At 41.9% G+C, this 124,372-nt stretch overlaps 2 protein-coding genes across 3 annotated transcripts; one reads left to right on the top strand and one right to left on the bottom strand.

Moving 5' to 3' along the window:
- Positions 1-30,476: 30,476 nt before the first annotated feature.
- On the top strand, positions 30,477-43,210 carry cyb561 (cytochrome b561). The gene is made up of 6 exons (XM_030736807.1): positions 30,477-30,559; positions 32,695-32,902; positions 39,245-39,343; positions 39,452-39,555; positions 39,645-39,802; positions 40,692-43,210. Exons 2-6 carry the CDS (start codon positions 32,698-32,700, stop codon positions 40,882-40,884), a joined length of 759 nt encoding a protein of 252 aa, XP_030592667.1. The 5' UTR covers positions 30,477-30,559; positions 32,695-32,697; the 3' UTR covers positions 40,885-43,210.
- Positions 43,211-44,227: 1,017 nt separating this feature from the next.
- Positions 44,228-113,833, bottom strand: LOC115785256 (protein TANC2-like). Of its 2 annotated transcripts, XM_030736794.1 has the most exons (29): positions 113,569-113,833; positions 90,271-90,383; positions 89,902-90,003; positions 75,845-75,981; positions 75,407-75,566; positions 75,000-75,320; positions 71,617-71,742; positions 71,271-71,531; positions 69,576-69,718; positions 68,636-68,867; positions 68,365-68,537; positions 67,279-67,359; positions 66,998-67,198; positions 64,517-64,651; positions 63,735-63,931; positions 63,535-63,643; positions 63,236-63,358; positions 63,032-63,169; positions 62,827-62,925; positions 60,997-61,188; positions 60,787-60,880; positions 58,886-59,019; positions 58,670-58,793; positions 56,353-56,528; positions 55,971-56,103; positions 55,202-55,293; positions 54,960-55,094; positions 54,711-54,811; positions 44,228-49,517 (listed from the first exon to the last, which is right to left on the bottom strand). In XM_030736794.1, exons 2-29 carry the CDS (start codon positions 90,329-90,331, stop codon positions 47,672-47,674), a joined length of 5,826 nt encoding a protein of 1,941 aa, XP_030592654.1. In that variant the 5' UTR covers positions 90,332-90,383; positions 113,569-113,833; the 3' UTR covers positions 44,228-47,671. The 2 variants fall into 2 exon arrangements, with proteins under 2 accessions (XP_030592654.1, XP_030592653.1); XM_030736793.1 differs by lacking the exons at positions 89,902-90,003; positions 90,271-90,383; positions 113,569-113,833 and adding an exon at positions 81,721-82,299.
- Positions 113,834-124,372: the final 10,539 nt, after the last annotated feature.

Raw genomic sequence — 124,372 nt, 5'->3', positions numbered from 1 at the left:
ACTAGAAGTAACTGTTCAAGACTTATCAGCTCCAAGTCCAACATGACACGATGTAGTGTAAGTAATGCAGACACACCAACACACAAGTATAACAATGCTGCCAAGTATGGCGCAGGCTCTCAAAACTTCAACAGAGCACTATAAATTAGACTTCAGTCTTATGGGGCTGTCAGTGTTGCACTGGGTTTTAGGTCACAAGATATGTGCCAAATGTACATTTTGATTGGACTGGAGAAAACACTGCATACACAGCATAGAACGGGCTTCAGAGTTCGTTACATCAAACAGCTCGTCTGCCACAGGAGTAAATCACACATACTCAACACTGTCAGGCAGCTGGAGATACATACAGAACGATGACATGACTACTTTTGATACTGACAGATCAGGAGAGCCAAACATCTGCTGGAAAGTGCTGCTGGAAAGCATCAAGTATTTTAGCCCTACTAAGTGTTTACCCAGCATTCAGCACCTTATTGAGCCAGCACTCAGTATAATTGACCCAAGCTCAGAGTGCAACAACAAAACCACACAGCAGAGTAACCCAACCACAACGAAAAAGGTTAACGTTTGCATTGCTCATATGGATTCAGCTGAGAGGTCAGAAGTTTGACACATTAAATACAGACATTGTATAAAATAATTCAATCCAATATTGGGAATAATTACATTCACCGACCAAAACAGGGCAGTTTTATGCTTCTAGAAATGACAGTGTTGGACCAGTGATGTTAACTAATTACATATCATGCTGTTTGAGAAAGACTTACCTGAGGGGTGTGATGAATTCATGAAGGCTGAACCTGGACTTCTTTCCTCAGCCCTTCCACTGTGCATGTGTGTGTCTGTGTTAAAGCGGGTCCTCGGAGTCGGCCATGTGTAGAAGGACAGACTGCAGACAGGCAGACGGATGATTCAGACTTTCTTCTCAGTGTGGGCCTTTCTGCAAAAGACAAAATTACATTTTTCAGCATTCATACTCAAATCAACAAACATCTCAACCAAACAGCTATTTTCCAGCCCTGGTGTTGCAGTTGAACCTGAGCTACACTGGTTTGTGAAGCTTTAGATTCAAACTGGTTCAAAAGTAAACTGCAAAAAATTTGCATGTCTAATGTCTTCCTTAGCTTCTGTTCTACAAACCTCTGTATCCCAGAGGCTAAGATGAAGAGTTTTCATTCATCCAATTCAAAGATAATCTGTATAATGTCACAAAAGAATAGCAGAGGCTGTAAGTTTTATACTGGTGAAGCCAGAGCCACAATATGGTTGAAGTACTATTGCTATGATTTATAGTTTCCACCTTATTATATTGTTCACTATTAGACTGCATTTGCTTTTTCTATTCTTTTTACAGTCATGTCCAAAAACCTGAGAATGTTTGTGAAGAAGTTTCTATTAGGCACGTATAAAGAAATTTTAATATCTGGCAACCTTTTGCAGAGCTTGAGCTGCAAGGAGAATGTTTTCTCATATCCAGCAATCCATGATATCTCAGGTCCTGGTGATGTCTGGAAAGCTTGGCTCTCTCAAGATTCCAGAGGTCCCATAAATGTTCAGCAGGGTTAAGGCAGGGCTGAGCGATTAATCGGAAATAAATCAAAGCCAACAACAGAACCTCTAACTGATGTAATCTTGTCCAACTGGTAATTTTTTATATTTTATTTATATATATATATATATATATATATATATATATATATATATATTTGCGGACAGGAAGTAGGGGGTGGGGCCGGATGCAGCCCGTGGGCTGCGAGTTTGAGACCACTGTACTACAGAGTGTGTAGTCATGTGACTCTGCCCCGTCCAGTCTGTGACATAGAAGCATGATGGAGGAAACGTAAACACCGTGCCGACTGCATTTTTTAGTAAAGACAACACCAAACAAAGAGAAGAAAACAGAAAACTGTGCAAAAAGAAAAATAGCAACCCAAGGTAATACCATCAAACTGTTAAAACATTTGGACAATTATATTACAGAACAAAATATCCCAGCTTTAGTAGTTGAGCATATTTATAGTAAAAATCTTGTGAACTTTGAGGGCAAGAACAAATATATCTGTGTGTGTAATAATAATTGTTAACTGATTGTCACGGGGTTCTTTCCAGAAAAATAATAACGCTGTTTCCCACTGCCGATGTAAATAACCCCTGAAATGTGTGCATGCCGGTGGAGACGCTTTCATGTCCGCTGCCCTTAATCAGTGACCACGGTGGCGCTCCGTCACACTGATTTTGATTTGAGGTCATATCGCTCAGCCCTCCAAACATATTTGAATAACAGTAACAACTAGCAATAAATCAGGAAATATGAGACAATTAAATATTTTGCAAATTTACATTTTTCCCCCTCAAGTTACCTCAAAAACTCTGGCCAGCGTTCATCTGTAGTGAGTGTACTCAGATAGCAATATGACTCTGGATCAGATCTGTCCTGTAGTCTTTGCTATCTGGGTAGGCTGTCAGCCCACTCTTTACCTCATCTGTCAATGGCGGGTGAGAAGAATCCATCTTTACTTACTCTGGAGGAAACTATAAAACTTTGTGAAAAGAGTCCGATACCACTCGATGAGTCAGTGAAGCTCACTTCTGTTCGATGACAGAGATACTGAGCTGAGTTTTTGAGGATATCCTAAACTTTTCTGTCGGTAAGCCCTGCTGTTTTTGCTGCTATTAGTTTCACTAACAGAGGCTATCTTTGGAGGTCGATGTAACATTTCTGGACTCTGATGCTTAAACTCTCATACAATGTGAGAATGTAATCAAACTATTTATCAGAAGGAAAGTGTGATTTTTAGGACACTTAGGCCTAACATTAGCTGGCATAATGTTACATGGTTCTAGCCAGCGGTTGATCACCTGGCGCTGCAGCATGCTGAGGTCACCTTACACCAGGCTGAGAATTTCAACGGTTCGCTATCTATGGAACTGTTCCATCACTGCAATTAGCAAGCAGGCATGCACCCCGCGCACGCCACCCCATTGCCAATACCAGACTAATTTTTTTTTTCCCCTCTGGCTAGATTGCTGCACCATAGTATTATTTCACCGCAATTTGCAATCTACCATCGGGCACGGCCAGTTTCATTCACAGTGTGCACGCACGATATATCACGACAGTCCAGTTTACGTTTGATTTTGTGGAGCAAAATAACAACCAGCGTGAAACTGAGGGGGGGAGCAGAGGGAAAAGGAAGCTCAAAGGACAATTTTAGGCTTGCTATTAAACATAAAATCCCAGGAACTTGTCTTGTTTCTTGTCTTCGTAGACTCACAAAGATAACACACTGACGTGTTGCTTAAGGAATTTTTATTAACAAGAGCAACAGGTAAACATGCATCTTATTTATGTATTTACATAACACAGACTAGAGGATCCACACTCCCTATCATCATAAAGTCACATGGTCCAATCAGATTCATGTTCCTTTAATGACCCGTAAGACCAACCATTATGACAGAATATTACATACCTAATATTATCCAGCTGTTCACCATCACTGAATTAGCAACCTGGCATAGCATTTAGCAATTAGCATTAGCAAGCCAACCTAAAAAAAAAACAAAAAAAAAAAAAAAACACATGCGCACCAGGCTGAATTTTTTTCTGGCTAGAACCCTGTGTTAGCTTATAATCAGCTGTTGCTCCTCTTGTCAGCCGCCTGGAGGGTCACCCGTCTAATCTACTGACAATAGCTAACTGCTGCAATACAGAGAACAAATAAGCATGTTTATGCACATGGCAGTTTCCACAAAGCATTCAAAACTGAAACTTTATGACTGGATCCTCTCATGGTACCATGCTCAAATCTTAATATTGTGTCAATAATGCACATAAGTAAAATAACCAACATAACCAGTGGTCCAAGGGGGACCAACAAGAAAGCATGTTGGCCAAGCTGACGGGCCGGCTGCCAGTCATGTTTCCAACTGACTGACTCGTGCAAACTGGCTGAAATCAACATTTTTAGTGAGTATTTTTTCTCTTCTTACTGTCTTTTCATTTCAATAGAAGCCCTTTGTCAAACCATCTGTGTGGACAGTTTAAATCTGCAGCTAAATGCCTTTTCAGCTGCTCCCATTCATCACAGTTTTGTTTAACAAGCAACAGCACAACTTAGTTAAAGAAAAATAATATCTTCAGACTGTACAGACTAATATCAGACTGTTGGTTTACTTTCTTTTAAGCTTTGCTGAAAGCTAACAGCAGTTGTCCTCGCTCTCTGTCTTTCTAGCGGTAATACCTTCAGCATGGGGGTGGGGGGGTGGGGGGTCTAAAGCATTTAGACGCTTTAAATCTGAAGCATCTAAAGCTCAGCATTTACTCTACTACTGTTTTCAAGCTTTAGCTACTCTTTATTTTTTCTGACAGATTTATAAAATAAACTATGCCTTATAGATATTACACCACCAATACATTTAGTAACAAGAAGCACTCAGAGTGCAAACCTCCGCCAAGGCAGCTCACTCTCTGAGCAGTATTTCCTCTTAAGGGAATAGTATTGTATTTTATATATTCATTTAGTTTTCTTTGATTTTTTTTTTTAAACATACTTTGAGGAGTTTGTAGGAAGGGTAGCATGGCAGATGTTTATTTTGATTATGTAGCAGTAAGTAATGGATAATACATATTGATTAGTAAATAACTGGACATGAATAACTTGAGCTTGTATCATATTATACTGCAGTATATTTCTAACTGAGCAGCTCATGTAACACATTTAACACATTTTAGGGTCAACGTGAAAGAAAGGCAGATGTGAAATGCAAAAGTAAGATCAAAGGTCAAATGTGATATGAGATTTATGTGGTACTTTCTATATGTTCACAATACACACCACACTTTAAAAATCATAATTTGTTGAAGTACACAGTTGAGTACACTATTACAGATTAATTGTTTTTGAAAATGTCATCTAGATATAGTGACGATGTTGTCAGGAATTTTTGGGCCAAAAATAATCATGAAATAAAATCTGATATATTTTTAAACGGATATGAGCAGGCCCACTGAAACAGTCTATACTCTAATTTCTAATTTCTGCTTTTTTTTTTTTTTTTATATAAGAGTACACTCATGGTTGCTTTAGGTCTGCAATGCAGTCAGCTATAGAAATAATTCACTTCTGTCCTGGAAATATATCATATTAAGAACTGGTCCCTTAACTGGCCTGAGAAGAATGATTTTGCTTTGTTTAGTTTTTTGTTAAACGCTGAGAAACAGAGCTGCTCACCGCTGCTGCTCGATCCTCTGGCACCACCTACTGGTTTGGTATCAAAAAAGGAAATATGGAAAACATCTTGACAATTTTGAACAATTCTACATAAATTCTCTATAATGTGTTTAATAGCCTGCGCGTGTGCGTGTGTGTGTGTGTGTGTTGCAGGTAAGTCCCTGGCTACTTAGCTGTAATGTGATTTAAAGTAATGCATTTATCTCGCATTCCCCACACCTCCTCCTTTCTTTTCGTGTCACTCAAACCCCACACACACACACTCATTTGTTCTTGGGCACGTCACACACACCGACAGAGAGCAGCAGTGGCAGCAGGAGTGTCTGAGGACTGCTGGCTCTCAGCCCGAACACTGATAACAGTCGATTAATGCTTTTAACTGATGGAGGTGGATATCTCAGTGTGGGTGGATTCTTCATCGTTGTCATAATGTCATCGTGATCCACCATCTACTCGCCTGCAGCTCCAGCTGAGTTGTTCTCAGATGGCTAATAAAGCCTTTGCAGATTTGCATTCTATGCTGACCTTTTCTGTTGACATACACATAAACCTGTAATAATGTGGGTCAATATACTGATTGACTGCTTTGTGGCACGGCGGAGCAGTGGTTTGCACTGCCACCTCACAACAAGAAGGCGCTGAGTTTGAATCTGCCTGCCAGCACTTTGCATGTTCTCTCTCTAGGTTTCCTCCCATACCTCAAAAACATGCATGTTAGGTTAATGGATGATTTCAAATTGGCCCAAGGTCCATTACTTTGACTCATTAAACTGGACCTCTTTACTTTAGGTGTGCTGTTGTGGATTGGCTGACTCATGTACGGATTGCTGTGTGATATTGTCATAGGTTGAGAGCTGGGGTACACCATCAGTCTGACACAGAGAGGCAGAGCAGACACCACCTACAGCGGTCTGTGTTGGCACACCTGTTGATGAAAGCACCATGCCACTAACTCCAGTAAAAATTCACCCCACTCAGAGTTATGTGAATTGGGAAACTAACCACAGAGGCCAAAAATATATGCTTTTTAATACTGTAAATTTGGACATTTTAAGATGGGAGTCTATGGCGACTGACTCAAATTTGGAGCCAGCCTCAAGTGGCCATTTAAAGAGCTGCTCTTGGCACCTCAGTGCTGGCTTCACCTTTCAGCTCCAGAAGCTGACACAAAGAGCAGAGCTGAGCATGAAACTGAGTCAGTTGTGAAAACTGATTTAAAAAAATGTAACACCGTCAGGACATGTAAGAAATATAACTTTAATGTCTGTAGTTTCAATTTTAGCCTTTTTAAGATGTTTAGTGTTAAAAAGGGAACTCTCAGATCAATATATTGATCTAGCACTACAACACAGAGATGATCAGCTACACAAACAGATGTTTCCCAGAGAATAATTATGAGCTCAAAATAAAATCAATATTGCCCTGACAGTCAACAGCACGACACAAATGCAACCACCAACAAATTACTGTTTGCAAACTGGTTTTCCACATTAACTAAGAGGCCATGAAAACAAAATCAGTGCATTTAACTTGAGGCAGCTGGGGACAAACCATTTCACAGCAGCATGTTAAAAACAGGAAAAACACAGGTGCAATTAATACCATTAATGAGTCAGGTCCTGGGTTTGCTGCTGCACATGGGACCACGCTGGAGAGGCATAAATGAACAGAGCTGTTGTTGAAATTAGTAGTTCCAGCTGTGCTTTTTCCAGCTCTGAAATGTAGTCTAGAAACACATTGTCCTATTAGATGGCTTTAAAACACTAACAGCTTACAGCAGTGGCTACAGAGACACTATGTAACACCAAACTAATGCACTGCTGCAACACAGGTGCACTTCTTTAATCAACACAAATGATGATAACAAGCTGCCTATGGAAATGCAGGCAGGCTGGCTTTACTTGCTGACAAAGACTGTACACACTTCCAAAAAAAAAAAAGGTGGCCTATCACAGCCTGGTGGGGAATGAATTTAAATGGACTTTTAGAGAGGTGCAGAAGTAAAGGAAATGGACGTGCTTGTTTTAATAACTGCTGGAAGCCAAAATCACAGTCATAACTCAAGCTTTAGTTATGTTTGACAGCTCGACAATATCAGAAATGAATTACAACATTTCAGCCTATAATTAGCTTGTATCTGACTCTCCTACTGGCTGCAGTCCAACAGAAGGAAAGCTGCCTTCACAGCTCTGCTCCAACTTCACTAACTCTTGAAAGTCACAGGAAGTCAGTGTCAGGGCCTATATAATGGGATGAAACGCTGTGGGTGTGCACATGTTTGTGTGTGTCTCAGTGTGTGTGTGTCTGTACTTGGGCTAAAGAGCTAACTAGCGGTGACAGACTAACCTCCTGGCCAACTACTCCATTAGCCTAATAACATGCACACTCAAACACATGCAGAAGGAGGAAGGCAGAAAGAGAAAATACGTGAAAATAGAACAGCAGAAGCTCCACTCGAGCCATGTGTCTAAATGTTGCCCAAAAATCAAGAAATATAAATTCTGCTCTTTCTCACTCTGCCACCTCCTCCTCCTCTTCACACTACCATTTCCTAAAATACCTGGCCCCTCCCAACCTGGAAAGGAGCAGGAAGTGCTGCCTGGCAACCGGGGAGCTGGCTGCCGTGGTAACGGTTCACCTGAACGCCTCTTCCCTAAACAAACAGCGAGCAAGGGAGACCAAGGAGGCAGGATGTGGAGTTAATGTCGGGGGGTGATCTCTTGTAGGATTTCTTTGGAGTCTCTTTGTCCTGCGCGCTCCCACCTGCTCTCTGTCACACACACTAAACTGCTCGACCGTGACAACCTATAACACCGGCCTGCTGCACTTCTCCTGCTCTCCCGAAACTGGCACGTTCAAGGAGAAAGGAGACGGGCACTCCAACACACAAACACACATATGCTGTAGCTGTCCTTACCAAGGTGACCTTACTGAATCATGGCATGTTTAAAACTATACTGTTAAAGCTCCAGTGACTAGATTTTCATCCTCAGGGAGTTAAACAATAACGTGCAAACAACCTGATTAATAACATTGATAGTTTCTACTCCTTAACACAATCACTAGCCCTAACCTGAACATTTTTAGGGAATAACAGGGGCAGATAACATAATCTCACACTTATAAACACTGGTCAAAACTAAACAAAGCACTTAGAAGACTGCAATTTCCTTAGATACATTTCAACTGGCAAAATTCAGTGACATCGGAGGGCTTTCCGGCATGAACGACCTGTTTAATGCCATGCTAAAGCTCAATGAGATTAAAGTCCAGACTTTGACTAGGCTGCATCCATACTGCTGTGAGCTGCAGGGACTTGGCGACCAGAGACCAGGGAAAGTGCGCTTGATTTATATTTGGCAACTTGAATCCTTGTAATAATTTGAGGATTGTTGCAAACTCTTCATGAATATCTATAAATTAGACATAATGGGTAAATGTTACCTACAGCACCAGTACAAGTTTGGACACACCCTTAGAGCAGAGCAGTTAAGTACAGGTAGCAGGTATAATTACCTGTATGGCATCCATACAGGTAACAAGCTGAGCGCTTGTTGTCAAACTAATCATTGTCCTATAAGGAACTACTGGAAAGTTTGTGGTATGACAGCATGCAGGTGACAACAGCCAAACAACACTGGCAGAAGTTAAATGTACTCACAGTTACATACAGCTCTCCTTTAGTCTGAGACAAGGCTGGGTGATCAACATTTTTACCTGGATTTTGATTAATGAACAATTATCATCATCATCATCATCATCTTCATTATTATTACACACACAATAGACAGATAGATAGACAGATAGGTTTGTACTGTATATATGCACAACTACTAAAGCTGGGATATTTTTTACTGTAATATGATGTGCTTCACGTAGTTTTCTGGGACAGTACATAATGGAGGAAGTATTAACAGAATTTAAAAAAAAAAAATAATAATGAAGTAACTGACATGGGAAAGATGACATCGATTAGAGGTCCTGAACCTCAATTTTGATTTTTGATTAACTGCCCAGTCCTAGTCTTAGTGACCACTCAAAGCACATTCTATACACTTACAGCTCTTTATCTATCTCATAGCCGGAGTTGCATGTCTTTGTGAAGGGAAGCCGGAGCATTCAATTCACAGCAAAAACAAAAATCATCTAATCACTCACTGCATAGCAGCAATGATGGCTGGCTAACATTCGAAGCTCCACAGACAGCATATTGTTGTGCTTCCTCGTCAGTGCTCTCCTACTAAATTATTTGGTTTAAAAAAGAAACTAGTTTGAGTTAGCCTGTGATTGGCAGGCAGATTTATGTACTGTCCAAGGATCTCCTATCAGACATGTATGGACACAGAATGAATTGCTCTAATAGGATGACAGCCACCCTCCGATGCGGTCTACAGCGCCAACATGGTTGTTGGGATGTCTTTATTTTACTGTTGTAAAATACTAAACATCAGCAGTAGTAATTAATCCATCATTACTGCATTATTAATGCAACATTACTGTGTGCAGTTTACCAAAGGTATAAAGGACATGACCTTTCTAATCATTAGTAACTAACAAAATATGGCAACAATAAAAACACATTTTATGGATGCACAAGTGTGTGGATTGACAAATGACCGTTACACATGAACAGAACCAATAAAACTATTTTTCAGGACAGTGCTGTACTGTCTGAATACGCGGGCAAAAAGAAACTATTGTCCTGGAAGGCACATTAAATTATTAAAATAGATTATGTTCAAAGAAACCTCTGGAAGTAAATCAGATACAGCTGCAAACACGCATTTCAAAGCCTTTCATGCATGTGATATGTTACCTGTGTGACCAGAGCATATTTCTTGACTCACTGCTCTTAACACACCAGCCTCTGTGTGAAGGTTGTTTTTCCTGCACCAATGGCTTTTAAAATAGCCAGCCAGTCAATGCCACACACACACACACACACACACACACACACACGCGCACACACACACACACACACACACACACACACACTAAATACACCTAAAAACAGCCCAAAATCAATCTGTTATTTTCTTGCATTCCTTCCAGGAAACAGCAATTAATAGAAAGCCATGATCATACAGCAGTTTCTATGAAGTAAATGAATAAGGGGCACATTGTGGGGTTTGGTTATAAAAAGGGCAGTTATATGAATTTGAATCATTAAACTAAGGAAGAATAAGAGTACTGATAAGAATACAGATAAGCATTACCAGTATTGCTACTATTCAGTCCTTGTGATCATGCTTAGCCGTGAAATGTGTTCCACCTCAGCCTGTGCTTTGAGTTCCTGGATGATCTATGGTTAAACGATTCAGCCCCTAGGTGTTTTCACAACAGCTGATGCTGACGCACAAATGTGTGCTCCCACTTGGGAGTAGTACCACTCTGCTCACTCACCCAAGCGGGATCAATGCAATGAACTTTAATCCCTTTTTAAGTGGTTTTGGCATGCAAAGCTTTTGGGGGCTTTTCACCATAAAAGACCTGCGTGTTTTGGGGATAAGTCCCCGGCTATACTGGTCACAAACATTGGCGATGATTGCTACTGTCTAATACAACCTTTTTTTTTTTTTTTTTTAAACAGATGAGTTTTAAATATTGCCAGGAGGCATAATAAAAGTAGACAAAGACTCAACTAGCCAAGCTGCAAATCACTAACCTTCCAGCAGAGATGGAAGGAAGCAGGATTACAAATCTCATAAAAAGAGGCTTTGGTCGTCTTATTTGACAAAAAAAAAGAAAATAAAATCTTGATTTTCACATAATTATATTCTGGTTGCTTTGTTGTCATTTCTGCTTTCATGTGAATACACAGTTTAGCTCACTTTTATTTATATAGCGCCAGTTCACAATAGTAGTAGTCTCAAGCTGTTTTATGTATACAGTAAAGACCCTACAATATTAGAGAATATAATCTACAATAGTTCAATAGAGATGTCACGGGAACCAATACTTATGATACTTTTCAATACCAAAAGTCTGAATACGTGATGGTACAAGTTTTTTTGCTGTGTGTGTTTTTTTTCTTCTTCAGTATCGTAGGTTCCACAGGCAGCGTATGTACCAAGGCTGCAATTCCTGCAGAAGTGATGGGGGCAGCATACGCCTACAAGTGTTCTAGTCTACCCTTACCGTACATGCTAAAAACAAAGGACACCCACAAGCACAGCAAAAACTACATGTGGAAGATGGCGACCAGAGCAGCTGCCGCAAACTCTCTGCCCTGACTCGATAAGAAAGTTAGAGTCAGGTATGGAAGTGCTTTGTGTACGAAGTGGATGACCAAGGGATGATAACTAATTCGCGCAAGGTAACATGTAAACAATGCTACTGTGCTTTTCAGACCAAGGAATGAAATACTCCTAATTTAGCAAAGCTAATGGCCACGCCTGCTTGCAAACCGTGACTATCGGGTCATCAACCGCTAGCTAGAACCCTGACATGTTGCCACTTTGTTTGAGACAGCTAGCATTGCTTTTGTGAAATCATCTATGCACCGCAGGCTAAAATGTTTCAGTCTGCCTCCTATCAACAAAATGTCATGGTAACACTTTACATAAATGGTCTGCCGCCACCATGTCTGTGATTTAAAATAACTTTTTACTAAATAAGCTTGTGTTTAAGTCCATGGGATAATTAATAATTTTGTTTCTGTATCAAACTGGGTTTCAAGAATCGTGTAATTCTACTGGTTATTGGTAAAGGCTACTAAATTTCAGGTATCATGGCATTCCTACAATAGATGATCCTCTATGAGCAAGAACTTGACAACTGTGCAGAAGAAGAACTTGAACAGCAGGAGACCTCCAGCAGAACCTGCCTCAGGGAGGGGCAGCACATCTGCCACGGCAGGCTCGGGGGTGAGGGGAAAGTCTGGCTGCATGTCAGCTTGTTGGCTTCTATTTGGGGCTGTCTGTCTGGGACACATGACCTATGCTTTTTTTTTTAAACTGAGGATTAGCCTACAGCCTCCCCTATAAACACAAACAGACATAAATTAATAAGTTACAACATTACAACTGGTGACAATGTGACAAGATTTCTCTATGGTTGCAAAAACCAGCCCAACTTTGTTCCAACATTGCATTAACATTACAGAACAACATAAATATAATGTTTTTACTCACAGGACTATGACATCATGTAAGTGTTAGGGTAAGGTTATTATGTTACTTTATCAAATGTTACACTTTTTATAACATTTCATAGCGTTGCTGCAACAGGACCCTGGTCTTTGATTTTTACATTAGCGTTACATAGACTGAAACGTAAAGCACACAGTGACCAATGGAGGACATTAATTCGATGTTTCCCTCACCATATTTTGTTTGAAAGGATCCGGTGCACAATTATAAATTGGGTTTATGTACATTTCAGATGAAAATGAGATATTTCCAGAACATTAATGATTATTAGGCCTGCCAAACATCAGAAAGCTGCCTCTTGAGTTAAAAAAAAAAAAAGGAAGTAAGGAGCAGGGAAGACTACAGATTTGATTCATGAGACTCTTCATGTGCAACTTTTTTTTTTAAAAACTTGCCAAGTTATCAATTGTATTGAACCCTCCTGTAAAGTATGCCCAGAATCACAGAAGCGGTTAACATTGAGAAAACTTGCTTACCAGTAATAGTGCCATATGACAAACACCTTAGACAAATGTGAAATAAGAGTAAGGTTTAGCAGGCTGTGACGATAATAATAAAGCTAAACTGCTGTGTTAAGTGATTTAAATGTAAAATCCGGCAATTCTGACAACTTGCTTGATTTACAGCAGATTTGGCTTCCCATCCTGTGCTGCCACCACGGAAACTGGAGACTGTAGAGACTTGACTTGATTTTCTCGTGTGACTTTCACCAACTTTAGTTACTCCTTTCATTCTCAAACTGGACAGGATTATTTGTCCTACACTTGTTTGTTCTTATGTTCCTTACATCGCCTAAAGTGTAATTCAGTAAGCTCCAAAGGAAGGATTCCTTACTCATGAGATGACACAGCTCCTGAACTGCAGCAGGGTGGCAAAATGCACAAAACATGATGTACATTTTTAAGGAGGTATATGACACTGACAATGATGCTTTAATGGCTCTGCAGATGCAAGCAAATTCAGGGAAAAACTGAAGAGCCTGCAGATTAGTCAGTGTATAAATGCATATACACTTTGTTTACAGGGGACCAGCAGCAGTGGTATTGGTACCCATAACAACTACTAATACATTGGTAGCTACTGGCAAGGAAAACCACCACATTAATAGTTAACTGGTGCCCTCTGTTAGCTTCTAGCTGAGTAGCATGTAATTGTCAGCTGTTTGTTGTATACTCCTTAGCTGGAAGCTATCATTTCACTCCTGGCATGCAACTGGCTCCTGTTATAACTGTTACCTGTATGCTAGCTAGTTAGCGGCTGTATCTGTCAGGTGTGAGCTCTGTGTACTTTAGCTAGCCTTAGCATTGACTAACAGCTTCCAAGTTAGCTACTGCGTTAACTGTGCGGCAGAAGTGGGGACAGTGTTTTAGCAAGCGCGAAATGTCACGTCTCAGCTCTGCAGCAAAATAAAAGAAATGTCTACGCATAATGTTCTTGGACGGTCACGCTCACACACGCACGCACCTCTCTCTCCCTCTCCCTCTCTCTCTCTCATAAAGCTCACGGTACCGTGGATGTCGGCGGCTCCTCTTGGAATGCGTATTAGCGCAGAGGTCGCTTCCTCCCGGCTTTGGTTTCCGCCGCGGCGCCGTGTGTCCCTCCGTGGGGCTCCTGAGCGCTTCTAATTCACACGAAAACGTGTAGTTTTACAAGCGGGAAGCGTCTCACCTCCTACCGCTTCACCTCCTCCATATTTACAGTCTGCCTCTCTCTCTCTCTCTCTCTCTCTCTCTCTCTCTCTCTCTCTCTCTCTCTCTCTCTCTCTCTCTCTCTCTCTCTCTCTCTCCCACCACCAACAACAACATTATTGACGTCCTCCTCTTGCCACGTGACCAGTCTGCTGGGGCTAAAAATAGACTCAATAGAAACCAATAGAGGCATACAGACAGACATTAAGTTTGGCTTGTTTTGCCTGCTTCACCTTACTCTGTCCGATATTATTTGGTAGGACAGACAGGCAGCCGGACAGCTTCTTACAACACAGGAAATGCTTTCTAAGATTATTCCTATTTAGTTGCGCAATATATGCAATAAATGAGCTGGCTGCCAGGCTTTATCAACTTGTGAAAAGTGCTGAGGTTCTTATCCTCTATGAATATTTTTGCTTTCTTCATGAGTAAACCACTGTCAAACTGCGGGGCCTTTTTGTGTGTGTGTGATTTTTGTCAGCACTCCAGTAATTTCTATTAAACTAGGGTTGCAAAGGTACGCATTTGGTTTTGCTGAAAAATATTTTAAAAATCCAAACATATTTGAAGAAGTGCTATAAAAGGTTTAATAACAACTCTTGTCACCATGCCGAGATCATCAAGCTACAGGCCCTTCGGCACAAATGTTTGCAGGCCCTTGAACCGTAAGGAGGGGGTGGATGCCCAGTATGCCCATCGAATAATCCGGCTTTGCTTGTCGCTGATTTAATGCTATTTAGGAAATAAATATACTGAATGTAATATGTTTGCAATAGCTTATATAATTTACACCAACATGTAGAGTTTCACAGTTTACAGCTGTTATACACCGATTGCACACTTTGTTAGTTACACCATGCTAATACCAGGCTGAACCCCCTTTTTCCTTCAGAACTGCTTTAATTCTTCATGGCGTAGATTCAGCAAGGTGTTGGAAACATTCCTCAGAGATTTTGGTTCATATTGATAGGATAGCTTCACACAGCTGCTGCAGATTTGTCAGCTGCACATCCATGATATGAATCTGCCATTCCACCACATGCCAAAGGTGCTCTATTGAACTGGTGACTGTGGAGGGCATACAGTAAACTCATTGTCCTGTTCAAGAACCCAGTGTGAGGTGATCTGAGCTTTGTGATATGGTACGTTATCCTGCTGGAAGCAGCCATGAGAAGATGGGCACACTGTGGTCATAAAGGGGGCATGGTCAGCAATAATACTCAGGTAGGCTGTGGTATTTAAACAATGCTCAGCTGGTACTACGGGGCCCAAGGTGTGCCAAGAAAACATCTCCCACACCATTACATCACCAGCAGCAGCCTGGACCATTGATATCAGGCAGGATGGATTCATTCCTTCATATTGTTTATGCCAGATTTCATCCTGACATCCAAATGTTGCAGCTAAAATTGAGACACACAAGACCAGGCAATATTTCTCCAACATTTCTCCCACCTTTGGTCAGCCCCTGAATCGCAACGTCACTTTCCTGTTCTTGGCTGACTGGAATGGCACTTGGTGTGGTCATTTTTTATTTATTTATTTATCCTTTATTTAACCAGGTAAAAAGTCTCATTGAGATTAAAAATCTCTTTTCCAAGAGAGACCTGGCCAAGAGGGCAGCAAAAGTTAGAATAGATAAAACATATAACAATTTAACAAGACATTACCAATGTCATCCTTGACAGCACTTTATCTTTCCACTTCCATATCAATAATATTACCCAGTCTGCATATTTCCAGCTATGAAACATAAATTGCCCCCCTGCATACCACCTCCATCCTTGTTCATAGTCTTGTTACCTCCCGTATTGATTACTGTTTCTTTTATTTGGCCTCCCTCACAAATTCCTCCAGAAGCTTCAAATGGTTCAAAACTCAGCTGCTCACATTATCACCAAAACCCCCCTCATTTCACCACATCATCCCAATCCTAAAGCAGCTCCACTGGCTCCCAGTTAAATTCAGAATTAATTTCAAAACCCTCCTGTACGCATTCAAGGCCATCCACAACCTCGCTCCTTCTTATCTAGCCAAACTTCTTCACATCACCTCCTCCTCCTGCACCCTCCGGTCTTCCTCTTCTATCCGCCTTACTGTGCCCTCTGCCTGCCTCAAATCACGATTAAAAACTTACCTGTTCAAGACTTTATACTCGCTTTAGTTCCTTTGGTCATTTTAGTTTCTGTTTGTGCTTTATGTGATTTTTTGTTGTTGTTGTTTAACCCCTGTAAAGTGTCCTTGGGTGTCATGAAAGGTGCTTACAAATAAAATGTATTATTTATTATTATTATTTTCAAGCATGACGTTAAAAGCAGTCACATTCACCACAAGACCTGTTTTCACGTTCCCTCAAAATGGACTTAAACTCCCCCATCGTAACCAGTTGACAATTTGCCCATCTGCTTCAAGGTTCGTTGTGTTATGTTTACCTTGGTTGTCAGGAGTTGTTATTTGAGTTACTGTTGCCTTCCTATCAGCTAGAATGGCCATTCTCCTCTGACCTGTGGCATCATCAAGACATTTTCTTTGAGAGAACTGCTGCTTAATGGATACTTTCTCTTTTTCAGACCTTCATACCAGTTTCTAAAATACTCAGATCACCTTTCTTCCCCATTTTGGAGCCTACCCCAGCTGACATAGGGTGAGAGGCAGGGTACAGGTCGCCAGCCTGTCGCAGGGCCAACATGGAAAGACAGACAACCATCCACACTCTCATTCACACCTATGGGTAAATTTAGAGTAGCCAATTAACCTAACCCCAGTATGCGCACAGAGAGAGGGAGGGGCCTGGGGCAAGGTGGAATTGAACCCAGGGCTTGCAGATGGAGTTCTAACTATGAGGCAGCAGTGCTAACCACTGCGCCACCATGCTAATTGTTTATATTAGCCAATATTTGCTAGTTAGCTAATGTTAGCTAACATTAATGTTAATCCCCTTAACCTAGACAAAATTCCATTAAGAACATTATTAATGTATCCATTACTTATCTGCTTAAATTGCACCAAGGCAAAAACTGGTCCATCCCAAGGACAAAACCCCCAAACACAAGATAAGCAACATGGTCTCTGCTGTCCAGTGCAGTGAAGAGTGCTCGGACCTCTACATTGGAGAAACCAAACAGCCGCTTCTCAAATGAATGGCACATCATAGAAGACTCGGCTGTACATCTGCATCTGAAGGTCAAAGGGCACTCTTTTGAGGATGTCAGTGTTCACATTTTGGACAGGGAAGACAGATGGTTTGAAAGAGGAGTAAAAGAAGTCATCTGTGTCTACTGTGAACAACCATCATTGAACAGAGGAGGTGGATTACGTCACCAACTTTCCCCCGCTTACAGTGCTGTTCTGAGCTCCCTCCCTAGACGCCTCAACCCCCATTCAGCAGGCCACTTGATACAATGGGATGAAGTCCCAAATTGGTTTCACCTGAAACCACTGATTGTAATGACCCACGCCTCCTTTCACACCTTGGCGCATGTGATTGTGCACATGCACAATAGATGGTCACAACCACCTCCAGGGGACTACACCCACTGGAATTTAAATACTTGGGTCTCTCCACCTTTTGGTGTGAGAACTGAAGAAGCCTTTCAGATGAGAGGTGAAACATCTTCAAGAAACAAAAAAAAAAGTCCAGTAGCCCTTTTTTTAAGGTCCAGAGACTATTATGACCTGGATGACTGAGAACCTACACAGACATTTAATTTCAACCATTGTTATAATACAGATTATAATACTGTACACTAAAATATAAAGAAATCCTTCACCTTTAATACAATATTGTTTCTATGAGGAAACAAATGGTGAGGATGCTAAAGGTTTGCCACTGACCTGTTAGCTGTAGGGCAGTATTTTTGCATAATTTATGGAGCCTACATAGATCATTTTTGCATGTCAAAATTAACCAACTAAAACATTATGAAGCCAGGAGGCTCAGTCTTCCATCAACATTTCCATGGATAGGCATCATTTGGAGGCAACTTTACCATATCTCAGTCTGATCGAGCATCTGTGGAATGTGCTGGAAAACAAGTCAAATCCATGGAGGCCCCACTTGACAACAAGCAGGACCTAAAGGAAGTGCTGCTAGCATCTCACCACCTGATATTACAGGACACCTTCAGAGCTCTTAAGGAGTCCATACTTCAGTGGGCCAAAAAAATTATTAAGAAAGGCATAATCTTTCTCTAATTATGAAAACTTTACCTCTCTTGACCTCTCTTATGGGATGGCTGTGGCTCAGGGGGTAGAGTCGGTCATTTATTACTTGGAAGGTTAATGGTTCAGTCCTTGGCTCCCCAAGTCTGAACCACCAGAAGAACCACCATTAACCTTTTTGGCAATTTGAGCTGCAGTAGCTCATGTGTTGGCTTGGACCACACGGTACAACCTTCTTCTCTCCCCACATGCATCAATGAGCTGGTTTGCCGCTGTTCCTTCCTTGGACCACTTCTGATAGATACTGACCACTGGCACCGGAGACCAGGAACACCCCACAAGAGCTGCAGTTTTGGAGATGCTCTGATCCAGTCATCTAGCCATCGCAATTTGGTCCTTGTCAAACTCACTCAAATCCTTACACTTGCCCATTTTTCCTGCTTCTAACATCAACTTTGAGGAAAAAATGTTCACTTACTACATAATATACCCACGAGATAAAGATAAAATCAGTGTTATCCACTTCATCAGTCACTGTTCATACTGTTATGCCTGATTAGCGTATATATGAAACAGTATAAGGGCACAAGGTCAGTTTTCAAACTTTATTTTTATTTTACTTTTGTAATAATGCCATAAATATTTGGACAGTGACATAAATTTCACAATTTTCACAATCTGGCATCTATGGTACCTCAGTGGGGCAAATACTTATAAATGAAGAGCCTGAAGGCAGCTGTCACCAAGCACACCACTGGTAACACGCTGTAATGGCTTGAAATCTTGCAGCACCTGCAAGGTCCTCCCTGATCAAGATGGCACAAGTACAGGCCCGTCTTAAGTTTGCCATTGAACATGTAAATGATTCTGAGAAGGCTTGGGAGAAAGTGCTGTGGTCAGATGAAACCAAAATCAGCATCAACTTGACCTGCTGAGTTAGAAAGAAGAGAAATGCTGAGTATGACCAGAAGAACGCCACCCCCACAGTCAAACACTGAGGGGGAAACATCATGCTTTGAGGCTGTTTTTCTGCTAAAGGTACATGATGACTTCACTGCACTGAAGCGGATCTTGGATGAGAACCTTCTTCCCTTAGCCAGAATACTGAAGATATGTCATGGAAGAGTCTGTGGAAGGGCAAGGCAAGAAAGGAGTGGCTAAAGAAGAAGCATGTTAGGGTCATGGAGTGGCCTATCTAGTCTGCAGACCTCAGTCCTATAGAAAATCTGTGGAGGGAACTGAAGCTTCGAGTTGGCAAGCAGCAGCCAAAAAAGAGGAGTGGGCTAACATCCTTCCTGAGATGTGTGCAAACCTGGTGACCAACTACAAGACACATCTTACTGCTGTGCTCACCAACAAGGCTTTTTCCACTGAGGCATGTTTTGTTTGCGGATTTCACTCAGTGGCATGCAAATCAGTTTATAATGTTTATGTAGTGTGTTTTTTTCTGGATTTTTGGTTGCTATTCCCTCTCCATTAAAATGAAACTACCATAAAAAAAAATTCGATACAGTACTGTTTCTTTGTAAGTGCACAAACTTACAAATTCAGCAGGGGATCAAATAATTATGTCCCCCACTGTAACACTTCAATTTGTGCTTTGACAGTTGACTGATAAGCAGTTTTAGTGGCTGGGTGTGGCCTGTTTTCTGTTTAGTTTAGGAGATCAAAGGTGTGCAGTTGATTGCACCTGTTGTATTTGTATTTTGGTACCTGTTCACAGGTAGCTGTTTAAGAGCCGAAGCCATGAATGTCAGCACAGAGGGTGTACCTCAGGTCACTGAAGAGCAGAAAGGCCAGATTGGACACATCAGCAAGATTGGAAAGTGTGTGTGTGCGTGCGTGCGTGCGTGCGTGTGTGTGTATTCTTTATGGAGATGGAGAAAGAAAGGAAGTGCTCATGATACAGCATATACCATATTATCTGTTCAACCTGGTGGATGCGAATGTGGAGGCGGTGTTTTATGGTACGGGCACATTTGGCTGCCAATAGAAACAGGTCACTGGTGTTTAGTGATGATGTTAAGGTCAAAGGTCTGGAGTCGACTGCACCTGTTGTATTTGTATTTTGGTACCTGAATTTTATTTACTCAAATTAAGATATTCTTTGCTCAAAAAAAGGTTATTTGGTAGTTCAGAATTTGATTATTTGTATTTCTCAATTGAGAGTTTTCACTTTGTGTTGAAATAAAAGTCAGTTTGATTCTAATTTGGAATATCCATCCATTTTCTTCCAACTCCACAAGACAAGGCTCTGGCCAAGGTGGAATCAAACCCAGGACCTTCTTGTTGAGCTTCAGCCTGTTTTGGAGAAGAACCTACAGATGGTAGCAAAAATGAAATTCTTCATATTTATATTCATATTCATGTTCATATTCTGCACAATTTGCAAAAAGACAGCATGCACATCAAAATAAACAGTTTATTTATTTATTTATATATATATATATATATATATATATATATATATATATATATATATATATATATATATATATATATATATATATAAATAAATAAAGGCAGTCAAGCATTACTTTTCAGTAGCATCCATGGAGCTATGATAGGCCTTGTTGACAGTTTCTGTTCATCCCCCCCCCCCACACACACACACACATAGCCTGTACTTCCTGTGCCCCTGTGTGGGTTTTTTTTTTTTTTTTTTTTTTTTTTTGGCCAGATGCCCCTCTGAACAATAGCAACAGGGATGTGCTGATAGCTCTCCGGGACTGTCCGTGCGAGGACCCCACAGAGCTGAGCTGTCAACTGTTCCAGGAAGGCCTGGTGCATCACTGACTGCTGCTCCAGTCTGCCACACAGCTCCTTGCTCAGCAAATAGCTGTTTGTTACAGCACTGTCAATAAAATGATACAGCACTGTCACATACCACTTCCTGCTCTGTCCCCATGAGGAACACCTCTCATGACCCTCTGCCCCACCATGGGGCGTATCCCACAGTTTGAGAAACACTGCATTTAAGCTTGTACTGTAGTCCCAGTTATTTAAATGAATAGGTAATTTTAACCCCTTTGTGCTGAAGTTTATAGGTATTTGAGCTCTCTTGGTAAATGGCTTAATAATAAGACAGTAAGCAAGAGCCCAACATTTCTGAAGGATTTTGTGTCTGTCCTGCCTTGTTTTCCCTTTCTTTTTTCCCCTCTATGATTAAAAAAGAGTGCAAACATATCATAAGTTAAAATTGTGTTTTAATCCTGCAAGTTAACAGATTAAACATTTGCTAATTATTTTTGCTTGATTTCTTTTCTTAGGATGTCAAGTGCCCAGGATCAGGAGAGACTGGCAAACCCAATGCTGCAGCATGTCATAAATGTGTCCCAGCCTGACCTGCAGGATGAAACCTCCATGACTGTGGCTGAGCAGGGAGGCTCTGGCAGTTCTGCTGGACCTTCTCAGCACAGCCACAGAAATGTGGCTTTGTCCAGCCACCAGGCTAGATAAATAAAATGTTTTCCTGGTGTATCATCAGGGGTGGAAATGCTCCAGAATCAGTAGTAAATAGGATCTTTGACAACTTTGATAAAGCTTAATCTGTCATCTTTTAATTTTGTCATCAAAGTGGGCTTCAGTGGTGGAAGCTTGGGTCCTTCCTTCAAATGGGCATAAAAGGTAGAGAAAGGGTGTACATTCAGAAACTTGAAAGTGAAACTGGAGCAATTGTTCCCAAAGTGTGGGCCGAAGGGACCACAGTAATAACAGAAATTCAGTTTGAAATTACTCATAAGTATGCACAGTCTATCTATATAGTAGCACTTTACATGTGACTGGGTAGTGTTAGCAATTAATAGCAACAGCCTATGTTGTTTATGTTTTTTGAATCTAGCCATGAAAATTTCACAGGCCGGTGCTATTGGAAGGGGGTGGGGGGGTGACTGTGGGATTTTCTGTTTTTATAAGTGGGCTGCAGGAGTCTCAACTTTGGGAACCACAAACCTGAGGGCAGAAAACCTACAGGTCAGGTAAGCAGTAACTGAAGGCGGCTGCAGTAAAGGCCTAGAAGATAATTTCAAGGGAGGAAATTTGGTGATTTTCATGTTCTGCAGAGTTCAGACAGACTGAAAATTATGAGTAGTTTTAGTAAAATATAATCTTTATCTTTCTTCTTATTATTATGATAACTACTTTAGAGCCTGTGTAAATGGATTAAGTAAAGTTAACACAGTATTTGTCATGGTCCTGGGCCGTTTGCCCAGTGTTTTGTGTTTTTCTGTGAGGTTCTGTTTTTTGTTGTGTTTCCTAAGTTTGTTATAGTTTCTGAATCCTGTTTTTAGTTATAGTTATGGTATTTCATTCTGTCTCTGCGTTCCTGCATCTGTCTCGGTCCTTTGTCTCGTGTCTTGTGTTTAGTTTCACTTCCCGTTGTTTCCCTGTGTGTTGTGTTTACTTTTCTGGTTAGCCATGTTTAGATCACCCCTGTGTGCCAGCCTTCTTATATGTCAAGTCTGCATTGTGTTGTGCTTGCTCTCTTCCTGTTTTATTTTGACAGTTCCTCACCTGTGCTTTGTGTTTAGTTTTGCTTCCTTTGTCTCGTTAGTGTAATTCTGTTCACCTGTTCTCCCCGGATGTTTCATCTCTCCTCTCGTTACCTCGTGTATATATTGTCTGTGTCTTGTTCAGGTTTTTGTTGCGTTGTTGTTAGTGCTCCTGACAGCTGTTTGCTGTCCTGTGCAGTCCACTTTGTTTCTCAAGATTTTTGGATTTTGGTATTGCTGTCAATTTGAATAACTTCCGTATTAAAGCAGCACTTTAAGTTAAATTTATTGCCTCTGCCTCCTGCGGTTGGGTCCAACCCTGCCTGCCACACAGCTGACACATAACAATGTTTTTGTTAAACTCCTTGATTTAAAACCTGCACTTCAATCATATCTTGATACAGTAGCTTCATTTTAAGCTACTGCACTGGTGCGCAGAGGTAAAATTATGAACTTTTCCAGGTATTTTCCATATGTAAGCATATGGTGATATGGACAGGAAGTGGTGATGCATCATTTTGGACATTAAATTTCTAATAATAATGCAATCAGTCTTGCATAGCAGAAATGCAGGGGCACCTCAGTGCAAATCTGATTCAAAAATAGCAACAAATAATGTAAACAGGTAAAAACAGCTGTCAGATTTAACAGAGAGAAGATGGAAGAAAACCAGCAAAATCTCACTTTCATTCACAGTAAACGAAGAGAGGAGAGGAGGAATCATAGCTGCGGCTATAAATATATTCTCTCTTAGCACGATGTGAAAATGCTAAACAGATACACGCGGAGGAGGTGGAGGGAATATAAAAAGGAGACTGGGGGGGAAGGAGAGAGGAAAGAAAGAAGGGAAGAAAGGAGTAAAAGGAAAAGAGGTGGGAAATGAGGAAAGGAGAGGGCTGAGAAGGAGGACGACACAATCTGCATGAAGAGAGATAAAAAGAAGAGAAAGCGCGGGTTGCAATGAAAGGTCGGAGAAAGTGAGAGACAGAAATAGAGAAGTAAAGAGCTATTCTGGTAATGATGTTGTTGCCATGGAGACGCTATCCTCGGTCAGGCTATTCCACAGGTGCCTCGTGGGTATTTTTAAGGAACTGTGCTGATTGGTGGGGTCTTTGGAACAGAAGGCTATTGATTGGTTGACATACGTGAATGTCAAAGGTCATGTCATTGCTTCCCATTACCCTCCACATGTTTTCTCATCCCCTCCTCCTCCTTTGTTCTCCCTCTGACTGATCATGAAATGAATTTAGATAAAGCTGAAGCAAATATGGTGCATCAGTGACTGTAAACACGTGTTTTAAACATCACACCTACACATTGATCTGTAGTAAATCACTTATTAATGGTAAAGTGGTAGATGGTTGTGTTCACAATAAAGAGCTGTAATTAATAACATTATGTCAACAGTGGATCAAATACCAACTTATATGATAAAGAGCTGTGGCAGTAACAGCTGAGCTGTAGTAAAGAATTGTGCACCTCCCCTCAGCTCATGGGGGAACCTCAGTTTGTTATAGTTATAGTTATTGTATTTCACTCCTGTTTCTCTTGTGGGGTGACTGTGGCTCAGGAGGTAGAGCAGGTCATTTACTAAGTGGAAGGTTGGTGGTTTGATTCCTGGCTGCTCCAGTCTGCATGATAAAGTATCCTTGGGCAAGATACTGAACCCCAATTTGCCCTCTGATGCAACCGTTGGAGTGTGAATGTGTGTGAACGGGTAAATGCATATGAAACACACTGAAACACACTCACACACACTACTGAAACGCGCTCACACACACACACACTACTGAAATGCTCTCACACACACTACTAAAATGCATTCCTGTTTACACAAAACACCTTCCTGTTTACACGAAATGCTCTCACACACACTACTGAAACGCTCTCACACACTACTGAAACGCACTCACACACACATCACTGAAACGCTCTCACACACACGACTGAAATGCGCTCACACACACATCACTGAAACGCGCTCACACACACTACTGAAACGCGCTTACACACACTACTGAAATGCACTCACACACACTACTGAAACGCTCTCACACACACTACTGAAACGCACTCACACACACATCACTGAAACGCGCTCACACACACTACTGAAACGCTCTCACACACATCACTGAAATGCGCTCACACACACTACTGAAACGCTCTCACACACACTACTGAAACGCACTCACACACACATAACTGAAACGCTCTCACACACACTACTGAAACGCACTCACACACACTACTAAAATGCCTTTGTGTTTAGCCAAAACGACTTCCTGTTTACACAAAATGCTCTCACATACACTACTGAAACACACTCACACACACTACTTTAATGCTCTCACACACACTACTGAAATGCTCTCACACACACTATTGAAATGCACTCACACACACTACTAAAATGCCTTCCTGTTTACACAAAATGCTCTCACATACACTACTGAAACAGTCTCTGGAGCTTGAAAAAGGCGACTGGACTTCTTTTTGTTTCTTGAAGACGTTTCACCTCTCATCCGAAAGGCTTCTTCAGTTCTCAACCAAATGGTGGAGAGACCCAGGTATTTAAACCCCTGTGGGCGTAGTCCCCTGGAGGTGGTTATGACCCTCTATTGATCATGTGCTTGAACACATGTGCCCAGGTGTGAAGGGGGCGTGGGTCATATTTAATCAGTGGTTTCAGTTGAAACCAATTTAGGACTCCGCTCCATTGTTTCCTGTGGCCTATTGAGGTCACTGGAACAAAGGTGTGAATGGGGGTTGACATTTTTCCACATTTTGGACAGGGAAAACAGATGGTTTGAAAGAGGAGTGAAAGAAGCCATCTATGTCCACTGTGAACAACCATCATTGAACAGAGGAGGTGGATTACGTCACCAACTTTCCCCCGCTTACAGTGCTGTCCTGAGCTCCCTTCCCAGACGTCTCAACCCCAATTCACACCTTTGTTCCATATCCCTAAATATAATAATATAATATAATATAATATAATAATGTCGTCTGTGAGCACAGAAGCCCGACTCAAATGATGTTCAAATTTTCTGTTTGTAAGGGTCGACTAATCAAAAGAAAACTAAAGTGCGGACAAAGAGACAAGAAACAGCTTGTTCAGACAGGCCTACCAAGTCTCACCAGACCAGGGGACCTAAATGCAGACGACAGCAACAGGTAAAAGCTAAAGAGTTTATTTACAGCAAACAGAGAACAATTCAATTTTATATATTTGCACCAAATCCCAACAACAGTCACTTCAAGGCACTTTATATTGTAAGGTAAAGACCCTACAATAATACAGAGAAAACCTTGACAATCAGATGACCCCCCCTATGATTAAGCACTTGGCGACAGTGGGAAGGAAAAAACTCCTTTTTAACAGGACGAAATCTCCAGCTGAACCAGGCCCAGGGAGGGGCAGTCATCTGCTGCGACCGGTTGATGGTAAGTGTGACGGAGATATCCAGGTGAGTACTGCAAAGGTGAGTACAAGCAGGCATGCTATCCAAAAAGCCACCAGCTGGCAGAGGAGGGAGGAATCTGCAAGAAGAGACAAAAGGTAAATCTTTACAGAGAACAGACTTTTCAACTCTGAATCATGCAGTCCTACACTAGTAGAGTCCAAGAATAAATATACGAAGCTGGGAATGAGTACAATATGTTCCAGCAGTTTTAATCTTCTCATTTAGGGAAGAAAGCAGCTGAATGTATTTAGTATGTGACCGTAAAATGAAAAAATTTGATTTACGTGTGTGTGTTTCTTTAATTGTGACCTCATACAGCACCAGTGGGTGGAAGTAAAATCTTAGCGTAATAGAAATGTGACAAGTTCAAACCCACAGAGGTGGAAAAATAAAGTCTATTCATACTGAAAGAGGGCCAAAGAGACTTTATTATCAACGTGAAAGAAGAGGGTGGAGAATGGGCACATGGGTGTCATTAAAAGTTAGAAGACATTAAAAGATGAAAAGAAAGACGGAGGATGAGGGGGTATTGAGGACAGATTAATAAACATGTCAATATGCAGCACACACACACTCACACACAAACACACATACACATACACAAAAGGAGCAGTGGTGAGTCAGCCTCCTGTGAGTCACAGGAGAAATCAGAAATGTCAGATAGAAAAAAGAGCACGCGCACACACACACACACACACACACACACACACACACACACACACACACACACACACACACACACACACACACACACACGGCTTTAGCCACCCGTTTCTGACATTAATGAAAATATCCTTGACAACTGTTCTCTTTCCTTCTCTTAAGAGTGTGACAGTGTAAGGCTTTAGGCACACAGAGACCCGAGAAACGCGTGAGCGCTCATTCAGTCCAGCTACAGCACGTTCTGTGTTACAATACAGCCGGACGTTTAGATAAGACTGTGCGCACATGTTAGACCAGCATCTCAGCGTGAAGGATGCAGACTCTTCTGTAATTTTCCATCTTCTGTTGTCCCCTAACACGTCCTTAGACCCCAAGATCAACACTATTAAGGATGACTGTTGCTCATTAAATGCCTCGTCACAAGGTGAATTATCCAAGACGGCAGCGCCCTCAAGAGGACAAGAAGGCGGAGTGCATGGACGGTACAGTCACTGCAACAGTGCAGTAGTTTTACAACCCCTGCACCACCCTTGCCAAAAGATGTTCCTTTACATCTACTTTTTTTTTTTTTTTTAATGAAAGGACAGTCTTTCTCCACAACACCTGCACAGTCCCCCTGTGATCAGTAGGTTTAAAACCAAAACCTTCTTATAGTGAGGCGGCACTGGACCACTGAGACACTCTAGCATAAACAATACATTTTGATTATCCAGAAGCTAATACAAATAGGCTCACCATGCACCAGACAGAAATAATATACATGCAGGCATTTATGAATGCCATTAAACAGTTTTTTCTTTTGCTGTCTGGTAATAAAGGTCTGTGTTCATGAAGTGGATGCTGAGTGGCTGTCTGATAACCACCGATTCATAACCAAAAGGTCAAACAAACGCAGTGTTAAAACAAAATAAAGACTGCAAAGGCTGCATTTTGGAAACATTTTGGAAACACATCTACAAAACCTCTACTTTTAAAACAATTTTAGTCTTTTTTTAAAAAGTATTTGCAAAGTCCTGAGAAGGCAATCTTTTATTTACAGTTTTACTGTTTTTTGTTTTTTTTTTACAGGACATTCCTGTAAAAACTTAGTGAGAATGGTTTGGTAACCATAACCTACATATCCAAATGGCAAAATGCAGATTCATCCTGAAAGCTTTCCCAAAAGCTCCTCAACATTCACTAATGGCAATCACGCTAACCTTAACCTTGTTAGGAGGTGATAAGCAGCGAGACACGTTTAACACTACTTTCAAAAAATGCCAAATTTAAAGCTGCTAAAGAGTAAAATATTAAAATTACATTTGAATTAAATAAGTCACTCACCACCACTGGAAATCCCTTAACTCACTGCTGAACATGCTCAGGACTGTTAGAGCTCCTATGGTGCATCTGGAAATGTGAAATTTACAGTACTGGCTGCATATTTGATTTAACAGTCAAATAAACTGCCACAAGCTCCCAGAATGCATTGCTGTTTACAGAACGTTATATTTTTGAAATGCAGCCTAAATCAAAATAAATCAGAATAATTAAAATAATTATAAATGAACACATGTGGAAAGTAAAAATGCTCCCCATAAACTTTAATACAAGACAAGCACACTGATCACATTTATACATCAGTAATTGCAGCAATTAATTTGAGAAGGTATAGTTACATTACTCTGTTTGCTGATTTCTAGTAATAGAATTGCAGTGACACTACAAGCTCTGTACACACATTGACGCTTTGATGGATGCACCGGGGGGCAGTTTGGGGTTCAGTATCCTGCCTGAGGACACTTTAAATGCAGACCGGTGGAGCCGGGGACTGAACCACAAACCTGATTAGTAGATGGTCTGCTGCTGAGCCACAGCTGCCCAACAACAGCAAAAGCTCAAATAATATATCAAGTGAACAGGTGACACATGCACATTTATGCAGGTCCCCAAAACAAAGGAAGATCTGGACCACAGCATCACTGAGCTCCTGGACAGTCTGAGGCAGTGGCGCAAAAAGTGGGTACTGTATGCACCATATGCAATGCATTGGGGCGCCAAAGCCATGCGGGGAAATTATTTCTCTAGTCGGAATTTTCCGCATTTAACAGCTGTGCATATGATATGATCAATAACAGAGGCCTGGCGCTGATTAGGCGTCCCTGTACTCCTTGATTGATTGATTGATACTTTATTGATCCCACAATGGGGAAATTACCCCCCCCCCCCCCCCACACACACACACACACAAAAGGCGCTCCAGCGCGCTCTTTCTGGCGTGTTTTCATTTGAATCGTTGTTATACTTTTTTGCTTGTTTGTGATTGTGCTGATCATCTGCTCTAATGTGTAACATGAAATAAAAGCCTAAGTAGGGGCTAAAAATGTGTCCGCATACACCTCAGAAAGTATATAGCTGCGCTCCTGGTCTGAGGTGCAACCTGGTGGCGTCGGATGGACTGAAACTTAAGAGGTGTTCTGTTGGATTTAGGTCAGGCGAGTGTGTGGACCAGTCACTGGTATCAATTCCTTCATCTTCCAGAAACTTCTTGTGAAAACCACAAGGGTGCTGGACCTGCCAGTTCTGGTAGTCTATGGCAAATGCCAACCTGGGATCCATGGTGCTGGTCAGTGAGCACAGATCCCGCTAGAGGACCCTCAGGCCACCCTCATGAAGTCTGCTTCTCATTGTTTGGTCAGAGACATTCACACCAGCGGCTGCTGGAGGTCATTTTGTAGGGCTCTGCAAAACTAGTGAAAAACAGAACAGATGAGGAGGGAAATAAGTCCGCGTCCACCTGTAAAACCCTTCCTGTTTGGGGGTTGTCTCATTGTTGCCCCTGTAGTGCACCTGTTGTTAATTTCATTAAGACCAAAGCAGCTGAAACTGATTAACAACCCCCTCTGATGCTGACCTGACCACATCAGTACTGCAGAAGTTTCATTGACTTGATGCTGTACTCTGATTCAGCTGTTTATGAGCACCGAGGAAGACAAAACTTTTCATTATTCTGGGTAATCTTGGTGCTCTGAAAGTTGCTCCCTCGGTGGTTAAACAAACACTATGACTTCTTTTCAAGAAAAACAACTGGAAACACACAGCTGCACACGCACGAGTGTTTTTATAAGCGTCAGGAGGTACCAGCTCTGATGACCTGCTTCTCCACTAATGAGCAGCTCTCATTCAAAGACGAGCGGTCCCATCTTCTTCCTCTTCCAGCTGCTCCTCCTCCTCCTCTTCTCTCACTCACCCACCTCCACCCTCCCCCACTCCAGCGTTGTCAAGGCAACAAAACCCTTACATCGAAGCTGTTAGTCATACATCCACGCAGTCCACCCCACCTCTCTTTTGACGCTGTCGTGACATTTCATCACTTGAAATCTAATTCACTTGCTGCTTTTTTTCCTCATTCAGTTTTTTTTTAATGATTTCAATTTTCTGTATATGTTGTACAATGCACCTGAGTCTTACTGCAAGAAAGCCCTTTATAATAACAATAATAATAATAATGTTAATGGGGATTGTATATATACTTATTGCTTTCCAGTTCTTACAGTATCGCAGTCCTAAAGTCACGCGGTTTTTCGTTTAATAAGGCCACCCAAAAACAAACACCCACACCCACACAGGCGCACTGAGACGCAGGGTGGGAGGAGGAAGGCGGATCTGTAAAGTCCACTCTACAGGACTTCCTCGGTACAGCCACGCAGAGCCTGCAGCGCAGTAAGTATTTCCACGGTTCCTGTTCACCATATGGTGCGTGTCTTTTCATTATTACTGTGAACATAAGAGCGCAACACAGACGCAGGTAACACAGACCGGAGAGCCCCGGTGATCCCACAGGTAACAAGTGGCAGCGCGTCGTGAGAGCGTCAACATGACTGTATGATTTGTTGTAGTGTGTGTGTGTGTGTGTGTGTGTGTGTGTGTGTGTTGTGTGTGTGTGTAAGGTGAATTCTAATCAGCAGGAGAGCTGATAGAGGACTTTGAGCTGCAGTACTGAAAGCCGTTTGATTCGGGTTCATCGGCTCCAGTCCTCCTGTCACTGCTGCGACAGTTCCTGTTTTGCCGTCTGAGCGGGCTGATACCTTGTGACTGTTCGGCTGATTGGAAACCTGATTAAACCGAGCAGACAGGCTCTTTGGGGCTTTTCGTGTTGTTTTGTTCTGCTTCAAACGCGTTTCGCGCCGGTTGTTTTCCTGCTGTGGTAATAATGTTCTGTAACGGTGACATCAGGGACTGGGTCTGTTGTGTAAGGACACCTGTTTTTTTTAGTTATCAGTCAGCAGTTTAGTGCAGTTGGGAAGTAGTCAGGCGATTCCATTTTATGCTATTTTATACTTGTTGCTGTGTTTCATAGATACACATTAGGGAATGCATAACAGCATAAAAGCATCAACCCAAAGGAGAAGCACGGTGGCAGTGGCGTCATGATTTAGGCTTGTCCAGCTGAAGTTTAGGAGAATTCCAGTGAATGGCCCCAAAAATGGAAATGAAATCACCGCTCAAAGTCTGCATCACTGACAAGATGGAAAAGACATTTGAGGGTTACGTAGGAGACCAGAGCCTGGAATGCCCATTAATGACCGGCCATCAGCGACAAAGTGGAGCACAGCGAGTGATTCGGACCCTTGGTGGACATCCCTTAAGTATTTTAAAGTTCTGAGAGGAAGAGGGATTGTCTCCTTTTAGCAGCAGTGAACTTCAGCAGCAGCCCTCCTACCTGATGAAACTCTCTTTTTGCTCATTGTGGTTCATTTCATTTGGTAAAAAATCATAATTTTGGTTCCTAATGAGACGCTGAGTTTTGATGGGAGCATATTGCTGAGTCTGAAGTTTACATGTTCACTTCTCTCATGTCACACAGTAGTGAGCTACTGAAACTGGAAATTATGTCTCAAAGGTTTATGAGGAAAAGAGGCTTCTTATACTGTAATATTATACAGACACTAAGTGTGCGGTCACTACCTTTTCAGTTTTCACTACAATACAGATATATATGATGTGCTTACTTGCATGCTAATATAATTATATACCACTGACAGGGTCTGTTTTACATGAATAAAATGGTGTGTGCATGATAATAGACTGGTCATGTTCACATCCTGGATTTATGATCTAGCATCCCAGAATCAGTTAACTATACCACAAAGCCCTCAGTGATTACTTCATTTTTAGATATTGATAGATGGGGCAGTGTTAAAGCTGAATCCTTTTAGGCATGTTCGATGGCCCCTTGTTCAGGAAAGCACAACAGTGACTTTATTTCCTGAGAACACTCAGAAAAGTTAAACTGTCACAACATCACATGGTCACCTTTTATCGATGTACCATTGAGAGTGTCCTGACCCATGGGATCCTCACACGGTACAGCAGCAGCATTTTCTTTTAATTACTTCTTCTATTTCTTTATTTATTACTTACCTTTTTTGTTGTAAGAGAAACTGTTTTGAGTAGCGCACCCAAGTCTCGTTGCGTATGCTTGTATGTGCAATGAGAATAAAGGAATTGTGATTCTTTTCACTGCCCAGCCTTTGACACTGGCTGCTGCAAGAGACCCCACAGATGTGATAAGAATGTTGGCTGATGTTATGCTTCACGGCTGCAGCCTTTCCTTCTCATATTAGAACATTTCCTACAATAAGTGAGAGTTGAATTAGCTTTCTTTCCTCTCTAAAGCTGAAATGGGTCAAAGTCTTCGTAACATTATAAAATTTGGTTTGTGAGGTACTTTGCTGTGTGCTGCTCTGTATTTATCTTTGTCTAACCCATCTCCCTAATCCAATTCACTTTCATTTCCTTCAGCAAATGTTACAGCCTAAGGCATCAGTTCTAATCGCTCTATTCCCGGCTCTCAGATCATGGAGGACCCCGCCCCACGTCGTAGTCGCTCTGTGTTTGCGGTGCTGGTGGGAGCGTCGCAGGTGCTGGGTTTGGCGTCGGTGGTGCTGACCGGCGTGTGGATGGGCCACTTCCGTGGGGGTTTCGCCTGGAATGGCTCAGAGCAGGAGTTCAATGTGCACCCTCTGTGCATGGTGCTGGGCCTGGTCTTCCTGCACGGAGACGGTGAGTCCAGAGTGCTTAATGATCGGTGTTAGATTGTCGCTGAAGAGCTGGAAACCACAGCCTAATCAGGATGTGGATCAGACTGAGTCCGGCTGATGCATCTTTGTGAAATTATTTTCTTCCTCATTGTTTAAAAAAAGGCTTCACATAAATTGTTTCTTTAGCATCATATCCTACAAAAATATTGTCTATTCTTTATTTTCAGCGGATATATTGAACATGTTACTATGAGCAGTTTTTAGAATGCTACTGTTAGCGTTAATCTTAGCAATCACCCCAGTGAACTGATGAGGCTGATAGAAACATTATGACTTTACTGTCTGCTGTCAAAGATTTATTCAATAGAACATCATGTAGGAAGAAATCAGAGACAGAAGATTATCAAATCTAGAGCCTAGTGTTTGCCTAGCAACAGGGATAAACCCCCTAAAATGACATCACACGATCAAATTCAACACTACACTTATTTCAGGAGATGAAGTGTTGTTGAAAGAGGTGAAGAACACACTGACACATACAGGGAGTCCTCGATTTATTAGTACTTTTGCTCAGTGAGCCGTTTACTTGCTAACTTGCTGGCACTGCAAAAGAAGTGAAAGAAGTGGATGAGGTCACATCACAAAATATAACTTCCAGTAGGTCTTTAATATGGTGAAATTATGGTTTACTGACAATACCTTTAAATAAAATTGTATAGAGTACTCAATATAGACACGTCTGAATCACTGTGTCCTACAGCCTGCATGGAGGGAGATGATTGGTTGGTTCAGTTTCATTTTGGAAGTTTGAAATAGGAACATGAGGCAAGTAGCCTGGCACGCTAACAGTGATTTAACATTAGCATCTGTGAGCCAAATTCCCCACATCTAACCAGGGTCATCAACTTCCACCATCTTTGTTATTTTTCCATTTTGAAACACCCAAATAAACAAGAATACTAAATGTGAAAATGTGACCCCCCCTCATAGCTTCTGAAAGTGTTTATTTAGCATGTGGTTAAAACACAAGTCACTCCTACCCCCAAGTGAAGTCAGGCTGTCACTGACCTGGTGGATCTCAAGAGCTTACAGTGTTCACTTTGCACCAAAAGAAAAAATGTTCTGTGCTTTATTTCACTTGGTTTCATCAAAACTCTTCACTGAAAACATTTCCCCAACTATCCAGCTGTGACTGCTGCCATACCGTATTTAACATTTAACCTGCAGTGGCCACCAACACTGTGCAATGTAGTAATTTGGGATATTTGTAGATATTTCTTTCCGGAGCAACAATTTGATCTTTTTTGTAGCATCAGAGGAAATTTCAGGGAAGTCTACAAGATTGATTCTCAGGCTGTCATGAGTGTCTCATAGAGCCGACCAGAGAGTTCTTGGTGAAATATCAAAGTGATAAACATTTCAACCACCCGGTTAGGCAGCAAAGCTTAGCTAAAAATGTTAGATTGAAAAGCGTGCAGTAAGCGAGCCATCCTCCGTCTGCCAAACACTCAAAAGAAAATGGCTGCTCTAATTTAGTCAGCCTGCTGGTGTGCGTCTGTGGTTATGAGCGTGCGCTGTTGCATCGTAGCCTCAAGCCGCTGTGTTGCTGACTTGTTACATTAAGCTAACACTGACCAGACACCCATCAGTCCTCCCTAACCTGACCCAGCCAGACTGATAGAGAAACGAGGAACTTGTACCAGCTTGTGTGCGTTTTAGCACACAGCCGGTCGAGCTTTGACAGAATGGCTCTACTGGGAATTGGAAGAAGTGACACAAAAAGCATCAGTCAGCAAACAGCAGCATCTTTTTTCAGTTATACAGCAGAAGGGCTCCACTCTGTCTTTAAATTCACTTTTCCAAATGTGGCATTTTTCAGAACTGGTTCTTCTTATTGGTTCACACATATTTAGACACCTCAGCACCCTCATGCTGAGTATAGTGCACACAGCAATGAAGCCTTCATACTCCTTCACTCCACACCCAAGTTGAACATGTTGAAGTCATGTCGACTGATTTATGTGGCTTTCTGAAACACAGCATCCCCACAAATGGTAAATGGACTAGTTCTTATATAGCGCTTTTCTACTCAGTCTTTCACACTCCAACACTTGCGTCAGAGAGCAACTTGGGGTTAAGTATCTTGCCCAAGGATACATTGGCATTCAGCCTGGAGTAGCCAGGAGTCGAACCGCTGACCTTCTGATCAGTAGGTGACCTGCTCTACCTCCTACCACCCTTCATTACGATGGAAGTCGGTGCTACTGGGTGATAGTCACAAACACGCCTACCACACATGTCTGATCATTTGTCTCAACACGCTGAGGTCTACGTACCACAGGGGGGCGACCCCTGGAACCAGAATATTTGATTTTTGTTTTGACAGTTTTTATTCTCAAGTTTTGACAGAATGCAAAGAAAATAATTGCAACTTGCACACATTTTTTTGGGCCAACATAGTAGTGGAGTGGTTAGCTACGAAGGAGTATTAGGGCCACATTGAGAAAAAAAATTAAATTGTGCATTTTGAGAATGAAGTCAAAATTTTGAGAAAAAAAAGTTGAAATACTATTTTTAGATTAAAGTCGTCATTTCGAGTCAAACTGCCACGACTGCTGTACCCTACACAAAATGGCTCGGGTAGATGAAACAGCTTGATCAGCGGTCTTATTGTGTCTTGTGAGTCTACATGTCCCCTTCTGTACTGCATGAAGGTGCAACCATCGATATCCTTGCACATGTCCTGTGCCAGTTTGTGTGCTTTTTGTTTTTTTCCCTTCTGATCAGATGCAGCTTTCTGCACCATCTCTTTAATGTCCTCATACTTATCACTGCCTCGTGTTTATGTACCAAAAAAGAAATAATTTCCTTGTTAATAAAACCAATTCTAAATTATAGTTTCAGTAACTCATAACACAAGATATTCTGGAGGGTATAGCAGGCGTGGCGCGGCAGTTGTTTGACTTGAAATGACGACTTTAATCTCCACATTTTCACTTTTTTTCTCAAAATAGTATTTCGACTTGAACATATCAAGTTGAAATACTGGAATTATGGTGTTGAAAGCAGAGCTGTAGTCAAGAAACAGCGTCCACACATATGTGCTCTTATAGTCCTGGTGGGAAAGGGCAGTGTGCAGAGCCAGTGCATTGTCTGTGGATCTATTTGGCCTATAGGCGAACTGAAAGGGGTCCAGTGTAGCAGGCAGTGAAGATGTGATGTGAGCTTTGACTATACGCTCAAAGCACTTCATTACAATGGAAGTCGGTGCTACTGGGTGATAGTCACTATGGCAGCTCACATTTGGTTTCTTCGGGACAGGGATGATGGGGGTCCTTTTGAAGCATGAGGGTCTGTGAATACAGCTGCCAGTTCATAAGCGCATGTTCGAGAGCACGACCTGGGATGTTATCTGGTCTGGGAGCTTTCTGTGTGTTTACTTTTTTAAAGTAGCCACACACATCAGCCTGGGGGATCTGAAGAGGACAGCTGTCCTCCCCTGTCAGAAGCTTACTGTGCTCCTCAAAGCGGGCATAGAAGGTGTTGAGCTCCTCAGGTAGAGAAGCAGTCACCTCCCGCATGCTGTAGCTCCTCCCCTTGTGGTCTGTTATCATCTTTAGCCCACTCCACATGTGCCTGGTATTTGATCCTCTGTAGCAGGACTCCACCTTTTCCCTGTACTGTCCCTTAGCCATTTTTATTACTTTCCCGAGAGTATGCCGGGCTTTCCTGTACTCACATGGATCTCCAGATTTATTGGCAGCTGTCCTCGCTCTGAGCGCGGCACGCATGTCTCTGTTGACCCATGGCTTCTGGTTGGAGTAAGTCTGTACAGCAACCTGCAGTACAACGTCATCAATGCATTTGTTGATGTATCCAGTGACGTATTCAGTGTAGTCATGTACATTGTTGTTAGCGGCAGTATGGAAAACCTGTAGATGAAAAGGCAGAAAAGATTTAACAGATAGCCTATCACTTGTAACAGTCACATAGTCTTCATGGATTTAGCTATTTTGCTGACTAAAAAACTCAACAAAAATATTTAAGACTATGCAATATTTATAGCCTAGTTTATATTATAGTTAATTTCATCACTTAACAATGGGGGATGAGACCAGAATCATGGAAATAACATCAGTGGCGAGGGAGAGGTTTTTTTTCTTATCGAAGCAGCTGCCAACAAGGTGACGATATGTAGAACTGCTTTTTTTTTTTTTTGCAATATTTGTGCAGTATTTCCAAAATTAGAATCATCCTTTCTCAGACTGATGCTGAAAAGCTAATTCATGCATTTATTACTTCTATGCTGGACTATTGTAATTCATTATTATCAGGCTGTCCTAAAAGCTCCCTGAAAAGCGTTCAGCTGATCCAAAATGCTGCAGCTAGAGTACTGACAGGGACTAGAAAGAGAGAGCAGATTTCTCCCATATTGGCTTCTCTTCATTGGCTCCCTGTTAAATCTAGAATAGAATTTAAAATTCTTCTTCTTACATACAAGGTCTTGAATAATCAGGCCCCATCTTATCTCAAAGACCTCATAGTACCATATCACCCCAACAGAGCACTTCACTCTCAGACTGCTGGCTTACTTGTGGTTCCTCGGATACTTAAGAGTAGAATGGGAGGCAGAGCCTTCAGCTTTCAGGCCCCTCTTCTGTGGAACCAGCTCCCAGCTTGGATCCAGGAGAGAGACACCCTCTCTATTTTTAAGATTAGGCTTATTCAAGCTTATAATTAGGGCTGGATCATGTGACTCTGAACCCTCCCTAGGGTGCTGGGGGGGTTCCCATGATGCACTGAGTGTTTCTTCTTCATTCACCTCTTTTCACTCTGTTTATACCCCACTCTGCATTTAATCATTAGTTATTAATAATCTCTGTCTCTTTTCCACAGTGTGTCTTTTGTCCTGTCTCCCTCCTCTCACCCCTAACCAGTCACAGCAGATGACTGCCCCTCCCTGAGCCTGGTTCTGATGGAGGTTTCTTCCTGTTAAAAGGGAATTTTTCCTTCCCACTGTCACCAAGTGCTGCTCATGGGGGGTCGATTTGACTGTTTGGGTTTTCTCTGTAATTATTGTAGGGTCTTTACCTTACAATATAAATTGCCTTGAGGCGACTGTTTGTTGTGATTTGTCACTATATAAATAAATTTGAATCATTGAATCAAAGCAACATACATATACATAACGAAATGAAAGGAAGTACAAACTGAAGTAAAGTTATAATGTGACAGACAAGTGTTTTGTAATGTGTGCTGTTTTTGATGCATTCGTGCCACCTGCTCCTGCTGCAGCAGATTTTGTGGTTTCGTGTCTGCAGCCCTGAGTTCTTTTTCTAATGAGAGTAATCACATTAGCTCAACTGGTTCAGTGTTAGATTGCATTAGAGCAATAAACACAAAGGTCAGCTGGATGTTAGAAAGAGACTGAGGAGGGAGCTTAATGGGAAATTGAAACCCCCTGGGGGGTGCTCCTCACACAGACACAAACACATGTCCACATTAATGCTGTTACATTTGAGCTCATGCCCCCCCTCCTCTTTACATCAGGGCCTTTGGCTACTTTTTAGGATGTTCCAGGACCTGAGGTGGCTTAAATATCTGGCACCCCAGTGTGAAGCTGCTGAGTAGAAATGGCAAACAGACTGGTTTATATAAAGCACTTTTCTACTTTACACGAGGACTCAAAGTATTTTACATAGCAGGTAGAAAGTGGTTGTATGAATCAGACATAAGATTCACATTCCAGTAATCACATCAGGATTCAGCATCTTGTCCAAGGATACTTTGGCGTGCAGCCAGGAATCGAACTGCCAGCCTTCCGATTAGTAGGTGACCTGCTCTACCTCCTGAGCCACAGCCACCCATGTGGCTCACCTATAAACTGAAAACCATTCAAGGTCACTATCACATGAAGCTGAAGGGCAACACCGATACAGGAAATGGTTATTTATTAGGCAAATAACAAACTGAAAGAAATAAATGGTCTTTGTTCACAACCAAAAATCATTTTGTATGGCCTCATTTGGCCTCGTTAACAGCTTGCACTCCTGCTGGAATTGTTTTTGTCAAACAGTCTTTTCTTATTGAGCTCCAAATAGTTTCGAGCTGTTCTCAGAGATTTGCTTTGAAACTTTTGTGCAGTCTAGCTTTGAGCCCAGCCAAACAGCGGCTGCTCTCAGGAATCTGAACTACAGCATCAATTTCATTTTGCTGTCTTCAAAGGACGTCTTCAGTTTCATTCTTGAAATCAGAAGAAAAAATAACTGAATTAATAGGTGTGTATTAAACAGTATTAGGCTAGTATTGAATGTACATTTTCCCCTCTCCCATCTCTCTCCATACCCTCTGTCTGCCTCTTCAGCCATCCTGGTCTACAGAGTGTTTCACAATGAGCCAAAGAAGAATGTAAAGCTACTTCACGGCATTATTCACCTGCTTGCCCTCATCATGAGCATTGTAGGTAAGGGAGATGTCAACGTCCTCACTAGGATTAACTTTATTAGCCCACATCTGACTGCTTTTTTCATGTATGTGTGTCTGTCTGACATGTTTGTGTTTATGTGCGCAGGTTTTGTAGCTGTGTTTGACTTCCACAGGGCATCTAAAATTCCCGACATGTACTCTCTACACAGCTGGTGTGGCATGATTACCCTGATCTTATTCTGCTTACAGGTACACACACACACACACACTGAATTTATACAGCAAACTAAAGTGCAGTGGATTAAAACACTAAACTTCCATCCCTCCATTTCTCCCAGTGGGTGATGGGTTTATTGTTCTTCCTGTTTCCTGTTGCGTCAGCGTGGTTACGAGCCTCGTACCTGCCCGTCCACGTGTTCTGTGGCCTGGCTCTGCTGGTTATGGCCATAGGGACCAGCCTGCTCGGTATCACGGAGAAACTCCTCTTCAGCATCATGTACGTCCGTCTGAATGTCAGGCAGTATCTGCCCGCTCATCTCATGTTCATTTCTTTAATGATGCAACTAGAAATCACTGTGTGAGTGTTCTTCAGGTGCAAAGCATAGACTTTGTAGAGCCACTGGAGGTTACTGGTTGTCACTGCATGGAATCAGTTGCAAAGAAGGTGCTGCACCAAGAACCTCTTAGTGATCCTTGGTTGCTAGCAGATTGCTGTGTGCCTGTAATTTTTCATCTTTGTCTGCAAATACGTGCTAACTGTTAGCCAAGCAGTAGTAAAACTTGAAAGAATGCGATGCAAACCAGAAATGAAGAAGGTCCTCCTTTAAAGTAAAAGCTGTGCCTCAGCTCTGCAGTCAACATATGTCCAAAGGTGCAACTTTTACTTGTGTTTCACTGCAGCTCGGAGAGCAGCTTGGCAGTGTTTGTAGACAAGTCCACAGCAATATGCTGGTGACCAAAGCAATCATAAAGACGTCTTTACTAACCTCTTGAGGAATAGGCTTTTCCTCTAGTGACAGGTGCTTGTCAGGGGGTCACTGACCAGTCTGTAGGTCTGTGTGACTGGGCTTTATCATTTTCCCACTAACTGCCATCAACCTTTAGCAACCACTCACAGCTGGTGGGGGAATGCTAGTTTTTCCCTTACCACTGGTGGCTGCCAGATGGTCACTGAGCAGTCTCTATGTCCGTGTGACTCGGGCCTCATTCCCTTGGTCCCACATTGTCACCGTGATCATCACATGTCCAAAATGGCCGACAAGTTAACATCATGTGGTTAGTGGGCACGTGTCTGCAAAACCTCAGCAACCATAATCTGGTCCTGATTTAGCTCATCTGTCATGTCATTACCCATCTATAGCGTCTCCTTCCTTCCTTGTTCCCAGGCCGACCTACTCTAAGTTCGCCCCAGAGGGTGTGCTGGCCAACGTCTCGGGGATCCTGATGGTGTGCTTTGGGTTGCTGCTGGGATACCTGATCACGAAGGAGGAGTACAGACGTCCACCAAATCCAGAGGAAGAGGCTCTGTCCGTCCATTTCAAGACACTGACTGATGGGGGGTCACCAACCACACCTTGATCTCATTCCGAAGCTCGATGCCTCCCCGTCACCTGCCAACAGACTACCTGTGCTACCACTCCCTGTTATTACCTGCATACACAGTCATTCATGTGAAGGTGGTCAGAAAACTGAGTTTTCCTAAGTTAAGCTTTGGTTCAGTGACGTAAGAGCAGGAAGTTGTAATCATTTTGTTGCTCGTGGTAACATACCGCCCAGCTCTGTCAGCTTTCTCTTAAAAATCATTCATTTATACATACTGATTCACTGCATAGACCCAGAACTGTTTTACTGCACCGTGTGGTATAGAGCGACACACATTTGTGTAGTTGGCGTTGGGTCCAGTTTGTTTCATCGTTTACTGTTGTGCAGTCCTCATGCCTACATTGTGATTCTCGTCTTGCTTCATTGTGTCTTGCTTTCCTTCACTTGTGTTTTATCTTATACTGTGTCCAAATAGCGTGAGCAGCATGTTAGCAGTGCAGCAGCAGGACTGTAAAATGTAAAATGCAGGAACATTGTTGTGAGTGTTTTTATAGGGGACCCAAGTAAGTGCAGTGTTCTCCTCTCCCATTGTTTCCTGCTGCCTGTGCTACTCTGTGGGCAGGTTATCTTTGTGAGGACAGCTGCTGACATTAATGCACTCCGAGTCTTTCACCCCGAATTTTAACCACGGGAACCAAGTGCCAAACCGAACATTTAACCCTCAGACAGGCCTTTGAACTGCAAATCCAGTTCTCAGGAAGATGGCATGGCATGTTTTTATTATTATTATCATTATTATTATTGTTTCTGGTTTTGGTTTCCTGTGAGAAACAACTTTAGTCATTCGCTGATGTTTGGACGAGCGGTTCTGCTAATATTCGGAGCGCTGCAGCCCAGAATCTGCCCGTTCGGATCTTAAAGTTATTTCTTCTCTCTCACATCGTGTGTTGTCTTCGTCTAACGATCACCATTGTTTCCCCTCCCCGGTCACGGCAGATGGTTGCCCTTTCCTGAGCTTCGTTCTGTCAGTTCTCTGAGGTCTAAGCCGATATTGGTGATGACCCTAACGCTAACTCCGGGCAATCAGAATGTGTCATTTTTGGTTTTGGTTCTCCAAAGTGAACAAAGACGATAATGATTCTAACACTGCACATCAAAAGATATTTGCTTTGCCTTTCTCTATAGTCCCAGGGTGAGAGGAGGAGGGTTAGGGGTATCACCTGTGATTATTTGGACCTCAGGGTTAAGAGAGTTTTCCTTCCCACAGTCACCTAATGCTGTTCATAAAGGATCATCGGATTGTTGGGGTTTTCACTAATATTTGTAGGGTTTATACCTTTAACCCCCATAATGTCCTGGGATCATTTTTGACCCCAAATGAAATCTGTTGCCATCAAAATATGTTTTCTATTTATCACTTGATCTGAAAATCAGAGGGGCTGTTTGATACTATGCTGTTTATGATTGGAATAAATTTGAAGTAATTTGATAGAATTTTTATTGAATTTAACAACATTGTTGTCCTATGGGGTCAAAAAGACAGTCAAACCATGTGGGGTCATTTTGACCCCAGAGTACAAAAGGTGTGTGGCAACTGGGAGGACTTTATGAAAAGGCACTGCATCAGTGAAACTGAGCTGAATGGAAAAGAACAGATTACATACAGATACAAATTTCTGCTTTGACTCTAAGAAAGGAGCCAAACTAACTCTGAACAGCGGGGCACTGAAACCTGCAAACTGACCCATTCTCACTGTAAGAAGGGTGCAGCATGGTGGTCTGTAGGTGTTCTGCAGAGTCGTGCATACCTATGTCTGCATGTTGCTGCTGTGTACTACTGGCAGTGTGTAAATATGTGGAACAACCGGTGATGAAAACTGTCCACTGTCTGCTTCTCACACTGCGTTTCTGTTCTTTGGTGCTATTTTTCCTGCTTCTTCCTCTTCATGATGAATGTTTGTTGAGTTCCCACGATGTTTCTCTGTGTAGCTCAAGACCTACATGTGTCACTTTACAGATGGGGTAAAATGTTGTGGGATAAAGTTTCCTCTGATGTTGCTCCATCTTTGTGGCCTGCAGCACTGTTCATAGCACTACTTTAAACTCCTGTTTTCTGACACCCCACAGAATCTCTGTAAGTGTTCATGTTTAAATGTCAGTTACTTAAATATCCTGTTGTGTGTATTCAGATGTGTTGATGCACTTCTCCCTAAATGTATTTTTTGTTTGCTCGTCTTCAGGACTTCAGCACTTGTGCCTCTCAGAGAGCTTTGGTGGATGTCGCTCATTTTTCTGTTCATCCTGTCAGTGTTCACTGGAAGTCCCAATCTTACCGGGACAGCCTGAAATAAAAAGTGTGTTAAATGGCTTTTCCTTCCAGTTTCTTAACATCCGACATGAGAGCAGCTAATTACATTTGAATAGCTTATTTCAGAAATTTGTGCAGTTACTGAGTTACATAACTGTCTGCCCATTTTCTTCCACTTCGCACTGAAGCCTATCCCAGCTGTCACAGGTAGGGGTACAGCCTGGACAGAGCTAACACAGAGCGATAGACAACCACTTTTTTTTTATATGTCTTCTGGCAAAATCTAAATCTGGCCTTCCTGTTCTTGAGTGTAACCAGTGATTTGTATCCTCTCTATTTCCATTCATGAAGGCATCTCTAGATTGGTTAGAAGCACATAAATAATTCTGTCATCCTGCCCTTTAGTTGCCTTCTGTGGTCTTTCAGGCCTTTTGGTGTTGCTGAGCTGGCCAGTGCATCCATTCTTTTTAAGAATGAGTCAGACTGTTGGTTTGTCCACTCCTAAAGTTTTGATAGGTTTGTTTTTTCAACCATGACGATGGCCTCTCTCAATTGCATCAACATGTCAGTGGACTTCATATTGAGAATTCCAGTGAAAAGCTACCAAAAAACAAGCTCAAACTTCAATCCCAGATCTTTCATCTGCTTAACCTGCCATGAAATAATGAGGGGAAAAAAAAAACTGCTTGTCAGTTCATTGTATAATTACTTTTGAGCCTCTGAAAATGGGATACTGTGTATAAAAATGTAATCCCGAAACAATTAATTCAACACTAAATAATAGGGCCAGTTTGTTAATGTCAATATTCTGTTCACATTGTTTCTGCTGCCCCCAAGTGAACAAAATACTGTTATTGTAGCTTTAAAGATCAATTCTTCCACCACTGTTAGAAGCATGAGGAGCATGAATATTAGATCTTCATTTATCCATGTGAATGCTTCTGGTAATATTTTGCATACAGCATGTATTGCTGTCCCTAAATGAGAAAGTGAATGTAATTTCTGGGTGGGCTGTAACAGCCAAGTAGACGTTCCAACGTTGGGTCCCACAAATAGATACAGACTTACAGATCCATGTTTCATTCAGCTTTATTCTTCTTTCTAACTCACTGATTTTACATGAGCCAAAGAAAAAAAAAAAACCACATTCATGTTGCTTGAATTTTTTAATAATGAAGCTCTTCTTGTTGTGACCATCCTCGGTTTTAAATTTGAACTCATCTTACACACTACAAAAGAGCCCAAAGTGCGCACTGACCTGGCTCTGTTCTGGCGTGGTGTTTCAGGCAGACTGAGGGCAAACATCCTACATGCACTGCACCACACAGCTTTGCTAACAGATGACACGCGTGTCACTGAGCTGATGGAACATTTAAAGAAGCACTGATGCGCTGTCACACCTGTTTCCACTTTAATTGTTTGAGCATCAGATTGCTAATATCATCTGACAGCAGCAGTCTCCTGAGCAGTACAAGGGCAGTGGTCAGAGAGGCTGTACTGTGACAGAGAGGTCAGAGGTCACACATTCCATCAGCAACTGAGACGTTGATTCAATGGAAAAAAACATAAAAAGAAATGTACAAAAACTGGCATTCATGTGGATAAAAAACATTTTTAAAGATAAAAGCCTGATCCTTATTTATGAATACGTGTCTTATTTCAAATTTGTCCCCGTATTGACTATTTAGCTAACCGGCTCCCCTTGTAATTAACTTGAGTCTTGATCAGTTTTCAGACTTTTTATTTTAATGACAGGCCCTTAATTACTTACCAAGCTAGACAAGCAGCAAACTGTGGCCTTTACCATGAAAATGTACCATTTTATCTGCTTTACCCAGCAAGCTAAACTACTGGTTTGCAAGGAGAACCTTTTAAAAAAAACACCATGAATATGTGCTTGATGGTTTCACACGATACTGTGCTGAAAATTGCAAACTTTTAGAATCTGAAGTAGATGGTGACCTCGTTAGAAGAAGAAACAGCATAGTTCTTGCTTTGCAGTGGAGCACTTGTTAGCCCTAGCATCTAAGGTATGATAGTATGATAGTTCTTGGGGTTCCAGGGTTCTAGCCCTCAGGTACTGTTGCACTGGGCTGAGAATTTCACCGGTTCTTTACTGAAACTGTTCATTATTACCATAATTATCTATTAGTATAATTAGCTATTAGCACTAGCAAGCGGTTGTTCAATACCCAGGGACTGTGAAGTTTTTCTGGCTAGATCACTGCTGACACCCAGTTACTAATATCACATAAACAGAAACATTGTTGATAAAAATTATAAGGGCAAATTAATGATTAATGTATATAATTCTTTGCAAAAATTTAGCAAGTCAGACAAATAATTTATTCATAATCTACTGGAAATTCCTGAAGTGAAATACGAATGGTATAAGCAATGAGATACAACAGGGTTTTCTTTTTTTTGGAATTGCCATTTGTAAATTTTAACTGAAGGTTTCACTACCAGCAGTGATGTGTACGCGTACTGCCGTTCTTTTGAATTTTCTTGTTTCTTTTTAGTTCTACCCTCATTTCCTCAAGAGGCTTTGCCTTTTCCTAAACCACAAGTGTAAATAAGAACATGTTCTTTTCCCTGATTAAATAAAGATTACACTAGTGAGACACATTGATTTCGCATGAAAGTACGACCTGGCTCTCGTACAACTCTCTCCAACACAGTACACACATTTTGGAGATAAAGTCATAGCAGTTATTTCTTCAAATTTTGTTGGAGCTTTAGTTAATTTTTTAAGATTTTTAAACTTCTTTCTAAGCAGAGGCATTTATAACAAGCACAGAAAAACAACTGGAGGAACAACTTCACAGCTTGATCTGAGGAGATGCAAACACAGTTACGTATGCTAATTGTTGTGAGTAAAAGTTAGTGATGTTGCTCTAAATTCTGATCCAGGACTAGCTTCCAGACTGTTCTGAAATACTGTACTACACAGTGGATTTCCTCAGTGTGAACTGAACTTTCTTTGTTTAAATTAACCCATAGTACAGTGAAGGAACGTCATAGTTGAATACTTGTACACTTTTGGGCCTCATAAGTAAGGCTCTGTGGCAGCTGTTGCTGGTAAACTAATTAGCTTGGCAGCTTCATAAATTAAGCTCATTTCAGAGCACATAAATAGATTATTTCATTTGCAATTTACACAGGACTCTTTGGAAAGGCAAGAAAACCATACAACATCATCCAAAGTGTTGAAATGCACATTGTTGAGAACAATAGTCAAAATATTGAGAAATTACATGTCAAGCCTGGTTAAAGGTCAGAGGAGGGAGTTGGCAACCAGTCAATGAAGAGTTACTGGAGAATGAAGAAATACTGACAGCAGCTCGAAGGGCACACAAGCAAAACGTTCCAACATAATGAGTATGAAGAGCCCTGGTGTATCAGTTGGGATCCTGCGGTTTGCATAATTAGACCATTAGGACTACAGAATATAAAAGGCCTTTATAGAACACAGAAAAAGACTGAAACGACAAAAACCAAAAACCCACCGCCCCAAAATCTAGTCTGTACAAGATGCAGTTCTAATTGTACCCAGACATTAATAGATGTTAACCCAACATGAAACTCTGAACTTTGCTCTAAAGGTTCAGTTTACATGTTCTGACAGAGAACCTCCGGAAATAAACATGAAGCCATATCCCAAATGGAATACAGTTTTAAAAAGAAAAACAAACATTTTTTTACAGTTTAATACAGACATAACTTAAAAAAAGATAAATACTTTTTTTTTTTTTTTTTTTAAAGTCAGTGCTTTTTCAATGACAGCATTTTCGTAGTTTCTCAAACTATGGCTTGGATTAGGGTCACTGACCAGTATTTGACTAGCACAATGTTTCGAACCTCAATCCATCCGTTTATTTCCAGTCGCTGTGTCATTTAAGCGGTTCAAACTTGAAATGAAAATCTTTATTAAAGGCGCTGGCAGCAGGCAAAGGTAATAGTGGTGCTTTTTCCCCTCCTGTCTAAACTTGAACTGCAGTTTTAAAATGTACTTCAAGCCAGAACTGTGCAAGAAGTGGAATACAGGGCGTAATAATTTGGGCTTATTATTAATCTTCCTCTCCGTTTTTGTGCTTTGTGAAGTGAACACCTGTTAATCTTCCACTTTCAACAGACAGATCTAGTCTGTTAATGAGGAATATATTCCATGCCAGTCTTGTAAGTTAAGGATCTGCACAATGAAGGAGTCAGTATGCTTAAGAAGAGGTGGCAGTCTTTCCAAAACCGACAAACAGCAAGCACTTCATATAACAAATGACCAGAGGTTCTCTGAAGCATAGTAACAAAAACAACCAAATAATAAAAACAAATGCTTTTACCCAGAACCCAAAGTTTTTTGTGTCTTGGGCTTAGAAACATTCCAAGTACTAAACGTAGGAACTTAATGTTATAGGGACTTCTTTGTTTCAAGAACAGATTCAGTAATAAGCCATCCAGTTTGTGGGTACACTGACTTCCTTTATACCACTTTTCATTAAAGTTGTTGTATAGTCTCTACACATTGGACTCTACAAAGGGTCTTTTTGGTTTCACCGGAGAGGTAGGACCTGTACGTCTCTCAGTCGGTCTGTCCGAGCAGCTGTGGATCATGGGCAGTGTCAAAGCCACTTTCACGTCCGTGTAGGAGGGATTCTGACTGGCAACCTGCATGGAGCCCTCACCCTGATGAACATTTCCTGGTGTCACTTCATGAAAGTCCAACTGGTTATCATAAGAGACGTGACCATTGTGAGCATTGTTGTTGCTGCGGTTGTGGTAGGCGAAGGATGAGAGCTGGGGTGGTGGAGGGTTTTTGCTGGGCGAAGTTACAACTGTGTCCACTGAAGACACGGCCCAGGAGCGAGACGGACTGAGGCAGGATGCTGAGCTGGAAGGAGCTTGCTGCTGATACTGCTGGTGCACCCTTGCTGTCTTGTCGATTATGCCCATAAAAGGAGTGTTCCTAGATGAGCGCCCCACTTCTCCAGGATAAGTCCCCCCTCCTGCCATGCATATTTCTGACTGGGGAGAGGAGATCAGGAAGTTATCATCGTGGTAGCCGCTAATGCTTCTCGCAGAGGCCAGATCTGAAGGTAGATCCATGTGCTGAGCGGAGGCTGACGTCCTAAAGCCTGGCCCAAGATTAGCTGGCTGTCCACTAGTGAGGCTACCACTGCTGGGGGAGAAACGGACGCTGACACTCTGGGAGTGGATGAGAGGCCTAGGGGGATGAGAGGAGGAGGAGGTTGGGTGGGCACTGAGTGGACGTCGGAGACCGCCCTGTTGTTGATACTGATAATCATGTGATGACTGAAGCCTATCAGGAGGCCCCATTGCTGCCTCTGTAACCTCCAAAGGGTAGTAGGCTGCTTTGGATTGGTTGCGGCTGAACTGACGGGACTGGCCAAAACGGCTTACACCTGCCCTCTCAGCTCCTGCTCCTTTTCCATAGCTAGATGTAGCTCTGACCTGGCAAACCAGGTCAACATCTTCTTCAGCTCCAGAGCTCAGACCAGGCTGGGCCAGCGGGCTAGGCCTGACATCCATGGGATTTGGGCAAAAGCCTTCTCCCAGCTCTGCTAGTTCTTTGGGCAGATGGGCAAACTGGGAGTAGGCAGAACTTCCCAAAACCATGCTGGAGTGGGTAGAGGCACTGGGCTGACTGGTTCTGACCACTTGTGCTTTGGCTGGTTGGAGCCACTGGCCTTGGACAGGGTTCTGCTTCTGGAACCTCTGACTGGCTAGATGGTGGTGACGCTGGACTCCCTGGTTGTGATCTAATTCAGACTGTGGATAGTGTTGTACACCTCCACTTTCTGACAATGCAGGCATACTTTCAGACACTATGCCAGCTTGCTGCTGATGTTGCATTAGGGAGGAAGGAGGGCTGAAATCGTGATAGGGGGCGGAAGAAGGGGGCTGTGCAGAGTGACTGGGTGAAGACAGGGAGGCTGAGTGTGTGGGACTGGGGAGGTGATGATACAGATGAGTAGGGGAGAGGGAGGAGGGTGATGGCACCCCGGAGTGGCAGCGGGTGTCAAGACTCTGAACCGCAGGTTGAAGGTGACAGGGAGAGGAGTCTCTTTCCCTGAGACTACACTCTGGTTCTTTCTCCTCTTCGTCCTCTTCCTCTGTAAGCCCTTCCCTGTCCTGTACCTGTAAACCCGAATCTCTAGACCTGGCGTCGCTGATGGACATGTTTTGCTGATAGATGTGATTAGATGAAGGAGGCTGAGTGTCTTTTTGTTGTGAAGCCTGGCGACACTCTTCCTTGACCCGAGACAGCAGGCGCTGGATCTCTCGGTTGGATGGGCACAAACGGCTGGCCTCAATCAGGTCCTCCAAGGCAGCATGGAATTGTCTGGATTATGAGAGTGAGCAAGAGAAAACAGGAGAAACTTCAGAAGATGCCATAAAGATAAACTCTTAACTTAAGAATGTTTCCTGAATGATGTGTTGCATATTGTCGGTGTTTAGAAGTCTGGTTACCTGAAATTTTCTACGATTAAATTTTTTTAGCAAATGTGACTGCAGTAAAAAATGATGAAACACGGGTTTAAAATCATGTTCCTCTATCTGCCTACCATGCCTTTTTTGGTACTGCATTCACAGTGACTCTAATGCATTGCTAGATCACAACTTACTGGTAGCTAAAACTTCAGGCCTCACTGTGCCATTATACTTGCTGGCGAATGGCACCATACGACAGAGTGACGTCACAAACTGCTGCTTTGGTATTGTCTAGTCCGGTCGCGCGCTTCTCGATTTCTGTAACCTCGCACACTGTGCTGCTGCTGCTGTAGCCGAGTTGAAGACACGATTGTATGATCGTGTCGATTTTTACCACCGTTTTAATTATGCATCAGCACAAAAGCTCAGAGATTCAATGATTATAAAGAGGTAGATGCTACAATAGTTTGAAAAGATGAGACTTTCTGGAAAAACCTTTGGAATGAGAGGCTCCTCGTCCTGTGGCGGTTTTGTCTGAGTTTGTCACCTATTGTTCAGGAGAATACTGCAGTGAATACTTGCAACCTTAGCACTGGTGCAAATGGTACAAAGCTGCTGCAATATCACCACTGGGGTTCAAAGTGACCAATGCAGTAAGTATACTGGGGACATGAGCTGTGACTGCCATCTCAGGGTACAGTTGCTAATGAGACGGTCCAAATGGGCTAGACTCCAAATCTACACTGAGTGGACCGCCATTGGGAAAGGACTTAACTTCCTTAAGGCTAACACCCTCATAACATCCTTGTTCACAAGGAACTAGAGAAATTTAGTGAATATTGTGGCTTGTTAACCCTTTGAGGTCTAACTCATCACAAGGTTAGGTTATATCTAACCCTAACTCTGCCTGTGACTTAGAGAGTTAAGGTTTAGGGTTAGGATACTTACCATCAATGACCTCACAGAGTTAATTACTGCTTTGGCCATCAAGTTAGTATTAATTATATGATCTAGACCAGGGGTATTCAACTACATTTTTCTATGGGCCAAATTGTCATGAGGCTATCTGCCAGTGGGCCACACATTTCTCGGGATTCTTTCTCCTATTGAATCTACAATTAAGAAAAAGCACCACTACATTTTCAGCATTTTTATTTGAATCCCAGTCAAATGACAGTAATGATGTCAAAACAAACTAGGCACAAGGGATTGCCATCAGCATTTTTTATATGTGCATATGTATTGATCCAGTTGTCATTAAATTTCCTGTTTTCGCTGTCCACCTTACGTCTCTTCTCTTTTGAATGTGACATGTTTTCATCAGAACCTGCTGTATACCCTCCTGCCAACAGTGTAAACAGCGGTGCTGCATGTCATAATCTTCAAGATCTTCAAGATGGCGCCGGTGAGGTCAGCAGCCATCGTACCTGCTCCTACGCTTTGTTTGTATATATTAGGTTTAGCTCTAATTCTGGACTTTATAATTCCGCCTGCTCTGTGTCATATCACGTATGACAGACAGACTCTTTTTAATATCAGAATACAGCACTCTGGCTGTATTCTGACACCTTTTTCTCCCGACCCGACTTGGCCTCAGGAGATCCAGCGTTTCCAGTGGGCCAGCTCAAACAAAGGACGGACCAGGTCACGGACAAGGCCCCGAGGGAAAAGAGCCGGCGTAAGAGAGAGGCTGAGGCGCAGAGCGCACCAAACGCCACTGCCGAGCATCCTGTTGGCTAATGTCCAGTCACTGGATAACAAGCTGGACGAACTCAGGGCCAGGATACAGTTTCAGAGGGACATAAGGGACTGCAACATCATCTGTCTCACGGAGACATGGCTGACCCCCCTCATACCGGACCACGCCGTACAGCCGTCGGAGTTCTTCAGCGTTCATCGCATGGACAGAACGAGTGAGTCTGGAAAATCAAGAGGAGGAGGTGTGTGCCTAATGATTAATAACAACTGGTGTGACAGTAGGAATGTTGTCCTTCTGAAACAATCATGTTCACCTAACCTGGAGCTCCTAACCCTGAAATGCCGCCCCCACTACCTGCCCCGCGAGTTCACTTCGGTCATCTTCAGCGCCGTCTATATTCCACCTCAGGCGGACACAAACACTGCACTATCCGAGCTACATGAGGCGATTTCCACCTATCAGGCTAACCAGCGTGATGCGGCTCTCATCGTAGCCGGGGACTTTAACAGTGCAAACTTGAAAAAGGTGATACCGGAGTTTATTCAACACATCGACTGCCCCACCAGAGGAGAGAGGACCCTAGACCACTGCTATTCTCCATTCAAAGATGGCTACAAAGCAAAGCCTCTTCCGCCTTTTGGGAAGTCTGGCCACACCTCTGTTCTTCTCATGCCGAAATACAAACAATGGCTCAGGCAGGAACCCCCTGCTGTGAGAGAAGTTACACGGTGGTCTGATCAAACAGAGGCCGCTCTGCAGGGTGCGTTGGATTCAACCGACTGGGACATGTTTCGCAGCAGCGCGGGCGGAGACATCGAGGAGTTTACGGAAACTGTTGTGGGATTTATTGGGAAAGTTGTTGAAGACACTTCACTTAGGAGGACCATCAGGACTTTTCCCAACCAGAAGCCGTGGGTGGATAAATCTGTCCGCGACGCCCTGAGGTCCCGCACCGTTGCCTACAACTCCGGCCTCGCCTCTGGGAACATGGAGGACTACAAGGTTGCATCATACAACGTCCGCAGAGCGGTGAAAGAGGCTAAACATCGCTACGGCCGCAGACTGGAACAGCAACTACAACAGTCTGACTCCAGGGGACTGTGGCAGGGACTACGCACCATCACAGACTACAAAGCACCACACACACACCCGGTGAGTGCCGACGCTTCTCTGGCTGATGAACTCAACATCTTCTTTGCGCGCTTTGAGTCGGGAAGCCGACAGCCCGCTGCGCTCCCGGCCGGAGGGGCGGAGACACTCACTGTGACGGAGCGCGACGTGAGGAGGGCGTTTAGACGTGTAAACACCAGGAAAGCGGCTGGACCAGACGGTATTAGTGGACGTGTCCTTAAGACCTGCGCTGACCAGCTGGCACCTGTGTTTACACTGATATTCAACCTCTCACTGAAACTGTGTGTGATTCCCACCTGCTTTAAAAAGTCCATCATAGTCCCTGTCCCAAAGAAACCACACCCCAGCAGCCCCAATGACTTCAGGCCCATAGCGCTCACCTCTGTGGTGATGAAGTGTTTTGAGAGACTCATCAAGACATTCATCACCTCCTCACTGCCCACCACCCTCGACCCACTACAGTTTGCATACCGGCCAGACAGATCCACAGATGACGCCATATCCTTCCTCCTCCACAAGACCCTTTCACACATAGACACTGGTAAGGGGAACTATGTGAGAGTGCTGTTTGTAGATTACAGCTCAGCATTCAACACCATAGTTCCCTCCAGGCTGGTCTCTAAGCTGCTGGACCTGGGCCTGGGCCCATCCCTGTGCAGGTGGGTTCACAGCTTCCTGACCAGCAGACCACAGGTGGTACGAGTGGGTCACCTCACCTCATCCTCCCTCACCCTCAACACTGGATCCCCCCAAGGCTGTGTGCTCAGCCCTCTGCTGTACTCACTGTACACCCATGACTGCGAGGCCACGTCAGAGTCCAACGTCATCATCAAGTTTGCTGACGACACTGCTGTTGTGGGACTAATCTCTCACAATGAGGAGACAGCCTACAGGAGAGAGGTCTCCCGCCTGGAGAACTGGTGCCAGGAGAACCACCTCCTGCTCAACGTCAGCAAAACAAAGGAACTGATCGTGGACTTCAGCAGGAAGCAGCAGAGGGACTACCATCCACTTGTCATCAGTGGTGCTGAGGTGGAAAGAGTGGACACCTTCAAATACCTGGGAGTGACCATCTCACAGGACCTGTCCTGGACTCATCACGTTAACATCACTGTGAAGAAGGCCAGACAGCGTCTCTACCTCCTCAGGCGGCTGAGAGACTTCAAGCTCCCACTCAAGGTGCTCAGGAACTTTTACACCTGCACCATCGAGAGCATCATGCGTGGGAGCATCACCACCTGGATGGGAAACTGCACCAAGCAGGACTTCATGGCCCTAAAAAGGGTGGTTCGTTCAGCTGAACGGACCATCAGAACCACCCTCCCCAACCTGCAGGACATTTACACCAAGCAGTGCAGGCTGAGGGCCATGAAGATCCTAAAACAGCCCAGCCACCCCGGACACTCTCTCTTCTCCCTGCTCCCATCAGGCCGGCGTTACCGCTGCCTGAGGGCTAAGACTGAAAGGTTGAAGAAGAGTTTTTACCCACAAGCCATCCGTCTGCTCAACTCTGAGCCCTAACTGGACCATTATTGCACAATGTAAATATTATAATTTATAAAAGAGTGTATAGTGTATAGTATATAGAGTATAGTGTATAGTGTGAATTACTTTTTTTTATTTTTATTCTTCTTATTTATATGTGTGTGTATACATGGTTGCAGGTACAAAATACATTTTACTGTGCATTGTACTGTGTATAACTGTGCATGTGACAAATAAACACTATCTTATCTTATCTCATAAACTGTCGTAAAGTGCCGATTCTTCTTTTTCTTCTTGAGTTTAATGGTGGTTGGTAATCAACGATATGGTGCGTTACCACCACCACCTGCAGGAAGTTGCTGGGTGTTGCTAGACAGATTTGGTCACAAAGAGGTATACTTTTACTCTGAAGGCAAACAGTCTCTGTTTCCAGTTTCCGCTGCACTTTTTCATTTTTCACTACCACTTGGTGGTTAGTGAGTGAGTGCAGACAAGTCAACATCTTCCATGCAAACTATGGGTGACCACAGCAATCTGCTGGCAATCAAAGCAATCACAAGACGGTTTTTGGTACTGCACCCTCTTTGCAACCAGTTTCACTGAGTGATAGTCACCCACCTCCAGCAACCACTTTCCAACCAGTCAGGGAACACACATTTTTCACTAGTGACTGCAGGTTCTCATGGGGTTGCTGACCGGTCACTGGGCCTGGGTTGCTGAGGCCTTAGCAAGCTGTGTGTAGTGCCAAAAGAGGACGATAATTTTTATTCAACTACTCTTTCTTATTACCTGCGGCTGCGTTTGGCGCGGGCTCTGGCATAAAAGGCTTCGTAAGATTTGGCTTTTAGCTCCAGAGCCTTGGTGGCAAACTCCTCAGCGAGGTTAAAGTCCTGGAAGGGGAAAAAAAAAAAAAAGATTAATGGCACATTAATACTGAAAGTAAATTTTAGTGGTGCGATTAGTTCCAAAATAAAATAAAAAAATATTGTTAGCGTGGTTAACAGTGTGTGTGCGGGTGTGTGTAATAAAAAGCCTCACATTCATTTTGCGGCGACAGCGTGACAGGTTGAGCAGCACACACACTCTCAGTTGCCTGAACGTCTTCAGCTCGTCTCCTGGAAACTTCTGGAGAGCCGACTGATATGAGTGAGCAGCTTCCCTCACTTTACCTTGCTGGAAAACAAAACATCCTCTTACATCAAACACTGTGCAAAATCAAATGAATGTGTTTGGTCAAGACTGAATTGTGAGATTAAATTGCACGTGCTTGTATACGCTACCTTGTACAATTTATCTCCTTCTTGGATCAATTTACTGAGCAGAACCATTAAGATATCTGGTTTAGAGGTCGCCATGGCCCAGGTTGCTGGTCCTACACACACGCAAACATGCAAAAGTTAAGGGATATGTCCACTCATATTTGTGACTTTGTGTGTTGGAGTCTCAAAGGTTTAAAAAGCTGCGCGCATGCGCGCACACACACACACACACACACAACATGGATTCCCCCCGTGAAGCTGACACAGCTAGAAAACCTTGCCACCTGGCGTGGGAGTATTTTAGAAGTGAATTCATTGTGTATCTCACTGGTCTGCTGGTGCACATGCCCTTTAAAAGACAAACATTCATAATAAAGTTTGACAATCATGCAAATTGGGGACTTTCTATGGAGAAACAGGAGAAAAGGCCTTAAAATACAGGAGAACCTTGGGGAAAACAGGACTCTTGAGAGCTATGTTGTCCTGGTTATATGAACTGAAACATCATTAATTTACAATTTAAAGTTACACAGTTTCATAACCCTATGCAGCCAGTGTGATGAGTTGAGTACTCTGAATCAATGATGAGTTAGACTTTAAGATGGTTAATTCTGTAGGATCGTGTTTTTTACTACACCACTGACTGCTAATGGAAGCTAAATAAATCATATGGAAGTCTGGGAGCTCAGGAATGAAGACACTTACTGTGTAACATTCATTGTTTAATTCTTGTGGTTAAACTGAACAAAACATGAATCACATGAGTAGCAGCTCTGAGTCATGTTTCTACCTATTTTGGCCCCCTTTTTCAGTAGTGCGATGACTGCCGAAGTGTTCCTGCAGCCGACTGCTCGGTCCAGAGGGCGCATCCCGCTGCAGTCCACATGCTCCACTGATGCACCGTGATCCACAAGGTACTGCACCTGGACACGGATGAAACCTACATTTAGCATGTTTTGCTGATGTGGAAAGTTTTTATTTTTAAGATTTTTTTTTCTAAAATAAAATCTGTTCATGAATTCTATCAATATTTAGCATGGACTGCCTTTTCAGGCTTAGGAAAAAGATATACTAAAATATGTTGTCTTTCACAACCGCTGCAGGGCAGGTAAGGTAGATACATTGCTCTAAAAGAAAGCAAACACAATCACAGCTACTTCTGCTTTACACACCACTTCTGGGTCACCGCAGAATGCAGCCAGATCCAGAGGTGTCCGTCCATTGCGGTCCGCGTGAGTTGTGGCTGCTCCTCTCTCCACGAGCTCTCTGACCAATGAGAGCTGGCCTTTCAGACACGCCCAGCTCAGCGCCGTTAGCCCTTCCCGGTCGGTCTGGTCGAGGGAAGCTCCTGGAAACAGACAGAAGGTGGCTCAGAGATTCATTAGGGTCAGTTAATGCAGGGGTCATAGGCATACACTGTGAACAAAACAGGAAAATTAGAAATAATGGCTCTAACCCTGGCCTCACTAATCTTAAAAAACAAATGCCATTAATGTAATAACTGTAAATTCAGTATAGAGCACGTTCATAGATTATAACACTAAACTTCTATCCCTCCATTTCTCCCAGTGGGCGATGGGTTTATTGTTCTTCCTGTTTCCTGTTGCGTCAGCGTGGTTACGAGCCTCGTACCTGCCCGTCCACGTGTTCTGTGGCCTGGCTCTGCTGGTTATGGCCATAGGGACCAGCCTGCTCGGTATCATGGAGAAACTCCTCTTCAGCATCATGTACGTCCGTCTGAATGTCAGGCAGTATCTGCCCGCTCATCTCATGTTCATTTCTTTGATGATGCAACTAGAAATTGCTGGATATCCAGAAGACAATACGAGTGTTTTTCAGGTGCAAAGATAGACTCTGTAGAGCCACTGGAGGTTGCTGGTTGTCGCTGGATGGAATCAGTTGCAAAGAAGGTTCTGCACCAAGAACCTTCTAGTGATTTCTGTGGTTGCCTGTAATTTTTCATCTTTGTCTGCAAATACTTGCTAACTGCACATCGACGACTCATCCAGGAGGTCTCGAAAGAATGCAGAACAACATCTAAAGAACACCAGGCCTCAGTTAAGCTCAGAGTTCATGATTCAACAATAAGAAAGAGACTGGTTAAACATGACACCAATGGGAAAGTTCCAAGGAGAAAACCACTGCTGACCAAACACAAAGGCTCGTCTCACATTTGCCAAAAAACATCTCGATGATTCCTGAGACTTTTGGGGAAATATTCTGTGGACTGACGAGACAAAAGTTGAACTTTTTACATCCCGTTACATCTGCACAAAACTAACACAGCATTTAATAAAAAGGAATTCATAGCAGCAGTCAAACATGATGGTGGTACAGTAATAGTGGTCATGATAATCTCAAGAGCTTGAAAAAAAAAAAAGGCAACAGAGCTTCTTTAAATTTTTCTGAAGATGTTTCATTTCTCATCCAAGAGGTTCTTCAGTTCTAAAACCAAATGGTGGAGAGTTCCAGGTTCCTCTTTGGATTGTCCCCTTTGGAGGTGGTCATTGGCCCACTATTGATCATGTGCATTATCACATGAGCCAAGGTGTGAAAAAAAGGAGTGGGTCATCACCACTAGTGGTTTTGGATGAAACCACTGCCAGGCCTTGCCCCACCCTATCATGTGACCTATTGAAGTCACCTGAATTAAAGTGTGAGCGGGGTTTGAGGGACCCGGGAAGGGATCTCAAGACTCAAGGTGGATGCCAGCTGGTGTCGTAATCCGCCTCCTCTGTTCAGTGATGGTCGTTCACAGTGGATATAGATGGCCTCTTTTCTCCTCTTTCAAGCCATCTGTCTTCCCAGTCCTTATCCTTTAGTTGCAGAAGTCCAGCTGAGCCCTGTCCTGTCAGCAGCCACTGTGTGAGCCTCTCCAGTGTGCTTTTCTTTGTTGCTTCTTCTACTTTGTGGGGAACTCCACTGTGGTTCTGTCATCATTCCATCTACACAAACTGTCACAGCCATTCTCTGGAGCTTGAAAAAGGCGACTGGACTTCTTTTTGTTTCTTGAAGACGTTTCACCTCTCATCCGAAAGGCTTCTTCAGTTCTCAACCAAATGGTGGAGAGACCCAGGTATTTAAACCCCTGTGGGCGTAGTCCCCTGGAGGTCCCCTGGAGGTGGTCACAGCCATTGATTTACACACAGTTGGTTTTTGCAGTGTGTTCAGTGAAATCTCAGTCCCTCTCCATTTGAGCCGATTTAAGTAAGTGCTGTGCATCTACAAGCTGCTCCACAACCCACCTCCACCCTAGCTCCTTCTTTTCGTGCTGTGTCTGCCTCTGTTATCACCGGTGTCTGCTCTGTCCTGTGTTGGGTCTTGTTGCTGCTTTGATAGTTGTGCATAACAAAGCCATAAATAATTGTGTTTCATCTACAGTGTTTTTGACTGAGCTGGCTGGATATAAACAATGTAACTGGTGGTTTAATTTCACTGTTCCAGAAACTGCTCCTGTTCTTCTGACTGTGTGGTGCAGCGTGTGATTACCATGATCCAGCAGCAGCTGGGCAGTGCTCATATGTCCCTCTGAGGCTGCAGTCATCAGAGCTGTTCGCCCCTGCTGGTCGACCATATTTACCTCCACCCCCTGACTGAGTAACAACTCCACCACCTGACCGAAAGATAGACAAGGAGGAAGGCTGCAGTTATCTGCTCCAGGGACCACGTGATTATGTACTTGCTTGTTTTCTGCTTCCACCATACCTGCCAGTGACCCCGTCTCACTGCGCTGAAAAGTGGAGTGACACCCTGCCTGTTGCCTTGCTGCACGGCTGCCCCCTGATCCAACAGCAGCCTGCAGACAGCCAACCTGCCACGTCCTGCTGCTGCTGTCAGAGCTGACACACACACACACACACACACACACACACACACACACACACACACACACACACACACACACACACACACACACACACACACACACACATGCGCAGAGTGAGACAAGGTGAAACAAGAAGACAGACGGTGAACAGTCACGATTAGAAATTAGCCACCCGTTCATGTCCAATCATTTTAACAGAACAGAACACCAACTTCAGCTCTGTAGTTCAACATACAACATTATAAAGTTGTGGTAAATATTACAGTATAAACATTAAATAATCCAAGCCAGACTTTAAGTATTTTTTGAGTGTACAGAGTGTTTATTTTGAAATGACCTTTAACAGCAAAAATCTGATAAGCTCAAAACTATCCTGGCGTCGTGTCAACAAAACTCAGAAATAAGTGAGTGTAGTTTTATTATTATTCCATTTATATTCTAATTTCTTCTTCTTCTTTTTTTTAAAGCCTGTCATGTCTGGCAGAATTGTGATCTGAATGCACTGTTGTGCCAGACATATTTACTCTTCCAAGATGAGCTCTATAGTGTCCAATTTATTCTTGACTTTAGTAGTGGAATATTGCTGCACTTAGACGACATTTTAAAGGTTATGTTTCATATTTACAATTTATTTCAAATTGCTTATGAGCACATTTCACTTTATTTTACTTTCAGCTTACCAGTTATGTGTGAAGCGCTTTCTAACTGCACTGATCTGTATATTACAAATAAAGCTGGACTGCCTGATTAAGGGTTACAGTTTACACTTACTAAGCACTTTATTATGCACACCTGCCCATCCATGGTTTTATCTAGACAGTCAATCATGTGGCTGCAGGACAAAAAATCAAAAGCAACCAGAATGCTTTTCAGGATGAGGAGCAGGAAAATCCATGACTGGCTGAGACAGCTACCAGAGCTCAGCAGTCCACCCGCTGAGGACCCGAGCAGACAGAACCCATAACACGTGGCAGCCGAGGACAGGGAGGGTCTAGAAGAACATCAGCAGAAACTTGGCTGATACATGCAGATTTGAGGCTGTCACTGACTATAAAAGATTTTATAGAAGATCCTTAAGATGAGCGTTTGATGTGCATCTGCCCAGTAACTTTAGATCCTCTAAACTTTGGGCGCTGTGCGCTCTCCCACACAGAGCTAAGTGCTAAAAACAGAGCCCGTTCTATCCTTCTGGATTTTTAATTAGAACCTTTTGTTTCAATATAGCTCACTTTCAGTTTAGTTTACACTGTATTTGCTAGTTTCTGGTCAGTTTTTATTGTTTAAAAAGGTTCAGTTTTAGTTTTTCATTACTATGTAACAGCTGCTATTTGTCACACTGAACGATTTATGAAGTTATGAACAGAAACATAATAAAATAAAATAATACAAGGTAACACACAGTCATGTAGTCTCAATAATCCACAGTTTCATCCACTAGATGGCAGCAATGTGAAGCACAGTGACTCCTGACTGATGAGACAACCTTTTATTTACTGTGCGGTTGCACTTTGAACGAAGCCCAAATAATCATCCTTTATATAAATGACCTCTGAAGCAAATCAAAGCATGCTTATCAGAGCAGTGTTCTCCACCATGCTCCACAGGCTAATGTGAATTTATCACAGTGATGGCTTCAGGTTTACTGCACTCCCTCACAAATGAATTTTTTCAGAACATTCACACAAACTGTGAGCGCATCTCTGCACGATGATGAGCAGCATCAGCAGGAGTCCTGAGTAAAGAAAATAATAGTAGTTGCATCAGACAGTTTTTGTATTACCTGTTTCTCCCCACAGACTGTCATATGTGTTGATCTCAGGTCTCTCCTCCCCTTCTTCATCTTCCTCTGGAAGGTCCAATAGGTATGACACCATCTACACACACACACACACACACACACACGTACATTCATTATAATCACACACACATATGTGATTGTTTTCACGATTCAGTACCACACAGTAGTGTAAAGGTGCATGTGTGTTGTTACCTCTGCATGTCCCATGCTGGCTGCAGCAGTCAGACCCTGCTGCACCGCCTGGCTCCTGCTCACCCCCCTCTGGCCACAGCAGTTAGTGCAACTCCAGTCTGCCCTCTTCAGCAGGAAGCGCAGCACCTCGAGGTGGCCTCGCTGGGCTGCGTGAACCAGCACGCACCGACCGGAGCCGTCCACGTGACCCACCTGCATGCAAATGAAGGCAAGACAATCAGAAACAGGGTCCTGACACGTTCTAGGTTAAACTGCAATGATGTCATGGAGCATCAGAAAAGGTCATAAGACTAAGAATCAACAGAAAAAGAGCAACTCAATTTGAATAAATAGAATTCTCACCTATTCAACACATCGCGTATTTCACAGCGTTCAAATCAGCACAGACACATGATCACCTCCTTGCATACCACAATGAACTAACCACTGAACTGGTCCTTATATTTGCTCTCAGAAAATTACAATGCTGAAACAATATTTTTATTACAATCCAGGGAATTTTCCTTTGGGCAAATGCTCCCTCTTTGAGGAATGCCAGGATTTCTTGAATGCAGGAAAATCCCAGTATTTTGTATTAACAGTTGGCTCATCTCAGCCAAACTCACTCATTCAGACTCTGTGAAGATTTTAGGAGCGTGGCTTCCATGATTTATAGATGTGTCCACAGCTGGAACTGATATCTCTGCTGGACCCTGTGATCATGTTGGATCTGCTGGAACATTTTAATGGAGTTATCTAATATAGCTTACTGTGAGGTACAGCCTGTCCAAAAAGCTTTGGTGAGTTAAATATTAGCATTTTTTTATTCCGTTACTTAACACTAATTAGAATATCTGTGTCTGTGTGTTGCAACCATACAGAATACAGCTTGTTATCCAGGCTCACTAGCATTAGCTGATAATTTAGCTTGCCATCCTCTCATCCACATACAGCCAGGTGAAAAGGAAAGTTTATAGGACTCTATGCATAAAACTAAATACTCCCCTACTGTCTCCATAGGAATTAAGAGGCGACTTAGCAGCCAGTTAAATGCAGTTAATTAACTGATCGTCAACAAGTGTGACCACCTCTATAAAAGCTGAAAATCTGGTAGTTTGCACATTCAGGTGTGTGCAGATTCGCCCATGGTCAGAGAAATGCCAAAAGAACCAAGAGTTACATCTCAGAGTCTACAGGCCTCAGTTAGCATGTTAAATGTTAAAGTTCATGACAGAGCAATTAGAGAAAGACTGAACAAGTTTGGCTCGTTTGAAGGATCACCAGCAGAAAGCCTCTTCTCTCTCCAAAGAAGATGGTGGCACAGTTTAGGTTCGCAAAGTTGCATCTGATGATTTGGGCTGGGTAAAGACCTGGGCACCTTGCAGACATTAAGTCAACCATGAACTGCTCTGTAAACCAAAGTATTCTAGAGTCAAATGTGAGGCCATGTGTGTCTGACAGCTTAGGTTTGGCTGAAACTTTGTCATGTAACAGGACAATGATCCAAGCACAACAGCAGCAAATCTACAACAGAATGGCTGAAAAAGAAAAGAATCAAGGGTCTGCAATGGGCCCGTCAAAGTCCAGACCTCAATCTGACTGCTGTGGCGGGACCTTAAGAAAGCCGTGCATGGACAAACCTCAATGAACTGAAGCAATGTTTTAAAGTACGGTGTGAGAGACTGAAAGCAATTACTTTAAGTTATTGCTGTTAAAGGCAGAGGTGTGCTTTCTGGAAACTTTCTTCTTCACATGACTGTATCTCATCCTGCTGCAGTTATTCGTTACATTAGCTGTAAGCGTATGACTGACACCACATTACACACGTCGAGAAGAACTGGTAGCAGCTACCTTGGCTCTGTGCTGACTCAGCATTGTGACAATATCCAGGTGACCAGCTGCAGCGGCGAATCCCAGTGCAGTCAAACCGTCATGTGATTGAGCACTCACCTAGAAATTCAATGTGACATTTTGGTTGCAGTAAATTGGCTCAGACTTCCTGTTGAAACCCAATAATATGTTTCTATGAAATCACATGAAACTTAATTTTTTTAACCTGAGCTCCATGGTCGAGCAGCAGCACTACAGCATCGGCGTGGCCCAGGTGAGCATGGACACACAGCAGGGGGGCGCTGTTGAGGACATCGCTACAGTAATCCACATCAGCTCCAGCCATAATCAGCAATCTGCTCACCTGGAAACACACCTGTGTTAGCAAATGTATGTGTGTGTGCGCGCGTGTGTATGCAAAGTACATTACCTTGATGTTGGGGGTGTAGAGGTTGCGCAGTGATGCAAGAACAGGGCTCAGGCTCTGGGTGCTGTATGACAGCCACAGTCCCTGCAGAACTGAGGAGGAAACCCCGAGCTTCTTACTCAGACCCTGGATGAAAAACAGATGCCATAGATACCAGTGGGGTTTTACACCTGTTACCTTTGTTATCTGTTAAAAAAAAATCTTCTATTGCTGGTCTCCTTGTGAGCACTCAGAAATGCATGCACGGATACCTGGGGATAGAAATCACACCGGAATGAATAACTTTGTGTGTGAGAGCTCACCTTGTAGATGTGAGCCTTCAGGATGTGATGTCCCAGCTCCAGTGTCTGCTGTCGGGTCAGCTTTCCTGCCTGTCTGCAGAGCCAGAAGGACAGGAGAGTGTGGCCACTCCTGGAGACAAACACACAGACGACTCAGTGAGAAACATCCCTCCCCCTCGTCTTCGCTCTCTATTTGTCACTCTTGCCCTCTGTGAGCATACCTGGGATCACAGAGGAACCTGTCATCCTGCCCCTCCTCCCTCCACATGAGCCACTCCCTGAAGGAGGTGTGGTTTAGCATCCGGCTGCCGTCGCTGCGCCGTAACAGGAACGAGGAGAGCTGCTCCAGGCGCTGTGAAAACTCCACCCATTGCAGTGAGCCTCCCACCAGGGTACCGGCATTCACCACCTCAAACAGCTGCACAGTGACAGTGTTGTAGTCACGGCATGTCAGTAATTTTGCAGATATTGGATCATAAAAAAATATCCTGACTGCATCACTGAATACAAATGATGATTCTTATGATATGATACAATTATTCACACAATCGATGTCTTTCAAGGTTTAAATGTATTCATAGCAGCTGTATAACGTGCTCTGTGAGTAATGGGAGGGTGTACTAATAATGGTGCTTAAAGTGACAGTGGAACATTGTAGACTTTTTAACATGTATACCACTTTCTTGGCTAAACAGAAGGAAGGGAGAGACTACCAACAATTTTCAGTCAGCAGGAGGAGGCTATGCTGTCAGCAATGTCAATGCTGGTGAAAACACACAATTCATGTTGCAGCATTTTTCAGTGTGTATATTTGTTAAATTATCATTGTGGAAACACTTAGCTTTATGTGAGGTCAGAGACACGTCAGATTTCTCATGTTCACAAAACACAGTAGCATGATACTCACAATCAACTGTTATTTCCATCATGTCTACATGGTGTACTACATGAAAGTGCACCAATGTGAAAGTGTATCCAGACAGAGCTGATGTGTCTGACTGACCTGCTGCTCAGTCAGCGGGTGCAGCGATGCCACAGTAACGTTGAGCAGAGGTAAAACTCTCTGAAAGGACGACTGGGTGGGAAAGCGCATGTTGAGCTGCAGCAGGTAAACTTCTGCTAGACTCACAGGAACCACCTACACACACACACACACACACACACACGCACACAAACACACACATTAAAAGACTCTTTACGGTATCTCAAATATAGGATTTAATACCATACTGGAAAAAAAGTAAAGATCAGAATCACAAACTTGGACAGAGCTGCAGCAGAGGCTTGTCTGTTTTCCATCTTTATCAAGCAAAGTCAAAGACCTGAATACATTGCAAGTTTTTGGCACTTGCAATTGAAAAACAGAACCCACTGTAGCAATTCAGTTATTATCCCAGCCAGAGCTACAATTCAGCGTGTTTTACATGCACCGAGTGAGCGTTCTGGAGCAGCATTAACAAGGCAGCCAAACCTTGAAACGGTTATATGACATAAATAAAGTCAGCTTAAATGAGCCGCAGTTAGTAACTGAGTTCCTGTGGAGAAGGAGGGATTGGTGTGATTATGGTCCCAGGGTCAGAAGAGGTGTGTGCATGCACTGCTATGCTTTAACAGCAGCTCTGAAAAAACTGAGCAGCTTGTTGGTGCATTCAACTTAATCTCTTTATATGTACAAGGTCAGGGTTAGGTTCACGTCTCACCTTTTATATGGAATGTTCATCTGTACTGCAAACTCTTATTTTAGAAAGCCAAATGCAAGTAAGAGACCTGATTTGAAAGGCAGCATCTTCTAGTTTTTGAAACTATTTGTTTAGTATGCAGCTAAAATAAACCTCAACCCTAAGCAGTTTGCTGGTGACCAGGGCCCTGATCCTGGAAGCAGGTTCAACAAACTCTGAGTCTAACAGAAACTGTGAGTTTATGAAGTCTTACAAGTTTCTGTTTCCAGAACAGCTGATCAGAGTTAGTTCAATCAGCTCTGAGTGTGTTCACACTGAGTTAAGCATCTGGTAATGTTTGTAAAGACAGAAACTGCAGATTAATGGGTGCTGATACATGTTTCAGTATCAACTGTATGTATTAATTAATAAAAGCAGGAGCAGGGGAGCCTTCACACAAACTTGTTCGTTGAAGAAAACCTGCCAGGAAGCCGAGCCCTGTTCCAGAAAGCAGTTTAACTATGAACTCCTTCATTTTTTGGTTCCAGCACAGCTGATCAGCGTTAGTTCACCTTGAGTTAAGCACATGCGTGAGTAGAGAAAGAAAGCCATCATCAATGGAGCTCCGACACAATTCACCATGGTAACAGGTAAATAAAGAGCAGAGTCTCCATTTTAATCCGGCGGATCGAGAAATACAAACACTTCAGAGCTGAGCGTGATGGTTGTCTCAGAGACCGGCGGGAAGAACACAGTAATTTTAATCAGCTTGGTCCACTCTGTCCTCATCACAGACAGGATAAAAGTTTGATATGAAAAATGTCTTTTTTTTTTCATTTATTATCATTTGCTCAACAGGAATTTTGATTAGAAGCTGGAATTCAAATTTTACATTTAAATGTAATTATTCAGCTGTAACCTGATTGGGCAAAATGTAGGTGAGAGAAACTGAAGATAAAATCGGAGAATCAGATCAGACACAGTTTACTGACAGACTCGTGCTATTAGTTACCCGCAGACTCCGGAGTGAATCTGTCTGTTTGCTACAGTTTATATGATTCATTTTTTTATGGGGTGGCTGTGGCTCAGGAGGTAGAGCAGGTCATCCACTAATTGAAAGGTTAGTGGTTCGATTCCTGGCTGCTCCACACTGCAGACCAAAGTATCCTAGGGCAAGATACTGAAAAAATGCAGGGCAGCTTTCCAAGACTTTTATGAATCTAAAGTTTTATCAGAAAAGGCAAACATATTAGAAATGTCTAGGCTTTTAATAGAGCTGTTTATATGCTGTTGGCTATATTAGATATTTCAAAATAGTTTTGGAAGGATGAGACATTTTAATTGAGGAATACGGATCGTGTTGGGACAAAATAAACCACTGTGAATGGATCCAAAACAGATCCAGACAGGATGAGCTGGGAAATGAAATGTCGAGGTTCAGACTGAATTCCAAACACTGTACCTTTCAAAATGTTACTGAACATAATTTAATGACTGAATCTCAATCTGTAAACAAACTTTAATTGAATTTAATTATCCTGCATTTTGGTTAAAGAAATCTGGTAAAAATGATTAGCAGACAGTAGAGGAAAGACTTTTTGCCCTCCATGTGGCGTTCCTGTAATGATGTGACATCATGTGGAAACTATGAATACTTCTTAATTGCTTTCATTCCTGCTTAAATGGCAGCCTGAGTGCTTTAATCTATGCTGATTATACCCCAACTGACAATATTTTACTTTTTTTTTTTAGCACAGTCTAGTTTTTAGCAGTCTCTTCTTTGTATCAGGACTTTATTTCACCTTTACCTTCTTTCCCCACCTCACCTTGAAGCTGGAGCTCTTCAGGACAAGGTATCCGCCCTCTATCAGGTCCAGGATCAGTTTTAGGTACAGATATGAGCCTCTGCTCAGGCTCTTCAGGTGGCTGATCAGTTTGGAAAGCGCTGTGTTGTCAAGGCGGCCGTTGCTCAGTGACACATTGCTTTGGATCTCAGAGCTGCTGTTGATACGCTGCATTAGGTAACCCTGAGAAAAGACAGACAGATGCTGTGCAGATGTGCAGAAAGACAGAGAAACATGCAGGAATAGATCTGTTTACACCTTACCTGCAGGTCCTGGTCTATGGCGTTATTCTCATCCATTCTGTCTAAAGAGATGCGGTGAAAAGGTAGAGAATGAGTGATGTCCTGATTGAATAAAAACACAAAGAAATAAGAGTTTGTTAGTTCAGAGAAAGTTTTGTTTGTTAGCAATCCCATTCCCAATGTGTGTATGTTGTTCACAGTAGTCTGGTAGCACAGACAGTAAATTTGTCTCAGACAGAGATCATCTTCATCATTTTCAACATGATTCCAAACTGTCAGCAGATATGCTGTTAATATTGGCAACAAAGGCAAAGGTAGACAAAAAAAAGAACAACTTTTAAGCCAGTGTAGAAACTAGCTAGCTAATATCGCTAACAGTACTTGTCTGACTGCATTGTGCCAAGTGTAAAGTTTGATGTAGGGGGGATTATGGTGTGGGGTTGTTTTTCAGGAGTTGGGCTCGGCCCCTTAGTTCCAGTGAAAGAACTCTTAATGCTTCAGCATAGCAAGACATTTTGGAGATGTCCTCTTCCTGTTCCAACATGACTGCACACCAGTGCACAAAAAAGGTCCAAAAAGACATGGATGAGCGAGTCTGGTGTGGAAGATCCTGACTGGCCTGCACAGAGTCCTGACCTCAACCTGATAGAACACCTTTGGGTTGAATTAGTGCAGAGACTGTGAGCCAGACCTTCTCTTCAACATCAGTGTCTGACCTCACAGATGAGCTTCTAAAAGAATGGTCAAAAATTCCCATAAACACTCCTAAACCTGTGGAAAGCCTTCCCAGAAGAGTTGAAGCTGTTACAGCTGCAAAGGGTGGGCCCAAAACATTTTAAACACTATGGATTAAGAATGGGACGTCACTCAAGTTCATATGTGTGTGAAGACAGATATTTTCATGCTCTTGGCCTTAGACGTAATGTTGAGGTTACTGTTAGTTAGCTTGACATGCTAACATAGGCTAAATCCTATTTTAGCTTCTATAAAATGGATAAATATAAAGTTCAATGTGGTTTTTACATCTTTTAAACTCTGGGGTTATTTTTTTCACTTCGTGTCATCTTTGTGATTTTTCTCTTCTGTGTGTTTGTGGCTCATGTATACCTGTTGACCGGTCCTGATGGTGGTAATGACCTTCAGCCATGAAGGAAATTTCTGGATGGTTCGGGACAAAAAGGATGTCAGCGTGTCTCCGTAGTCTGGCCGGTGGAACTCTGCCTCATTTAGTCCATCAATCAGTACAATAAGCCCCGCCCCCTCTATATGCAATTTATTTTCTGGAAAACAAATAACAAACCATGCAGATCGTTGCACTTCAGGTACATTGAACATTTGGGCTTAACGAATACTGGCTAGCAGAATGTAACAGGTGTACCTCTGTGGAGAGCATCAAGTGGTTCAAGTATTCCTCTCTGAAGGGCAGAGCTTGGATCCTGGATACAGGAGCGCAGACTGAGCATGCTCTGAAGCTGTGGCGACCGGTGCAGCAGTTCCCGATAGGCGGTCAGCTGAGGGGCATCGCTCAACATCGCTGCCATGTTGTGGACAAACTCCGGAACCAAACAGGTGTGACAGTTGTCGGCCTGACAGAAATGATACGAGACTACCTGCAAAACAGAAACAGGAGAAAGTATGTGAATCATTTGTAGATTTTAATAGAACTTTGCTAACCTGGATTCCCTTACTGGCCCTTCCAACTCTCTTACTTGTAGATACATTATTTGAAACTTTAGCCATGTTGAATATGATCATCTACTACTGTAACAGTACACATACAGAAAATAATGAAAAGCATGACGGGCTTTATTTAATGAACAAGAGACCTATTGGCCTATAGAGCTCCACTGTCAAATGTTTTACTTGTACAATGTGAAATATTGGAACAGAATCTAATTTGGCTGCAGGTCTAGCAACATTGAGCTGATGCTTACTTTTTTTTTTTTTTTTTAATTTTGAAAATTAGTAAAAAACAAGAGAGTCATTTGGTAGAGCTTTACACACTGAATATTCATACCAAGTTTCAAGAGTCTGCCTAGGAATAAGAGAGGAGCAGGATTAAAGGTAAACATTAATGGACAGTATTTCTGGAAATTTTTTAAATTCCTTAAAAACAGTTAAAAAAAAAAAATCAAAAATCTGTCTCCCCTATCTTGTAGAGCCTTACCTTTTAAGTTTCAGAAATTTTCAAATATAAATGACTAATTCAGGAAAAAGCTGACAGATAGACGCCGGACGTCTTTGACGACATATTAAAAAATATTAAAATATTAATAATATAAAAAAAAGTAGAAATTCAAATGAAGAAGGAAATCTACCTGTCCTGCCAGCCTCCTCAGCGCCTCCTCCTGTCTCCTCCTCATTTCTGGTGTACCTGGACAGCTTTCTCCTGATCCTCCTTCATCTCCTCCTCCACCTCCTCTTCCCAGGGAATCATGGGAAAAAGAAGCAGGCTCCACATCTGGGATGTCAGTAGAGATTCAAACATAGAAACGGTGTCATTCTTTCAATGCCGCTGTTGCATTCATTACTCCTGACTGCATGATTTCAGCTGTTTTTCTGGTTTATCAATCAGCTGTGTGTTTCGTTGGGTTCTATATGGTGACTCAGTTACTGTGAGTGAATATTCATGGCTGTAATAACGTGCTGGGGGTCCTTTGATAAACACGTCAAATGGGTTACTGCCACAAACCTTTGGTGGAACCATCTGGTTCTGAAAATACTACAAATAAAAGTTAAATACGCCATTTACAGTATTCAGGCCCTAAATTCAGTATTTTGTAGAAGCTTTTTTTGGTGGAAAATACACCTTTGAGTCTTCTTGGCTAAGTCTCTAAAGGCTTGGATCATTTGTTTTACACCTTCTCCATCAGATTGGACGTTTGGAGTTTAAGTCCAAACTACTCAAAGGCAGTCAGAGCCTTGTCTTCGCTGTCTGCTTTATTTTTTTTAATCTTGCTGAAATATAAACTTCTCTTCCAATCTAAGGTGACTGCATTCTGGAGAAAGCTTTGTCCATTCACTGTCACTAAGAAGGAATGCCATAGCATGATGCTACCACCACCATGCTTTACAGTAGGGATGGCATTAGCCAGGGAAACAGTGCCTGGTCATTCATTCTTGATGTTTAAACTCTTATGAACATAGTAGTCATTTCAGTAACATCCAGTGTTATTATAAAGCTTTGGAAGATTGTAAGGTGACAGCACTTATAAAACTCAGTGATTCCAAATCTATTAAAATGAAGTTTGGCAAATGTTAAATGGGTATTTGTGCCTCATTTAATGGATTCTGTAAAGCTACTATACCATAAAGGCCTGGTTTGATGGAGCGAGTGTCCTTGTTCCAAGCTCTCAAACCTCTGTAAAGGTCTTCGGTTAGATTTCTTTTCCAACAGCACAGTGATGTTGCCAGAAAGTCAGCATCAGCACAGAATCAAATATTTGGTCCCACAGTTGGAACCACTGATGTCAAAGGGTATGTGAGGTGCTATCATATCACACAAATTAACTGATGACTGACAGATGCAGCCTATGTTTTTTCTTCCCACAGAATTATCCCGACTTCTACTTTGTTACGTTTGACTCTCAAACGTGTCCAAATGGGACTGACTCAAAAGACCGTGAGGCATCACTGACTCTGCACTGGAACTACATATATTAGTTATGAAAGTGATTACAGGATCAGCCCTTGTTGCTTGAGTACACAGTCGTAGAAAGACTGCTGGTCCTATTCTTCACAATGAATGAGGTCACTGTGCTCCTCAGAAAACTTGCCTGGTTGTTTTTGTTATGTTTTCCTCTATAGTCAATGTCAAGTCAGGGTCATGATGGAAAAATAACACTGTAGTCAAGCTTTATAGTGTACGGCCTCCATAAATATGGCAGGTTAATATTAAGGGAGTTGTTTGCCCAGAGAAGCACAGATATGAGTTTAACCTTTGGATACATTTTCTTTCACTTCTATGACGCAGTTTATATAAATACCAAAGAAAAGGCTTCCTGTCTCCTTACATTTGTGTATGCTAGAAGTGTTTGGCCACATGCGGTTGCCATGACAACTAAGTGCCACTAAGCGAGCAATGATGGCCGTTTTGCCAAATCCCATGTTGCCAATGATAATCACGCCCCGACTGGTTACTGGATCATCACTGCGGAGACAGGTGTCCATTTCTTGGAAGAGCCACTCCCTGCCGGTGAACAGCCAATCAGACGAGAGACCAGGAACCTCAAAGTGAAGAGGCTTCAGGTTTAGAGAGGGAGTGAAACGAACCGCTGGAAGAGAGAAAAGACAGGAGTGTAAACACTAGCGCTTAGGATAACTGTATCTCGGGATGTTTGACACCACGTGTGCAGTTACCTCTGTGGTCCTGCTGACTACGACTCCCAGAATTCTGTCTAGGCATTCTGAGGGACGTCCTTGAGGGGATGTGTCGCTGCTGCTCATCAAGATAAGCTAGGTCTTCGAGGTGGGCCGAACTAGTGGCTTAAGAGAAAGCATTTAAAAAAATAACACATTTATTTCTGCATTACAAAATATCTATTTTCTTTCAGATTCTGGGCAAATTCTAATGCAACAACAAAGTGTTTCCAATTTGCTGCAAAATAATGGAGAAAACGTGTTTTCTTTTACAGATACTAAGTTTGTAAAAGAAAGCAAAAAAAAAAAAAAAGGCTAGCCATGAGCCCCTGCTTCCAAAGTCTCGACTACTGCTCCGTACAAACGAGTTTGGCACTTTGGTAAACACACTCATTCACATTCTTGCCAAAGGTCAGAGGAGCAGATTATTAAAGTACTTGTACTTGAGGACAGAGCCAGCAGAAATTAGCTTAGTTTAGCACAGGCAGTATAAAAGATGGAGATAGTCAAAATGCCACACACTGTTTTATGAAGTCTTACTGTACTGTATGTAGTTTGGATTAAACCAGAAGTGCTCTGTCCAAAGTTAAAAAAAAAAAGAAAAAAAAAACAACATGTAAAAACACCTCTAAATCTTCATTAGTTTAATCTGTACAAATATTAAGTATAAATAAGTCTAAAAACAAGAATGTGTAGTTTTACAGTTTGGAGTTATTCCCATACTGTATCCTGGATAAGAGAAATGACCTCCTGTGTTTTCTGATGGTTGCACAGCAACCTTGCATTAATATCACAACTCCATATTCCTGACTAGTGCAAAACATTACAACTGTAAAAGTGAATGATGTTTAGTTCTTATAAAAGCTGACAATAACAAATACATGAACACTTAAAACAAGTTAATCTTAACACGACCCCAAACAAAGCAGAAGGTCTGAAAACACTGATTTGTCTCTTCTGGCTTGTGTGAACACCAACGTTTGTATAGATTTGGAATTAAAAGTCATCAAGAGTTGAACTTCCTTATTCGTTGTTAGTAAAGCAAACAGGCAGGATTAGTAGGATATTTTCCAAGTATCTCGACAGTTACTGTAAAGCCGATGTGAAAGCTAACAAAACCCTCATAAAAGTACAAAACTTGAACTTTCTTCGACTCCAGACACAAAACCGTGAGAAACCTACCAGAACTTTGTTTTAATCAATCCCGTCACAATCCTCTTGCACTGCAGAGAATAAGAGTGCAGGCTGTGCCTTGTATCCTGTGTGTCACTTCCTTCCTTCCCCAAAGTGCTCATGGCTTTTTGGTTTTATGGAAACAGGAGCAGGAGAAGGGGAAAAGGAGAGTGGCATCTGAACCCGTTACCCAGGCTCTTTTTTAGCCTGTTGCTTTGTGTCGACATTAACACCTTGTTTTTAAAAACTCCTGCTAAATAAATGAGAAACGAGCATCAATAAGTGAGCTTTTTAAAAGGTTGATAGGATTCTTTATTTACTGTTGTATCAGTTTTACGTCAGGATAACCACGGTCTGCATCCTCTACGTGTTATTTTGGAGAAAGCTAAAACAGACTTTTTTTTTTTTTTAAAGTGCAGAGTTTTTGGTATGTGTCAGTTACAAAGATGACTTCCTCTGCCAACACTTGGGAGAAGAATTTAATTAAAAAGAAAAAGTTACAGATTCTGATTGGCTACAGTTAGAGTGAGAGTTAGGGACCTCACTGAAGAAGACTTAGACCTCAGAAAGTAACACTGAACCAGGACTGAGGAGAGAGTGAACTAAAGCTGCTGAGGTGACTCGTCCATCGGACTGCCAGATGGAGAAGTGTGATTGTGCTTGGTGATGTAAGGCTTGGATGCAGCTGCTCAGCCATGGAAACCCATTCCATGAAGCTCTCTGCACACTGTTCTTGAGCTAATCTGAAGGCCACGTGAAGTTTGGAGGTCTGTAGTGACTAACTGCAGAAAGTTGGTGACCTCTGTGCACTATGCAACTCAGCATCTGCTGAGTGCACTGTGTGATTTTATGTGGCCTACCACTTCATGGCTGAGCTGCATAGATAACATCCTATCAGTGGAATTCACTGAGCTCCTGAGAGCGACCCGTTCTTTCACAAATGTTTGTAGAAACAGTCTGCATGCCTAGGTGCTTGATTTATACACCTGTGGCCATGGACGTGATTGGAACACCTGAATTCAATGATTTGGATGGCTGAGTGGATACATTTGGCAATATAGTGTGTGTGTGTCTTCTTGTATATCAGTGTTTTCACTGATTCTTTGACTTACAGCACGCTTTAAGTGCACTAAAGATTCTCTGCTGGAGGAATATATTTTTATATAGAAGTTGTTAAACTGTATGTTACTAAAACCACTGAATGAACTCCTGCATGGGAAAGTTACAACACCAAAGAAAATCAAGAATACGTGTTCAAATAATAAAATTAATTTCACTTTGACCTGCTGACTAAACTAAAGCGATTTCCACGTCTCCTTCATCAGGCTGTGGAACAGTAACATTTAATATTAAAATGTATCCATTTTAAAGTTTCAGAGCTCTAATGTGCAGCTGAACCTTAGAGATAAACAGCAGCACTGAGCACGTACTCAAAGATAAAATAATTAACTTGAATTAAAATGTTTATTTTTCCGCTCTGCGATAAATTACAGGATTAATGATTTTATTTTGCAGCATTAATCTTCTGTCTATTTATTTTTTTTTATTTTATTTTTAAGATTTTTAATGAGCATTCAATGTCTTTAATTGCAGCAGGAAGCACTCATAGGGATCATTTTGTGCAGAAGAATCACATGACCCGCAAAACAGCTGAAGCAGAAAGCTCTGCTTAACAGAGATACTGTGATACTGTTCATCTCCAACTGGGGTTTTAGGTTTTGTTGAGTCAGCTAGAGAAAGTCTGGCTGTGTTGAACATCATTTGCAGTGTATCCCTCTGTCTATCTTTTCTAGTGTCTATGGTCCCCAGTCTACTCCCTCCATTACATACTATTTCATTTGATGTCCTTGCATCATTCTGTACTGAGGGAAACAGGTTAATACTTGTTATTCTTACTCTGACAAATTAAGTGAGGATTATTTGTTGTATTTGTACCTGTTGTTATTCTGTATTTGTTGGTGGGTTCAGCTGTAACTCAGCAGTAGAGTTTTGTTGCTTTTCTGCAATCGCCCTTCCTCTATTTAGTAGACCAATGTGATTGTAAATGTTTGGTAAACTGCAGCAGAACCTCACACTGTGCATTAGTTAGAAAAAGAGAATACATACATTATCGCGGGTGAGCTCAGTAGTGATAAGCGACAAACAGGAAAGAGTGTGTGGAAGTGACTTGACTCAGACAGAATGCACACCACATTCATTTGTCAACTTACCAGCAACCGAATTAGGGCGAGGCATGAAGTAGAGGGGGATGGAATGGGTGGAACCTGATGACTGGTTGGGGCCAGTGCCTCGGTCTGGGTGGAGTTTGTTTAGGCTGTAAGTGGAGGCAGCCATGTTGTCCTCCACCTTATATAGAAAACCCTCGTTCCTGTTTCCCGATGCCACCACGCTGGTCGATGAAGTGGAGGCCACCACTGGTCGACCTCCCTGCTGCCACAGGTTGAGGCTGTTGCCATGGTAACATTCTCCAGGGTACTTAGTGCCATCGTCCCTCTCTGCGGCTGAGTCAGCAGAATAGCTCGTCAGCGTGGCTGAAAATAAGAGTGAAGGGAGGACAGAGGGCTTTAGCAAACAGTTTAATGGTCTGAGGGTCTATTTGAGAAAAATTCCACATTACCTATGATCCCGCTGTCTCTGCTCTCCAGTGTTGAGGTGGGGGAGGTGACGGAGGCATGGTTTGGGGAGGCGTGTTTGTTGCCTTCAGCACCAGTGAGGGGGTGCAGGGTGGAGCAGGGTGAGGTGTTGCTACTGGCCAGACTGGAGGAAGGAGAGATCCTCTGTGGGAAAGGCAAGAAAAACAAATGTTCTTCTTCTATTAGTGTACATGATGGGTATCACTGCTCTGTCCTGCCGTTTTTTTTATTATTATGATCATGTCTTCATTAGCATTGTTTTCTACAACTGACAACAGACAATGCATCTTCAAACAGAGACACAGTGGGATCTGATAAAACGTATACATCCATACAGCAGATTCACAGTTAAAGCTTTGAATCTGAGCGCAGTGAGTTAGGTGGAACTAAACACAACTTAGATATTTGTGTGTGTTAGCTACCTGTCCATCCTGGGCATGGTAAGGGGAGCCTGGCTCTCCACTGATGGCCTTTTCTCCAAGTAGAAAGCCGAGCCTTGTCATCAGGGCATCGGCTGCCTCATCTACTGAGGGGGGTGGTCCTAACTCCTCATCTTCACCTGGAGAGTGAAGAAAGGGGATTTTTTTTTTCGTTACTCTATGACTGATAATCTCACCTGACCAGCTGGTCCTTTCCCTTGACTTTCCATCCGGTGACCTCATCAGCTGTAAAGTCAGTAACAGCAAACCTTGTATTTAATGATAGGATGCTAACAAAAATGAAAAAAAAATAAACATGTTAGTACTATTTTCAGATAGCTCATAGTTTGATCTGAAAAAGATCTTTTACAAAAACAACCAAAAAAGTCACCACGATGCAAGTGAGTTAATAACCAGAATGCTGAAGTGAAAGAATAAAAAATTCTTCTTATCTCGCCCAGAATAAAAAAAAACCTGATACTTCAAGCTAATAACCCAGAAATTGTGGACCGTACTGAACCATGGATTTGGAAAATAGTTACACCCTTAAAAGATATTGTAGAAACTGCACAGGACCAGCTAGCTTAGCAAAAAGAATGAAGCAGCTAAAGCTTCATTCACACCTCCCATGATCAGTTGGTGAGTGGTTTCTGGCAGAGAAGTGTGGTGCTACACCAAAAACCTTGCAATTGCTTTGGTCACTAGCAGGTTGCCACCCATAATTTGCTTGGAAGATGCTGACTTATCTGTAATTATTCACAGACTACTCACCTAATGGTAGCGAAACTGTGAAATGTGTGACATAAACCAGAAATGGAGACCGTGGGCCTTCAAAGCAAAAGTTGTGCCTTTAGAAATATGTTGGTTACAGGATGGTAGAGCTGGTTGTCTACCGATCAGAAGGTCAGTGGATTGATCGCCAGCTCCTCCTGTCCATGTGTTGAAGTATCCTTGGGCAGGATACTGAACCCCGACTCCATCGGAGTGTGAGTGTGAATGTTAGATAAAAGTGCTCAGGTATAGATAAAAGCACTGAATGAGACTTGTAGTAGAAAGTGCTCTGAGTGCTCAAGTTGCGTAGAAAGGGGCTATCCAAGTACCAGCCCATTTAACATTTACGCTGAAGGCAAAAGTTCTCTGTTTCCGGTTTGCATCACACACTGCAAGTTTCACTACAGCTTGGTGAGTAAATGACCAATGTTTGCAGACAAGTTGGCATCTACCATTCAAACTACTGGCAACTCTGGCAATCTGCTAGCAACCAAAGAGGTTTTCGAAGCAGTGCCCTCTGTCTATTTCACCTGGCAACAGCCAGCAGCCTCTAGCAACCACTCGCAAACTAGTCAGGGAAGTCACATTTTTCCCTAGTTACCAGAAGTTGCCGACCAATCTCTAGGCCAGTGTGAGTGAGGCCTAATGTGGCTCTCTTTCAAAGCTGGAAACAGTAAAAGTTACAGGCACAATGTCACCTGTTTCTGAGGTGACCGGCGAAGAAGATAAAGTCTCCTGTATTACTTGAATGGCACGTTTCAGCTAACCTCCACCGGCCACCTACTGAACTAAAAGTCCAAAATGAAGACGCTGTCTTCCTCTCAGCATGACACACTCCTGGAGATATTTAAAACTGAATATAAGTACATCAGGGTCATAACATAAATACATTTTGTGCTGGCTAAATATTCAAAGTGTTGTGATACAGAACTAAAGATCAATGAGGAGGATACATTGTCATAAGTAGAAATTCTGAAAACAGAATCTGAAATCTCTCTCTCTCGCTCACACACACACACACACACACACACACACACACACACACACACACACACACACACACACACACACACACACACACACACACACAAAGCCAAAAGCACGTATAAAACAGTGATTGATCTCAATATTAATGTATTCACTATCATGACCTAAATATGCCAAGAGCACCACACACACACACACACACACACACACACACACACACACACACACACACACACACACACACACACACACACACACACACAAGAATGTAAGCCGCAGCACGAAAGCTCATACTCTGTTCCTCTCTCTCTGTAATTACAGCTATAAACTGCTGACTGTTGGCTGAAATACTGGTGAAGAATCAGACACACACACCAAAAATAAAACCATCCAAACACAAAGCACGTGTGTGTGTGAGTGTGTGTGTGTGAGTGTGGTCAGTCAATGACAGGGTGTGTGAGTCGTTTTTAGCAGAAGAAAAATAAAATGGAAAGATCAGACACAGAGCGCGCAGACATTTCCATTTCTGTCTTCTTAACTAGTTCAGCTTGATTCCTTCTCCTTCCTTCTATTCTTCCTTCCTTGCTTTTTTGTATCTTTCTTCCTCCTTCCTCCCTGTTTCCTTCCCTTCTTGTCTTCTTTCAGCCTTCTGTCTTTGTGTATTCATTCTTTTTCCTTTAGTTCTTCTTATTTTCCTCATTTCCTCCCTCTTCCTTTTTCCTTCATTGCTTTGTCCTTTTCATCCTTTCTTTCTGTCATATTTTTTCTTTTCTTCTAACCGTCATTTATTTTTTCATTATCTTTCTTCCTTCCTCCCCTTTTTGCCTCCTTTCTTCCTCTTCTTCAGGTTGTCTCTTTTCCTCACTTTTTCCTCCTCCTTTCCCTAATTAATCTCCATCTTCACTTCTTCCTTCCTCTCTGCTTTCAGTCTTTATCCCTTCCTACTTTCTTTGTTTCCCCCTTTGTTTTCTGATCTGCTCCTTTCTTTCTTTTGTTTTTCCTTCCTTCCTTCTAACCTTAATTTCTTTCTTTCCTCTCCTTGTCTCCTCTTTTCCTTTCTTTCTATCATCCCTTCCCTTTTGTTCTCGTACTGTCTTTCATTCCTTCCTGAACTATAAGGACTTTCAGATAAAACTGAACCCTAACACAGAAAACTATAAAATGTGGCGACATTGTAACGTTATGTTTCCGTCATTAGAACGATTCAGTCATTTTGAAACTTCTTCGGTAGTCTGAAAGAGTCACTCAGCTTCTGCTGAAGTGCTTGTTTAATGGTCAGTGCCCACACCCACCACACATTTCCACTGTTGGAACTTGCTGCACCTGATTTCCTGTAACCTTCAGTGAACAAAATTATGTATAATAACGAGAACATAATTTCAGGGCGAGTAAACAGGGCAGTACAGATAAATTAGCTAACTGCACAGTTAGCTGAGACCAGATCAGCTACATTACTTAATGGACTAGCACCGTGAGCAGTCCTTAGCTCACCAACATGGATATATCTCACCTTAACAAACAGCATTCACTACTGTACCTTGGATTTTCTAGCGGCCATTAGTGTGTAATTTAGTTCATTCCTAGATTGTAAACTTCAGTCGTTCTATTAATGCCTCTGGAGTTTACTCAAGTGGATTGCCAGTACGTTTTCCTGCTTGGATGGACATGGAAAAACATCACAGGTTAATGGAGGAATTCAGTTACATTCCCTGGGCTTCCTTCATCATTTCATAGATTAACAGGAACATATAAGGACCATTTACATCTACAAAAATATGAGTTAAAGACCACTGCCACTGGTTCATTCATTTAATAATCAATTTGAGCATAGAAACTGTGCATCTGTTTGGTAATTCATCTGATCCTGCTTTAGTTCATTGTGAAGTCATAAGACTAAGCTTCTGACCCTTACTTTTTAACAGCAAATTGTTCTTCAGACAGTTTTTGAAGGGTACGTCTGGCAAGGTGAAAAGGCAAGAGAGAAATCAAAGAAGCAGCTGAGGCAGCTGAAGCAACCTGAACTGTCACAGATGTGATTATCTGCAATTATCTATGGCAAACAAAATGAAAGGGATGAGGTTGCTTTTCTTCAGGCTAAGGTTCATGCACTGGTGACTACACTTGAAGGCAAGATCACCAGAGAAGAACTCAAGGCTAGAATCCAGGAGATACCTGTACTCAAGAGGGCAACCATGTGCAACCAAAGGTGGATATAATACTCCATCAAAAATGTAGATAATGAAGTTCCTTAACCACAGGGACAAACTGTGCTGCTCAGGCGAAGAAAAACATTCTGCACAGTAACATCTGTTACTGGTGTGAACCATGTGGGAACCTCCAGAGCTGAAAAAATAAAGCTGCAGTTTTTCAATCAGCCTCTTTAGGCTGGCTGTGAAAGCGATTCCCTCCTGTTCAGCTCCCATGTTAAAATGCCCAACTTCAGAGCACAAAGAAACAAGTTTGCAGTCTAGTACAGAAAATAGTTTTGCTAACCTTTTTATATAATTCATCTGCTTATATGGGTTCAGGATAGTGGCTACAAGCATTTTTCAAAGTACAGTCTATGGTTGGAATAGCTTCATAACGGCAAATTACACACATGAAGTTCATTGATTCAACAGAAATACTAATTAGCCTTAGATCAGAGTCATGTGATTCTGCATTTTGAAACATTTAGACATCATCAGGTTTTTGCCAGCTTCAGAAAGCAACTTCATCTCAGAGAAATTTTAATTCCTAACTTAAATGAAATTAGATTCTCACCTTTTGGGGGGAAATGTAGGATCTATTTTTTGAGCTCAACAACAACGACAACAAAAAAATATTTTAGCTGCTGCTGCATCAATTGTGCCTTTTTTGTTGGTATCTTTGTACTTCATTAAAATGTCACATTGCTAAGTACTGATATTTTGCTAAGGCAACTGACATAAAAGCAAGAAAGGCTAAAAAACCCTAAAAGCTTGTTATTTGTACAAGATCTGGAAGATCAAACACAATTAGAGATTTCTTCTTCTTAGTAAATATGTACATATACTGTTTGGCTGACAGTTTATTTAAAAACAGACATGTCAGGCTGTTAAAACGAGAACTTCGGGACAGTGTTTATTTCGTTGACGAAATATTTTCGTCATAGTTTTTGTCGACGAACCTTTTTTTAATGACGATAACGAGACGATAACTAAATAAAAACTACCTAAAAGGATAAAAACGATAAAGAAATTAATTGACACTTTCGTCAACTAATGAAAACGAGACGAAAATGCTTGGCAGGGACGAAATCCAATCAGAACTTATTTAATTTTGTGAAAGGGCGGGACAAGGTAGGAAACATCCAATCAAATGCACAGTTGCACAAATTTGCTCTAAACCCAGGAAGGACAAACTAGCCTGTGATTTGTCATTACTTCTGCTAGAACTAAGTTATGTAAACAATGCCAGCAGGGAGAAAGAGAAGAGACGATGTATGGACACATTTGTCCTTCGATGCCGTGACAAACGTGGGCCAACTATCTCGGGTAAAAACACAACAAATCTTAAACAACATCTGCAAACCAGTCACCCAGATCTCCATGCAAAGGTAAGCATTTTAATGTCATGCAGGGTAAAGTGTTTTTCCCAGTTTAGCGTTTGTGTTTAGAGAAAATCTCCACACCGCGGTGGATTAGCCTTCTCTAATCTTAGTCCTGAACACTGTCCTGTACCTTTCAGAGCGTATCCTGCTGTAAAACTCTCGTATCATCTCAGTAAGGTGGTGTTAATGATCAGGTGTGTGGGAAGCAGGTGAAACACTAATGTTAATTTTATTAATAATATTCCATAACTTTTAAAAAATGTTTAATTTTGTGTAAGTGTGTATAATGACTAATTCAAGGGAACTGAAGAAAAAGCATTTACATTTTACACCCTTTATATTTTAGTCGACTAAATTGACTGTAGGTTTAGTCGACTATATTCTTACGATAATTCGTCGACTAAAATTAGACTAAAACTAAAACTATTCAGATGACTAAATTATGAGTAAAACTAAATTACATTTTCGTCAAAAGACTATGACTAAAACTAAATCAAAATTTGCTGTCAAAATTAACACTGCTTCGGGACAGAGAGTCCTTCACTCTCACCTTCCTCTTCTCTTCTTCCTCTTCGTCCTCGCTCTACTCCTTGGATTGGACAATCCACCCAATCGGGACACAACTGTGAGCTCTCCTCTTGGTACCGACAACAGCACACGTACAGCAAGCGCCGCAGGAGGATTGAGGTGTGGCTGACGAAGCCCACTGCTAAGACACCTCGACCACAATCGCAGCCATTCATAGGCCCCCAGGAGCGACGGACACTGGACCGCCCGCGACAACACCACTTGACTCTGGAGCGGGCACACGCTTTCAAAATAGCCGCCGTGCAGTCCATGGCTAGCTGTCAGCAGGTCTCTGATTGGTTCACACTACCTCCATGTAGGTGGCAAAGTAAACTATGTCAGCTGAAGTTGTGCTCTTCTTCCTCTCCATTAGTCTTTCTTGGTGAAAATTTGATGACATCACGATCCCGTCTTCTTTACTTTGGTATTGAGCTCCTCCTTCTCCAGAGTACACAAAGGAGAGAGGGAGAAAAAGATGAAGGAGGTAGAAATGAAGTGATAAGAAGAGGAAGAGACTCTCTGGGAAAAGGAAAAAAACACCAGCGGTCCTCCAACTTCTGAAGCAGACTGACTGCAGGATACTAAAACATGCAAATACAGTGGTAACAGATGAACTTCTCATATGTTCAGTAAACATTCTTTGTTGCTTTTCAGAGATGAAAACAATCCACAGATTGAGAAAAGCTTTTAAACCGCAACTCACAGCAAACCTGGACAATGCATTTCCACTGGTTATCGTCCTTTGTAGCCAGAAAAATGAAGTGTGTTTCATTCACAGGTAGAGTCCCAGTAAACAGAAAATAACTAAAGCATCCAGTGGGAAAAAAAGCAAGCAAACAAACAGACAAAAAACTAACAATCCTCTCACACAGAGTACATTCTGAGGTCAGAACACACACAAAAAGAACATTTCCAAGTGTGCAAAGCCTCTTTCTTCAACAGCGGAGCCTCCATATCTGCTCTGAAAGACGACCTCCCTCGTCTGACTGCACCGCAAATCAAAATCTCCCCTCCTCCAACCCAAACACACACACACACACACACACACACACACACACACACACACACACACACACACACACACACACACACACACACACACACACACACAGGAGAAACAGAGAGCCTGCAGGAGGAGCTGAACCGAGAGTGTAATCTGTTACATGTCCAGAAGCATGAAGAAAGATTAGAAAAAGAGTTGAGCCTCGTCTCTTCTAAAAGACGGAAAACAAGCGAGAGAACAAATGACTAAAAAGCAGCAGAGCAAATAAATGCTACCCAATTAAAGCGAAACTCTCTCAGAGAACAGAAGAGAGTGCGACTACAAATCACAGTAAACATGGAAGACTGTAATCCTCTTTAGACCAGAAAATGTAGATTTACTGAAAAAAAAGGTTAGATTGAATTACATTACTTTAAATTAAACAACACTAAATCCCCTTGTTAAATCATGAATTAACTTATTAACCACATTTTTTTTAGAAAGCTAAGTTCATTTTCACTAGCCACATCCAGGCCTGATTACTGCCAGACCATTTGAATCACTTAAATAGAATCTGTCTGAAAAAATAAAGTAGGCTAAAACATCTTAAAAAGCAACACATCATGCCACAATCTAAAGCAACTCACAAACAGCTGAGTCATTGACATCAAGGGTTACAAAGCTATTTCTAAGGCTTTGGGACTCCAGTGAACCATGGTGACAGCTGTTATCCACAAATGGAGAAAACTTGGAACAGTGGTAAACCTTCCCAGGAGTGGCCGGCCTCCCCAAATTACTCAAAGCGTCGATCGAAAACTCATCCAGGAGGCCACAAAAGAACCCAGAACAACACTGAAAGAACTGCAGGCCTCACTTGTCTCAGTTAAGGTCAGTTTTTATAATTAAACATTAAGAAAGAGACTGGGCAGTTGCATCCATCCAATCCAATTGCATCCATGGGAGAGCTCCAAAGAGAAAACCACATCTGATCAAAAAGAACACAAAGGCTTGACTCACATTTGCCAAAAAAAATCTTGATGATTCCCGAGACTTTTGGGAAAATATTCTGTGGACTGACGAGAAAAAGTTGAACTTTTTGGAAAGTTTGAAAAAGAACATCATGCCAATGATCAAACATGGTGGTGGTAGCATGATGGTCTGGTGCTGCTTTGCTGCTTCATGATGACTTGCTGTAATTGATGTTACCATAAATTCTGTTCTCTACCAGAAAATCCTGATGGAGAATGTCTGGCCATCAGTTTGTGCCCTCAACTGCTAAAGCACAGTGATTCAAAACACACCAGCAAATCCACCTTTGAAAAGCAAAAAAAAAAAAAAAAAAAAAAAAAAATTACGTTTTTGAGTCCATCCACTCATGCATCCACGCATCCGTCCATCCATCTTCTTCCAGGGCCGGGTCATGGGGGCAGCAGCCTAAGCAGAGAAGCCCAGGCCTCCCTCTTCCCAGCCACCTCCTCCAGCTCGTCCGGGGGGACCCCAAGGCGTTCCCAGGCCGGCCGAGAGATATAATCTCTCCAGCATGTCCTTGGTCTGCCCCGGGGCTTACTACCGGTAGGACATGCCCGGAACACCTCACCCAAGAGGCGCTCATGTGGCATCCTAGTCAGATGTCCAAACCACCTCAACTGGCTCCTTTTGATGTGGAGGAGCAGCGGCTCTACTTTAAGCCCCTCCTAAATGGCTGCACTCTGCAGTCTATCTCTAAGGGAGAGGCCAGCCACCCTTTGGAGGAAGCTCATCTGCCCCTTGTATTCGCAATATTGTTCACTTTCACACTCAGCTCCCTCTTCACCATGATAGACTGGTGCAACATCCACAACACTGCTGACACAGCCCCAATCTGTCTGTCAATCTCCTGCTCCCTTCTCCTGTCACTCGTGAACAAGAGTGGGCACTCCACCCTTTTCTGGCCGAGGACCATGGCCTCAGACTTTGAGGTGCTAATTCTCATGCCAGCCGCTTCACACTTGGCTTCCACTGCGAGCTGGAGGCCCCCACCTCCTCCGTGAATCGCCACCTTATCGTGGTGAAGGGGTTGTGTGTCCCAGTGATCCCAGGAGCTATGTCATCTGGGGGTTTGCCCCCCTGGTAGGGTCTCCCATGGCAAATTGTTCCAAGGTGAGGGGCCAGACAAAGAGCGATTGCAATGATCACTATGGAAGATTCACCAAGGGAACTGTTTACCCTGCCCAGGATAGGGTTACCTTGGCCCCACCCTGGAGCCAGGCCTGGGGAGGGAGCTCAAGGGAGAGAGTCTGGTGGTTGGGCATTAGCCTGTGGTGCCTGGCGGGGTGCAGCCTGAAGAAGAGACATGGGCCCGCCCTCCTGTAGGCTCACCACCCACAGGAGGCGTTGCAGGGGTCGGGTGCAATCTGTGTTGGGTAGTGGCCAAGGGCGGGGGCCCTGGTGGAGCGAACCCCAGCTATTGAGATGTAGATGTCAGCGCTGTATTTACAGCTTTCCACAGAACCTTAAAGGCCAGAAACTGAAGGTTTAAGCATATGATTCTCAGAAAGTTAGCCAAATGTTTTGGCCTCCACTGGGGGTAAAAGTTAAATTGGTGGCTACTGTGATCTGACAATAGTCAACCTTTAGCAGGAGTTAGCACCTGTTTTTCTGGATTGAATGGATATAAATATTAAAAATGTATCTATTGGTAATATTAAATTACGAAATAACTAGGAAGTTTGACAAATAAAAACATATATTTTTGCACACAGCAATAAGATAATTTCCAATAAAAGTACTTTTAGCTATTGCAACAACTAGCTTAAACATAATTAGTACTAGTTGGCTTCTGCATTGACTACACAGCCAGAGTAAAATTTTGTCACACGTATTTTTAATCGGGTAACAGAAGGTCAGGAGCCAAGGAGAGGCTGCTCCCTTACTCACAGGGGGTTGCTACAACGGGTCGCTGGCAGCCCTTCCTGACGCAACCCCAAAGAGATTTGTGTCTCCTCCCGAGATCAAACCAGGGAGCTTTCGCTTGTTAAGCAAACGTGTAAACCGCCACACTATGTCAGCAACCAGTGACATGTAAAAATCACAGAGGAGGAGGAAAAAAAACACAGGAGTAAGATATGGAAGTACCGTAAAAAGGAGAGTGAAAGGACAGGGAAAAAAACACAATGTGACGAAAAAAAATGAAGAGTTAAGAAAAAAAAATCCGACACTGAGCTTGTGTATGTTTGTGTGTGTAGATGTGTTGTATTAACTAAAGAAGTCTCCCTGATGACAGTACTCCCGTATGAGGGGCAGAGCAGGAGAAAAATAAACTCCACATGGTAATGTTTAAGAGAAGTGTGTCAAATCAGCCCTGAGGAGGTGGAAGAAGAGCAGCAGGAGAAGAGTTTAGATGAGGAGGACGCCAGGGGGCTGCGGTGTAATATTTCAGTGTTTTCTCTCTCACTAAGGCACAGAAGGATGATCAAATGCAGGGTCAAAGGCCAACCCACACCCCCACCCTCCACCCCTTTCCACTACCACACACTGCATAAGAAGTCACACCCCCATGCGCGTCTGTGTGTGCGTCCATGAGAGAGGAAGAAAACACGTAGCACACAGAGGACACAAACAGCAGATTGCAGGTTTAACTGCTTTTGTGTGCCATAATGAGGAACAGGCCTGTGTTACCATGGTTACAAGACGATTTGCATGAACTGCACATACAGATTGCCTATAATATATATTCATCATGCACATGGAAGACGACACAGACCCTCCCAGCAGTTTGAGTGCTGTTGTTTTAACAGGTTTCACACCCAATGCTGTATTCACACCAAATGTGAAGTGAAGTTTTGGGCCGCAAAGACAAACTGATGCAAATTTGCAGCTGGTGATGCAGACAGATCTGAATATGCTGTCAGCTGAAAATATTTCATCTTCATTGAAAAACTGTCATGATGACAAAGCCGATCAGCTGAGACTGCTCCATGAGACCCTGGATTCTCCTGATGCCACCGACAACCAAAAACAGAGCACAAGCTCACTTTCATCGTCTGTGTGAAGCTGATTCAACTTTGCTTTTACATAGCCATATGAAATCCTGAAAATATGTTACAGTAACTCCAGCTATTAATTGTGCTCCTCCTCCTGTTGGTGAGTATTTGTGGGTTGCCAAATCCACAGTGACAATTGTTTTCACATGATTAATGCAAGGCGAAGCTTCACAGCAGGGAGGTTACTGAATTTGCAAACACGCACTTCATGTCGCAGACGACGCGACGCGATTCATCCATGCAAATGAAGAAACCTGGTACAGAAAGGAGGTTCAACATCTGGAGGAGTGGTGTGCAGATAATGACCTGGTCTTCAATGCCAGTAAGCCTAAAGAGGTCATTATTTACCACACAGGAGAACCACACAGCCCCACTACACATCAAAGTAGAGGAGGTGGAGAGGGGTGGACAATTTCTGGGATCTGACATGGACACTAAACACCTCCAACTTGATAAGAAGGGCTGTGCAGGGGATGTTTTTCCCGAGAAAAATAAAGCAGGTGGGTCTGGCCCCTCAACTGTTGAAAAACATCTACAGAGTACTACTGAGAGTATTCTCTGCCTGAACTTCATGGTCTGGTACAGCAGCTGCACAAAAGAGGACAAAAAAATCTATCCTGAGTAGTGAAGACTGCAGAGAGGCTGGTAGAAGTCTGAGCTCCCAGATCTGGACTCTGTGTATGCTGAGCGACTTAGAAGGAAAACACAGTCCATCTGCACAGGCAACAGCCACCCAGGATATCACCTCCCACTGCCATCATGTAAGACGTTTAGTACCATCAAGACCTGGACTAATAGGCTAAGGAACAGCGTTTTCCCCAGAGCTGAAATGGCTGATATCAAAAAAATCCTACCAATGGCTGGACAAAGCTGGCAGCACAAGAACAAGCCGCAAGTACGAGATTGATAGAGGCTGGGGTCTACCACACAAGGTGAGACCCCCAGGTGCAGGCTGTGCAGAGATGCCCCTGAGACAATCCAGCACATAACAGCAGTGTGCAAGATGTTAGCAGGCACGGCATACATGGAACGCCATAACCAAGTGGCTGGTATAGTATACAGGAACATCTGTGCCGAGTATGACCTGGAACTCCTGAGGTCAAAATGGGATACGCCCCCACGGGTGGTCGAGAATGACCGAGCTAAGAGCCTGTGGGACTTCCAGATACAGACAAACTGGTGATGTCCAGCCAACTGGACATAGTAGTGGTGGTGGACAAGCAGAGGAAGACAGCCACAGTGACAGACGCAGCAATAACAAGTGATGGCAACATCAGGAAGAGGAAACATGAGAACCAAGGGCTGAGAGAACAGCAAGAGGCAGTGACTACAGGAGTGGACTTTTCCACATTGACAGTAAATAAAAATGCAACACTAAACAACCAGTGAGAAAGAATGTAGACTCTTTATGTATTTGAATTTTTACTGAGGTAGTGTTTTTGTTGGCTACCCTTATACTGGCTGGTTACAAAGGAACATGAAAGGCAAAGGTAAGAGTCAAGTTAACAAATGTTATCACGATACAATAATCAAATAATAATCATATAATGTGAGTTAAGATTTTTTTTTCAGGGTTTTCTCTGTGTATGTTAAATAACTGAAAAACAAAGCAAAACAAAACAAAAAAACTCATGTTCGTGTCCTGGAGTAAGTGGTGGTACCAGCAAGCTAACATGTCTGCTGCCACAAAATAAATGAAATTCACAGTTAACGTCTAAAATATACATGAATATATACAGGAGTGTAACAATTTAATGGAGCTAGTTACACTGTGAGCTACAAATTGAGACTTGTTTTTGTTGACATTTTGATTACTTTGAACCACTAAAAGCATGCAGAATTATCTGCTAGTTGTTCTTGCTTACAATGCACCTATGAATGTAAACATAACTCTCACTCAGTGACGTTGCTACTGATAACATCATAAGCACGCTAAGAGTGTTCAGAGTGTTTTGATGTATGATTCATGGGCAGATTTATGAATACTTTTATATTCTGTCAGTGTGCTCATGTTTCCTTAGGATTACAACAGGAAAAAGTAGCTGTTGTATTTTCATTAAAAAACCAGAGCCATGGATCTGAGAGTGTATACTTGATTACTAATGAATGGAGTACAGTAGATATCAGCCCTCTCAGGTCCAAGTCATTTTCAGTGATGAACCTAACCCAAAACCCCATACTTTCAGATTGTGTCATTTCTGCTCTTTTTTAAAAAATGTTCTCTCAAGTCTTGGCAGTCAAATTTTTCTCCAAAATCTACAGGCTAAAGTTAGGGTAACAACACCTGATTACTTAAACCTCAGAGGGTTAAAAATGGTATATTTACAATATTAGGCTTTTATTTTTAATGCAATGTCAATTTTGGATTTTTTAAAATATCACAGTTATATATCAGTACTGGTATATGAAAACACAACTAATACACTTCATTATTTTCAGGGTTTGTAAAAAGATCATGGAGCCATGACTCAGAATGAGTCATGAATGTGAAGGCTCATATGAATGCCAATGCAATGTGCCAAGAGTTTTTCATGTTATGAATGAGCATTTTATAACCGCACGGTGAATGGTGAATGATTTGAGCAGAGCCTGGCCAGTATAGGATTTTTAAGACCAATACCAATACCGATATTTGGTTATTTAAAAATCTGATATAATCGGCCAATAGTTTTTTTCTTTCAGGCACACAAAGCATAAACAGATCTCCCTAACATTTGTTATGTGTCGTTTGTCCTTACTAAGATAATGCAGGTTAAAAACAATCTTGTTTTATTGTCGTGTATTACTCTTTTACTATTTTGGCAGGTTGTTGTGTTTATGGCGTTTCAAACACGTGTCACCAGCAGAGAAGTTGTAGGGTGCCCTCTGGTGGACAAACTATGCAACACCAACACTCATAACCTGGTTCAAGGGTGTTTCTTCCAGTTTCTTTTTACTTTTGCACTTTTATTTATCAGCTGCTATAAATGCAGATAGATATGTCAACAAATTACGCTCAAGTGATAAGATGCAGAAATTTAAACGCACATTTCTAGCACTAATTGTAGTCTTCATATCACCACATAAACATCATACAATTAAATACTATACATGTGTGATAGGCCAATATCTGCCAGTAATATGGACTAACTATCTGCTATTAAGCTAAATAGAGACCTACCAGGTCTTTTGCCCAGGCGGAGGTTAAGGAGGGGAGAGGAGGGGAGTGAGCGAGTGAATCCTTCCATCATCCTGACTTCTGATGCTTCTGAGTCTGTGCTACCTGATGGAAAAGAGACAAAGAGCCACAGAGAGATTGAAGAGACTGAAGGAGGGTGCTGCATGACTCAGTGGTAAACACCAGAAGAGCTCAAATAGCCCCCTGTGAGCTGTGTGCTTTACACCAAATATTAGATACATTTGACGTGTGTAATATAGCTTAATGTGTCTAGAGCTCACATGACTTAATTTAAACTATCAGACTGGAGGCACAACTTTTGAACAGAGCACAAGACGATGGATAAAAAACACATGATATGAAAGTACTGACCACTGGTATTGTTCTTGCGACCTTTGCCGCTCAGCAGCATCTTCAGGCTGTTCCGGAACATGATTGCACTCGATGTCAGCTCACACACATACGCACACTTCCTGTCAACACCCCTACAGAGATGGAGACAGAGAGAGAGAGAGAGTTTGTCAGTAAACTATTAGAACTAAGCATTTCCTTTTCCAGCTGACTCCTAATGTCCAGTCATGTTGTGATCTGTACGTGTTCCTTAACAGGAGCTCATTCCTCTAACAGTTTAATCATTTGCAATAAATGTCACTTCCTTGTGTAAATGTCTCTGACCAAACTCAGCACGTTATAATATCAATAGCAGCAGGTCTCCAGAGTATCTCAAAGGCCACTTACGTAGCTTTTGTGAGACATAATAAAGAGAGGAGATGTGGCGCTTGAAGAAACCTACATGTATGGGAGCATTCTGTGGTTTTTTTATTATCTATAAATACAGTACAGTTCCTGCATCAGTGATCCAGCATGGAAGACTAAGAGGAAGATAAGGAAATAACATCCCCTATAGCTTGTTATGCCCCAGTCTAGGGGTAAAAGGGTGTAACATGAGGTTTGGAAGGGTGTCCCTGCCCCAGCCCCCAGCCCCCAGCCCCCAAAACCACAAACACAACATGAATACCTCATGTAAATAAGTTTAACAAAATGGCAGCTGTATTGCAAAACTTACTTCTAGGAGGATTTTACTTTTAGCTAGCTGTGGTCCTTGAATCAAAGCACCCAATGACATCAATTTCTTATGATATTGCATTTTATGCCACATTTTTTCCTATTTTGCCCAAAAATGCAACATAAGTTTTTCAAACTCAGCTTCCTTCTAAGATGTTTCCATCAAATCCTGTTAAAAACAGGGCGCTTTTATGTATGTAGCGCTTTTCTGCTTTGATGAACCTAACATTCACACCTCACTGGCTGCATCACACGCAACCCCATTTTGTAATGTCAGTTGCTCAAAATTGGGTCCAAACAAGTGCTGCAATAACCAGAAACGAGTTACTGACTGGCTAGCATGTCCCCAGTTGCCCAACATGTTAGCAATGAGCTCATCGATCCATTTGTGGCATTAACAGCGCGTCATGTTTGTGTTGCATTCTCCATAAATATCTTTATGGCCACTGCCTATGACTGTAACCGGGGACAGAAATCCTATTTTCTACTCTGCAGCCTCCAAGTTTAAGAGGGAATCCAGTCTGGAGCAGATTTCCAAAGCAAAACAAGGACCACTGTCTGCAGCTGCAGTCCAAGATGGAGGAGGTGGAGTCTGTCCATGGAAAACTAAAAAACAGTTTTGCATTCATGAGTTCATTTTACATTCTACACAGAATCACAGATCACACACATTTCCTTTTTCTCGCTCTCTTATTTTACTACAGTGTGACTTATGAACACACCCATCCTGCTGCCTGGTAATGCTGTTGCTAGGCAACCATCTGTGGTTGCTAAGTGATCCCCTAATGATAATGCACATTGATGCAACCCTGCTCGCCTGGTGGTGTGTGCTTCAGTATGTATGCGTATCTGTGCCATATGAAGGCTGCAGAACTTTAGATGTGGGTCACTGTGTCAGCGTGAGCCAATTTACTTAGAGAAAATAAGCAGGTCCGCGAGGCTTTACAGACTCCATCACCTACTTCAGCTTAGTGTGAGACACACTTGGGACTAGGGTTTAATTCCGGGATCCGGGATTCCCGGGAAATGCGATCAGAACCATTTCCCGTTTCCCGGGAAACGTTAGACGGGAAACCGGGAAAAAAGTCGCGCGCGTCGATTTGACTTTCAGAAAGAAAAGAAAGCTTCAGAATGTTAAATTTAAGGAAATATTGAGAGAAGGGTTCGTTTAATGCGAAAAGCATTACTCTTCATTTCAGGCACGTTCAGCCTCCGTTTAAGGCTTCAGCCTTCATCTCAAGCGTTTTAATAGAGGTATTACACAGTTGTACTTTTTTCCTCTTTAATTTGTTGAAATCGTAGGCAATCGAGTGTTTCTTTTCCTCGTTTGCAGCTGCTTACTAACAATCATGAATTAGGATGCGGGCCTAATGTGTGAAGAAATTATCATGAAATAGATTGCTTTAACATATTTCGCTTTTAAAATGGAGTTGAGTAAAATGTATATTTTTTAGGCTATAAGGATTGGCCAGTTTTTCAAAAGACGATTCACAGCGAACCTACTTTAACCCTCAGACACGGTGTTATAAATTTGCTGTTGCCAGAATGGCAATGACCAAGTCGTAGTGCATTACTCAAGGCCCTGTGTTATGCCATATTATAGTGTAGTACGGTAGTTAACTTTTCAATGACTATTACAGCGTTCCACTGGTGGAGATATAGCGCAACAGATGTCGCCACGACAGCATGGCTGAGCCTTTATCAATGCTGTGTGGAGATGAACCGTATTGTTTTGCACCAGCAGTTGTAAAATATCTTGGTATAATTCCATGTACAATGGAGGAATATTCGAATTATATTTGTTAAGGGAGTGTTGAGGAACGATACAACACCGCATAGCTCGAGCACTCCAATGTCGAGATGTAGGTTTTATTGCATTAATCAAGACGACGTTGCCCCCTACTGGGCATAACAGGACATAGCTGGAAAGCTACCTCTACAATATCACAATAGGTTAAGGCCGACACAGGCTACAGAAGGCCTAATTAAAATAAAAAAATAAATAAACTTTTTCCCGGGATTCCCGGGAAATGGCTCGTCATTTCCCGGGATTTAATTCATGTCATTTTCGGGAAAAATATTAAACCCTACTTGGGACATCAGTCATGTAGCATTAAACAGATTCAGAAAAAATCTTCTTAACCTGGCCATGCTAGGTTACAAAAACTGAGATTACACAACAAACTAAAACGACACCAAAGCGTGGTGCACAGTTGTGACGTCCCCTTTAGCTTGATGGATGACAATGGCAACCAGATGTTATGGTTAAGGTCAGGGTAATTCCCTGTGGTTATTACGAGCCCTCTGAGGTATAATGGGACTGGCACGGTTGTGCACTGGTCCTACACTGAGCCTATGGACAGCTTTGCAGACCGTAGTGTACACAATTCAACCAGACTGTGGGCTGCTCTTGCTTGTACCATTGTTGATCACAGAGAGGACTGAAGCTGTAATACAGAAATAGCTAAAGTGAAGCAGAGTGTTAAAAACAAAGAAAAGTGTCCACTGCAGCCACTGTATGATTTTCATGCTCTTTTATCAGTTAGGGTTAGGGGCAGGGTCAAGATCCGATGATGACTTAGACCTCACAGGGTTAATGTCAGTCAATAAATGTATTTCTACATAAAACAAAATTGTGAATTATGTGAGAGAGATGTATGGAAGGGACGTGAATATAATGCAGGAAATCCAAGTCACAATGGCATTGCTTCTTCTTGTCTCTACCTCAGAATTTGCATTCTGAAAAATTACTGCACAACATGCACTAAACGGTCTTAGGACTGGCACTCAAATCACACTGGGGGGGGGTGTCACATTTTAAGCAGCATTAAGTAACCACTGACCTCTGGCCCCCTCTGTTGACCACTGCTGATAACAGCAGCATGGTTATGACTACTGGCTCCACTGAGAAAAAGGATGTTTTCATAACTCAGCAATTTCATTGTAGTCTCATTCAGCTGGTGTGAGCTATGTCAGCAACAGTGCATATTAATTAGGACTCATTTCTGTCATGGTTACTGCTGGCTTATTCCTGTTCAGGATATGACCTGCAACATATGGTTTCTGTATAATTCCAACATATTCAGGCTTCTGTAATGTAAAGAAGTGCACTTAACTCCTCAGTATTTATTACAGGTACAGGAATGATCAGTATTCAGCTGTGATTTATTTAATTGACTTATTATATGTTAAAAAAGCTCACCTGACAAATTAGTTTCTTACCTTTTGCCTATAGTGTCTGTAGACTGGTGATGAGCTAGTGAACTTTTGAGATATACTGTAGAGATATCTTAAGTCTACTCTTTCATTTTTACTGTAAATACCCTGCAACTAAAAGAAAATTGATGTGGCTGGCAGGAATATTTTGATGATAAGAACGTAGTTCCAACGTGAAACTGCTTATAGCAAGGTGGTGGATTTTATTTTTAGCAGGGAAAAGAGAAACTGCTACTGAAACACTGTGTGGAGCCAAATGCACTTTAGCTTCATTATGTGCAAGATAAGGCAGAGACTGAGATAGCATCTAAAACTGGCAAACTCCAAAAAAACTACAGATGGATAAACAGCACTACAGGATGCAGGAAGAATAGGTTAAATTTATTCAAATATTATTGCTCCTAGACTAAAGTAAAGTGAACCAACTGCACTCATAGTGTCACAGCATGGCTAACTGAATATAAAGCTAAACGAACCGCTGTGGTTCTGCATCACTGTTTTCCAGTTTTATTGGCCCCCAAAAGTTGGGGTGACTGTGACTGAGGCCACAGTGTCCACGAGAGATGTTTTCCCAGCAGTGTTAACACGTACAAAATAACCTTACATTAGTTTAAAAAAAAAAATGAAACTGAAAAATATGTTTTAACCAGCCATGGTCCTTATTTACACCAAGCATATACTGGAGGTAGGCCTTAGGTTTAAACATTGGTCCACCATCTTCAACAGACACATTAGTCAAAAATAGAGATGTAGGCTTGACTGGTACTTATTTAGCGCCTTTCTACTCAATCGAGCACTCCAAGTGTTTTCTTCAAAGGTGATTCCCAAAAAGCTATTAGCCCAAAACGTGGCATATACCAGCATGGTGTGCAGTGTGTCCTTAAAAATTCTGAGGAAACTGGACAAGAGGAGGACAAATGAAGAAGAAATAGTCTCAGTGGAAGGGTGGCTGTCAAGGAGCCACTGAGCCTTTAATGAAGGCAAACAGGGAGAAACAGGGAAGGTAGAGGTTTGCCAAATTACACAAGAACTGGACTGAAAAATCAGTGGCAACAGGTCTTATGGAGTGATGGTTCCAAATTTGAAAATTTTGGTTCAAATAATCATCAGTATGCACAGCAGAGGTCAGGAGAGAGGTACAGTGGGTGTCTACAGCCATCTGTAAAACACGGTGGAGGGTGGAGGCTCTGTCATGGTTTGGGGCTACATTTCAGCCAGTAGTGTTGGGGATCTTGTAAAAATTGATGGAATTATGAACACAAAAAAGGAAGCGTATAACTTAGCATGACAATGATCCCAAACGCATTGCTGATGCAGTAAAAGCATTTTCCTAGCAAAACACACAAAAAAATGACAGGTGGCTCAAGACTTTTGCACACTACAGTCTTTATTAACTGTGTCATGCTGGAAGGTATAAAGAACACGAGTAGTCTGCTAAGCTGGTACGCTGGATCACATTGTGTTGCTGTTAATCTACAATCTTATTGGCTATATTTAAGGTCTTATTGAATTTGTTCTTATTAATGACAGACAGACAACAAATACCACAACAGCCTTTGCACGCCCTAAACCATTTCAACAACAAACATTGTCATGATGTAAGAAAAAAACGTTATAAAATACGTACACAGTATATAAGCACAAACCACTTCTATCCAGTCTTGTGCTGCTGGTTTGAATCTGAGCAACACTTTCTCCATCAACACTTTCGATTTCCACTTTTTTAATAACTGTTATTCTCATATTACATGGTTTCTGTTTCTGCTGCTTGTCCAGCAGACACACACACACACACACACACACACACACACACACACACACACACACACACACACACACACACACACACGCACGCACGCACGCACACAAGCATAAAGGTACATGATGGATGAGGCATCATCATTACTATGAGCAGAATGTGGCAGAGAGACTATACGCTCTCTAAGTCTCTTCCTCTTTTCCCCTCTCTCCCTTTGTGTTGTTCACACACATTTCCTCTTGGGGAAAACATTCTCCTATGTGTGCGTGTGTGTACACCCAAGGGAGAGTGGATCAGGTGCTACCACCAGGTGCAGAGTGAGCAAGAGAAAGAGGTGACTCCACAAGGACGAACCTTTCTTCAGTGAGTGTGAGGAGCATGTGTGTGCACTCAGATAAGCCACTGCTGCCAGTAAATAACACTTTCTATGGTGTTAAAATTCATTCTTGAAGAAATGCATAGTGCTGAAATTAATTTAGCAGAACATTCATTCCTGGTGCAGCCACTCTTGGCAGCTGATATCTCAAAACTTGAGCAAATAAACCCCACGGCTATCTGCAAAGGGAGTTTAGGAATAAGCCTAATCCGTGTCTGAGAAATAGTCCCACAAAAAAGCTTCGGGCTGCAGCAGCTAGATGACTACTGGCTCCGTAGATATGATGCACACACAGCAGTGCCTCGCTCAGCCTTGCATGGTGTGTAATCTGTGTCAGTGTGCTAATCCTTGACGGGAAGCAAGCAGGAATGATGGGACTGAGCCTAAAAAATAAAAAACCACAGCCATCCCCCACAGCCACCCCCCCCGCCCCCCCCCAAACACACACAAACACACACGCACGCACATGTGCGCATGACTGAACTGCAGCACATATATTAATATGACAATATATGTGTCTGGGAAAAGAAAGATGTTGGCCTTTTTATGTAAATGCGCTGAAGACAAATTAGACAATGGCTCAGAAAATAGAGCAGGAGTCCTTTGTGTATGTCTGAGACAGAAAATGAGAAGGCAAGCACTAGCAATCCTAAACATTATGTTCACTCATACAAATAGAAAAGAAAAGCATAACACATGGAGTTTCATAACAAAAATGTTGCAACATTCTCCACAGGAAAAAAAATGAATCACAAGGATTGTAAAATAGTCAATTTTAAGTGTGGTTTCACTTTTGTTTATCAAATTGCCAGAAAAATACACAGACATGTGCTAAGCAAGTGAACATAAACGCTGTCTACTTTCATGCATGCATACACAAGGAGGCTGTAGAACCACAAGTTTGTACTTTCATCTTACACCAACAGTATAACAACAATAAACAGGTAGATTCATTCACAGACAATCATAAAGTAGCAGTTATTGTTTTTTGGCCACCTGGCTAAACAGAATGAGTTATGCTTTTATTGCCACTCTGCTGCCCTAGTTAGATGTCCAGCACACATTTGCATGATAATGATTTCTTTACTTGATAAATGTTCACTGTTAAACATTAGGTGTCTCTCTTCTAAGTCCCTGTTAGTAAATGATTTAATAATCAGTCAGCATGTCGATTTATTTTAAACTCACCAAATCAACACCAGGACGCTACACTATCAGAATCCTCAAAGCACAGGCCAAGGAGGAGGAGTGGCAGCAATCTTTCACTCTCGCTTACAAACAAACCAAAGATCTAGAGCCACATTTGACAGCTTTACTTTTAGCCTTATCCTCCCGTGATTAATGAAAATATATAATAAATGTAAGGGTCAGAATAACATTACTGCCTCATTTCATAATAGAAAGCCCATCAGCAGACATCTTATATGTTGCCTTAATTTTAGGGCCTTGAAGAAACTTTCATCCAAATGCTTTTAGTCACCCCTGGGTTAATAAATAAATAATACATATTCCAGTTTGTGTTGCACATCTTTGAAGGGTAATTTCATGGCTCAACTTGAAATGGTTTTGGAGTCTATAGATTGAATGGCTGGACGGTATGACGACAATATCCTCCCACTGGAGGATAAAACCCAGTTTTATTTCTCATCCACCTGTTCACCACTTAAAGTTTTTATCCGATTTCTCAGGATTTTATCTAATTTAATGCTCAGTTTGGGCATCTTATGGTGGGTGATTTTAACTTTCATGCAGATGTTGAAAAAAACAGCATTAACAACTTCATTATGAGACTCAACAGGCTTTTCTCAAAACGTCAATGAGCACACTTACTGCTTTAATCACACCCTGGATCTTGTCCTGACATACAGCATAGAAATTGATAATTTAACAGGTTTTTCCGCAAACCATCTTTTGCCTGTCCATTTCTCAATAATTGAAATGTACAATAACAGACTACATAGGACTGGAAAAACTATTCTAGTACACTAGATGTCTTTCTGAAAGTTCTCTGAAAGTGCTCCCTTCTCTGTTATCTAGTGCCATGTGCCAACACAATGCAGAGCAGCTACCTAAACTCTACCCCCACAGAGGTCGATTATCTAATTTATACTGTTACATCCTCACTGTGTACAATGCTACAATGGCTCCTCTGAAAAAGAAAGCCTCAAAGCAGAAGTGCCTGACTCCCTGGTATAACTCACAATCACATGCCGTAAAGCAAATAACTTGTAAGTTGGGGAGGAAATGGTGTTGCATTCATTCATAAAACCTTCATTTGACCTGTAAAAATTGTTTGTTACTGTTACTAAAAACCCTCTGTAAAGCCTGGGCATCTTGCTATTCATCACTGCTGAAGGAAAACAGGAACAACCCCAGGTTTCTTTTCAGCCAGGCTGACAAAGTGTCAGAGCTCTGCTGAACTGAGTATTCCTTTAACTTCAACTTGCAATGACTTCATGAATATCTTTACAAATACAATTTTAACCCCTTAACTGGCAGCAAAAAAATCACCTGACAAAAACTACATAACGCCTTCTGGTCATTATTGGCTCTGAACAACCCATTTCATAGCCTATTAATCGGCTGCGTCTGGTCCGCGGGCCGAATGAAGTGCATTTATATGGCAGGCTAGACCCGCCCATTTTGACTGACACCTCATTCGGCCAATCATGTTAAGAAATGGGTTTCCCAGAGCCAATAATACTCAGAGGGCGTCACGTAGCTTTGTCAGGTGATTTGGTGCAGCCAGTTACATGATTGGCCGAATGACGTGTCAATAAAAATGGGAGGGTCTAGCCTGCCATATAAAAGGGACTACAAACGGCCCGTCACCGGGCCCTTGCCAGTTAAGGGGCTACCCTATATTTTTTATAGTCTCCCCACAAATGTATCATTGTAGCAACCTTATTATCTGCTAATATTTATCTAGACTGTTTATCTCAAATTAGTCTTTCCAAACTAACTTCAATAATTACTTCCTCTAAACCAGCAATGTCTCCATCAGACCCCATTCCATTCAGAGTAGTCTTACCATCAATTAATGCTAAAATCTTGAATATCATCAATATATCTTTACTAACAGTCTTTTTAGGTGGCTGTAATTAAACCATTACTTAAATCTTACTTGATCAATCTGTCTTTGCTAATTATAGGCCAATTTCCAACATTCCTCTTATTAAAAAAAAAATCTCAAAAGAGCAGTTGTAAAATAGCTAACCAATTATCTGCAGAGGAATGGTTTCTTACCTCACCCACTGATAGGTGAATGTAATGTTTTCACTCCTGTTTGCCTGTTAGCAATATAACTCAAAAGGTTTTGAACCAAAACTGATGAAACTTTGTGGAAATATTCCTTAGGGGCCCAAGAACATGATTTCATTTTCAAGGTCAGAGGTCAAAGGTCGAGGCCACCAAAGGTTTTTTTAAATTAAAAAAAATTCCTATCTTCTCATTTGCCAAATGTTCAAAGTCATATCTCAGTGAATTTTTCATCTATGAAATGAAATTTGATACTCAGGAATATAAAATTACATTGTCTTTTTCTATTTAAAATAAAATGCTCACAATACTGCAAAGTGAACTACAAACCCTACAGCTGGATGATTAACCAAATTTTAATTTTGGCTTCCAATGACCATAAGAAACAAAATAATCAGGATGTGTGTGTGTGTGTGTGTGTGTGTGTGTGTGTGTGTGTGTGTGTGTGTGTGTGTGTGTGTGTGTATGTTTTCTTCATAGCTGTATGCTTTTGCCACTCCCTAAAAGCACAGACTCGCCCTTTGTTTAGATCAGATCCAGCCAAGATGAATAAAAGGCAGCCTTCAGTCAACAAGACGTATCTAAATTAAGTTAAATTAACAAGGTTTATGTAGATTAACCTGCGTAAGGATCATTAACGGCTGCCTACAGCTGCCTTTGTCTCAGATCACTGTCTCTCTCTCTCACACAGGTCTCTTGAGGCAGGCGAATCAGCTGCTGTCTCAGCTTCTCTTCACTCTTAGTCTGCACCCGCAGTGGAAGCAGGTCAGTAGGGACCACCAGTTGCAATTGTGAGATTCGGATTATGGCTAAAAAAGGTAGTCCAGTGTCACCCAACACCCTCAACACCTGTTACCCTGGACTGTGGTAGCATCAGAGCATGTCACCCTCTGCCCTGGAAAAATGTTAACGACACACCAGCTGTCATCATAAGATTTATTAACAGGAAGTACAAAAATGCACTCCTGAAACAGGGGAGAAAACTAAAGGGATCAAACATCTATATGATTGACTATTTAACCGTGGTACAGTGGTTAGCACTGTTGCCTCACAGCAAGAAGGTCCTGGTTCAAATCCACCTTGGCCGGAGCCTTTCTGTGTGGAGTCTCTTCCCGTGTTTGCGTGGATTTCCTCCCACAGTCCAAACACATGCAGTTAGTGGGGTTAGGTTAATTGGTGATTCTAAACTGTGAGTGGGTTAAGAGTTATTTGAGAAGCAGGCACCAATTTGTGAAAATTGGTGTACATTAATCAGAATGCCTGAACACTGTTTGTGGCGTCCCACAGGGCTGAGTGCTGGGACCAAAACTGTTCTTCTGTACATCAATAACATATTTAAAACATCTGATATATTGCGGTTTATTTTATTTGCTAATGATACAAATATTTTTTTGCAATGGAGATGATTCACAGCAGCTCTTTGAAATTGTCACACAAGAAGTGAATCAGTTGAAAACATGGTTAGATAGAAACAAGTTATCACTAAACTTGAACTAAACTTGTTTTTTGGAAACATGTAAAAAATGTTGAAACGTAATGATGAAATACAGCAAGCCTTTGATACAAAAATATCTGGATGTGATATAGATGTGATAGATAACATCTGATGGAAACTGCACATAAAACATATACAAACTAAACTGCCAGGAAGCATCTCTGTACTGAGTAAAGCAAAACATCTCTGCCCTTTCAAATCACTCTGCCTACTTTACTGGTCACTTCTATTACCATACTTAGTATTGAGCAACACATACAAAACTTTAGAAAAAAGTAATCAGGTTAACATTAATCAAGCAGGATGTAGAGACCTGTTTTTGAAATCAAAAACCTTGAAGTTCATGGATCTCAAAATATAGAACTACACAAATATGGTGCGAGGAAATGGATAGAGGATATTTGTCGATATTTGTACTATAACCTCAGGGGAAAGTTAAACTTGAGGACTCTCAATTCAAGAGTTAAAACCAGTAGACCTACAGCAACATTCAAGCATTATTCAGTTCAAAAAATATTTTCAAATCCTACGGATAAACCTGAAATTGATAACAAATGATTACGTCTATAAGACAAATTAGTATATATACTTATGCTAATCATTTTATGTATATCTATACATACATTTTTCAATTCTTTTTTCTCTCTTGTTTATGGGGCAAGTGTATACATGTGCTGAGGGACGACGATGAACATGTGACATCAGTAAAGTATCGAGCAGGGTAGGAATTAATATCCAGTAACTTCTTAAATTCTCCAATCTGCTATGTGTTAAAGCACAGAGTCTGAACAACAAAACAATACTGCTGCTGTCCAAATGTGTACAGTCTGGACTCTACATTACCACAAACACACCAGGAAACATGCAGAACTCAGGAGACATGTGGGAAAGGAGGAATCTGATCTGAGTCACTCTGATCAGACAGTGGCCAGTAAATGTGACTCAGTGCTGACGTGGTGAGAAGCTCATTCATGTGAGTGCCAGAGCCAGAGATAAGTGTGCTGTTAGCATGTCTCTCTCTATTTCACACAAACATGCCATCTGTTGTCAGTTCCTGCTCCATCTGACACCCTTGAACTTTTAGCTAGTGTGTCACAAAAACAGAGTTTTATCCAGATTTAACTGCAGCAGAAAATATACACAATAGTAAGTCAGGCTACATTGCCCAGCCTTAGCTCATATATACACTCACCATACACTTAATTAAATACACCCTGCTAGCACCAGGTTGAACCCCCTTTTGCCTTTGAAACTGCTTTAATTCTACATGGCATAGATTCAACAAGGTGCTGGAAACATTCCTTGGAGATTTTGGTCCATGTTGACATGAAAGCATCACACAGTTGCTACTAATTTGTTGGCCACACATCCATGATGCCAATCTCCTGTTCCACCACATCCCAAAGGTGCTCTTTTGGATTGAGATCTGATGACTGTGGAGGCCATTTAAGTTCAATGAACTCACCGTCATTTTCAAGAAACCAGTCTGAGCTTTGTGACATGGTGCATTATCCTGCTCAAAGGAGTCATAGAAGATGGGCCAGAAAGGGATAGACATGGTCAGCAGCAAGGTACAGCAGGTAGACTGTGGAGTTTAAATGATGTCCAGTGGTACCATCTGAACAGAAGAGCAGGCAACGTTTTTCCAGTCTTCTGTTGTCTAATTTTGGTCAGCCTGTGTGAATTCTATCCTCAGGTTCCTGTTCTTAGCTGACAGGAGTCGTACCCGGTGTGCTGCTGTAGCCCATCTGCTTCAAGGTTCAACATGTTTGTTCAGAGATGCTCTTCTTCACACCCTGGTTGTAACGAGTGATTATTTGAGTTACCATTACCTCCCTATCAGCTCAAAGCAGTCTGACCATTCTCATCTGACCTCTGACATCAACAAGACATTTTTGCTGCGCACTGGATATTTTTTTTTTGAGTATTCTCTGTAAACCCTGGAGATGGTTGTATTGGAAAATCCCAGTAGAATAGCAGTTTTTGAAACACTCAGACCAGTCCATCTGACACCAACAACAACGCCATATTCTTCCATTCATTCTCTTCCACTAGCACACTTATGGACAATTTTTTTTGCTATCATCATGCTACACATTTAGGAGCAGAAATTTATCGATAGAAAGCACACGCTCAGACAGCACATATAGATAACTCAATTCCTGCCCTATACAGTTTTTAAATATAACCAGCGTGAGCTTATTGAGCATTCAATGTCAGCCTCAATCATATAAACCTCTCACTCATCACATCTGGTGAAAATGCGGAAGCAAAAAGTTGTGGCATCATAATGTATACACTGTCTATTTCTCTGTTAATATGCAAATACTAAACAAAGCCACGCTTGCACCTTTAGCTACACGGTGGCTGATGCGCTGGAGTTCCTTTAGCTAACTGAGAACTTTGTCTCACCACATTTGATCTCAGGCAGACCTACAGTGGCATTCTTCATAAATCCAGACTGGAAAATGAAAAAAATAAATCAAGAATTCCCTATCTGCCTGCTTTATTTCACCAAATGTCTTTAAGAGAATGAGAACAACTGATTACTAAGCTAAAAATGTGGGAAAGTATGTTTTGACTAGTCTACTGACTGCTGTGATATTATATTGTTAAAAGAAGACAAGACTTTAATTTATTTTAAATGCAAAGGGTAAGAGGTCTTTATTGAAACCACATTTTTATTGTAGTTGGATCTTTATTTCTGTTTGCCTCTACTTCATAAGCTGAATCTGTCATATTTTAATACAAAGACTTGATTGATGGGCTTCGTTTTGCTTTGTTAAATATACTTTACTGCGTTATGCTGTAGACATGGTGGAGAGCAGTTCATTCTTTATAGAGATTACAGGGACTGCTGGAGTTTCTCTACAGAACTTTTTCCATTGTCATAAAGCAGAGAACCACTATTGACAATCATCACTGACCCAGAAACCCACCACACTCTTGGTGCCACAGCTTTGCTAGTCTAAAAGAAAGGTAAATAAAACAACGGTTGTGCTTCATAGTTTCCTAACGTCTCATTCTCTGTTATGCCAGATTTTCATACTAAAACTGGGTCAAAGAGGTTTTCAAAGTCTTATGGATCCAGTGTGGATGCTACGTTTAAACAACAGAGTCATTATTTACCCTGCAGTTCCCAGGCAGGGCTGGCATGACATGCAAATTTAATTCAAATCACCCCACCTCTGCTCTACCTGTTCCCAGACAAACTTTGCACACATTTTTCCAGGAGCTTTGTGAGGAATCTAAAATGATCCAAGGTATTCTGGGAAATGTTGTTCTACCGACTTCCAATTTAGGTTGACTTGGGTGTTACAGTGAGAGCCCACCCCAACACCATAGCGAGATTTCCCTTTTTACAAACCACCCAAAGAGTGGCTGCTTGTATAAGCTGAGGAAATCACCAGCGATATTCACACAGCGCACTCACAAACACAACTTCAAACACACTAAACTCAGAGCACACAGGTTTGTTTGACTAGCTTTAGTTGTGTATCTGTAGGTGTGTCTGTTATTAGCTGAGTGCAGATGGCCTTGCATTCAGCTGAATCCACTTGTGGGTGCACACACACACACACACACACCCACACACACACACACACACACACACACACACACACACACACACACACACACACACACACACACACACACACACACACACGCGCGCTACCAGACTCTTATCTCTCTTCCCCAGAGAAGCCAATCCTGACTTCCTGCACTCGCTCAGGACTCACTTGGCTTGCCCACATACAGGAAGGGAGTGAGTGTGTGTGTGTGTGTGTGTGTGTGTGTGGCCCCAAAACAACTTCCTGCAGATAAATAAACAAAGGCCTAAGTGATATGCTCACCTTTTACCCTTTGTTCATGGTTTAAACACTTCTTCACTTTTTTACTCTTTGAAGTAATTTTAAAGCTTCACAAGACAAATTCACACCAATCATCTCCCCCAGTGGGGTGAAGACTGGTCAGAAAAGAAAATGAGAACTTCAGTACCGTCAAACATCTCTTGTGCAGACGCAATCTATAACTGTACTGTAACAAATGACTAAAAATTGGCCAACCATTTTGACCAAAGAAACCCAATTAAGCTCCACTGAGCCAGAACTGTCTAGTTCTAGAGGTTTTTCTGAGGATACTGGTCAATCCAAGGGGGGCAAAATAAACAAGACAGTGGAAGCAGTGTGCTAATTATGCTATGAAATACAATTACATTCATAAAAGTATTTACTTTAGACTTGATGTTGGCTGATGTTCAATGGCTAATAGCTGCTGTTCTACTCTCCAAATGTTCTCCAGTTTAAGATCTTGCATGATTGTTGTAAAAGCACACAAAGACTAATATTTATTTACTCCTAGCATTAGTCATCAGTTCAGTCATTCAGTAGTACATACAGTATTTACACTGTATTCATGGTCATAGCAGAGGCATTCTTAAATACACTAACAAAACAAAACAAAACAAAACAAAAAATAAAGCTAAACAAAAGAGTAAGCATCTGTTTCTGATGAGCTTCTGATGTCATGGATGAAGTCTAGCTCCACCATCTTGGACTGCAGCTGGCACTGGTAGTTCCTGCTCTGCTCTGAAGCTTCCTTGAGCTCAGCTCAGCACATAAACCACTCACTTCAGGCTCTGGTTAGAGTTTTCTTCCAGCTTACGATGAATCTCCAAAGCAAAACAAAGAAAAAATGTAGCACAGGCCAAACACTGGTGCCACTTAAGAATGGATTCAAAAGCAAGTTAGTCCCCATAATGTCCCCCTTTACAGCATTAGAAAGCATATTTACTGTGTGGTATAGGAAATGGTTTTGTCCTCTATGGACATATAGTTTCTCCCTTCATAATAGCTGTGAGTGATGCTGTATTTGGAAATCGGAAATATCTGGATACCGGAGTTAGGGCTGTGGCCGCTTTGATTGTCGGGTGTTTTGACATAGAGAGCTGGATCTGATCGGTGTCTGTTGGGCCTCACTTCTGCTAATTTGAGTCAGTGAACCTCTTCAGTATTTGTGCCCTTTAGAGCATTTTAATAGCTTATCTGACTAACATTATATTCTGCTGTGTGGTACAGTCCATCTAAGAAAGTTGCGCTTTAGTTTTGGTGAATGAAAGTCTAACATTTTATTATGCTGCTGAGTGTTTTATTAGTTTGTTATGTAGCTCATCTGTGCATCTGTATATTGCACCAATACAGTTTATGGATGCAGCTTGCTAACCAAGCTAGCTTTAAAAAAGTGGTCTTGAACAACAGTTTGCTGAAGGTGTATTAAAGTTTTTCTTTGCACATTGTCTTCTTTCCACTTATTTTCAGTCCAGTCCTTGTACCTGACCATTTTCAAACTAAAATTCTGTGATTTAACACTGACCAATAAATCACTGAAACGCATAAAAGGCACCTGACACAAGAGATAAACCAATTATGTTTATATATAGCAGAAAGCTTAGCAGAGAACAATTTGAAATTGAATCTGAATACAGTCTTTGTTTCTGTCTCTACTCTTGTTTCTATTTTTATTGCACTGAGCATATAAATGGCACAAAAATTTCCCTCAGGAATAATAAAGTTCTTATCTTATCTTCCTAGCAGCATGTTGCATGCAGACATGGACAAAACTGTTGGTTCCCTTCCGTTAAAGAAAGAAAAACCCACAATGGCCACTGAAATAACCTCAAACTAACAAAAATAATAAATAATAAAAACTGACTGGAAATTAATTAATAAAAATTAGGCATTGCTTTTGAATTATGGTTCAACAGAATTATTTTAAAAACTATTGAAAGTGGCCTGTATAAATTAATTATAATTAAGATGCGCGATTACCCTGGCGCACCATAACATGCCTAAACCTTTGTTGACAAGAGTGAAAAATTGTGCTTGCACAGCAATCTTAATGAATAGGAAATCCCCACCAGCAATCAGCCAATCATGCTGAGTGAACATATGAATATATATACCTAGAGGGGGTTGTTGTGTTTAAAGATTTGGCCATGTAACAATAAGGTGATGTGCAATTGGCCATTCTGTGACATAGTTTTCTGCTTGATCCAATCAGTGGTGGCCTGTCGAGCAATCCAACATTTAACATTTGGGTGGCTGCGGTTCAGGAGGTAGTACAGGTCACCTACTAATCGGAAGGTTGGCAGTTCAATTCCGGGCTGCATGCCAAAGTATCCTTGGGCAAGATACTGAACACTGAGTTGCTCTCCGACACAAGCGTATGAGTGTGTGAATGTTTGACAATAAAAGTGCTTAGTTACATATGACAGTGCTTGTGTAAATGGGTAAATGCAAAATGTGTTGTATAAGTGCTTTGAGTGCTCAGAGTAGAAAAGCACTATATAAGAACTAGTCCATTTACCATTTAAATGACAATTTGAAATGGATCCTGTGGAAAAACACATCTTTCAATCTCGTCAGAATTTTACAAACTGATTTTAAGTTATATGCTGTATTTCCAGTCATGTTTGCATATTTCAATAAATCGCTGCACCTTTTCCACGTTTTCCCAGCAAAATATAAAGAAATAAGGGTTGGCTTAAAACCACTGCATAGTGCTATATATAACAGAAAAGAAAAAGCATATAGTCACTATCAAAAAATGACCAAGCGCTAACCTAAGAATAATCTGGAAACATAACAGATCAAATAGATAACGGATCTGCACAGTGTTACTTATTAATGTTAAGCTTGTGGTAATTCTGCTTTAGCTGTTTACATGATGACCCTGTTAAGTCTTTGAACTTGTGTTGGTGATGTAATAAATGAGGTGTTTCTCATACAGTGGAGAAAATAATGATTTGGCCCCCTGCTGACTTAGTTTGCTCACTTCCAAAGAAACAGTCTCTAATCTTTATGGTAATTTCATTTTAATGGCGAGAGAAAGAAAAAACACATTACATAAAAGTTTAAATTGATTTACATGTCACTGAGTGAAGCAAGTATTTGATCCCCTACAACCCAGCCAGCATTTTGGCTCCCACAGATTTGCTGTGAACTCGTGTGACACACAGATTACAATCAATCAATCAATAAATTACAGATACTCCTGATCTCAACTCATTATGTGTATAAAGCACATCTGTCCACAGAATCAGTTTCTTCTTTTCTAACTTCTCCACCACCATGGGAAAGACCATAGAGTTGTCAAAGGACATCAGGGACAAGCTTGTAGACCTGCACAAGGCTGGAGTGGACCACAAGACTGCTTTTGGAGTGATTATTCAGAAATGGAAGAAATAAATAACCATCAGTCACCCTCAGTCTGGACCTTCATGCAAGGTCTTGCCTCATGGGGTGAGGATGATCGTGTGAAAGGTGGTGGATCAGCCCAAAACTACACAGGAGGAGCTTGTTAATGATCTGAAGGCAGTTGGGACCACAGTCACCAAGAACACACCGTAATAGAATGAAATCTTACGGAACCTGCAAGGCTCCCCTGATCAAGACGGCACAAGTACAGGCCCATCTTACGTTTGCCAGTAAACATGTAAATGATTCAGAGAAGGCTTGGGAGAAAGTGCTGTGGTCAACTGAAACCAAGATCGAGCTCTTTGGCATCAACTTGACCTGATGTCTTTGGAAGAAGAGAAATGCTGGGTATGACTCAAAATACACTATCCCCACAGTCAAGCATGGAGGGGGGAAACATTATGCTTAGGAAGGTTTTTCTGCTAAGGCTACAGGATGACTTCCCCACACTGAGGGGTCATTGGATGGCGCCATGTACTGTAAAATCTTGGATGAGAACCTCCTGCCTTTCAGCATGACAGTGACCCAAAACATGTGGCTATAGTGGCTAAAGAAGAAGAAAATTAAGGTCATGGAGTGGCTAAGAAGTCTCCAGACCTCAGTCCTGTAGAAAATCTGTGGAAGGAGCTGAAAGATTCAAAGTTTCTGTTAAGAGGAGTGGGCTATCATCCTTCCTGAGATGTGTGCAAACCGAGTACTAAGTCTGGATTTCAAATACTCATTTCACTGAATGACATGCAAATCCTTTTATAACTTTCATATAATGTGTTTTTTTCTGGATTTCTGGTTGTTACTCTGTTTCTCTCCATTAAAATTAAACTACCTTAAAATTTAGAGACGGGTCATGTCTTTGAAACTGAGCAAACTTACAAATTCATCAGGAGATTAAATAATTATTCCCCCCACTGTATTTAGTTCACTATTTCACATAATACAGCTAACATTTTACTACTAAATTTTAACTGACGAATAAATAACTGAACTATTGGAACCGTCATTCCAAAAACCACACAGGGCTTCATTTCATATAAATGAACTGCATCACTGGAAGCATCCCAATAGTGTGCATCACTCTGCTTTAGCGCAACTGGGCTACTTCGGATGACAAGCTGCTGAAGGACAGAAGAGCAAAATATTATCATCCCTTGCTCCATGATAGTTGCATTACTCATGCCAATATGAAAAGCTCAAAAGATCATCAAGGACACAGGTCAGGTGGTCCACGCTCACTCTGTGGAAAATGATGGTGGGCAATTAAATCACACGCTGCCTATTTCCGAGAGTTTCCTCCCACAGGGAGTCAGAACAGTGAACTGTGCTCACACACAAACACCGTGCATTTACACTTTGGATTCCCTTCAATCAGTTATCATAGCATTTTGTGAGAAATAACCCTTATTTACACTGTTCTGAGCTCAATAATGGAATGATTGAGGGAGACAGGTTTGGGATTTTATTTGCTGGGTGAATTTAGAGTTCACGCTGAACTTGTGGAGAGTCTTTAAAAAAAATCCTAACAGCATTAAATTGCTGTGGCACTCACAGTCAGTTTTGTCTTGCTTTAATTGGCACTAGTGAGGCCGCGCAACTGATCTAATTAAACTAATGACTTACACGGTGGGGAGGGGTAGGCTTTTAATCAGAGCAGCGTTAAGCCCAGACTATGAAGTACACGGTTAGGCAGATTAATATGGGATTACGCCCATCTGCACTGCCACTGTCTAGGAACAGAAGCCAGCGAGGGGCTGGGAGTGCACAATACATGACAAACAACTCCATCACAGAGACGTGTAGCTGCATTCTGAACAAATGAAGTTCAGTAAAGACCATTTTAGCTTCAGTTCTATCAGTCAAGCTTCAGCAGTTGCTGCCTACCAGCTTTCATATACAGACAAATCCAATAGAGCTTATAGAATAAAGATGAGTCCTGAATACTGACAAAAAAAAGATTAAGGTTGCATTACTTTGCGCAACTCTAGAGCTGAAATTGTGTCAGAGATCACTTAAGTTTTAGTTAATTTAAGCTAATGCTTAATTCAAGTCAATTACAGGCATTTCCTGTGTTAAAAAGAGGTTTTTATTTGATTTATTTTATACATCTGAGTACAAAAGGGTGGATTCTTGATGGCTCAAATTCTTTAAATATTTGCAATAAATCAAATTATGCTCTGCTCGAGCATGGAAGTGTAATGCATTCACAAACAGAAAAAGAGGTGCCCTTATTTAGCAACAATGACTTGCAACCTCATATTTACAAGAACATATCTTGTGTTCTGAAAGGCGCTTTGGATAAACGGCTACACTATGAATCGCGACTGATTATACTTATGGACGTGGACTTTTCTATACATATATACTGATACTCCATTCTTTGTGTGACTTATGTAAACCTTTTAGGGTGTACCCGATAAATCTGACCTCATCATCCTCATCATGAAAGAATTCTGCTTGCTTTTTAAAACTCGTTTATTTTTTGAATCCCATTTGACTGGTGCAGTTTTCTTTTTTTGTGTTACCACTGAAATGTTATGTTAACAGTAAGTCTCATGATAGCTTCTGGACACATGCTATTTTCCAGAGTCATATTTTCTTTCAGTTCCAGGAAAACAACCAGTTTATTACTCTCAAGAAAGAACTAGTTTGCTTTCTTACAGCTCTTCATCATCCCATCTTTGATCATTTAGCCAAGCCAACATGGATCAGACAGAATTAGAGTGTTACCTTAATATTCAACTGTCAGGGAGGCAGCTGTCAGGACCACCCTGCAAATTCATTTTTCACATATGGTCCATTTGTAGTCATTGTGTTTCAGCTTCTCCAACACAATTTCCATGTTTTCATGAGTTTATTTTAAATATCCAGTTGGCACAGATGCAACGTAATTGTTGCTATGCAGTAGGACCCACTTTAGGCCAGCTTTTGAGCTGTCAATGAACAGCCTTCACTCATCTGCTTCATACTCACAACCCATTGCACCCAAATGACCTTCAAATTAAACACAATAGACAAAATCATCATCCATTTCAATGAATGGAATAAGATCCTTCTCGTGATGCTTATAAAAACAAAATTTGTACCCCAGAAACTCAGCTGCTTCCTTTGGCAGATCCAAATCTCATACAAAGTCATTTAACTCTGGCTGAGTGAATAACAGCCCGTGCCCATAGCTTGTCAAAATAAGGAAAGTATACCCTTTTCACAAAATCTTTTATGTTTTGCTACACTTTGGATCCAGTGAAGTACCCACAGATAGAGCAAAAACCATCTTGATTTACACTTGTGAAAAAATGTGACGTCAGTGAGCAAAATGGATATTATTTTTGAAATCAGCGACCCAAAACTGGTAAAGAACCAGTGTTAGATTTCATAGAGCAAATATGATGCAGGGTGGGGTTATCATGGACCCTCCAGATTCCAAAACAGTGGTATTCAGGACAACCTTAGGCAAAAAAATATCTGCCGATGGCATCGACACCAGTATTTGACCAATGGTGCATCCATTACACTTCTAGTGGTTGGACATAATTCTGACCAGAAACATTACCAGAAACATTACAGGAGAAAGACATGGTGCTGAAAGAGTCCTGAATTGAAGTCTACGGGTGAAGATACCACTGCCTTCGCTCTTACAGAGCAAACATGGTGGTAGAAGTAAAACTTCCAGAGAACATATGTCTGTGTAGGTTCTCAGTCATCCAGGTCATGGTAGTCTTAAGAGCTTGAAAACAAGGTGACTGGACTTCTTTAGTTCTAAAACCAAAAGGTGGAGAGTCCCAGGTATTTAAACCCTAGTGGGGGTTGTCCCCTTTGGAGGTATTCATTGACCCACTATTGATCATGTGCATCATCATGAGCCAAAGTGTGAAAAAATGCGTGGGTCATCACCACCAGGGGTGAGACCTTGCCCCAACCTATCATGTGACCTACTGAGGTCACCTGAAGTAAGATGTGAGTGGGGGTTGAGGTGCTTGGGAAGGGATCTCAGGACTGGATTGTAGGTGGCTGAAACCACCTAAGCCACCATCTCAAAGTGATGGTCGTCCACAATGGACATACACGTCCTCCTTTACTCCTCTTTTAAACCATCCATGTTCTCGGTCCAAAATGTGAACATTGGCATCCTCAAAGAGTGCCCTTTATCCTTTAGGTGCAGATATACAGCTGAGTCCTGTCCTGTCGAGGTGGCTCTTCTATGCCAAATGCCCAGACTTGCTTTTAGAAGGTCTTTGATACTGGCTACTGGCATTGACAACAGCATTTGGCCATCCCTACACCCCTAGTATTTAGATATAATTGATACTATTGGTACTTATACTATACTAGATAGATAGATAGATAGATAGATAGATAGATAGATAGATAGATAGATAGATAGATAGATAGATAGATAGATAGATTTGGCTCAGCCAACACAGCTGGCAGAGCCATCACAATAATATAATATGTACATAGTGTGGGAGATAATCCACTCATTTCCAAACAAAGGATTTGTGTTTCCTTCTAAAAGAACTGTAAACCACCAGCTGGCTCCATCAGACATCCGGCCCAGCAGTACAGGCAGGGGAAACTGAAATGTGACCAAAATGTGTGAGAAAAACAAGAGTACATCAGGGCGGGAAAAGCAAAATCCTTGTCACACATTTCCATGCACACAGTTCCTGGTGAGGGTCATCTTTTCCAGTCTGTCACCACGCGCCCTTCACTCCTGTTATTTCCTGCCTTTTATCTTCTCCTGTTTTTGCAGTAGAACCTCAGTCTCCTGCTAATGTTCCTGCTTTGTATTTACATGTGATGTTCAAATGTGTGTCAGCGATACTCTGCATTAACAGCAATGGTTCCAGCATCATTCAGAGAACATGGGAATGTTCTCTTGTGGTATTCCAGCATGATTTTATAGCGATGCTTTCTGCTGTCAACACAATATTTCTGCAGTGACTAAGAGCTGCTGTGCTGAGTTCAGCATTAATAAAGGCTCACATGCTTTACCAGGGGCTATGTTATAATGATTATTACATAAAAACAACAATACATGATAACAATAATACTAAGCAAGACCTTTAAGATTAATAGGATTATTATATGTTTTTTAGGTCTTAGATATTATGGCTGTGCGTACACACACATACACACACACACAAAAATTAAATAAAAAAACACACGTACCACCTTACTATAATATTTAGCTGTCCCTCCCTCGCTCCACACGTATAAACACATAAACACACAGGAAATACAGCAGCCCTACCTTAGGTGATGTTTTTCCTCTATTCAGGGGCGATGAGAATAACAACAGTCTGACCGGTGGATAATAGGTCGGTCACGGTCGGGTTAATATCCAGCCCTCGGCGTGTCCTCCTTCGTAAAACCCCGGTACAGACCAGCGGAGCAGTTGCTGTGCGCGAGGCGGATTCCCAAATTCCTTATTCATTACCAGATATTAGTATCTCCTTACAGATGGGTGAATTATATTATGGTCATTATTCTCCTTCCTCCGGTGAGCACGAGCTGACGTCTGAGGCGCTCCTGTGGCACGAGCCTCCTCCGGTCGACGGGAGGTGCTGCATTATTCATGAGAGGGGCGTGGCCAATACCCGGAGCGCGTGAGAGCGCGTTGTGTGTGAGGGCGCGCACGTTACAAACAACAGAATAAATAAAGCCTGGGCTGGGTTCAGCAGAGTCGCCGTGAAGCGCGTACGAGGAGGACATCTAGCGGTCAAAAGGTGATCTGCAGAAATCAAGACTAATCAAAGCAAGAGTGCATTTGTTATGTTGGAGAAAGTCATAGTTGCAGCAGACAAATGTGTGTTAATCCACATCTGAAAATTGTGTATGTGTGTGTGTGTCAAGCAGCAACTTCGGCGGCTGAAAAATCAAGCCAATGGAAGTGCCACAAAGTGTTCTTTCAAAGGTCACCTGAAGCTTGCTGCCAAACGAGTCAATCCTAATTTACTGACATATTTAAATATCCAGTTTTACAGCAGAAATACATGTTTAAACACCTCTTAGACCTGGTTAAGATATTGTATTGTATTATTATATTAATATTCAGTATTCCAGTATATATATTTAGTGTGAACTCTAAGATGTAGTGTTACATACTGTGCAAAAGTCATGAGTCATCCCTCACTCCTTTTTATCTTGCTAGGAAAAAATATGGTGCAGTTATTTATTGAAACGTGCAAACATAAATCAAAGGCAGAAACAGAATTTGCACATTTAGAATGAGCTTGAAAGTCAGTATTTGGTGTGACCACCTTTATTCTGAAGCACAGTCTGAACTCTCTGAGGCAGCTTTCTTCTCATTTCTTTAAGCAGTCTTCAGGAACAGTTCTTCAGGCTTCTTGAGGACATTCAAAGCTCTTCTGTGGATGTTGGCTACCTTTCATTCTGTTCTCTGTCAGGATGATCCCACACTGCTTCAGTAATGTTGAGGTCTGAGCTCTGGGTAGGCCAATCCATGACTGACAGTACCATATCATTGTTGTGCTGAAAAATCAAACTGTCGCCAATCAGTTAGTTTCCAAATAGTATTGTGTAGAGGATTAAAATCTGATGGGACTTTTCTGTGTTCATAATTCCATAAATTTTTGACAAGATCCCCAACAACACTGGCTAAAATGAGCCCCAATCTATGACAGAGCTGCAGACACTCACTGTTGTACTGCACTGGATTAATCACTCCATAAGACTTGTTGCCATTCATTTTCTGTCCAGTTCCACTGAGACTGCTTCTGAGGAGGCTTTGGCAAGCAATAGATGGGTCACTTTAAGTCCTATGTCAGGTCTTTGTTGGATTTTTCCCCCTTTTTCATACATTCAAATAAAGAAATTGGAACAAATGGTACTCCGGTTTCCTCCCACAGTCCAAAGACATGCAGTTAGTGGGGTGAGGTTAACTGGTGATTCTGAATTGCCCATACTGTAGGTGTGAATGGTTGTCTGCCCTGCGACAGTCTACCAATCTGTCCAGCTGTCTAACGCCCCCTGCAAACATGAAAAGGATAAGTGGAAGAAGATTGATGGATAGATTTATACATCAGTGTTATGTAGCTTAAACAAAAATATTCCTCTGAAAAAAATCATCCAGTGTCCAAATAAAAACTTTAAAAGACCTTCAGAAGGCCTGGAGAACTCAAGACCACTTTAAAATTTTCAACAAAGTCTGGTTCCTTGGAAGTGAAATGAAGGGTGGTTCAAGACTTTTACACAGTGCTGTAAATGGAGTCGCTTCCAAAAATCAGACATTCAATTTCAAGGTTACATTTTTTTTTTTTGGTGCAAGTTTTAATGCAAACCATCATCAGGATCAAGTGGAGGTGCTGGGAAACATCAAACACATTCCAAATGTTGCTTGTTAATATTGTGTTAATTTCATACATCAGTGCGACTAATCAGAAAAGATTAATATATATATGGCAAAACAAAGCAGGAATATTACTTATATGCTGAAATGAAAGCGGACACAAGAAGTTTAAAAGGCAGTGTGTAGTTTTTGTTTTTTTGTTAATCATCTTCTCCTCTAACATTTCCACACATTAAAAAGTTAAAGAGTGAAAATTAGGATTGCAGTATTTGTACACTGTAAGGGAGTCTGACGCTAAAGAATTTCTCATATCTACAGTTTTTTCACTTTAAGCCAACTCGCAGATTATATCAGCTAGTTATTGTTAATATAACTCATAAAGAGGGCAGAATAAAACTGGTCTGAGGCCAATTAAATTTGATGAGATGAGGACATCGTTAACCCCACAATTCATTCTATCAGAAACTCTTCAGTTCTTGCTTCTCCTACATTAACAGACTTTACACAGAGGTTATTTCAAAATGAGAAGAACATTCGACAGTACTGTGAAATACCCAAAGAAAGCTTTTAAGTGTGTGTGTGTGCGTGTGTGTCTCAAATTAATGGATAGTATCGTAGGCGCGAGACAGGGTTAAGGTGAACTGCGTCTCAGCTGTCACAACAGTATAAATGTGTGCACTTTCAGAGCTGCTGAAATGGTGTGAGCACCCATGTTACTGACAAGAAGCCAGTCACCCATGTGCAACTCAGGAATCCAGAAGTCTTCAGTGACTTTGTCGATGCCGTTTCAGGTTGGATAACAGAACGTTATCTTAGCCCACTCAGCCTGTGAAGAGGACAACGATCGAGGTATAAAACCCACATCATCACATTCACCCACAATCTGCTTTTAAAAAAGGGGAATGAGATTCAAACAAATATGATATGAGATTCGGTTGTTGTGCTATAGAGACAAGTAGCCCAAGAACTGAAATCCATGTTGAACAATTCCAAGATTTATTTTCTAGTGCCATAATTAAGTGACAGTGGAGGGGTGGAGTGGAGTGACTGTGGAGGTCCCAGACTGGCTTCTATTTGCTGAGTCATACTTCAGTCAGGAACACTTTGTAGCCATTTGTGTTGTTGTTTGGCAGCACGACTTTGTTCTGGGACGTCCAGCACAGAGCAGAGCAGGCTTCAGTGTCGTATCTGCGACACTGATTAGGTCAGAAACAGTATGGGAGGAGAAGCTGGGGTGAAGGTGGGTTACAAAGGGCTTTGAAGATGTGCAGCAGCTGGGCAGACTGACGCACCTTAAATAGCACAGTGTTCCAACAAGTTTAGATGCTACATGTGGCAGGTGATGACGCAGGTGACACGTACATACACATGCACAATGCGTGACTCCTTTCACAGGCTTACTTAAATTAAATTACACATTTATGAGTTTGTCCTCTGCAAATATTTGATTTGGACTTTGTGAAAAACAAACACCGTCTCATTCTGCAGATGAAGTCCAGCTCCACTGTTTTGGACAGCACTTAGCCACACCATCCTTGTTCAGCTTTGCCACCTTGGTGAGCTTGGCATTATTCTTGCTGCAACTTCTGGATTGAGTTGTCATTAAAGTGGCTCTCCGGATCATCTGACACCAGCTGCGGTCCAAAAAGGTGGAACTGGAGACGAGATGAGAAACTCACTGGGCACTCAACCTTCAGTGCCTCGTTCGAGTTGACATTTAGATTAAAATCATCTTAAAAATGGCCATGCTGACAAGAGTGTTCATGTTTACTGTCGTTGCTGAAGCCAGTTGAAGTAGGGTAAAACTGAGGAAATAACACACAATGCCTTTAGAAGCAATAAACAACACAAACCAGTTTGGTTGGCGAAAATATGAGACCACTCTTTCTTTCCAAATGCTTCAGCTAAATAAACACTATGGACTCTTGAAGAAGTTGCAACTACAGAGAATACCAGACCATAAGCTACTTTCAGGGGTCACCACAGCATGGTGAGGGGTCTTTGTGGATAACTCTCCATATTTGATTTGGCAGTGCCCTTCCTAATACAACCCCCAAGGGATGTGCCTCCTCCTGGCATCACACCAGGGATCTTTTGCACAAATGTGTAAGCACTCTATGGTGAATAGCAGATCATACTTCCAAAAATAATTGTACTCTTACATATTGAACAGGAAGAGATTTATATACATGATCCCAAATCATGCCAGAAGATGGCACCAAAGAACAAACGTTTCTCTAAAAAGCCATCCATCCATCCATCTACTCACTCATTCACTTTCTTGTGGTTATAAAATACAACAGTAACAGAAAAAAAACAAAAAACAAAAAACCCAAAAAACCCAAGGTGTTCAGCAAGCAAGATGTAGGAAAACATTAAATGAAATGGGCTGGTGATGGCTGGTTCACAGGTGATTATACACCAGCAAACTGATTGCAGATAATGCCGTTCGCTCAAAAAATAAATGAGTCAGATACACATGTATAGTGTACGTGTGGGAAAGCCTGGGCTTCTTGACCTGCCTAAACTAACACAATGGTCAGTTTTGCCAAATTTAATAACTTTACTAAACTACAACCCTGCACATCTGGCTGCCTATTGAACAGTTACACATATCTATGACATCTGTGTTAATCTATGTCATTGATGATGACTCTTTTGGCGATGACATTCACTGCCAGAGTGAAGGCTGATTCAGTGTAATATGTGCCTGGTTCAGCAATGACCTCCACCCCACTGACAGGTGGAAAAAATTAATCCAGTGATCTACTGATGACTTCTGAAAACTAGGAGAACAAAACACACTAGGTTAATAATTAATTAGGGCCCGAGCACAACCTGTGCAAAGGCCCTATTGTATCTGCTTTTGATTATTCAGGCAAATGAATTGCTTTTTTTGAGGACCTAAACGTTCTCAAAAACTCATGAAATTTTGCACATGTCAGGTCTGGTGAAAAAGTACGTATTGTAATGGTTTCTGGGATGGCCCTTTCAAAATGGCTCTACAGCGCCACCTTTAGTTCAATTCCCACTGCTGTGTTTCACATACATGTACGAAATTTGGTAGATATATGTAACATGTCCAGACGAACAAAAAATAAAGCATTTCATACCCAACTCTAAGACACCAATCCTGTCAACTTGTGGGGAGATAATGTAACAGAGCTGGTGACAGGAACAGTGAAGCAGAGCAGAGCCATGCATGCAGGACGCACGTGTAGGCAATGCTGAAGGACTGACTTTAACATTACCTGTTTAAACTTCTCTTGGAAATCCCCAATCACAGAAAATCCTCCACCAATATCCAAGACTTTCATCTGGAAACCCCAAAATATTCTGAAAGAGATGAACAATCAGCTGTTAGCAGCTAGTGGCCACACTCACCTCTGCAAATAAACAATACAGGAACAACAAAACTGCTCGGCTCATTAATGTTGTGTTTGTATCACGATGACTCGCTGCTGCGTCAAAAACATGTCGAGAACGAAGCAGGCCAATGCCCTGCCACAGGCTGGCGCCTGTCCAGCATGTGCCCTGCCTCTCACAACAAGACAATTTAAAAACAAACTGTAATATCTACTACAGTTGTCCATTGGTTAGGAATATGATGAGCACACATCTTCAAATGAATTTGGACATTAGGGGTTTCTGTGTCTTTGCCAGAGACTTGTTCTGACGTAAGTCCATAGTTCATCTTTAGTGCACATTTGATCATCACACCAGCAAGCCAGTTAAATCCAGCAAATAAGGGAACGCTCAGGGAATGTTCAGGGAATGTTCAGGGAATGCTCGTTGAAGGTTACCTGAATGTTCGCAGCCCCCTTCAGACAACGTTCCTCGACCAAAGTTTTCTTGATGGGAAGGAAGGGACGTGAATGTTCCTCGAATGTTCAAACCCACTGTTCAGGTGATGTTCCATGAAGCTGGATGATTGCTGGTTGAAGAACGGGATGCGATCCCACAGCAGTGTGTGACCAGCATGAGGAGGAGGTGCCAGGCTGTTGTGGCTGTGTATGGTTCTTCCACATGCTACTGAGGCCCGTGTTTGTTAAATGAATAAACTGTTAAATTGCCAACATGTTTTGTTTCTTCTGACTTCAATCATCCAAACCAGTAAACGATAATAAGGAGTTAATATCAGAATCAGCTGTTTGGCATTGGCAGAGAAGATTTGAGAAATTTTTCATGGGTGCAACTCATATACTCAACTCTGCTGCTCAACCCACAAATGCATTTTCCTAGTTACAATAATCATGTTTATATGAATAGCTGCATAAGTTGTTGTACAAATAGAGAAGTGTCTTTGTGGGGAGGGAACCATGTATGACCTCTCAGAAGTTGTACTTTCTTTGACCCAAGGATAAGCAGATTTGTGACATCTGACTACAGTCACTGACCCTTGTCTGAGTTACCTGTCTGTGCAGTGTGTTGGCAATAAGTGATAGATAATAAAAGGTTGTACTAATGCCAGCTTCTTGATTTCTTTATTTAGCTACAGAGAGTGATGTGTGACTTGCTTTTCAGGAAGTAGCACGCAAGTAGCTGCTCTTGCTGTCATAAAACTGGCATGTGTGCATTTTGCACTTCCTCTCCTGTAAACACATCTAACTGCATGAATAAAAATGCCCTGTGAGATTTCCTCAGTGAGCAGTTGTGGGACACCTTGTTGAACGTAACTGCTATAACTTTGTGTTGTTATGTTTTAGAAAGACTTCAGCATCAAAGCTGCCTTTTAAGCTGATGTTCCATCTCCTGAGACCTGCATACTGGGTCCAAATCCTGCCAGCCACACAACGACGGTGTCCCAGTTCCATCCAACCAACACAAACTCTGAATAAATGCAGGTGCATGCAAGCATTTCTGTAATTTCTATACAAGAACTGGATGCATTTGTCACTAACAGGTGTTCAGATGTAGCCCTCATCACATGACTCGTCAGCCTAGAATAATGATATCATGATGACACGTTCATTTAGTAGCACAGTGTGGCTGTGACAATGCTGCTAAAGTCACAGAATTACTGCTGACAAATAACTTCCCAAATTATATTCCAAGGATTCTTTATTGTCAAACAAAAGACAAGAAGCACTTCAAGAGTGCAAACCTCTGCCAAAGAATCTCATGGTAAACAATGGCAGTGAGAAACAGTTTTAAAAAGCGCTAACACATTATTATCACTTTGACCTTCAAATCAATCTATTGACTTTGAAGGAGAGGTCAGAGGTCAAATGTGACACGCTATTTTAAATTTTTATACAGTGCTTTCTATATGTTGACAATACACGCCACACTTGTAAGAATCATAGTTTCAATTTTTGACCAATAAATCATGAAGTTGACCTCAGAGACCTCGGTGGATGAAGGCAAACTTTAACGGACTGTTAACATGAAGTTTTTAGAATTAGCTCAAAACTTTTCGAGCTATCGTGTTTACAGATATAATGACACTGGCTAATTGGGTCGGGATACACAGGCCACTTATACGACTTATCTGAACTGGACGCTCACAGGGATGGGAAGTAAGGGACGGACAGATCTGCTGCTGGAGCTGCTGGCCTGTCGCTGACTGTGTTCAGGCTGTGTTACAGCTTCCCCCTTGGGGGTGCTTTTTGTCTTTTTTTGCTTTTGACTTTATTGAAACCGTATTTTAATAAACTATTTTTCTGCTATTTGAAGCTGCATCTCCAGTGGACTTTTTTTCTTGTTTAAATGAAAGTTGCAATAGTTTCAGAAAGTTTAGAGAGCACAATTTGGTTTTCAGCTCCAGTTTCTGACACAACACATTTTGTTTTTCTTTACAATTCACACCACATCCCAGCATTTTTTTGGAATTGGGACTGTACGTGTTTTCCACCAAAGTGGTGCTGGTGGCTTTTTTAGAACCAGCCGGAGAAAAAACCTGACTGAAATGATTTAATCCAACACACTGGAAGTTTCCAACAAAATAAACATTCCCAAATCTGGTGAGGAACAGCTCACCAGATTACACCAAAAGTAGCCTTTTACTAACATGTAGTACATGAAGGATTCTAAATTGCCTATAGGTGTGAATGTGAATGGTCGTCTGTCTCTCTGTGTTAACTCTGAGACAGCCTGGTGACCTATACAAGGTGTACATGTACTCTGCCTCTTGCACTATGACGGATGGGATAGGCTCCATTCTTTGCTGCCCTCGACAGCAGTTAAAAGCACAACACATTTATATCATTTGGAATGACTATTTGTTTCCATTCTTATTTTTTTATTTTTATTTTTTTAATTTAATTGTTTAGAGGGACACCTTGTAGTTACCCTCTTCAGCCATTTGGGTGTGTTAATGTTTTCAGAGGTGAGCTGCAGATGGTAAAATTGTGGTTGTACAGTAACAAACCATCTACATGTACTGTTAAGGCATGGTTACAGTTACAGGCAATTGACTCGTGTTTAGCTTACAGAAAAAGATAGCAGTAACCATCAATACTGATCTGATAAAGCACTAATAGAACTCAGACTGTGACCTCCACAAGCTCACTTCTTAGTCCTGCTTGGGAATAGTAAAACATGCATACACCTGCATCGCTAAAGTATTCATCATTAGAAGATGAAGAATACAGAAATTACTATGTTTTACTTCTGTGTTTTTTCCACCAGGTCAGGTGGTGTGGAAAGACGCCACTGAACTGGGTGTGGGCATAGCCACTGATAGCAAGACCCTGTTTGTGGTTGGACAGTACCCCCCAGCTGGTAACATAACCAATGCAGGATACTATGAGAAAACTGTTCTTCCAAAAGGTAACACATTGTCTCACACAAGTTTCTCTGCTCTACTTAAAATAAAATTGTCTTTTGCATCAGATTATTATTATAGATTAAGAAATGCAAGTGTAAAAATGCTTAATTTATGCATTGTCATTTATACTTTATAAAAAAGAAAAATCAAGTCAATCAAGTGTGATCACAGGACATTTCTCCAGACATCAGCAAACTGCCCTGAAGCAGGTAAGTGCTGGAGATGACTGCAGTTACAGGAGGGGATTTATGTGTACTGCTGCATGATTTATCCTGTCTACACCCCCAACCACCTGTCTTGGCATGAAACATGTTTCCTCTAAGAGCTGCTGTAAAAGCTTATCAATTTATGATGTTTGCTTTGCAGATGAGAGCTTTAAGAAGGAGTTTCTTGACGCCCTCAATGCGTACAGGGCGCAGCACAGTGCACCACCACTGACCTGTAACAGTGAGCTGAATGATGGGGCTCAAAAATGGGCCGATCACATGCTGGAAAAAAAAAATGGGGCCATAGTGACACCAAAGATGGAGAGAATGTCTTCTTCTCGTTCAGCTCTGTAGCCAAGAAACGAACAGGTGAATTATTCTTCGATCCTTCATCAGGTGATCTCGAACTTGGAGTGTGAAGCGGCTGGTATGAGAATTAGCACCTGTAAGTCTGAGGCCATGGTCCTAAGCCAGGAAAGAATGGCGTGCCCACTCTGGCTCAGGCCTGAATTGCTGCCCCAAGTGGTGGAGTTTAAGTATATAAGGATCTAGTTTATGGATGACAGGAGAAGGAGTGGGAGATTGATAGACTGATTTGGGCTGCACCGGTCCATTGTGGTAATGAGAGAACTGAACATGAAAGTGAAGCTGTGGATTTATATCCCTGCCCCCACCTACGGTCACAAGCTTTGGGTATAGTGGCTGAAAGAACAAGATCGTGGATACAAGTGGCAGAAATGAGCTTCCTCCGGAGGGTGACTGGCCTTTGGAGGAAGCTCTCTCTCTCTCTCACACACACACACCCACACACACACACACGCGCGCGCGCTACCAAAACCTACCTTGGACTATGAGTGAGAGATATGTGATTGATTCCATACTGACTCGGATGTCGACGATTAACAAGGTCCACGTCATGTGTTGAGGAACCAGAGCATACTGATGATGACGGGAACAAGGATGCAGCATAAATGCACAACTGTTGGAATGCTACTACATATGTAATTCCAGTGAAAGGGGCTAGATGAAGAGGATGGGTTACCTGTATGGACTCTTTGACATCCAACATCCAGACTGACATTGAAACAATTAGTAGTTGGCTGTAAGATGGCTAGACACTTCAAGACAGCACAGCAATGAGATTCACTGCTTCTCTATCAGTGACACAGTCTCTTACATATACATGTCCACTTTGAGGAGCAGAACACAAAGAAGAGGGAGTGTCGAGCACAGTGTGCAGAGAAAGAAGTGTGTGACGAGGATCACGAGTATTAGAGGAATGAAAAAGATAGTGACAGCGAGAAAGAAGAAATAGGAAATGAAGATCATAGTGATTATGCACTGAACGAGGACATTTATGCCAGTTTAGAAGATAACAGAGGAAGAGGAGTGTGCTGCTGCTGTTATAGAAGTTGCTGCACAGCAAAAAACTAATTGTTGTATTTACATGAGTGTGGCTCAGGCTTTACCAGATCATAGTATAGATTTTCACAGTGAACAGGAAACTAATTATCAAAACTTTTAGCTTACATTTGCCAGAAATTCTGGTGGTTTAGAAAGTAAAAGTGAACTATTCATTTCAAGTTACCATAGATTTCAGCTTTGAATTAAATGCAGTGAAACTTCATCCTGGTCTAACAGTACTGTATGTAAAGTAGGTTGGAAACTCAGCATTTGTTTTCAAGTTTTTAGTCTTCTTCCTGTGTATGTCAAATTTGCCTTTAGCCAGTGGCTTTATATTTGGATCAGGTAAAATATCTGTTCCTCACTT

This window comes from Archocentrus centrarchus, chromosome 8, assembly GCF_007364275.1.
Source record: "Archocentrus centrarchus isolate MPI-CPG fArcCen1 chromosome 8, fArcCen1, whole genome shotgun sequence".
Taxonomy (NCBI): domain Eukaryota; kingdom Metazoa; phylum Chordata; class Actinopteri; order Cichliformes; family Cichlidae; genus Archocentrus; species Archocentrus centrarchus.
The sequence above is the reverse complement of the archived record's forward strand: the minus strand, read 5'-3'. Positions and strand labels throughout refer to the sequence as shown.

Excerpts from the sequence above, each read along its gene's own strand:
- cyb561 (XM_030736807.1), top strand. The coding sequence starts at position 32,698 with ATGGAGGACCCCGCCCCACGTCGTAGTCGCTCTGTGTTTGCGGTGCTG. Across the intron at positions 32,903-39,244 it reads GGTCTTCCTGCACGGAGACG|CCATCCTGGTCTACAGAGTG; the intron begins GTGAGTCCAGAG and ends CTGCCTCTTCAG. Across the intron at positions 39,344-39,451 it reads CCTCATCATGAGCATTGTAG|GTTTTGTAGCTGTGTTTGAC; the intron begins GTAAGGGAGATG and ends TTATGTGCGCAG.
- LOC115785256 (XM_030736793.1), bottom strand. The coding sequence starts at position 82,009 with ATGGACTGCACGGCGGCTATTTTGAAAGCGTGTGCCCGCTCCAGAGTC. Across the intron at positions 75,982-81,720 it reads AGGAAGAAGAGAAGAGGAAG|GTGAAGATGAGGAGTTAGGA; the intron begins GTGAGAGTGAAG and ends TTCACTCTCCAG. Across the intron at positions 71,743-74,999 it reads TCGCCCTAATTCGGTTGCTG|CCACTAGTTCGGCCCACCTC; the intron begins GTAAGTTGACAA and ends CTTTCTCTTAAG.